The 140,222-nt window shown below is 42.2% G+C and overlaps 11 protein-coding genes and 1 long non-coding RNA gene across 24 annotated transcripts; 5 read left to right on the top strand and 7 right to left on the bottom strand.

The window, feature by feature from the left end:
* Positions 1-668: 668 nt before the first annotated feature.
* Positions 669-26,487, bottom strand: LOC109629476 (receptor activity-modifying protein 3-like). 2 transcript variants are annotated; one of them, XM_069512917.1, is made up of 4 exons: positions 26,132-26,487; positions 12,042-12,071; positions 11,793-11,949; positions 669-3,765 (listed from the first exon to the last, which is right to left on the bottom strand). In XM_069512917.1, the coding sequence occupies exons 1-4, from the start codon at positions 26,256-26,258 to the stop codon at positions 3,510-3,512; spliced, it is 570 nt and encodes a 189-aa protein (XP_069369018.1). In that variant the 5' UTR covers positions 26,259-26,487; the 3' UTR covers positions 669-3,509. The 2 variants fall into 2 exon arrangements, with proteins under 2 accessions (XP_069369018.1, XP_019942764.2); XM_020087205.2 differs by having other exon boundaries at positions 11,793-11,952; positions 26,132-26,483.
* A 2,255-nt stretch (positions 26,488-28,742) lies between these two features.
* On the top strand, positions 28,743-41,866 carry LOC109629901 (uncharacterized). The gene is made up of 5 exons (XR_011238985.1): positions 28,743-28,889; positions 33,125-33,237; positions 33,342-33,498; positions 35,465-35,504; positions 35,986-41,866. It is a non-coding gene; the product is annotated as an uncharacterized lncRNA (long non-coding RNA).
* Positions 41,867-43,991: 2,125 nt separating this feature from the next.
* Positions 43,992-56,070, bottom strand: LOC109629688 (myosin-7-like). 2 transcript variants are annotated; one of them, XM_069512772.1, is made up of 39 exons: positions 55,990-56,070; positions 55,859-55,900; positions 55,027-55,238; positions 54,800-54,943; positions 54,551-54,707; positions 54,073-54,100; positions 53,881-53,986; positions 53,700-53,792; positions 53,554-53,617; positions 53,376-53,474; positions 53,191-53,294; positions 52,976-53,114; positions 52,775-52,893; positions 52,543-52,692; positions 52,269-52,439; positions 51,868-52,177; positions 51,699-51,775; positions 51,419-51,624; positions 51,036-51,159; positions 50,809-50,945; positions 49,892-50,147; positions 49,567-49,809; positions 49,076-49,252; positions 48,828-48,973; positions 48,468-48,558; positions 47,977-48,366; positions 47,761-47,887; positions 47,567-47,685; positions 47,289-47,485; positions 47,024-47,207; positions 46,766-46,931; positions 46,557-46,681; positions 46,165-46,473; positions 45,876-46,079; positions 45,502-45,798; positions 44,660-44,764; positions 44,482-44,577; positions 44,211-44,345; positions 43,992-44,125 (listed from the first exon to the last, which is right to left on the bottom strand). In XM_069512772.1, the coding sequence occupies exons 3-39, from the start codon at positions 55,228-55,230 to the stop codon at positions 44,108-44,110; spliced, it is 5,817 nt and encodes a 1,938-aa protein (XP_069368873.1). In that variant the 5' UTR covers positions 55,231-55,238; positions 55,859-55,900; positions 55,990-56,070; the 3' UTR covers positions 43,992-44,107. The 2 variants fall into 2 exon arrangements, with proteins under 2 accessions (XP_069368873.1, XP_019943054.2); XM_020087495.2 differs by having other exon boundaries at positions 55,859-55,910; positions 55,990-56,068.
* Positions 56,071-62,219: 6,149 nt separating this feature from the next.
* Positions 62,220-75,774, bottom strand: slc22a17 (solute carrier family 22 member 17). Its single transcript, XM_020087818.2, has 10 exons — positions 75,253-75,774; positions 73,522-74,088; positions 69,988-70,091; positions 68,458-68,612; positions 67,496-67,661; positions 66,941-67,065; positions 65,645-65,750; positions 65,341-65,564; positions 64,714-64,825; positions 62,220-64,152 (listed from the first exon to the last, which is right to left on the bottom strand). Exons 2-10 carry the CDS (start codon positions 73,996-73,998, stop codon positions 63,876-63,878), a joined length of 1,746 nt encoding a protein of 581 aa, XP_019943377.1. The 5' UTR covers positions 73,999-74,088; positions 75,253-75,774; the 3' UTR covers positions 62,220-63,875.
* A 5,385-nt stretch (positions 75,775-81,159) lies between these two features.
* Positions 81,160-85,614, bottom strand: cebp1 (CCAAT/enhancer binding protein (C/EBP) 1). The gene is made up of 3 exons (XM_020087221.2): positions 85,469-85,614; positions 83,563-83,862; positions 81,160-82,905 (listed from the first exon to the last, which is right to left on the bottom strand). Exons 1-3 carry the CDS (start codon positions 85,469-85,471, stop codon positions 82,600-82,602), a joined length of 609 nt encoding a protein of 202 aa, XP_019942780.2. The 5' UTR covers positions 85,472-85,614; the 3' UTR covers positions 81,160-82,599.
* Positions 85,615-85,986: 372 nt separating this feature from the next.
* On the top strand, positions 85,987-89,497 carry ngdn (neuroguidin, EIF4E binding protein). The gene is made up of 11 exons (XM_020087220.2): positions 85,987-86,047; positions 86,301-86,360; positions 86,580-86,651; positions 86,889-87,026; positions 87,132-87,216; positions 87,414-87,466; positions 87,656-87,773; positions 88,201-88,375; positions 88,502-88,655; positions 88,906-88,969; positions 89,311-89,497. Exons 1-11 carry the CDS (start codon positions 86,027-86,029, stop codon positions 89,328-89,330), a joined length of 960 nt encoding a protein of 319 aa, XP_019942779.2. The 5' UTR covers positions 85,987-86,026; the 3' UTR covers positions 89,331-89,497.
* A 1,052-nt stretch (positions 89,498-90,549) lies between these two features.
* On the bottom strand, positions 90,550-102,788 carry pabpn1 (poly(A) binding protein, nuclear 1). 8 transcript variants are annotated; one of them, XM_020087620.2, is made up of 7 exons: positions 102,288-102,788; positions 100,133-100,241; positions 99,331-99,398; positions 98,495-98,601; positions 97,429-97,516; positions 96,852-97,003; positions 90,550-92,361 (listed from the first exon to the last, which is right to left on the bottom strand). In XM_020087620.2, exons 1-7 carry the CDS (start codon positions 102,420-102,422, stop codon positions 92,322-92,324), a joined length of 699 nt encoding a protein of 232 aa, XP_019943179.1. In that variant the 5' UTR covers positions 102,423-102,788; the 3' UTR covers positions 90,550-92,321. The 8 variants fall into 8 exon arrangements, with proteins under 8 accessions (XP_019943179.1, XP_069368850.1, XP_019943177.1 ...); XM_069512749.1 differs by having other exon boundaries at positions 90,550-91,505; XM_020087618.2 differs by having other exon boundaries at positions 90,550-91,230.
* Positions 102,789-104,487: 1,699 nt separating this feature from the next.
* zfhx2 (zinc finger homeobox 2) lies at positions 104,488-116,526 on the bottom strand. The gene is made up of 5 exons (XM_069512746.1): positions 116,385-116,526; positions 114,287-114,445; positions 112,967-113,027; positions 108,494-112,668; positions 104,488-107,584 (listed from the first exon to the last, which is right to left on the bottom strand). The coding sequence occupies exons 1-5, from the start codon at positions 116,388-116,390 to the stop codon at positions 107,147-107,149; spliced, it is 4,839 nt and encodes a 1,612-aa protein (XP_069368847.1). The 5' UTR covers positions 116,391-116,526; the 3' UTR covers positions 104,488-107,146.
* Positions 116,527-116,769: 243 nt separating this feature from the next.
* Positions 116,770-119,752, top strand: thtpa (thiamine triphosphatase). Of its 4 annotated transcripts, none has more exons than XM_020087225.2 (4): positions 116,770-116,917; positions 118,536-118,605; positions 118,802-119,284; positions 119,376-119,752. In XM_020087225.2, exons 2-4 carry the CDS (start codon positions 118,536-118,538, stop codon positions 119,474-119,476), a joined length of 654 nt encoding a protein of 217 aa, XP_019942784.1. In that variant the 5' UTR covers positions 116,770-116,917; the 3' UTR covers positions 119,477-119,752. The 4 variants fall into 4 exon arrangements, with proteins under 4 accessions (XP_019942784.1, XP_019942783.1, XP_019942782.1 ...); XM_020087224.2 differs by having other exon boundaries at positions 116,907-116,994; XM_020087223.2 differs by lacking the exon at positions 116,770-116,917 and adding an exon at positions 117,001-117,141.
* Positions 119,753-121,388: 1,636 nt separating this feature from the next.
* Positions 121,389-129,207, top strand: dcaf11 (ddb1 and cul4 associated factor 11). The gene is made up of 15 exons (XM_020087855.2): positions 121,389-121,595; positions 121,826-122,054; positions 122,522-122,649; positions 123,502-123,620; positions 123,753-123,817; positions 123,980-124,080; positions 124,470-124,616; positions 124,882-124,936; positions 125,254-125,322; positions 125,741-125,798; positions 126,671-126,856; positions 126,982-127,135; positions 127,293-127,445; positions 127,532-127,638; positions 128,132-129,207. Exons 1-15 carry the CDS (start codon positions 121,424-121,426, stop codon positions 128,201-128,203), a joined length of 1,815 nt encoding a protein of 604 aa, XP_019943414.2. The 5' UTR covers positions 121,389-121,423; the 3' UTR covers positions 128,204-129,207.
* Positions 129,208-129,567: 360 nt separating this feature from the next.
* fitm1 (fat storage inducing transmembrane protein 1) lies at positions 129,568-131,878 on the top strand. Its single transcript, XM_069512747.1, has 2 exons — positions 129,568-130,690; positions 131,064-131,878. The coding sequence occupies exons 1-2, from the start codon at positions 130,422-130,424 to the stop codon at positions 131,731-131,733; spliced, it is 939 nt and encodes a 312-aa protein (XP_069368848.1). The 5' UTR covers positions 129,568-130,421; the 3' UTR covers positions 131,734-131,878.
* A 37-nt stretch (positions 131,879-131,915) lies between these two features.
* On the bottom strand, positions 131,916-137,822 carry psme1 (proteasome activator subunit 1). Its single transcript, XM_069512754.1, has 11 exons — positions 137,590-137,822; positions 136,532-136,564; positions 136,374-136,436; positions 136,034-136,138; positions 135,547-135,601; positions 134,744-134,841; positions 134,506-134,574; positions 134,295-134,362; positions 133,052-133,106; positions 132,702-132,788; positions 131,916-132,178 (listed from the first exon to the last, which is right to left on the bottom strand). Exons 1-11 carry the CDS (start codon positions 137,626-137,628, stop codon positions 132,098-132,100), a joined length of 753 nt encoding a protein of 250 aa, XP_069368855.1. The 5' UTR covers positions 137,629-137,822; the 3' UTR covers positions 131,916-132,097.
* Between the last annotated feature and the right edge of the window lie 2,400 nt (positions 137,823-140,222).

Genomic DNA, 140,222 nt, shown 5'->3' with positions numbered 1-140,222 from the left:
CTGCTCTCTGCTCTCTAAAACAAAGGAAAAGATAAAGTTTGAAACTGACACAATGTAAATAAAAGAATGAATCAAGTAAAGAAGCCAAATGGCACAATACACAGTACAATATGACTCAGGATATTTGTCTCATCCTAGACCGTCTGAAAAGATGGACTACATGACAGCTTCTTAAAAGTGAAGCCAAAATGTCACGATTGCACCCTGGTGGCTGGCTGCAACATCACGACAGCAGTTTTGCAGACTGGCTCCAAATGGCTTCAGAAGCACAAAGATAGTGGCACCCATATCTGGGATATTTTAGCTTCATTTTGATACAGTGATCTCTGATGTTAATGAGACGATAAGTGAATGCAGCTCATCCAACATGCCCCATCAGATGATATAAACAAATCTCTGAATGTGACACTTCACCTTTCATACTGTTGCCTCACAGTCTTTTTAAATGTTTATTTGCCATTAAAAGTGAGCAGCTGCAAACTTAACTTCTGGTTATGTTGCTGCAGTAGAAGGTAAATATATATAACTTAATAGAAACTTAATTTCACGCTCCTTTGGAACGAGGCAGATCAGGAAGATGAGAGGCCGCATGTGTCAGCAGCTTCTGTCATGTTGTCTGTTCTCGAGCAAACTGCATGAAGGAAAAAGCAAACCGGGACAGGTCTGTCTTTGATTTGAGTTTTTTATTTGTGACCGGAAATAGTATCTACAGTAAATAACTGAGTGAGCAGATGATAAAATGATCCATCAGGATGTGATGATGTGAGCCGGGAATGGTTGCGTTTCCTTTAGACAGTGATGAATGCTCACTAACACACACACAAAGTCAAACACACAGACATCTCCACACTTCTCAGATGACAGAATGTAATGGAGTTCAACAGGGAGGCCTGGTTTCTTAGCAGGGAGCGCTCAGGTGGGCGGGTTTGTCTGTTGAGTGGAAACACCTAAAGGCCTTGTGATGAATCTTGGCACATATGAGCATTTGTTTTAATTGCCTTTAGGGTTTTGAATCATTGTTGATGCACCTCATGACCCCTGGTCTGGACTGAAGCTCCTGTTTGTAAGTCCATTAAAATAAAACATGCTACTGAAGACTCAGAGAATTGGAAAAGTAAAGGGAAGATGTAGTTCATGCTTTAGATGCTTTACATTATTCCAGGGTTAGAGTTGGTGCTCTGCTTGATTCCTTTAATTTACACTTCCATTACTTTAATTGTTTATGACACACGTTATGTTATTAAGTGTCTTTTTAACAAATAGAAATATAATACAGAATGCCAATACGCAAAGTCCAGATATGGGAAGGGAAAAATGGTAATGGAAAATCTCTATCACATTGGGGAGTGATCATATGGTGAGAGTCTTACTGCTCCCCACTTTCCTGAGGAAAACCCTGCGAAACACAGACTCTGGATCAGAGAAACAGGAGGCAGCAGACAACACATGTCTGTCGCTTTGCTAAAACATTCATGAGGAGTTCAGCTCAGATACACTGCATCACAAAACTGTCTGTGAGTGTTTGCTTTCTTCATGTAAAGATGGAGAGAAACAATGTTAAGAGAGACTTGATATTTAATCAGTTTCAGTGAGGAGTTCCTGCTTCTACAGACAGCAGATGATGTGAGAGCTGGCTAACACATACCGACGTCTGACGCTGTGCAAGAACATGGAAAATCTGTGCTAGGTTTGGCTTTGCCGGGTGAGGACTGTGGACCAGAGAATTAACCACAAAAGTGTGCACGATAAGTTCAATTCCATTCTGAGGAACTTTGAAGAGGCAGTGCAGATACAGTAAACAGCACGGACAGAGTATGACTGTACAGAATGAGGTCTCAATGTCATCTCATAGTTACTTTGTTTCCACTGAGAACCCCTCTTTGTGAGTATTAACAGTGATTTATTCAACAGTATGTGATAAGTTACACTGAACTATACAACAGTCTACTGGGGCTCAGGTAGTCACACGTGAAAATCAAGTCCAAAAATACACAAATTATAGTGTTGCCTTGTCTTTGGATTATTCACCTGTGGTTTTTTTCTTTCTTTTCCAATGGCAACAGTCTGTTCAGTGGCTCAACAGACAGATCCAACTTGCAGAACCAATATTAAGTCCAGATTTGGTCTCTTTTTCATCCTCCCACGCCATCATGTGGTATCATGTTCAAATATTTAACGAGCATCCTCTAAGAGTCTTCTGTCCAAAAGTTTTCAGTTGCTGCCTCTGATGCTCGGTGGATACTTTGGCCTTCAACAATGATACAGTGCTCCGACAAGAATCTGACAAGAGCTCCACGGTCCAGATCCATGAGCTGAAAAATCCAATGCCCCAAGATTTGGTCAATTGTCCTGCTGGTCAAGTTCCCGAAAGAGTGACAATAACATCAAACCACAAACATCCTCTGTGGGACACATTCACCACATTTTAAAGGAGAGTTCCCAGCATGCAGTGCATTTAAGAAATGTAGTAAACCAGAACACCCAAGTAAAAAAATTGGTGGGATATTTTTGGAAATAAAAGAAGATTGATACCACTTAAGTGTGTGTGATAAAAGGGTAGCTGGATCCAATAGGTGAATAGATGGCAAGCTAAACAGCGAGCTAAAGCTATAGACTGATAACACTGATAAAGAGCTCACTTGGCTTTTTCTGTCAATGACACGCTGGCAAACAGCGAGTTGGCAGATTTTTGGACAAAGCCAATTTAGCTTATGCTTAGCTAAACTGCCGTTGGTACTATCCTTATATATAGCAGACTGGTGATATCCATTTTCTTTTATGTCAGTTTGTGTACAACTCAACTAAAAACAACAAATGTTTTGATTGATACATTTCTGTCCAAACCCGACCAAGCCTGAAGAAAAATAATTAAGCGCAACCTGAACCCAATAGGCATTGAGTTTTTTGTGTCAGAACCTGTCCCCGATCACAAGCACATGCAGCGTGAAAAAAATCTGGTTAGATCAAGATAGCCCACACAGCATGATCCGGCCCAATATCAAATATCATTTCACTATTGAGTCCCGACAGGCTTGGGTTAGGTATCCATACCCTACCTGCAGACTCACAGCTGTTGGTGCAGGTTAGTGACAGATCCAGGTCTGGTTTAATAGAGAAACAAGTTTACACTGACTTCAGATACAACCTGTTTATTTACGACCATCTTTCACTGACCTTAACCAAAGTGCTGTGGTTGTGTAAACCACAGACATGAGTCCAGGTATTCAAAATATGTTGAAGCAATTGAGTTGTATAGAAACAGAGTTGAAAGGAGACAATATTGTTTGTTTGAACTCTAAGATATTTTTTAAAATACACAAACCAGTTTTATAAAATAAACAGGGGATGCTCTCCTTGTTTCTGTGGGATGTGGTGGTTTGCAGAGCCACTTATGGAACATTTGACAAACTGACCAAACATGCACTCCTATATTGTGCACAGTTTGCTGTGCTGTTTCAGCAAAGATGATGGGACCGGGAACTCAGTCCTTCTCCATTCTCCTCTTCCCCCTAGGCCAGGTTATCGCTCCTCTTACTGCACCACACCACCAGGGCGATCATGGCCATGGTGAGGAACACAGGGATGAGGATGAGGGCGGTGAGCGTGTCCTCCGGCGGGTCCACCCAAATCGCCCCATTCATGGTGCAGTTGGAGAAAAAGTGCTTGTGTATCTGGATGAAGTAGCTCTCCACCACCAGATTGGGCCAGTAGCAGTGGACGATGTGGGACTGTTTCTCTGTGCACATGGTGAAGAGGTGGTACTCACTGGGGAGGAAGAGGGGAAGAGGAGAAGGAAAGGATTAGAACAACTGATGAAGGTATGAAAGTACTGGAAGGCATATCATAGTGAAAGGTGGACAGTTTCCCACCCATAGAGGCTCAACATGACCTCACCTATTGTACACCTTGTTCTCTGAAGGGCACACAACTATTAAAAAAAAAACACTATGGATTAACTGGTATTATTCAGAGCATTGACAGTTCAGTACGTAATCCGTGACTGCAGCTGGGCATATTCCGCCTTTCCCTCCTTTTTCCACCTACTACGCTCCTGTGTTCCAGAAAGCATCGAGGGCCACTCACAGCCTTTGTGGAGCTTTCAGGCTTAGAGTTCTGCTTTGATGAATCCATTCAGTCAGCCCTAATTCCTCTTCCTGCTCCCTGAATTCTGAGTCGAACAGGTCCAGCTTCTTTTGTTATGACATCCATGAGTCTGTATTCTCACAGCTTCATTCAAAGTGTCAAACTTATACTATCTGCCCACAATGGCTCCAAATCTGAAGATGAAATGTCCTCGTCATTTGGACCTGAGGCGGTGCTGTGACTCTACAGCTTTATCCTTCTTACTATGTTTTTGTTTGAAGACAGTGTTTTCCAACTAAAATGATCTCGGTACACATGAGCGTTTTGTATTCAGGATGCACTTGGTTGTTTGTTGCAGAAAGAGCTACGCTACAGACGAGCAGCTGCAATGTCTAAAACTAAAATGCATTTTTACTGCCCAGCAGGGACAGCATAACTGATTATCCATGTTGTCTTCTATACTGGTTGTCAAGGCTAATGGCGGTTGTTTTCCAAAGTAAGGGGCCATGTGATAGGAGTCAAATCAGCGTGACCATAAAGCATCAGCAAGCAGTTGTGTGTTTCTGCCGCATTATTTCCAAACATCTGTGTTTCTGCCCGTCCAAACTAAAACTTTGCCCCTGACTAGAACGGGGCCAGTAGCATTTCCATACATTTTAGCAGCTCTAAAACTCCAGAGTAGTGTTGACAGCAGGCAAATCTGTAGCAGAGATGATGCGTGTTTAAAAAACTAAGGAGCTGTGTGAATGTGACCAACAATGGAGGCACAGCTGTGAATGCACTGGACTGAGTGCTTTCATTTTCAAAGCGCCTGGACAATGTGTTTTTCTCTTGTCATGGCTCAGCCGTCTCAGACAATGTTCAAGTCTTTACAAGGACATTTTTTCATTACTTCCCACATTGACACTCTCATATATTTCTAACTACAGATTGAAAATACACGACTTGTGGGACTGGTGCCGATCTACTCATCTAACTCTCTGCAGGAAACTAAATTAACTGTATCTTTATTACTTCAACACACTTAAAAGATGGCAATCTGCTAATTACTTTTCAATGCTACCGTCCTTTAAAGGGAATACTGTAATTACATATCATCATGTGGAGGAGCTGATGCTTTTAACATGCAGGGAGGGTTCATCAGTTTCTTCAGCTCTGAACAGTGACTGTAGATTTTCCTGTTGAGCTGCAGAACAGCCCCAAAGAGCTCAGGGAGGCAGACGCCTGAGAGGCCACACAAAGGTTTAATAGATGTCTGTGTTTTTTTATGGCTGAAAAAAAAACATACAAACATAAACATCAATCCCCAAGACACAAGATAACATCTAGAACACGCTGTAAAACCGCTGTAGGATATTTTCTACCAGTCATGAGACTGCAATCATTTACGTGTGTGTGTGTTCCTGGTGTTCTGTTTGTCCCTGGTCCTCACCCGTCGTCTGCCCGATCACTCTTCAGTGAGGTGCACATCTGTCCGAGTGATGAAGTGCTGATGAAGCTGCTGTGGGACTGCTGCAGCCTCCGCTTTTATCATGTGTTGCTGTTGTATTCTGACCTTGTGTCTTAATGGTAATCAAGCTCAATCAGTTGGTTTTTGTAAAGGTGTTTGGACAGTGTGTGTGTTTGTGTGTCACATTATTGGGACTTCTTCCTTAGGGACATAAAGCCATCATTATTTAAAGGTTAGAGTAAAGGTCTTTGCCTTCACCAAGTCCGTATTTTTTCTTTGAGTTTTTTTAATTGTCACGCACAGAAACCTTGCAGTCAGATTCATTTTATTACAAGATAAGATGAGATAATCCTTTATTACAATTCACAATGGGAAAATTATTCTATTTGTTCTGAAAATTCATAATAGGAGATAAAGTTGAGTTGAGCAGGGAGGATGATTTTGTGGTATTTTCATATTGGGTCCATCCAAACCTGAAAACAGCTCAAACAACTGCCTGGAAAAATCTGTTCCAAAGACTTTAATGACGTCAAGTTGGTGTGTAAACGTCACACAATTTGTATTTATTTAGAAACAATTTCGGATGCTGTTTGCGTGGCAGTGTCTTATTCAGACTATTATTTGAATCTGGTTCATATCAGAAGATTGGTGTCCATGTAAACCTGTCTGTTTGGGCAGCAGTGGTGGTGAAAGAGAAAAAAAAAAAGGGCAGAGAAAGAGAAATAAAAAATGTATGTGCGAGAGTTTTAAGGCGGATGTGATGAGATGCAGCCTGCAGGGCTGAGGGAATGACACACTTCTGAGGTTATTACCCAGATGTTACAGGGTTTCAAACTGTCATCCACACATGATATCCCTGTGGGAGGGTAAAAATAGCTGAACCAGGTTCACAGTGGATGTGTGAATGTGACCACACAAACACGACCACATTACACAGTCTAGGAGCAGATACAGACGCTGCTGATCACCAGCGGGCCAGTGAGCAGTGCACTGCATATTAAAAAGTAATGTTTCCCTTTGCATGTTGTTTCATATCCTCCCCTGAGATATTAAACCTCCCTGTGAAAGCATGACTGATAAAATGAGCTGGATGTTTGCAGGCCACACAATCATAGCATGTGTCATGATGAGAAACCACAGCATGTTCAGTTTTCTAAAGGTGGTTGCCTGCAGCTGTGGTCATGTGGGAACTGTTGGGTTTCTCTATATTAAATACGATTTTACGGTCTTGACCTTCTATGTAAAGTGCCTAGAGACAATGTATATTATGATTTGGCATTATACAAATAAAACTGAATTGAACCTCCAGACACACATCTTAGGGAGGATGGATCCCATGTTGACATTAACTGGTGTAAATATGTGTCTGAGCCTAGAGCCTACACCCACACACACACCCACACACACCCACACCCACACAATCGCAAAGACAATCCTGCTTCTGGCCATTGGCAGGTTTTCTTTTGCTCAACTTCTGAGACTGAGTCTGTTAACTAGGATATCTGAAAATAATTAAGTTTTACATGTGGGAGATTATGAAAATCAAAAGAATATTTCAAAAATGTTGAGCACATTTGTATCATGCTCCCAGCAAAGAAAATATTCAAGAACACAACTCTGTGTCTGACCCCCAAAGTCCCTTGAAACATTCCTGCCAGCTTCCAGTCTTCATGCTGTACTAAGCTAAGGGAACACAGCACAAGTGCATTTATTTGATGTGTACTTTGACTCTGTCGGTTGGCCCACGTCTTATCTGCTAACATGGAGGAGGTGGGGTTTATGACCTATCCTGGAGCCAGCCACCAGGAGGCCATCAGGACACTATGGCTTTATATTTGGGGAGCAGTCACACAGTCTATGTGTCAAATAGCTTGGACTTGACCTCTTAATAAACATAAGATAAATCAAAGTGCAATACACTATTCACTATCACATTACTATCTGCATAATGAGCCCTTTAAATAACTCTTCCTATGTTGTCAGACAGAACACAACGTGAACTTATCAGGTACCACTTCATTAGAAATTGTCTGTGGGGAACAAACCCTGCATTTCCAAACAGAATTAGATGTAATTATGCTCATTTGGCTCTTTATCGACTTGTGTCACAGACGTACACAGATCGTATGGAGCACATAATCCACTTAACATAAAGTTTGCTCATCTGAATGTTCAATTATGTGTCTTCAGAGCAGCATCTGGTCCACACAGGGACCGACCACAATTCATAACACTAAATATATTATGGCATTATATATTATTACAAGGTCCAGGATTGACTAGCCCCATCACTGTTTCCCTGTTTGGGACTGCACAACAGTCAGTCAGGCAGGAAATCAATATGTTATTAGACGTAAATGATTGAAGTGTGTAAATGACACACACACACTCAGTGAGTGGTCTGTATACACCCCTCTCTGTGTTCCAAGAAGCTGCTATCAGAAGGAGGGGGCGCCGCAGGGGTCACTGCTGGTGGCCCCTCGCTCTGCACGCTCAGGCTACATCTATAGTCGTCAAACGATTGCAAATCGTTTGACCACTCACATACACTGGGCATGTGTGTGCCGGTGTGCACTGGAATTACTCTAATGATGGTCTACGCTTGTATCACTGTAGAATGCAGAATTTAACTGCACAACATCTGTTAGCAAAAACAACAGGGTCTGCAATACTAGTAGTTTAATATCCATAGTTGTTTCCTTCCAAAAGGTGGGTCATGATAGGAGCCTGACGAATTAGCGAAGACTATGTACTGTACATCCAATCAGCAAGCAGTTAAGAGTGTCTACATCATCATTTTCAAACATCTTCTCAGTTTTAGTAGCTCTCAAACTCTGCGGTAGTGTAATGTTAGATTGGTAGTGTGGATGTAGCCTTAGTGTGTCCTCCACATACGTGTGAATGAGCCATCGTACACAAAACACCTGGATGAAAACATCAGAGTTTGTAGACGATGAAACCTGCTGATAAATGTTCTCATCGTCTATATCTGAGACATCACTGACAGAGCAGATTCTGATTTTAAATTTTCTTTATCCACTTTCTTGGAATATCGCTACAAACAGAGCATTCCACCAGCCACCCTGCACTCAGGTAATCATTTATAGGCCTGATGAGTCCTGTGTTATGTCATGAAAAGTGACAGAGCACTGAACTACAGTCACACACTTGATCACAAACATGTCAGCTCTCTGGTCCAATTTTTTTTTTTTTCAATCCTATTTTAAAAGATATTATAGATTTTCATAGGGAAGCTGAGCCGACGTTAGCCAGGCAAACACTAAGACCAAAATCAAACTGGACTTGGAAGACTTTCCCTGAGTGGCGTCAGAAAAGAGCAGATATTCAGGCCAGACTTCCAAGTGTAGCTCTAGCTGCATAATATCTGTGGGAGTTGTTTTGATGTGCGTCTGAATAAATGATTTATTTCATACTGTGTAAAGAGAGAGAAAAGAGAGGGATAGCCCTGGAAAGAACCCTTATTTCACAAGTTAAACCTGAGGGCGATTGTGAGAGTGAGTCACTGCAGTAGTCGGCAGCTGAGCTGTTTGTGGGAGATGGTGCAAATGAACATGTGCTGGTAACTAATGGACAGAACATTATGTTAGGAGCAGTGACGGCTTTGAGTCTTGGTCATTTTAGTGACAGCGTGCAGGATAACAGTTGGGCCACACTGGGTGCATGTGCAGTGTGTGGCGGCTGCATCGCTGATCTGCTGCATCTGTTGTTCACACAGGGAGCGTGTTATCTGCGATGTGGAGCTGCTACATGAAGTTTCTGGTGTGAATACTGTATATTTATGCGTTTGTGACATTTGAGAGATTGACATAAATTATTAGTTGAACTGCGCAGTATGTAGGGAAAATCTGTGACACCCAGACTCTCATTCGGGCAGTCCAGTCGCTCTAACCTGATAACATGGGTGGCGAAATGAAAAGACATTCCGTGATGCTCACACGCCACTCATGCATCCAATGTGGCCCGAAACAGGAAACTAGTGGATTGAGTAAGTGAGTGGGCGACTCAGCTGTCAGGGCATATGGAGGCATGCTGAGCAGTATAAACTCTGTATGGTTTTGCGATAAATTATGAAATTTGTGCAGAAATGATTTGCTGACACAAACAGTGATATAACCACCTGAACTCCAGCCCGACCCATTTCATAACACGTCTCAGTGTATTCTCAGGGATCCATTAGAGTTTCTTTGCTAAGCCAATCAGGGCCTTTGCTGATGAGTAGTGGGCGGTTTCTTTCACCTGGCAGCAAAATCTGATCGAGTCTGGCTGACACAGATAAATATGTTATTTGATAAAAGTAATGACGTTCAAAACCAAATGAAGCTGTGTCTCATATTAGTAAGAAACAGTGTGTTGCTGGGAAGCAGCATGAAGCTCTGATGGAAAACAAAAAAAACCTAAAACACAGCTCGTTCATGACCAGAGGATGAATCAGGTGATTCTTCCATTTCCCAGAATCACAGAATTTTCCACTAAATCTGTGACTCAGATGTTATTTTAAACGTGGATTTGAATCTCCCATGTGAATGTTATAGTGCAAGAAACTGGTCTCATGGCTCTTGTCCTGCTCATTGTGGTTCTGTAGTCAATGGAGAGATTAAAAAAGAAATGAGCATGGGAGGCCAGAGGTGAGAAGGAGGAATGAGGATAAAAGCTTAAGATGGAAACAGTCGGGAGGTCGAGAGCCCAGATGCTTCTTGAAAACAGCTACACCCAGCTGTGTGACCACAGCCGCAGCTGTTCCCCCAGCAGCATGGGGCTGACAGGGATTACAGTTCCCTCTTAACCTATTGGAGGGATGACCCCTTTAACTAAAACTATAAATATAGATGTGTCAAACAGGAAGACAACAGTGCTTGAGAAAGCAGGAGATAAAGTTAAGAGCCCATGATGTGGATGGATTTTCAGTGTCCACATGTCTTGTCTCTCTCAAAGTTGGCCTCATGTTTGCTCTGTAGCTGCTTCCAGTGTCATTTCCTGTCATGTTCCTGATCAGTTCACACTTCAATCACTGTCAAAATAAAGCTGCACTGGGCACAGGTTTCATTTTTTCTCAAATATCCTGTGAGTGGAAGAAATTCTCTGATGCTTTTGTCACGATGGTGGCCTGTGTAAACGCTGGGGGGCTACTTCAGAATGCTTCCTTGTCATTCGTGAGTCCTGCTCACACAGATCTACAATATACTGTCACTTTTTATTGTTTGTGTGCAGAAGTTTTTACAAACAGTCTATGCTGCAGAGTGAAGTTGGATAAATCTGTGTTCATCCATCCTGGTTTTTCTGTCATGAAGATCTTAAAGTCAGATTTTCACTAAATGAAACTGAATTTGCTGAATATGCAGAGCAAGGTGTGTTGAGAATGCATTTTGAGAATGGTGTCAAATTTGATGAAGCAGGCTGGTGACAGGCAAACAAGCAAAACTCAAAACACTACAGAAGCAAAAGGAGCAAACAACAAGTAAAACTGAAGCACAAGGAAGTGTGGGGATGTCAAGAGAAGAAATGGACAGAGCAGAGTGAGGCGCACAGAGACTTTATATACAAGGGAGATGATTGAACTCAGGTGATACACATTAGAGAAGGTGCAGACAATCACCAAGGAGGGAAACCACACAAAGAGACACACAAGGAAAGAAGCTTCAGAGCAAAAACAAGAACTAACAAATAACAAAATCAAAATGCAAACAACTAAGAATGAAATCCAAGAACCAAACACAACGACAATTAGGATTTAAAAAAAACAGATCAGTATCACTCTGACCTCCTCCAAAGCAAATCTCATAGAAGCAGGTGGAGTCAAATAAAAAAATAAGATGCAGATTTTATGACTCATTTAACGGCATTAACTTTAATATTAACATGCATGAAGTCTTTGCAGAATTCGATGTTGCATGTTTGTACAATCTCACCATACACGTAAAAGAAATTTAGGATGACAATTCAAACATGTTCTTGCATGAGGCTCTAAGAGTCCACTAAGAGTCCACCTGCCGAGTCCCACTAAACATTCAGACAGCACTTTAAAACAGAAAACTCTCTCCCTGGTAACATTAACAATGGTTCTGTTAAGTTCCAGATACTAATTTCATTATTTGCACCAGTGCCTCTACTATAGCATATCAAAATGTGTACAAGACGCTAAAACACGCCTCACAGTTCTATAGACACAGATGGGATACACTCCCGCACTGATGCATGACTAATAATTAAATGAAGCCGCAAACTGTAATGCCGTTCGTACCTGATGAAGTACGTGAGGTTACACCAGTACTGTGGTTCTATGTGAGCCATGTCACGCTTGAAGTTCTCCCCGCAGAACTCCACCTCCCACTGCAGACGGGACTCGTTGCAGGCCTTCTTCGGCCAGGGTGGGGTGGACTCCGTGGTGAAGCTGTCGGCTGCTGAGAGAACAAGGGCAGAGGACACTAGGTCACGTGTGCTGTTTAGGTTCTGTCTGTGGATGGATGGATGGATGGATCAATGTGCTTACCTGACAGCCCTCTCATCATCCAGACATTGACTGTAAAGAAACAACAGAGAGCAGTTAGAGTGGTTCCATCCTTTCACATTTGAAGCTGCAGATCTTTTAATGTTGTAACTTCCACAAACATTTAAATAATGATGTTGAGGACCACAGTCCACTGCCCCGGGCCGGATCATTACTGAGAACTACTCTTTGACAAGTTCTCAAAGTGTCTTGTTGTGTGTTTGAACCAAAGACAGACTAGAAAAGCTCTGTTCATACAGAGCAGAATCTGTTGTCAGGCAGCAGACAATTACTGAGGATCGATAAATTCATCATTTGTGACATGAGCTGCATTTTCAATGTTCTGTGCATTTATGTTTATGTTCCTTCTTGAGAGAAGAAAAGATCACATCTAAAGAGAGGTATTCCAGTGATACCCTGTAAATACTAACCTGCATTCATCACACAGTTATATACTCTCCGCGCTCCCTGTTCTCTGATCCAAACTCTCATTTTTCAACAATGACCAAAGCTAAATGTGCTGCTGCACAGGAAGGTGTGTCTCCCTTTGAAGTGCCACACTTACAAAGCAGTTTGAAAGACACCCCGCAGGACGAAGACAAGCAAGTTAGCGTGCTAAATATAGACGCTTTCCTGTTTTAGCATGTGAGGATGTTTTGAAGTGGAGTGAGGGTGAGATTATTTCACTTGGTGTGTGTGAGAACAATCACTAGAGATGGTCTTATCTTATGTGTAACTGGCGCTCTAAAATAAAAAAAACTGTGAAGGTTATGCGTTTGTTGCGTGTTAGAAACGTTATCGTTGCGCCCACTCACTTGCAATACATTTTCCTTTTCCAGACTTCTCACATCGACTAACTCCATTTTATTCAGGGGTTTGCAGGACAACTTCAGGAAAATGTTCAGAGCAACTGATTTGGACATTCAGCTTCTTTTTTTTTAATTGTCCACAGTTCAGTGCATGAAGATCCAGATCAACGTAGTCCGCTTATAAATCCAATTGTTTTATGAATCTTTCTTTTTAATGTTAAACATATAATATTTTCTTTTTCTGGGTCCTACACTGATATCAACCTGGTTTTAAAAAAACAAAGCCCATCTTTTCAGAGAGGTTTTATCTGAGCCACATAGTGAGGACCAGAATAAAAATGATCATGACTCCATTCTGGGAACCATAATAAAGTCTGTCATTTAAGGTTCAGGTCAATATAGTTTTTAAAGGGCAAGAAATATCTTTCATAATTAGGCAGAGTGCTCTTGGATAGTGTTAGGAGCACTTATTTCAGCAAAGTATATGCAAAACACGGGAAAGAGATTGTGCTGTTGCCTCTGCCTGCTTCATCCATCTCGACCCCACTTAGGCAAAAATATACTATAAGGAAAAATCTAAGAATTTCTCTCAATGCTGTTAAAAGCTTTTCTATCTGAGACTTTTAAAGATGACAAGGAGCTGTCTGAAAACAAAAGAGGGGTCAGGAGGGGACAGTTGCCCTCAGATTTATAGAGCCGATTAGGAGACAGCTGAGGGCTCTGCCTGAGAATCCCTAGTCATGAGAGGTCACAAGGTCAAATCCATACTCGGCTTCTTTTTTGATCACCACCTCACCACATTAAATCCACTCTCAGCTCTCGCTTCAGAGGGGAGTTTGAGAGTTGGAAGACGCTCTGAGACAGAAAATCATTTTCTTATCCTCTCTGAGCAGTCAGAACAAGACAGATATGTCCTTTGTGTCGGCTGATCAATACAGCAAATCAAATATTGTGACAGATTTTCCGCAGCACTGTAAGAATTACACTCTCTGACTTCACATTTTGGCTTTCAGCCTTCTGTTTCCCACAGGTCTCCTCTTGCTTTCATTTCTCCTTAAAATAAGCCGCATACAAGCCAGTCCAAAAATAACATCTGCTGTATAAGATCCAACATAAATACATAAGCAGCAGGAATCAGTGAAAGCAAATATCCCTCACTCATCTTTTGATAACCAGCCACTTACTGTACGATAGCTAGAGCTCAGTGGGAGCACCCAGCAGCATTTTAAACCATATATCAGTATGTTAAATGGATTATTAGATGTGGGGGTAAAAGCTGATAGCTAACAGAAAAACCATGCTGTTGTTGGTTAAACTTATTTTGCTTGTTTAAATCATAGATGGAAAGATGACGACGCATTTCAGAAGTATCCCTGATACGAACACTGCCATCTTGCGCACTTGGAGCCAGAGTCTGCACAGTCTCATTTCCAAGGTCCCGCTGATATATGCTCTCGACAAATCATGAATCAGGGCCTGGTCATACATTTGCATAATGCGAAGCAAATATCTTGAGGTAGCCAAAGTTGAACTCCACACGACACCAGCCCGCTATTTGCTTTTTCCACAGGAAGCAACAGTAGGCAGAGTTTCTCCACTGTTTCATTTTTTCAGCATCGCATAACTTATTAATACTAAACTAAAGGAAAAATGTGCACTTGAGCATAAATTTCTGCAATAACAGTTCCCTAAAATGACAGAAATCGTTGAGAAAAAAATATTTTTGACGTGTATTTTAACTGAGTTTTGCCCATGTTTACTCCCATTTACTAACATGGAGGAGATGGGATTTATACCCTATACAGAAGTCAGTCCGGTGGCGATTGAGATGCAGTGCCTAGATTGTAATGAAAGGAGCTGGCTAGATCAGTGCTGGTATTAAAACATATCTATGCTGGGTGTGAGGCTTTCTACAGGTTTGTACTGACCACAAGTGTGTTCAAGATGACAACAACTTTTACAGGAATGTAGTGGATGATTTGACCTGGCTGTTTGTTGCTGAATCAATTAAGTTGCTCTGGATGCTGCTTCATGTCACATAAACTTAACAAACAGTGTATCTTATTGTTCTTATTAGTGACATGGTAACAACTGCTTATCGTCTATGTTATTAATAAACACAAGCAGGATGGAGGATGTGATGAAAATAACCTGGAACAAAAATCCAGCAGCAGGATCCCCCCCAGTATGAGCTCTGCATAACAGCAGGGGGAAGTCTGAAACTAAATCCGCTCCATCAGCTCTGTGTACTCAGGGGACACGGGTAGAAGTGGCATCAGGGGTAAGCGAGTGTGTGTGTGAGAGATTTTGTGGCATTATATTGTGATTCATGCCAAAGTATGAACTACAACCGCTTGGTGATCCTATGTGTGTCAAATCAGTATCCAACTCTGGATTTAGATGGCAGATAAAATATATGAGTGGTGGCTTGAAATGTATGAGGCAGAACTACTATCCAGCAGATTAACATCACGGTTCATTAGAGTGGTGTTTGTGTCCACCTGATCAAGTTGAGCATTCCATTTCTTTTAGCTCTATTTTTGGTCCCCATCTGACGATGGAAATATCTGGTGCTACAATGATCTCTGGACATTTTCCTGAAATGTTCAGGAGGGGCTATTCATAAGAACGCAGATGTCCTACTTTAATAATACAGCAGGAAGATGTCCAGAAAATTCACATCCATGCAAGTAGGCATGCCGAGGACGTTTCTAAAACTTTCAGAATGAAAAAGAGGTGCCATACACGTAGATGACGCCGGCAAAGATGTAACCCTGAAAAGACAATGAGATCCCTGAGCTTTTTGTCATATAGGCTGCCGGTGGTGTTGATGTGCTGTCAACAAAAACGGGATAAGTTATGTCCTGCCTCCTGCAGGCTGTACCTACCTGCCACCCCTCACCTCAATGTTTTGTTTTTTTCCTGTTGTTAAGAACCTTCTGACTCGGACAATCTTTTCACATATGCGTTCTTCATATGTGAAAGGTGAAAGAGTTCTTGTCTGAACCAGCAGCTGACTGTGTTTGTGCTGTTTGCTACTGAGCATGTAGTGGACAATGAGCAATTCTATCACAACACATATTACAACTCATCATTTAAGCCATGCTAATTTAGAAATATGAATTAGTCTAGCTTTATCATTTGAAAACAAAAAGTTCAGTATCTGTTCATATGGTCTATAGGGGCACAGAACCCTGCCGCTGCTCCAACTGTTATCATGCCTCTACAGAAGATAAATAGCAGCAGCAGTGCAATTCATCTGTGGCTGCCTCCACTAGACACTTCAAAGGCTGAGAGCTGCAGAATGTGGCAATTTCTTTTCAATTTACTGAAACCGTGAGTGCCAGTGGCTCTGAGTGAAAGCTCAACACAGGTGACTGACAGTCTATGTGCTTCACCTCTTAGAAAATGCAAATTGAACTTTTAAAAAGACTGCACTCAATCATTCACTCGCAGATTCTCATTTAAAATAACACACCAATCAAATCTCGGAGTACTACAGACAACGGAATTATCAACCCTCCTATTAGTCACACATGAATGGGCAGTTTTGCACCTATTGTCAACCCATTAATCGGGCTGCTAAGTTGGTCTTCACTGGGGTCCACAAAGCAAAAAAACAATGTTGGACAATGTGTCTCTATCTTCCCACTATCCAAAAATATAACCAAAATAACCTGGATACAAATAACTGCCATCCTGCACATTCTGAGCCAGAGTCTGTAGCGATTGGGGGAAGGAGCCATGGTAGCAAGGTCCCACTGATACATGCTCTTAACCAATCACAAGTCAGTCTCAACTGTCAATCATGATGTTTCAAACCTTTTGTATAGATAATAATATAAAATGAAAAACAAACAGTGTGATAAGAACTTTCTAAACTAATGGAAACCAACTTTGAGAAAACCTTTTTTTGCTCTGTATTTTGATGTCCCATCATTTAACATGGAGGATGTGGGATTTACATCAGGCTGGTCTTCACTGAGGTCACTCAGTAGAGCAGAAAAAGTTATGCTACTAAACGTTTCCCAGTCACACAGCTCTCCATCACATGATCAGATCAATTATGTTTTTTGAAAGAGGGACAGATCGCATGTCACCATCAGTTATTTTTAAACATCACAGCATGAGAGCGGAGTATCACACTCGCAAATTATCATGTTAATAGCTTTTTCAATGTAGTCTCCCTTGGCTTTGAATAAAGCTGCACGGCTGATGTCTGGTCAAATGGATCAGATAAATTTGATTCTGTGCTTTCACGTATGAAGGAGGGATTAATCCATAATGCAGAGTATTTTCAAAAGATTCTGTGTATGGGGGGTTTAAAATTAGAAAGACACTGACGAGCTGCAATTATTAGCCTCCGTCTGAAATCCACAAAAAACACATCTTCCACATTGAGCAGGATGTTGTTACCTATGAGCAGTCGCTTTAACCACCTTTCAGTCTCATCTGCAAACTGTCAAGTCACATGAACTGTAGCAATGCCTCTACATTAAAACAAGATTAAACCCTTGAATTATGCAGCGCCACACGGAGCTATTTTAAACCAGGAGAGAGTCCAATCAAGCAGTGTGTAGGTGTTCCATGCTGGTTGACAGCTTTTCCAGTCAAGAATCTGCTTAGTTGTCATGCACGCTGCCACACTGTCATCTATGGCCTGTTCATTTTGTGAGATAAATATACATGAGAGGATATGGAAGATGAGAGAAAGTAGATGAAGTACCAGCACTGTCTCAGCAGTTGAAGCCCAAAGGCAGAAGTGGCAGATTGGCGTCGCCATCCTTATGAGGACAGGGAGGTTAGAGACTTACAGTGAGCAGCGCAGGGGAGCGTTGGTAATAACGGTCAGATTAAATTACTGAGGGAAAAATTGGGGATTCAGCCATTTTCCTGCTGCAAATCAAATTATGGATTTTATGCCACAACAAAGAGTTTTGAAAGATTATCTTTACAATTCATCTATCATCAGAATATGAGGGAGCTCTTGCCAGACTCTGTATCTGAGCCTGCAGGAAAACTGTGTCTTTAAAATTCTAATCTGAGAAATTAAAAAGGACGTTATTCAGGTTCCACTTCCTCCTGCTGTTACATCTTTTGTCTGTTTGCACAGATAAACAGACCAAAGCCAAAGAAAGTCAGCTGAGGATTTCACATGCAGAGGGAGAGAAAGAGGAAAAAAGAGTGATGTAACAGAGGGAGAGGACGAGTGAAGAATGGTGAGCGAAATGCAAACCAGCCTCTTCAACATCAGAAGACAGATAATCCATGTATAAATTGACATGATTATCTACATAATGTTATTCTGTGCTTTTCTGTAGAAGAAAAAATAAACAAGTGTTTCCATATATAGTATTCTTAGCCCTGCTAGCAGCACGGCCCTGGGGATGGTCAAAATGGTCCATGTTTGATCTATTGGATGGATCCCCATGAACTTTGTCAAAATAGTCTCGATCCCCAGGGGACAAATCTTGTAGCTCCTCTGACTTTCAGCATAAGGCCAAAGTTTCCTTGATAATGTTATGACAACTCATATTGGCCTCAGTTGTACAAAGTATGTATTCTAATCAGCAAATGTTTGCATGCTGACATGCTGATTGGTCAGCATGCTAGCACTGTCACTATAAGTACTTTGGCTCTTTTCTTAGAGAAGCATTTTGCCTCTGCTAGGATGGCTATAGACTCTTTATCCTCTCTTTCCTGGCTCAAACCTTTTTTTCTCTTCTTTAACCAAGGGTCACTGCAACAATGTGTAATAAAGGAGCAGAGTCTGATTCCCAAGCTGTTCAACTGTTACAAAAGTCTTGGACAAACCCATAAAAAAGAGCCACAGTCCAGTGTGTCAGTAACATCATACTCTTATAAGAAGAGTAGAGATCATCTTCAACGATACTGAGCAAACTGAGAACATATGAGGTGAATCGAGCAAAAGATGTATGTGTCTGAATCGATTTCAGGAAATGACACTCAGTGATCATGACCTCCCTCCTTGCTACTCTGAAGATCATTGTTTCATACGCCGCCCCCTGTGTTCACTTTCTGCAGAAAAACAAGCAGGCTGCATTGCTGAGAAGGAAATTCGGGTTTGTTTGCATTGCAGGAATGACACTGAACCAGGCCAGAAGGAAGCAAAGGGGCAGAATGGAGGACTTATTTTAGAATAGAGGTCAACATTTAAATGTCAACCAATGACTGGCTATTTTTTGGAGAATTCATAGTAAACAATAATAAATCCACTTGAAGAAGCTGTAGTCAGCTGGAGTAATTAAGTTTAGAGTAACTTGAAAGAAAAAAACACCCAAAGTGACCAGAATGAAAATGAAAATAGTGGTCTACTTTTTTTCAGTGTATTAAATTATTCCTTCGTCACTTGTTGTTGTTTCTGCTCTAATATGCAGGGAAATTCACAGCTCCTCAAACAATGACTGAGGTAATCAAACTGAGGTCAGTGAAGCGGAGAGCTGAAGGGAGGGGGGGGGGGGGTGCTCTTAGAGAATATTTACACTGAGGCCTTGCAACAAGCAGTACAAACCTAACCTTAAGTTAATGACAGAACGGGAAGTGAGATGTGTGGTGTCGTACATAAAACGGATACATGTGTGAGTTTTGTCCCGTAATGAATATGGCCTTTATTTAGTCTCAAAATTTGCACTTGTAAAAATCATCCACCTTCCCAACATTCACCTGACGGCTCTGATGAGGGTTATAGGTATTTGCTCCTCACTCCCATCATATCTATGTTATCATATTGGGGAAAGTGATTAAGTCGGAGCCTCGACACCAAACACTAACCTGCTCTACTGTTGCAATAAACATTTGAATGTGAGTTGTCTGACTGAACTGCAGTTCCGCAAGCACGGTGTGAGATGAGCAAGCCCGCCCTTGACTAATAAACTGGAATATGAAATGAATGTGGTGCTGTTGAATTGATGCTGAATCTTCCAAATTGAGTTTGGATGGAGATTAAACACGAGCGTTGAAAGCAGACGCTGTAGTTCGACCTTCCAGCTGTTATAACTCAGTGACCGCCTGTCCATCATCCGTGTTATCAGCAGAGTTGTCTCTGACAGGAAGATGAAGGCAGAGGTGAAAATAAGTGGCCACCGTCGTGTCCTCGTCTGCCAACAGAGCACAGGGAGGATGTTGTTGTGATAGAAATGCTGACCTGCGAAGAAAGATCAGGCTGCGTCACAAAATTTACAAATTCTAGAGCAGGGCGCAGGTCTGAAGAAGAGAGGAGAAAGAAGTGTCTTGTGTTGTGATGACTCCTGCTTCACTGTGCAACAGCAAATAAAACTAAATCTGTAATAACTCAAGTGTTGAATAAATTATTAAGCCATGACACTAGAACATATTGTCCCTGTAGTAACTCATTTACACCTACTGAAGACAATGCAGTGCCAGTGTGTTTGTGCTGAAACTTCTGATTCAATTCAGAAAAAAAGGGTTGAGAAGAAAATGCTGTGTTTGCAATCTTTGAATTTGATTTAAAAAGGCTTTACAAGAAAGTTTGGGAGGCTTGCATTAGGTTTTTCATTTGCATGTTATTTTGTCTTGGAGTTTTCCTTTAGCACTCTCAGTGTTTCTCCAACACAGATTCAGCTTTAAATCTGTCAGTGTTCTCCTGATGTTTTAGTTTCTTTTCCATGTTTGAAACCTTGTTAGCAGTGATGTGACATCTGGCACATGGGAATGTTGAAACTTGAGTCTTCATTTTGAAACTTTTTGCAGACTGTCTGGTCTGAAACATACAGTCTGATCTTGGGGGCAGGGACATTTGATCTTGATCCAGTGATTGCTCTCAGTTGAGGTACAGTCCACTCGCATGTTTTATTTATCAGGTTAGGGTAGATTTGATAGACTGACAGACACAATGCACAGTTCACTTCTCCAGGCAGCAACTGGCACAATGGCCCCTGGCCTCCCGTTAATGGATAGTGACACGGCGTCAACCTTTATAGTCAATCAAACGTATCTTTGCTGATGTCCCCCCCCCGGATGTTTCTTTCCTCCACTGACACCAAGTGTTTGCAGACTGTGGGAGCTGCTGGGTTTCTCTCTATAATATAATTAAGTGCATTGAGATGATGCACAGTATGTTCTGATTTGTTGCCATATAAATAAAACTGAATTGTAATGACTGAAAGCTTCCCATCTGCAAATCCCTGTGCCCGCTGTAAAATCTGAACCTGACACAGATTTCCCGTCTTTAACCCGTCTCTGACTTTCCTCTTTCCTCCAGATGTCTGCGAGTCAGTGTTGCTCCATTCAGGAATCTTCACGCACTGATTACAAACTTGGGTCACACGTCGTGTTTTTACGTCACAGACTTGTGAAAGAAGTCTGTCTGGATTCTAGAGCACTGCTGCTGAGAGAGCACGTTTAAAGCAGCCATGGGCAGCAGCTGTCAGCAGCTACCTCTGCCAGCATGAAAAAAAGCTTGAGATGTTTATCACAGATCTGAAAATGCAGACAGCCAAGGAGAGGAAGACCTGCCACTCACATTGTGTGACAATGTCCTCGTACTGGTTTGGAGGGTATTTTTAGCGGCAGACAAAATAGTTCGCTCATGAAAACAGTACTGTGGGACTCGAGGGAGAAAAGGTGCAGTGATCGACTGCCGGGTGATTCTTTTTCACCAGCCAACTGTTGTTTCTCAGTCTCGACCCACGTAATGTGCTTTGAGACAATGATTTGGTGCTTTATAAATTAAACTACAGCAAAAGGCAGCTCTGGAAGGTAAATATTTCACTGGAGGCCAAATTTTTGTGTTCATGTATCCACTAATTATCTTTCAATCCAAAAAAAGGTCTCTCGAGGATAAAACAGAACATCACGACTCCACCTGCAGTACAGAATATTTCCCCTTCTCCTAAGGCTGAGGAGAAGAATCCAGGCTGTTTCAATCAGAGGAGTCTTCCATTGAGGAGTGGAGGGTGGTTTTGGGGGTCAAGGAGGAAGGAGAGGAAGACGACACTGAGGAAAGACACATGTGCAAGACAAGAGGGGAACTCTGGGTACTTGGCAAACAAAAGCAGGAAAAAGAGCGAGGTGGGGGCGGTCAGTGCTGGACGACCGTGATGGAGTCAGACAAAAATAAATTACCACTGGCGGTGAAGATGAAGAGAGAAGCCATGACAGTGGAGAGAGATGCTCTCTCACAGGGAGGGGGCCAGGTCAGCCAGGGATCACAGGCTTAGATCGACAGCATGTAGCGGGTGATTGTGAGGCGCTGAAACGGGATAACGATAATATAAACGCAATCCATTTACCATGTGAAGAGGAAAATTGCAGCGCTGCTTTAAGGGAACAAGCCCCTGTGGAGAGAATCCATCTGTCTCTGAGCTATCATGGTTTGTTTGCTGCACTAAGCATCTCATGAACATTTTGTCTGTGCTGCGGCATCTAAACAAAACACTTTCATTTAAATGTTTTTTTTAGCATATATGCACACACAGTTGTGTGCTGACAAAGAGCAAGCAGCTATAATAATGCATTCCCAATCGTTCTTAATTGGCAAAGACAATCAGCTGGAATAACAGCATTAAAGAGGCAATGCAATTCAAGCTTTCATCAGTATTCCACCGCCTACTTCTCTCGAACTCCTTACAGGGATTTATTTCCTACACATAAAAGACAAAAAGCAGCCGAAAGCCAGTTTGCTTTGGCCTCACTTTTGCAAACCAAAAAACAAGCTTGTGACATGGTTAGCAGTTGCTTGGCTACATAGAAGAAGACAGAGCTGTACATTTAAGAGGCTCTATCAAAAGGGTCACTTCTTCCTCGGATAAGTGAGCTGTTTAAATTCAGCCTGGCTCAGAGGCCGTTAAAGATAACTTACACCATGATGAAAAAAAGTTAGCAGCTGACCTTTATTTTTCTGCCTCCTTCAATCAATGACTCTGTGTACATGGACACCAATATCCCAGTATTAACCGTAATAAAGACAATAGTCTGAAAAAGATGTAGCCATGTAGCATTTCCTGATTACCATAACTCAAATAAAATCAGAATAGATCTCAGAATAAGATCATACTCAGAATAAGACAGAAATGAGTCACATCATGTTGACATTTACACATTTTAGTCGCATTATAACATCCTATTGGAGTTATCACAGCACATGTAAATAGGAATATGAATGGATTATTCTATTAGATCATGTAAACACCATAATGTCATATTTTGAACGAGGTCAATAGTTGGAATATTGGTGTCAATGTGATGAAAATCATTGACACACTTTTCCATAAAAGTCCAAAGCTGTAGTAGCTGTAGTACTGCAGCAGTAAACACTCCAGCACACTGAATGATGTTGCAACTACCCCCCCATACACACACACACACACACACACACACACACACGACAGACCATGTGTAATCGACATGTCAACTTGTTCTGACGATTAATTACAGCCCCATGCAGCAACAATCTGTGGGATCAACGCCAGCCGTGGAACTCATTACCACTCCAACTGTGGCCACATCAGGGATGCGATGGATACAAGGAGACGACTGACACAACACAACGTGAAGCGACTGTTTCAACCTCCTTGTTTCTATCAACGTCCTTTCAGTATCAGATCACACATGACTCACATGAAAGAACAAATGTCAACCAACATATAGCTTCTTTCACTGAACAATGATTTCATGAAAAAAGGTTTTTCTTCTTGTCGGTGCTGGGAGCAGCGGGGAGGACGCCGCCAACAAGCTGTGTAACTGTCAGTCTCAGAGACAGGAGGAGGAAGAGAGACGCACAGAAGAAAAGGGAGCGTTTGGTAATACTCTGAAACTCTGTTTCACGATACATATGAGTTGGGTCTGTATTCAGGGGCTGCATTTTAAAAGGATTGCGTCACAGAGGCTGGAATGGACCGTCCCATTTCAAAGGCTCCTTCAAATGCTCTTTTTTGTTATCATTATTATTATGGGATTACTACACTGTATTTGCACATTTGGCTATTTCTTTGGATCCACTAACATTTGATTTACGAATATTGTTAGCGTATGTTCCAAGAGGTTATGGGTCTCCTGGGTGATTATTTATCACCTATTTATTTATTTTTCCTTTCTCTTCCCTCTATGATTCTTTTTTTTTTTGTCCCTCGACGTGGGATACCATCCTCCTACATTGTGAAAAAAAATGGTTCACTGTTTATTGGGTTAAGCAGATGCTTTTTCTGACTTGAAACACGACCAACCATCCCTCTCTTAGACTGAAAGTAACAAATCAGAGGGTGATTTCAGTTTATTACGTTCTGGTTTTCTTTGAACACGTTTCGTCTTCCCAGTGAAGATCTGGACGGGGAACCTCTTTTAGATAATAGCTAACTCTAAAATAAACAAGAGACGTTTGATCGTGTGTAAAATGTTTTAAGAAGCTGGAATCAGTATTTACAGAGACTGATCATAAATGATTTCTTAATTGAGAAAAGGAGCCGGTAAGCTTGTTTTCTGAGTGGCTGAATGGAGCTGTAGGGCCACAGCTGTGACATATCAGATCCAGGGGATTCTCAACATCAACATCCTCCTCTCTACATAAAACAGAGCATATTACTCTGTTACTGTTCCCTTCTGGACATAAATAAATTTCTGATCTTTTGACACCATATGTGCCGGGTCGTAACCTGAGGTCCTCAGCGAAGGCCCTGCTCACGTCGAGCACCAGCCTTTTCTGTCAGGGCTCCAACTGTTTGAAACAATTACCCTGAGGAAATCATTTTATAAGGTTTTATCTTATCTTGTTTTTACTCATTTCTCATCTATAAAACCGTGCTCTAATGCTGTGTGATCTTCTAAATGCTTTTAATTGTTTCTTATTACTGCAGCAGCCTTTTTATTTGCTTTAATAGTAAATCTGAGCATCTTCAGACAGTACAAAACTAAGCTGCCAGAAAATGAACCAGAGTAAAGGGGTTGGACCACATCATCCTGGTTTTAGCCTTTTTACACTGGTTTCCGTTGTGTTTTAAAACTGACTTTAAGGTATTACGTATGAAACACTACACTACTACAGAGCTTTATAAATAAGAGCCTTCGAGGCTCTGGAACACCCAGCCTGAGGAAGCACAGCAGGCCGAGTCCTTTTATCGTGTCGTGTTCCCTCATTTGAGCTAATTGTAGTTTTCATTATTGAAATGGGTGGTCTTGCTTTAATTTGTGTGCTTTTATTTATTTATTTATTATTCTTTTACCTTTTTAATTTGTTTGTTTTTGTTATTTTTATGTATTTTCACTTGTGAGTCTTTTATTTGTGAAGCACTAACTTTGTGAAGAGAAGCGCTACATGAGCAACTGTTTCCTATTGTTTGCCTTCAATTTATCATTTTTAACTCATAAAGCAGTTAGTAACTGTGTTGCTATATAAATAAATGTAGTATTATTATTACTGTACTCTGTAAAATGGGAAAGGGATTCTGAAGTGTGGTGGATCCATCTCAGGTTTACCTCTCAAGCGGTTCGATGGGTAAACAGCCACATTCTGCCTCAGGATAAGAGTCTGAGTGAAAGTCTTTCCAAACTGCAGACCTTGAAATTGAAATGCTGTATCACCTGGCTCATGTGCCCGCTTGGGAGAAGGGTCCATATTTTAAATCAGTGTCAGACCAACACCCTTATCAACACATCTTGGAGTCTCTACATGTGCTCCTGCTCGGCTCAGTGTGTAAACCAGCATTGTTTCTGCTCTGCCGACCCTCCTCTCCACTGCTGATCACAGGACAAAACAGGGATTAAAGCCACACTAACATCACAGGGCAACACATCTCCAAGGCGTCAACACAAACATCTACGGATAAACCAGTGTGTGTCTGTTGGGGTCCGTTGGTCACAGCCTCACACCACATGAAACACCATTTCATACATGATTTAATCCGTGTAGCAACCACCAGCTAATGAGCCAGATCCAGAAATTCCCATTGGCCCTGATATAGGTCAGGTCTATCCACTGGAGCATGACATCTATGGTACAGTGTTCCTGCACTAACTGCATGTGCTGCTGGGAGATATGGTGGATGATCCTTGTACATCTTATAGCCATCGTTGTGCACATGCAGGGACACACACTGGGTGTACAGTTGTGTGCACTCATCCCATGAAACCTTTGAATGTGCAGGAACACCCTGGAGGGGATTGTTTAGTGCTGTGGTGACATGGGTTTATTCTGCAAAGAGGGCTCCAGAGTTTTATGTGATGCTGGGACATTTCTCCACATCACACACACACACACACACATACAGCACATCTCTGTTATTAACGAATAATAACTTGGATCAAACTCACCCAAAATCCCAACAACAAAAAGTTTTCTCAGCACTGCGCTCTCATGTGTATGATCCATCACGCTGTGACGATCCACTCGCACTTTGGAAGAAAACCTCAGCTGCTGCTGCTCCGGGAACACGCGCATTTGAAGCGAACCATGGTTACAATTATCCCCATCGCGCAGATCCGAGCGCGGAGTTCGCACAGAGAGGCCGGTAGAATGGAATGGAGGGAAAATAAAAGGGAGAAGAGAAGAGACTCCTGAAGAAATGTGATCCCATGCAGATCCTGTCCGGACTGTGCTCGGGATGATCTGAGGAGTCAGGACCACGCACTCTGTCCCGCATCCTCTGTGTGCAGGGGGGAGGAGAGGGAGGAGGAGAGGGAGGAGGAGAGGGAGGTTTTCCTCCCCAGCTCTGTCAACCACTGGATTAAATTCAATCACAAACTCCTGCTGGAGACAAGTTTTACACTGACACAGAAAACTGATGCAAATGATGAAGCTACATTTAAAGAACACGTTAATTTTCTGTGTGTGTGTGTGTGTGTGTGTGTGTGTGTGTGTGTGTGTGCATATATATTTGATTGCAGTAGAAGAACATTTGTTATGAAATTACATTTTTTATTCTGTAACAGCAGAACAACTGTAATAATTGCATGGGCTACAATCATTTTAAAATTCAAAATTATGTCTTTCTAAAAAGAAGGTGAATTAAAGTAAATAAATGCTGTTGAATTTTTCCTTTAATGTTTTTGGTTGTATATTCATTTGTTTTGCTGTCTTTCTATCTTTCACATGCACACAACCAATTTAACTGAAGTTCATTGTTTTATAATTACTAAAAGTTTTACATCTATGCTAAAATAGCATAGATTCCGTGATATTCTAATTATACATGTATCTGCCAGCCTCCATCACGTCGTAGTCTCGTGCAAATGTTTTTTTCTTTTCTATGGAACTACACTGACCTCATCTGGTTTCTTTTCACACTGCAGCAACAGCAGGAGACAGAGATCTGAGGCTGCAGTTGACAGATACCAATATTATTATGATTATTACTAATTAATCATTGAGTGTTGTTGTTGATCATGTTCACCCCTTTAGTACCACAGTTTACCATCTTCTAACAGCTACTTCCTGTGAGAACAATGGTAAGAACATCTCAGTGTTAGCGTGCTGTTCCTAATAAAGTGCACACTGAGTTTATTTTGACATGTTATGGGAAGGTTTATAGGTAAATAATCAGTTTACCATAAACTTGTGACAGTTTATGTGAAAATTGTGAATTGTTTGAATGATTATTCATCACATTTTTCTAGATTGGTGTGTTTTTTAAATAAATATCAGCCTATTAAACTCTGGATTCATGTGTCTTGTACATTTCTATGTGTAGTGTAGATCTTTGAATTGAGACAACAGAAACTAGTCCCCTGCAGAATCATTCTGCACATTTAGTTTTCACCTAATATTGAAACCTTTGAGATTATCTACAACAAGAGGAGTGTTGGTGCCAGGTGGTGCAGGAGGGTGTGGAAGTCAGATCGACACAAAAAAGCCTCTTACACTTTGCCCTGGTTTTTAGAGCTGAAGAGAAAACTGATGAAATGTGGAGTCAGTTCTGATACATTCTTGCACAGTTCCCTAGAGAATATAATCCCTCAGTAATCGGGCCAAACCTTCCTCAACAAGTCAATCATAGACTCTGTATATTTAGTTGCAGGAAACAGACGATCAGATACACAGACTTCATGCACTAATCATTATGTGTTGGAGGAATTGTCTATTTAAATACAGTTGAGGACATTTTTAAAATTCATTTTTTATGAGATTTCTGATCGTTGTTATCTGATCAGTTTTTGATGCCTAGTTTAATTATGGACTGAATATATGCACGACATGACAGCTCCTTAAATGTCAAATCATTTATTCTCAAAGATTGTGTCTGTCATTTTAGCTATCGTTCTTTGGTTTGGTCTTAAAGGGACAGTTCACAGAAAAATAAAGGCTAGAAATTTGGTGTAAATGATGCTGTTTCGAGTCGAATTTGACTGTCAGGCTTACGGACACTTGGATGACACCACGGGAGAAGTATGGAGAATTTATATTTTTGGTTGAAGAATTGGTCACCAGTTATTTCAATTGTATTGGATTTGGCTGCAACACTGTTTACCCCTAAAACACTTCACCCACCCCTATATCAGTAGTGGTGGTAATTTTCATTTTCAGGTGAACTATCCCTTAAATGCACACTTATTTAGTTTATTAAATTTGACTTGAATCAGGGTGAGTTTGTTATTTGTAAAGAATCTTCATCTTTAAGGATTTACACACACAAATCTGCAAGATGGATGAAAAGTTCTTTAATTAAAAGGGGAGGTAGTTTGTCTGTAATAAAAACGTAATAACATATATACAATGTTTACATAAAACTAATCGAGGGGGATAACAGGGAAAGCAGTGAGGAGCTGGACAGTGTCCTGAGAAGAGGCAGAGGGAGCTGGACTTGAGAAATGGGACGCGGCCGGTGGAGCTTTCACGGTCTCACCTGAGTGACTGCAGGTATTGAACTTTGACCTCGGCGTGGACACTTTGACTTTGACTGTCGCGCAGCTGCTGCGGGCTCAGCGCCGCATATTCGGAACGCGTGGTCCCGTCGGTGTGAATACCTCAGTGTCACTGAACCGGTTCGAGGAGGATGTCAACAAGTGACGCAGGAGAGCTGCGGCTCAGAGCTGCTCCGCCTGCGCACAGGACCGCACGGACCCTGCGGACAAGGTAAGACACGCGTCTGTTCTCACGCTATTTCTCCAAACACTCGTTCTCCATGCTGCTTTAGATTGTTTACCTGCTTGTTGGATGTTGTCGAGATGTTTTAATACTCACCGGAGACTTTTTGGCCGCTGTGTGATGCGTCCGTGTGAGCGGAGAGAGACACCCAAGCCGAACTCCGTTGACAAATATGCACATTCAGTGTTTCAGCTCTCGCCTGGAAGCAAATCCAAGTCTCACAGCCAAATGAAAAGATATCGCGATTCAAAGCTTCATTTCGGTCGTTTCGGCGTGAATATATCACAGTTTTGCACTTTTTATATTTGCTGGAGACTTTTTAGAAACCAACGCCGAATTCCGTTGACAAATCTGTATATTGAGTGTTTCAGTGCTAGTCTGGAAACCAAATTCACGTTAAACAGCTTAAACAAATAGACGTCGCGATTTATGATTTCATGTGGGGGATTTCGGTGGGGAATTACTGCAGCCATATTCACATTTTCCTCGTAGATCAGCCTCAGGACAGTGACCATACTTTGACAGCAGCAGGAGTAAGAAGTATGGTTTTACTTCCACGTGTTTCATCTCGTTGTTTTTATACCTTCCAATGTCGTGATGATGAAAGTTACGCACACATATCCATTTAAACTCCATAGAAGTGTTAGTTTTTGAAACAAAGTTTGGTGGAGAGGTGCTTTTCCCTTGCTAAATAAAATGTGACGTGTGTGGAATGTGGAGCATACCAGGGCCTGTTGGACTCTTCACTATCCCAAACTATTATAACCAGTAAAATGAGTTTAACTAGTAGTTTGGTGTATTTCAGCCTCAGTGATTAACATGGCTCACATACGTGCACACTCAGGCCTGCAGGTTGGCCTGTCACCACCGTGTTGAAGCTGTAGCTGCATGCCCACAGCTCTGTTTATTATAGTGTATCAATCCATTGGCTGCATGATAAACAGCCATGCTGGAAGTGTGACAGCCGCTGAAGGTGTGGCGGCAAACAGAACAAGTCTCACTCTGTCCTGACCATCTGCTCTTACCACTGCAAAGTCATTAACTTAACTAACTGGATGAGTCTCCAAAAAAAGCAGTTTTGGGTGTAGATCATTAGTTGGAACATGACATGTGTTTGTCAGTGCTGAGCACACACCCACACTTGGGGTTCAGCCTGGATCTTTTGTTATGTAAGTGTTAGCTGGCAGATCTGGACGCACACACCCACAGCCCAGGATGACCTGCACTGGAGAACACACCGACATACTTGCATGAGACACACACCACAATGCAAAAATAACAGTTAGTCATCTGCCCACGATGCATCAAAACAAGCGGTTCACACAGCGCAGGCACGTTTCACGGCTGCAGCACAGATGGAATGCTTTACACGTCAGGTCATAGGTCATCAAAGTACTTTGACAACAACCACACCAAAGATTAATAAGTGAGTGTTTAAAGAGAAAGCGAGCAGAGGAACACAATAGCTTTTTGACTGGTGCAGAGAAAGACACAGTCAGATCTGGTCATCGGGTACACACAGACAAATCCATGATGTCATTCAGTGAGCACATCCCTGCATGCTGCTGCTGACGTCCACCTGACAAATCCCACAGGTGTTTCTACAGAAACTAAAATGTACCACGAAAGATTATGTATATCTCATTTAATTTAAAAAGATGTAAAAGTTATTATTTTGTGGAAAAAAAGATGGAGCAGATTAATCGATTGGACAATCAACAAAAATATTTTGCAATCATTCTGGTATTCCTATAAATATTTTTTATCAATCAAAAAATGTATTCAAGCACAAACACCAAGAGCTTACTGGTTCCAACTTTTCAGATTTTTATATTTCTGGTTTTTGCCACCCTCTGTGCTGATGATTGAATATCTATAAAGATAATAAAATAAATAAAACAAGCCTTAGTCAACTCTAAGAAATTGTGATTGTGATGACTTGATCTTCTGGCATTTAAAAAAATTTTTATCTCCCAAACAACTCATCAATTAATGTATAAAATAATCCAAAGATTATTTCATTATGACAGTAATCCTTAGATGCAGCCACAAAATATGTAGACATAAAAAGGAACGAAAATAAACACAAAGATAATTACATATTAATGTGATACTGATATTTACCTCCGCCACGTAGGTTATGTTTTAAATGGCATTTGTTAATCTGTCTGTTTGTCTGTCTGCCTGTCACTCAGCAGGATTACTAAAAAAATACTTTGCATAAAATCTTATAGTGGGATGAGACGTGACCCAAAGAGAAACTCATTTCATTTTGGAACAGATCCAGGAATTTTATTTACTTTCTTTAACATGACGAGATAGGATGTGAGCCTCGAGTGAGGTATGCACTCTGAGCAACTTTCTAGTTTGCAAATTGTTAGTATGTCCATTATGCAACAAGGTGACACCAGGACAAGCATCATGTCAAGTGTAACTTCCAAGAGCTGCAGCTGTAGCGGAAACTGTTTACTATCAGCAACTAGACTAAACTAACATAGTAGAAGTTCTTCATACAGAGGCTGGAAGAGGCCAGTGAATTCAGAATATTTAAAACAATTGTGATAATAGTTCCTGATTAATTAAATCTCAACTGAAGTAGATGCAAAACAAAAGAAAGAAGACTGTGTGGTTTGTAACTCTAAAGGAAAAAAGCACCAACGTTGTTCAAGTTGCTTCTCCTTGCAGCTCATTAATAGTTAATAGAATAACTTTGGGTCACGTATATTGGTACTACAACAATGACAACTTTCTCTCAGTTTTCTGGAATGAATTCTAAGATTAGTCCACAGGTTCAGGGATAATGAAAGTAATGCTTAGTTGCAGTCCTACAGTCAAAGAGCTCTATACAGTCTGGTCCACAGAGAGAGAACATGTATGGGTGCTGCACCAGCTCAAGTAACAGGCAGAGCCCTGCACTGCTCTATTAATCCCATAATTAGTTGGTTTCCACCGTCACTTCATTGACTTAAATCTTCAAACATGGTCACTGGCAGGTTTTCAGGGACTTATACAGCACAGCTATTGTACTGTTTCATCTGTTGCCTCCGGCAGAGGCAGGATTCAAAGCACTTGAGGATCCACATTGGAAGGTGTGTTGGCCTTGGCACAGAGGTAGGAGCCAAAGAACATGAAGATCTCCTCCCTTCCCCCATCACATTTCTTTTGGTTTCTCTGATCATGTCGCATCATGTCAGGCTTTTATAATAGATTTGATGAGATTATGTTCTAATAAGGTCAGGGAGTCACCCCTGAAGGGAAGGTGGATGTGGAGCTTGGTATGACGGTCCATGTTAAGGTTGAAAAATAAAAATCTAAATTAATTGTGCACATAGACTCACAAAGCAACACTGGTAACATCAAGCCTGTGTGGATCCTTAGCAGTGATTTCCTTTTGCGCAGGAAACAGTGAATTGAAAGTGACCCAGGAGTGTCTCCTGACAGAAGATTGGCCGTCATTTAATTTGCTGTATAGGATTAAGGTTGCAGGGGACTCAAGTCATACGTGTTCATATTTAGTTAGCAGCCTCATCTTTGTTCTGTGTCCTCATCGTGTTGGGCAGTCGGCTCTGTGTGGGTTTGGCGTAACCAGTAAAATGTGCATGTTTGAGTGGGTTTGTTAGTACTATCCTCTGGTTGTAAGAGAAAGCGTGGTGTGAGCAGAGTTGAATCATTATGCAACCACATCTTATCAGTCCGGCACTGCTAAAGTGATGAGAGCTACATCTGACTGATTTTCCTTTGGCTTAAGTTTTCTGCCTGTACCAGATACATTACAGCCCTCGTCCTTCAGTGCGATGCATAAAAGGATCAAACATTAATGGGACAAGAGATTGTATTTTTATTTTTTTTTTACCTTAATACACACACAAATAGAACCCATAGCATTTGAACATACAACTGCAAAGAGCCCAATGACATTTTACAACTAGTAATGTAGTTTAGAACATTGTCTTCTTTTAAATGATCTGAACCGACTAAATGATGATGATGAATCAAATTGAGACCTTGTGAAATCGGAATCGAATCAATTTGTGAAATCAGTGACGATACCCAGCCCTATGTAGTAGAATTAGCCACATCTGAAATGCCCTTCAGCAAGGCACTTCCTCCCCCAGCTGCTGCAGGGGGGCTGCACAGCAGGTACAATGGCTGGACCCAGTTAATCTTTAGCATTTTTGAATGAGTTACCACCTGAAATAATGAATTCTACCTGTGTGTTTTAGAGAACAGCAGGTTGAAACAGTTGAGAGGCTTCAGCAGGAAAATCATATAGCTGATGAAATCCAGAAAGTCCAGGACCATCACCAATTGGCCATCAGTCAGGAGGGACACAGAGGTGAAAAACACACACACTTAACATTTCTCTATATGTGAAGAATCTTTTTAGCTTTGACTATTTAAATGTGCAGCATTTAATCAGCTGTTCTGGATCTATTACAGCACAAAAATTTGGAGTGGACAGAATAAGACAACAGCGGGTCAACTTCCAGAAACCTTGTGGACAAAGATTCACCTCTTCTCTCCTCATAAAACTCTCCAGGAATCAAAACCTCGACCAATCAAAACTAAAATTCAAGTCTGAGTCCTGTCTACGCAGGTAAGCCAAGAACAGACACGGCACTATAGGTAGCTTTGTTTCAAGGGACTAACAGGGTTCTTCTTTGACATGTAGGACATTATATCACCGTGCTGTTGTGTCTGCGTGTGTTCTGACACAAAAAGTTAACAAAATGACACCTGTTTTGTGCATGAAGGCTACATGTGTGCATGTGTCTGTAGCTACATGATGTAGTTATAGACACATATGCAGACTTGTACTGATCTTTTAGTCCAGCATTATTATGAGATCATAATCGGATGGCTTCACAGACCAGCCTTCCCTCAGTGTCCAACTGAAGGTCAGCTAAGCGTTTACTAAAGCCTCCTATGCAGCATCAAATCCCATGGGTGAAACCATAGATTGTATATAAAGATGGACTACGTGTCTCCACCTCCTCCCACCTTTATGAAATGAATAATATTTTCCCTTCTTCAGCTTGAGTCTGTGCTGTAACGATTGACCAATCACAAGTCAGTCTCACTCACCGTCCATCTTTATATATAGTTCTACATTATTTGTGCTGTATTGTCATTATTCTCATTCAGTAACCGTAGCTCATTTGCTCGTTCTGCTGTTAGCGAACAGGACTGGAAGCTGTCTTTGCTCTTGTTGTCAGTCCTCCTCAAGGTGTGGTATCTTTCTACAAATCACTACTGGTCTGACCTGTCGTTAACAACATTAATTAGCCACCTGTTAGCATTAATGACTCTTGCCCTTAATTGGTAAACTGTTGCCTTCAGTAGCTGCTGTCGAGATGTGGAGTAGTGGAACATAAACCACTAACAATTTGTAAAGGGTCATCAGATCACATTTTCTTCCTTCAGGTTAAACAGTAACTGAAGCAGCTGACCCTGTCTGCATACTGCAGCATGTGGCACACTATCTGGAGGGGTCAGCTCCATGTATAAACAAGGAAGCGCCCTGAACAAAGTAACCCCCATCTGAGAGATATGTGTTTAACTCCAGATTCTAAAGATATGAAGCTTTTAGTGCCCTGCCAGGAAGTCTCATAGTGTACATTTAACTGTTAACGTGTCACAAATCATCTATTTGACAGCAGCACAAGTTAGAGGTGAATTTGGATTTGTGGAGAAACGTTGAACTCCTTCAATCAAAGCTGACATGACATAATTACTCCTTTTGACATTGAGTGTGGCTGGAAAGGTTTGTGCTTTGAACTTTCCCTTCAAAATGATTTGCATGACAATGTGTGATGCAGTGTGAGATTTCAAAAGTCAATAAGGGTCATTGATTGAGATGACTTTATTGCTTCAAGAGATGACTCACCTCTTTGTTTGCGAGCCACCTGCAGTCTGTTCATACAGTCCAACATGACCTTATATAGACTCTCTGATCGTGCATGAGCAGTGCACACATGTGATCCATGTGCTGCCCTGTACAACATTAAAGTAGATTGTAAGTGCTCTCATAAATGGTTGCGAGGTGTGACTTTAAGCACACAAGCAACAGTGAGAAAACTGTTTAGCCGGGAGGGACAAGGAATGCTGACTGTCCTGCTGTTCAGCATTACCATGGCAAATGTGAGACGCCAAAATTCCTCAAATGTTTCACACAAAAACATTACAGGAAGACTGTGACATTTTCTCACCCGTATTATTATTTCTAGAATCTTAGATGTTTTTTCTCCAACAATAACATTTTCACTTTTCCTGTTTACAACTTGCACAATTCAAAATAGCAAATTCATGATTTTACAAAGGCCTTCTTTGTAAAATCCCTTGTATAACACACCCAATAACGATAATGAAGTAAACATGTGCAGCCTTTATATGGTACAACAAATATTGGGTGTAATCAAAGCTCCATAGCCATAGTTCATACGTTATGTTTGGAAACCATAACAAGTTGTGCATACTGTAGGTCATGTCCTGTCTGTGGCAGGTGTTAATCTGTCTACTGTCCCCAGTGGTTTTAATGTCTCCTCTCTCTCCTGTTTTGCCAGTTTGACTGAACCACAGAGGGCTGAGAACGGCTGCTGTCAGGTAATTATCATCCAAATCTTTACCATTGTGTACCGAAAACACCTGAGATCGGTTATTATTTTAAGAGTTGGACAGGGTGTGTGTGCATTGTGTGTACGTCCTCTGAAACCTCTCATGTCTTTCAAAATAACCTGTTTGTCAAGGCCTGGATCTCTTAAATAGCTACACCATGGGAACAGAAGCTTTAGCAAAGCTCTGGCTACTTTGCCAGCACATAATTTAGAGCTCTAATAGCATACTTGCTGTAAAAGTCAGATAGCATGTTCACAGAATTTGAGCTTAAGGTGACATATAAGGAGTAAGTCTTTAGTAATAATTAAAATAAATGATGATCTGTATAAATTACTTTGAAATGGAAAAAATATGATGTGTAGCTTTAATTTTAATATTTCTTCATTCAATAATGAAAGTATTATTTTGTTGTTTGGTAAATTTGTATTTAGTTTACAACATCTGTTATTTAGTGTTTTTCTTTTTACAGGTGAACAGCAGAACATCAGCACCAGACACCCCTGCAGAGACAGCCAGTTACTGCCTTTTACCGACAAAACAATTTCTAGCCACAAAGGAAAAGGATGTTATCACTATTGGTTGCAATGAACTGGAGACTACAAGGCACTTGAATGTAAACAGTTTGCCAAATGGTCACTTTGGACAAAATGAATGTAATGGCTTGCACTTGCATCCATATCGGGCAGAACCAAAAAGGACTGGCACTGGATCAATAGAGGTAGAGAAGGATATAAAGAACCATACAAAGCTTGAGACTCAAAGGGATTCTGAACTATCAAAACCTGCTGTCACCATGTTGTCTTCCTCTGTGGTCACAGTTCTCGCTCCACACTGGAGTAGCCGTCTACGACGGAGCAAAAGATTTGAGGGAACTGGAAATTCAGAATCTCAGGGGAATTTACAAGATGTGACAAGCACTGTGACAAACCATACTCATCGGGAGACTCAAATCCAACATGGTCCAGTGAGGGTGTTGGCGGATGGATCACAACCCCAAGTGAGAGCCCCATTTGTGGGTAGCAGGAGGAACGTGATGGACTGGTCAACAATGAGTGATCCTGTAAGAATGGACTATGATTCTAATAAGAAAATGAATCAAACTGTCTCTTTGGATGTAACCTCTGGAAGGACAGACAACAGGAAACTAATTACAGGTGCTTTAAGCCCAATAGCTACAAATACACCACCACTATCACCTCCATCCTTTGACCCAAATGAACAAAGGAGAAATCCACAAACCGGCCATAAAGGACCACTGTCACCTATAAGCTCTAAACCAACAACCAGCAGTCTGCTTCTGTCTTTAAGACGAATCAACTCCAGTGGCAGGAGCTCTAATGCTCCCCCCACCTTCCCTGGTGAAAACCCTGCTCCAAGCGATCAAGAAGGAAACTCTTTCAATAATAATGAGCAACAGAGGTCAACGCCTGTCCGATCTCCATTGTCCATTTCTTATAGGTCAACTGAAATCAGGCCTGTCCTTTCCCCATCACCCTTCGACCACAGAGAAAGAAGTGTGTCTGAACCCCGCTTCTTTTCAACTTCACCTTTAAAAAAAGACACACCCTTCACTCAACAACCTCAAACATGTTCCAAACAGGCATTTCTGAGTAATGTGCCATCAGCAAGGCAACAGATCTGCAGGAGTTCAAACAAAAATCCAAACCTATTCCCAAAGAGCTCAGTTCCCTCGCCCAGACATTCCCCATATGATCCCTCTGCCCTCCTAAAAACCCACCCCCTCCCTAGAAGGACCACACTGACATCCACTTCCTGGTGGAAACAAGTTACCCAGGAAGGCAGTTCTCCTTTAAGCCCTGATGATACAACCAATATCAAAGACCAGCCGAACACACCCTTAGTTCCACCCTGTGATGACAGCAGCGCCTTGGCAGTGCCAACTTTAACTGACAGCAAAAGATTTAGCAGTCAAATCCCCAATAACAGAAACAACAACAGCACAGAGTCAGTTTTCAAAGGTAACATGAACCTTATTATGACACAGGGAGGAACTCACAACCTTAAACAAATAAAGGACTCACCTGAATACAAATCAGACAGACTATTCAGAAGGCAATATGCCTCCTCTTTAAATAACAGGGAACCACTGAAGCCTCTTAATTTACCAGATGTTTTGTCTAGGTCTCATATTAACAGAGCTGCAGCGCAGACAACACTGAGTCACCCTAAAGATCTCAGCAAGAGTCCTGTAAGTAATAGTTCATTTACAGCCAATGTAACTGAATTATCTCCTACTTTGATAAATCTCAAGAGCTCAGATTCACCCACTGAGAGGAGCAGCAAATACAAAAATGACCAAGTCAGCAGCACTCCCACATCTCTTCACAACAAGGACTCTGAAAAGTTAACCAAGCATTCGCTTAACCTTTCTTCCACCATCCCTCTCAACAGTCAGGCTCCTGCTTCTAAAACTACATCTGATCTCCCTCCAACCTCAAACACAAAAACTGATTCCTCCTTTTATTTCCATCCACTTCATTCTCAGACAAACATTCACACTTCAAACACTGATTCATCTTCCCAAACATCCAAATTAACTGACAAAGCCAACGTCACACCTCTTGGCTTTAAAAGAAGCTATGTCTCCATTCCCACGCATGTCCACCCTAAAGCAGTGTCTAGTCTAATTCACACTGTCAGTGCTTCCCCCCAATTAAACAACATCCCTGTATCCTCTGCATCCATCACCTCTACTACCACTGCCAGCCATCCTGCAGTCACAACTGCCCCAGGCCCATCCTTCCTTACTCCTGCCATCAAGTTATCTCCTACCACCACCACCCTCTCCCCTCTCCTAACCCCCCCTGCCACCCCAAACAACACTAGCCCAAGCTACTTAGATACATCCAACCCCAAGGAAAGTAGGACATTCTCAAGCAGCCTAGAAAGAGACAAAAAGAAACTGGGCCAAGAGGTAAAGGGAAAGAGAGTGAGACGAGTAACATGGGAGGACTCTCTGGATCACCCGTGTTCTGAGCCCACCACAGTAGAGAAACCAGATCCATCTGGTGTCTCAACAAGTCCTCTCTCACCTTGTGTTAGAGCCCCACCCATTTTCTCCTTTCTAAGATCAAGCAGTCCAACCATAAATACATCTCCTCTGTGCCCCACTACCTCCCAAACCCCTAGCATACAGATGGGGAAAGGAGGGAGGTATCGATGCCTGTCATCTGACTTTGCTGATTTAACATCCACAGAGCAAGAGATGTCGAAGAGAGGAGCTAATGAGACACTTATCTCTGACCCACTTAGACAGGAGTTAACCACAACTGGGCAAGAGAGGACACAATCAATTGAGTCTGGCAAAGTCCAGTGCCGTTCCTCTGCAGCTCTCTCCCTCCCTCCTGACTTTTCAAGTGGTTATAAGCTTCGTTATAGCTCCCCGCCTTACTCCACTCTAATGTCTAGCAGGTCAACACAGGGAGAACTCAAGACAATCAAGCCCAGATCACCCCTCTTCCAACAAGCTTCTCATTCAGTTTATACTCCACTTTCCTTACATACTGAACCTGGTTCAGGCATAGCCATACCCACATCCAAATCCCCTCTGGCACCTGTCAGCCCACCCCAGACATTTTCTTTTCCAGTGAAAAACAAAATTGCCACAAAAGAAAGTTCACATGAGGTTTCTGAAACATATCAAATCAACAATCAGAGCCAGTATAGCAATCATGATACCCAGAATGGCCAGCTATTACTTGTCAACAACAGAGTTCATATCAGCTCCCCATGTGAAAAGGCACAAATCTCAACATGTGTAACTGAAACACTAGTTTACAGCATTAAATCTAAAACAAATACAGCTACAACTTCCTCAAAGAACACCACACCTAAACCCTTGCAACATACAGAGGCCAAGTTAAGTCAACCACACAGAGGGAAGAATAAGGAAGCAACAGGTGAACCACATAGTCATTCAGGTCAGAGCTCCAGTAGTGGCAGCTCAGCAGACAGTCAGTCCCAGTGTGACGGAAGCCACAACAGAAAAACAAAGGAGAATGTGCTGGGTAAAAGCAGGTTCTTTTCAGTGGAGAGCAGCAATGAACAAAGCCCAAAGAAGAGCCGGTTTGCACTGAAGAAAAGTGTCAGCACACCAAACTCCAGTTTGTCAAGGTCAGAATCAGAGAGGTCCAACAAGACAAACAATAAAATGGACCAGGTCCTTAACAAAATAAAACAAACATTTAGCACCAGACGGTCTGATGACGATCCATCATTTCCATGGAAATGGAAGAAGGCTTCACAAACACCATCTATCAGTGGATCAAGTGACATTAGCACAGTCAGTGATATCACCTCTGACAGGACCAAAATGGTTAAGGAGAGAGAGAAGGAGGGATTCGTAATTAAGGACAGTGACCAAGGAACAGAGGGTGCAAAGAGACAGACACAAAACAGATACATTATCATACCACCCCCAGCTGCTGGTTTCACATCAGCAGGAGATCAGTTCTCCATTTGGTCAGAAAAATCTAATCAAGAAACTGACCAAGATGAGCAAAATGCTTGTGCAAGATTGTCTGACAATAAAACCCAAGTTCATCTTATGCCCCATACCCCAAAAATACATAATTTTGACAAGACAGATTATAAACCCACAATCCAGTTACCCACGTGTAGAGATCTCAGTCCTGGTAGGAGCCCTAACCCCTCTGGTAGTTATCCTACTCAGTTTAGGAAGTCCACATCCAGCTCCAGGAGCCCCTTCTCCCCCTTTCCCTCTCTCACCCCTGTCTCCCCATTTTCCTCACCTGACATAACAGATGACAATGTCTTCTACAGCCCAAAGCTACAGCGTTGCAAGTCATCCTCACCATGTGAGCCAGAAGAGGGAATCAGCCTAGGGGGTTCAAGAAGAAGCCGTGCATCCACTGGTCCTCCAAGTGCAAGTCCTGGACAGGACAGTGATCACTTTGCATCATCCTATGCAGACTTAAAGTATGGCATTGAGCCTGGGAGGTCATTTTCTGTGAGCTCAGTACTCTCCAGTCGTCCCTCAGGGCCTGGACGCATCTCCACTGGATCCAGATTCATGAGTGTGGGTGATCTCTCGGTATCATCCTTGACTTGTGGAGGTAATGACAAGGACTCAGATCAGTGGTCTTTCACACCTGATTGGACTACAGAATATGATTGCATGCCTCCAGGTGAATACAGTGGTTCACATTTCCCCAGTGAGCCTGGTAAAATGAGATCACGGTCTCTTCCTCGATCATTGACCAGGCGCTTAGGAAACTGGAGCTCTGGAGTCTCGGTTTCTCAACATGGAAATGCCACAGGCTCAAAGCAAGCTAATCGTTGGAGCCCGAACATGAACATTTGCCAGTTTGAATGGGATACAGAGGGTCCCCCAACACCCCCTCCAACACCTCCCCTGTCACCAGTGTGTAGACGGATGTCCCAACCCCCCAGCATTTCTTCCCCTACCTTTCCCAGCCCACCTGGAGCACCACTGTCAGTGGAGAGCCAGTCCTCTAGAGGGCATTTGCCCTCCAGAGGTTATGTGTCCAGCCTTAGCACCTTTGAGGAGTCTTCTGACAGCAGCTCAGACACGACAACCGATGACGAATATTACTTAGAAACAGGTGATGGTGAAGAAAAGGAGACAGAATTGTGAAAGTCGAAACAACTGCTCTCTTTCAAGTCTGTGATCCTGAACTTAATGATGGTGAATAAGGAGAAACCCCCCAAGAGAAGAAAGATGGGCTGTAATCTGTCATGTGCAATGACCTCTGCTGCTCTTTTGCTCTTTTCGTGACACAGAGGAAACATGAGGTCAGAAGAGACAGCTGGTTGCCTGCATGATTTGCTTTTCCAAAGTGGTGGTTGCTGTTGTGTTAAATAGCCAAGCATGATATTATCAGCACAGTTTGAAACATGTTTTAAAGGATGAACAGTGTACTTTAATTAGCTAGCATATGTGGAATAAAATAATAACCATTGTTCAACATTTATAGTTCTGACAGTTGCATGGCATTAGTGAGGGATGTACATCTTTTCAGCTGTTTTAACAATAAGTCTTATCTTTCTCATTTGCATTTCATCCTGCTACTTAATAGTAAGTGCTGAGGTAATGTGGATAAATATGCTATAACATATTTCAACATCTGTCTTCTGTGTTTGAAGATTGAAATGAATTGGAGTAAATGTAGTCGGCATAATGCAGATACAGTTAATTTTTGTGGTTTAAAAAAAACTTTAATCTGGGATGAAATACAATTTTGTTAATAACATTTGTGCTCTACCCAGCGCTTGCTCTTATTTGCACAGTAACAATCTAAAGTCTTAATATATCTATTTTGTTAATAAATGTAATATTTCCAACAGTATTTGTGGTAGTTTTATTACACTCTTGCTGTTGTGTGGTGTCAAATGATCCAGGCTCAACCAGTATGATTTCTCATTGTGTCATTTTATTGCAGTGTTAAGTGTTAAATTAAGTGAAAGGGAATGTCGGGTATTGGCACGATCAAAGATTCAGTTCTGCGGGTCACATTCCAGTCTGCAGGGAGTTTTTCAAAGACCAGTAATAATAACAATGCTATCTACTTTAAATATGGTGGGGCTGTTCACATTCTTCAAGTGGGTGGTTCCTTTTGTTCCTAGCTGTGGCAACACAAACTGTTTTGGTGATGGTTCGACAAAACATCCATTAGAGTGCGTGCGAAATCGTTACTTCGCCTGGGTGTTTGCTGGCAGAGTACTTTGTGTACTCAACTTTCTCTTCTATGCATAGTCTTCCCAGGGAGACATTCACATTGACACAGTACATATATTATTAGCCATGATGTCATGTGGGAAGGGCACAGAAGCTTCACATTATGTGTCTTCATGAGCATGTACAGCTCAGATTTTTCCATCTCATGTCATCATTTGGAAAATGTAGCCGTGTACTCAGAATAAACACAGGCACTCAGTTGAATCTATGGGCAGCTTGTGTTTATCTGGTCTATTTTACAGTGATCACAACACGCAGCGATATTCAAGGACTGCAACAGCCTATTTCTTTGAGACTCTTGGGAGTAGTGTTGGATTAATGTGACTTGTATTTTGATTGTGTGCAAAAACCCATTATCTATTTGTTTTTCATCATAATAAATTCTTCACGGAAAGTCTAATCCACAACCCAAATATAAATGTTGCAGGCCCGCACACAGTGATCTGTGTTTTTAATGAGGCAGCCTCATTCTGTAATAAAAAGTAAAATCTCAGTGCCCTTCAAGATAAGACAGAGAAAGAAGAAAAGATATTAACCTGCAGGAAAGCAGTGTCAGCACTCGGACGACTTTAATCAGGCAACCTGCAGAACTGAATGGTTATGATGGCATCGGTGTGTGTGTGTGTGTGTGTGCAGAGTGCATCACAGGTGGAGTTGTTCAAAGTCAAACTAAAGAGCTGACAAAGATTGACAAGGAAATGAAGGTACATAGAGAGGAAGCATAAAGATGTTAGTTTGTATCGCACCTTTCAAGTAGGTGCTTTACATTGGCCACATGGTCACTTTGTTTTTGTATTTTATTTCCTTGTATTTGTAATTCTCTTAAATCAAAAAAGGCAGACATATTACCTTGACATATCACCAGTTAACACTGTAAACGCATTTATCCACCATTACACTGATGATTATGTGTAGTTCAATAATTTTTTTCCTTTTAAAATATATATTTTGAATGTAATAATTCAATTGAACTAAATTAACCAAATTAATGTTGTTTTCTAACACTAAGGCACAATAACCCAAAACAATGCATTCATAAATGTATGTACCACCTCGTGGTAAATACTGTTTAAGACCTGAGCATTTTATAGGTTACCATGGAGCTCATGACAAATATTTAACAGGATTTTATTGATGTTACTACTTTCTATTATTATGGGGCCATAAGTCCTTTTTGAATTGAGCTCTTTGGCCATCTGGTGGTGTCTAAGTGCTACATCATAATAATCCAATCTGCTTATGTGAGTCACTGTCACTAAACACTGTTTTAGAAGAAGCATGAATCCATGTATAGCATTTTTTTTTTGCTATAATTCCACACCTACCTCTGTGGCAGCAGTTTGATTATTGAGTGAAACACTGAGGAGCTTTCTGCAGCCACAATTACTCACTGTACTGTTTCTCCTCAGTTTCTTCACTGACTAATAAGTCTGTGATGCATCTGTGTTTCCATCTTATTCTCCTCTGTGTCATCAGCAGCTCAAAGTAGCAGCACTGTGGAGTATTATTATACAAGAACTGAGCAGCAAAGGTTTGAACTTCTCCTCTTTTCATGCCGAAACATGAAAAGGAACGCTGCTTGGAAAGTGTTTTCAGGAAGTACAGCAGAATTTTAATTACAGTTACTCCCTCACAGTGCAGGGATCCACTCTCTGTTTTTCTCTTTAAAGTCTAGTGAGTCACTTCCTTATCACTTTTTGAGCTTTTGAGTGTATTAAACACAGGAAACACAGAAAAGCCGTGCAGTCAAAACCAATTTATTCCTTATTCCACTCATGTTGCACGGAGAATAAAGAAACTAAAACACTACAAAAAAAGAAAAATCTTGAAGATCCAGGTAAAGGGATCGCCCTCACTCATCGTGTGATTTCTGCACGAATGAAACAAAACAAAATTACAAGAGTACAAGTCGCAGTTCTCTATTAAATTGAGAATCTTTGATCATCACTACCGACCTTAGCTCCAGGGTCACGGCTCTTTGCTCTCAGCTTGTTGACCTGCGACTCTGCGATGTCGGCCCTCTCCTCTGCTTCCTCCAGCTCATGTTGTACTTTACGCATCTTCCCAAGATTTGTGTTGGACTGTTCCTCCTAAGAAAAAAAGGGTTAACATAAAGCAATCATAAAAATCAAGAATCCAATGGGAAACTAGTTACAGTTTGACTGTAACTCATTAAGACAAATATTTTATTCAAAAGATGGTAAAGATGTAGTTTTTTTTGCTCACAGCCTCCTCTGCACTCCGCTTATACATCTTGACTTTCAGTTGAAGTTTATCCACCAGGTCCTGCAGACGGCTCAGGTTCTTTTTGTCCTCCTCGGCCTGTTCAATTCAGCACATTAATGATCAAGAAATCTCTTTGCTGAATTGCTGTCACAGAAATAGTTGTGCAAGTAGAGATTACCTGGTAGCTGAGCTCTTTGATGCGTCTTTCATATTTGCGAATACCTTTCACAGACTCGCTGCTTTTCCTTTGCTCCATGTCCACCTCGTTTTCCAGCTCTCGCACCTTGAAAACAGCACATGCTGATGCAATGATATTTTAAACCACTTTAAAAACATTCTATAACAGACTCCAGACTTGGCTTTAGGGCCATTAACTGACAAATCCATCCTGCTATTACCACAAATACTACATTTTTGCATCAGAAAATACACAGAATGTTCTAAGATGAAATCATATATTGTGAAAAACATATGAAAGTGACATTTTTAGCCCTACTGCGTGCTACTCTTAAAACTTGAAGCTGCTGCAGCCCCCTGTTCAGCACACCTACTTCCACCATCCTCCCCAGTACTGTAAGACCACACAAGCAAAGAAATGAAGCCGACGCATCTTGATCACCCCATGATGACTGACTGCATAATTTGTTATAAACCATGCTTCCTCCATGTTAGTGGATGGGACATGGAGCAAACTGCAGTCACTTTTTTCCTCAATGATGTTTTATCATTTTAGGTAAGTTTTATCTCAATGCTGTATGTTTAAGTGCTATTTCTCCAGTACATTTAGGTTTTAATTACTTCTCTAAATCAGGGTGATCCCTCATGATTGCCAGCTGAGACTGGCTCATGATTGGTCAAGAGTGCGAGACCTTGCAACCGTAGCTCCACACCCTGATCACTTCTAAGCAAACCAAATTACAATTCAAACTCCAAATACACAAGGTCGTAGGTTTCATATCCAGGATATTTTTGCTTAACTCCTGGATGGTGGGATCCACCTCTGAACTCTTTATCACTTACTCTGGTCTCGAGCTTTTGGACTTGCTTCTTGCCACCTTTCATGGCTATTTGCTCAGCTTCATCCAGGCGGTGCTGCAGGTCCTTGATGGTTTGCTCCATGTTCTTCTTCATGCGCTCCAGGTGAGCGCTGGTGTCCTGCTCCTTCTTCAGCTCCTCTGCCATCATAGCAGCATCAGTGATGGCCTTCTTAGCCTTCTCCTCTGCATTTCGGCACTCCTGCACTGCCTCCTCCACCTCGCTCTGAAGCTGGGTGGTGTCTCCCTCCAGCTTCTTCTTTTGGTTCAGCAGGCTGGTATTCTGCAAGGAGGGTATCAGGAACATGTGGATGTAGGGTGGACAGACAGATGATGATACATTGATTACAAATGGCATACCTGGGAGTGAAGCAGCTGAACCCGCTCACTGACATCCAGAAGTTCCTGCTCTGCCAGTTTTCGACCTCGCTCAGTTTGCTCCACCAGAGATCTCAGCTCATCTAGTTCAGCCTGCAGCAGGTTGTTACGTCTCTCCACGATGGCATTGTTCTCCTTTAGATCATCGTTGCTACGCAGAGCATCATCCAGCTGCAGGTGGGAGTCCTGTCAAAACAGACAGTCATATTATTTCTATTGTTAAAATGTCAAAGAAACACAATCCCCTCCCTGGTTAGATTTACAGACGTACCTTCAGATGGGCATGGACAGCCTTGAGCTGCTTCTGAGCCTCTGCAGCCTGCCTGTTGGCCTGGCTCAGCTGGATCTCCATCTCGTTGAGATCTCCCTCCATCTTCTTCTTAATCCTAAGAGCCTCGTTTCTGCTGCGAGTCTCGGCGTCCAGGGAGCTTTGCAGAGTGTCCACCACTCTCAGGTGGTTCCGTTTGGCCTGCTCCATCTCCTCGTCCTTCTCAGCCATCTTTCGCTCAATGTCGGCCTTCACCTGGTTGAACTCGAGCTGAATTCGGAGGATCTTGCCCTCTTCATGCTCCAGAGAGCCCTGGAAGAAGAGTCTCTTCTATCAATATGCATTGGTTTAAACAATGAGAGGAATATTGTTATTAAATGAAAAGACTTGTGGACCTCAGCTTCTTCCAGAGCAGTTTGAATATCAGCCTTCTCCTGCTCCAACTGTTTGCGGTACTTCTCCAGGTCGTGGATGGTCTTTCCTCCCTCACCAAGTTGTGCAGTCAGGTCAGAAATTTCCTCTGTTTGGAGCAAATTCATGTAATCTATGACTTTCCCAACCTTCCTGCTGTGTTACAAGTCATGTTTTTATTATATATTCCTACCTTGGAGATTTTTGTTTTCGCGTTTCATTGTCTCAAGATGATCCAGAGACTCTTCATAAGAGTTCTTCAGTTTGAAGAGTTCAGTGCTAAGAGAACGAGCCTCTTTCTGGGCACTTTCCAGCTCAGTCTGGGACTCCTCATACTTCTGCTTCCACTCAGCAAGGACCTGGTTAAACAATATTCACTATAATATTTACTCTATATTAATTCATCTATTCATAATTTCCTCAGGTACTATTTTTCTTATTCATACATTACCTTGTCAAAGTTTCTTTGTTTCTTGTCCAGAGCTGCAGCGGCAACATTCGATCTCTCCACATCCACCATGAGATCCTCAATCTCCTGCTGAAGCCTGTGTTTGGTTTTCTCCAGGGAGGAGCATTTGGCATTAACAGCCTCCCCAGCCTCCTCTGCATCCTGCAGACGCTGGGCCAGTTTCTTTCTAGATAAGACGAGACATGTCACAGTTAGCCTCAACTTTCTCAGATGTCTGATCATTCCTGGAAGCCACAACTGCTCTTACTTTGCTTCCTCCAGCTCTTCCGTCCTCTGGATGGCATCAGTCTCGTACTTGGTTCTCCACTGAGCCACCTCAGAGTTGGCCTTGGACATGCTGCGTTGGAGCTCGGTTTTGGCCTCTTGCTCCTCCTCAAACTGCTCCCTCAGCAAATCGCAATCATGGCGAGCAGACTGCACTGCATGGGCAAGTGCATTCTTGGCCTGACAGGTGAAAGCTGTGATGAGCATGCTGTCAAATGTACATGTTGGTCTGTATTTGTCTGTAAAATGTATTCAAGATACCTTGACTTCCTCCTCCAGCTGTCTCTTGAGGTCTTCAATCTGCTGAGTGTTAGACTGCTTCCCTCTGGTCAGTTGGGAGACCAAGGAGTCTTTCTCCTCCAGCTGTCTAGTAAGTTCACCTTTTGTTTGGAAAAGAAAATGATGCTTTTTTCTTGTGTATTATTCACTTTCAAAGATTCAAAGAGCTGCCTTACCATTCTCAGTCTGAAGCTTAGCTTTCTGCATGGTGAAATCATTTATGACACGCTGGCCTTCATCACTTTTAGTCCTCAATTCACTCACTTGATCTTCAAATGTGCGACACATTTTTTCCCAGTTTGTCTGAAAATAAAGCAAAACTCTTTTATTCAGACATGAACCATGGGATAAAACTGACACCATGTTTTCCTTTTTTTGTGGGTCAAACTCACTTTGGACTTGACAACGTGCTCCATGTTGGAGACCACATCATCCAGCTCCAGTCTGAGCTCACTCTTCTCTTTCTCCAGCTTCTGTTTGACTCTTTGCAGGTTATCGATCTGCTCGCCGAGGTCAGCCACACTGTCTGCGTTCTTCTTCCTCAGTGCGGCAGCGGTGGCCTCGTGCTGCAGAGTGGCCTCTTCAAGGTCTCTACGCATCTTTTGAAACTCCGCTTCTCTCTTCTTGTTCATCTCGATCTGGGCAGCGGTGGCTCCTCCAGCCTCCTCCAGCCTCTCGCTGATTTCCTCCAGCTCTCTGGCCAAGTCAGCTCTCTGCTTCTCCACCTTGGCTCGGGCAGCTCGCTCTGCATCCAGCTCTTCCTCCAGCTCTTCAATGCGAGCCTAAGATGTACAACTTCCATTAAGAATGTCGAGTAACAAGACCAACAACGTGTTTGGTCGTTTAAATTTGCAACATGAAGCTTGTGTTAATGTCAGCAGACCTGTAGCTCCTTCAGTTTCTTCTGAAGCTGGCCTGCCAGAGCTTGTTCATCTTCAATCTTGTTGAGAAGTTGACTTATCTCAAAGTCCTTTCTATTGAGAGAGGAAATATATTCAGCAATTTGCATTAAGTGAAGGACTGAGTAACCCCACTGCCAGGATCAATCTAGAAAATTGCAATTGAAATATTTCAGTTATGGCAAATAAAATATGGTAAAAGAAAGGCAACTGACAACCTGGGTTAAAACAAGGGTAATTTTGTAGTTAAGGTTGGGCTACACATCTATCCAACACTTAAGTCTTGGGGGTCACAACATCAACTCCTGCTGATACTAAACATTGGCATCAAAGAGGAGACTTACTTCTTCAGCCTCTCTTCAAGTTGCTGCTTGTCGTTCTCCAGGTCCATTAGGCTCTCCTGGCTCAACTTCAGATCTCCCTCCAGCTTCCTCTTCGCTCTCTCAAGATCCATCCTGACCTTCTTCTCTTGTTCCAGAGAACCTTCAAGCTGTTTTTAAAAAAAAAATCAAATTCACCATACCACACCGCAGTCATCAGATGCCTCTGATGAGTTCTAGATTCTGACGGATTTTTATAAAGTTATACTCACATCGTCAACCTGCTGCTCCAGCTTGACTTTGGCCTTGGTCAGTGAGTTGACTTTATCCTCCTCACTCTGCAGGTCATCCAGCGTTTGCTGATGAGCCTCCTGAAGAGCTTTCTTCTCTTTGGTCAGCTTGGCAATGATTTCATCCAAAGCTGCCATCTCTTCAGTCAGGTTTTTAACCTTGAAAAACAAGAGCATTATGTTCATGCAGGCCCCCTGATAAAATGTCCAAGGCAACCAATTTGGATATTTGCATTCTCACATAGAACTGTTGTATGTGGGGCAGAGGATGTTGCACCTTGTTAAGCCTTATGAGGCAAACTGTGATTTGTAAATATTGGCTACACAAATAAAAATTGATCGTTTGACTTAAACCCCTCAAGAATATTTCAGGAAAAAGAAAGTTTCAGACTATCAGTGCATGTCTGACAGCAGCTTATGAGAGAAGCCTTCCACATTAAACAGCATCAGTTGTTTACAGCTAATTTAATCACCTTGTTCTCAGTGGCATGCTTCTCCTTCTCCACTTTGGCCAGAGTCAGCTCCAGATCATCGATGTCCTTCTTGAGTTCAGAGCACTCGTCCTCCAGCTTTCTCTTTTTGGCAGTCAGCTCTGCATTCATCTCCTCTTCATCTTCCAGTCTCTCTGTCAGCTCTTTGGCTTTGGCCTCGAGCTGGATCTTACTCTTGATCAGACCCTCACAGCGCTCCTCAGCATCTGTAAGATTGTCTTGTTCCTGCAGACAGTATTTGTCAAATGCTGTCATTCACCACCTTTGTATGTAAATCTCATTAGGGAATGTGAATGACTGAACTTACAGACTGGACTTGGAGCTGCAGGTCATTCTTTTCTTGGAGAAGGGAGACCATTTTTTCCTCCAGCTCTTTTTTGCGGGCTTCAGATTTAGCGTAAGCCTCTTTGAGTTTTGTGAACTCCTCCTTCATGTTTGCCATCTCTTTCTCAGTCTCAGCAGATTTCAGCAGTGGTTTTATCTTGAAGTACATCTTCATCCAGGGCCAATTCTTGACTCCCATGAAAGCACGGATGTTCCACTGGATCACCAGTAAGGCATCCCTGAGGATAAGGCCAGTAAATAATAAATACAGTAAATATTGGAGGTTAAAGATATTTTTTTATCTTTTTATCACAAACTGCCTTTTATGCAGCCTCTCTGCTGAGCCACAGACTGAATATTTTTATAGTGAAATGTGTGTATTATGTACAAATGTGGTATTTTTGTATTTAATTTTTTTTGTATTTTATTTTATTCTATTTTCCTTTTTCATTTCTTTTTCTTTTTTAAAACACTGAAGGTTTCTAACCCACTTCAGTTGGTGTATCTGTGTACACTTAGCATCTGATCTAGAATATGATAGTAGACAGAAAAACATCCAAAGCAACACATGTTTCTGTGAGGTAAATGTTACACCAATTGGCTGTTTATTATGTGACATTAAAGATTTAGTATTTCAGTCAAAATCTGTGCAACACCTTGTCATCTCTGTCAATAGTTGTATGTGTGGAAATGCAATTACACACATACACACAAACTTCATCCATCAGGAAATGCGAAAGCAATGTTAAGTAAACCTGCACCATCAGATATTTGTATATTGTCTGATGCTTCAGCTTTTGTCTCGCAAGGATTATTATTTTTAAAGATATTTAATGAATGGACATCGAACATTTTAACATTATGACAGAAAATAGGGAAAAAACCTAGAAGGTCTCCAACCTGCGCTCTACAATCTTCTGGAACTCGATCCTGGCGAGTATTCCTCTGGATCTCGCTTGAATTCCAGTGATGATGTGAGCGAGACGATCATCTCTCATCTCCTCAAGAACGCCCAGCAGTCCAGCTTTGAAGAACACCTGATACCAGCACGACAACGTTTTTCAAGCACAGTAAATGATCCCAACATTCAAAACTGCTCTTTGGTTTATGTAGAGACAGACACCAACCTTTGTGTGTCCCAGTTTATACTGCTCGTGGTCAATATCCAAAGAGCCTAAAAGTTTCTCTGCTGCTTTCTTGTTGTCAATGAACTGTCCCTCTGGGATAGCATTAGGGTTGAGGATGCGATATCTGAAATGATCCAGCCAGAACATCATTAAACTAAGAGTAAATCACAGACAAGACCAAGCAGTTCTGGATTAATATCTTGATCAACTCAGTTTATAATTTCCTCCCACAGCCCATCTGACCTGTTTACTATAGTCTAGCACATTTTCTGTAAGTCTTAATCATTTGGTTTATTAATAACCTGAATTCACCCGCCAGCATCTGCACTTTGCTCCTCCCTGTCTCTGCTCTCACCAGCTTTGAGAAAAAGAGCGTTTCTTGCCTTTGTTTGAAGTCTCCGTACTGAACTCTGTTGGGGAATCCCTTCCTGCAGATCCTGATGCCTTCCAGCACACCGTTACAGCGCAGCTGGTGCATGACCAGCGGATTCTCCATCGCCCCGGGAGTCTTGGTCTCATTGGGGATGATGCAGCGTACAAAGTGCGGGTGAGTCGACCTGAGGTTGGTCATCAATTTGTTCAGGTTTTCCTGTAAATTGTAGACAATAAGTATCTGTGTGTATCAAACCTAGGCCATGCAACCAAACCTGAGACATTGTTTACCCTGTGCAGTGCAGACACAGTCTGGAAGGAAGAACCTTTCTTCTTTCCTCCCTTTCCCTTGCCTCCTCCATCCTGGGCTGTGTGGGCAGAAGACAAATGCCAGTGTTACTGTCACTTTCTTACTCACATAATCTGGACAATTCATGCACAATGGGAAAAGCTTCCTGACCTGAATCTGCACCAGCGTACCCAATAAACAGCGTACCCAGTAACTTCAGAGTGGACTTCTGAAACAGTCCCACCACAGTCTCATTCAGTGGGTCTTTGTTCTTCACCAGCCAGTTAGTGATGTTGTAATCAACAGTACCAGCATAATGAACCAGAGAGAAATGAGCCTCAGCTTTCCCTTTAACAACCCTGGGCTTCTGGAAGTTGGGACTTTTACCCAGATGGTTATCATACAGCTTGGCCTTAAACGTTGCATCACTGGCTTTGGGGAACATGCACTCCTCTTCAAGGATGGACATGATGCCCATAGGCTGGGGGAAGGAATGAATGTATAGTAATTAGATGAATGTTTTTCTCAAATAGTTTTCATTGCCTCTGTTATGTATTTTAACTTAAACCAACCTTCTCAATGAGTTCAATGCAGGCTGCCAAGTCCATCCCAAAGTCTATGAACTCCCACACGATTCCCTCTTTCTTGTACTCTTCTTGCTCCAACACAAACATGTGGTGGTTGAAGAACTGCTGCAACTTCTCATTAGTGTAGTTGATGCACAGCTGCTCAAAGGTGTTGAACTACACATTTAACAAAATATTTGAGTCAGAGAAAGATAATTCTCTTGTTTCCTTGTTCATTCTTTCAAAGAGTGTTAAATGCAACGTGGTCATTTAAACTCACATCGAAGATCTCAAATCCAGCGATGTCCAACACACCGATGAAATACTGCCGAGGTTGTTTCGTGTCCAGAGATTGGTTTATTCTCACCACCATCCACAAGAACATTTTTTCATACACTGACTTGGCCAGTGCACCAATGGAGTAGTTCACCTAGATAATTGCATAAGAGCAATGAGATGAGCATTTAAAGTCACTTCATCGTCTAAATTCCCAACAGGCTCCTTCAACTCACCTGCTGTACATTCTGACCTTTGGTGACCCACTCGTTGCCGACCTTCACTCTTGGGTGACACAGACCTTTTATGACGTCAGCAGAGTTGAGGCCCATCAGATATGCAATCTTGTCGACGTCTGAAAATAGATTTTGTTGAGAATATGCATTTACTTTTTTTTGAAAGACACGAGAGAGAAACTGATTGTCCTGGTCCTTTACCCTCAGTGCCATCGGGCTCTGCCTGCTCTTCCCTCTGCTTCTGTTTGAACTTCATGTTTCCATGATGCATGATGGCTCCAGTCAGCTTGTAGATGCCATTCTTCTCCTCTTGGGTGAAGCCAAGGACGTCAAAAGCTTCCTTTAAGAGGAAAAAATTAAAGTTTGCAGTGAATCTGTTTGAGTTGAGTTTTCAACAAGATCTCAGCTCCACCTACATCTGTAGCCATCAGCTCTTCTGCATCATTAATGGAGGCCACGGTTGTTTCTCCTTGGGAGATGTAGGCGTAGTCGTACGGGTTGTTAGTGATCAACAGCATATCTGTGAATCAAAAGAACCCTCAATCATTGTGTAAGTGATATTTGGGAGAGTGACAACTATAAGTGTAACGTTTCTACTCACCCAGTAGTTCTGGTTTCTTCTGGGACAGAATCTGGTAGAAGATGTGATAGTCTCTCTCAGCCTTTAGCTGGTAAGTGACACGAGATTTCTCCAGAAGGTCTGACAACATACGACACGTTGGTATTAAGGTAAAATCCAAAAGTAGAGTTCAATTGTTTATCAATTTATTTGTACTTACAAGTTTCAATATCAGCTGAAGACAATTTGCCACTGACTCCAAAATGGATTCGAATGAATTTACCCTACAAGAAGAAAAATATTGTGATGTTGTGAACATGACACGGCCTGATTCAGAGTTTGACTCATTAAAATGACCAAACTTACAAATCTGGAGGAGTTGTCATTTCTGATGGTTTTGGCGTTTCCAAAAGCCTCCAGAGCAGGGTTGGCCTGGATGATTTGATCCTCCAGGGTTCCCTGTGGATTTAATGAAAACCAGAATTTAGGCCTTAAACTTGTAAACCTCATCCTTAATGTTGATTATAATAAAAACAATGAAACTTGCCTTCTTCTCCTGAAAGCCCTCCTTCTTGCCAGAAACAGCTGCAATGCTGGCAAAGTACTGAATCACTCTCTTGGTGTTCACAGTCTTTCCTGCCCCAGATTCTCCACTGGGAAAGAAAAACACTCAACATGAGAACTGACATTTTTTAAAAATACAAATTGGAAACACATCTGATGTTCAACAAATACTTACGTGATAAGGATTGACTGGTTTTCTCTGTCTGCAAGATTAAGCACAATGTTCAGCGTTAGGATAGTTTTCTTTAAACACCAAATTAAAATGAACTCAGGAAGATATCAGGACAATTAGGTCCGCGCAGTTTCTAAACTTTGCCTCTCACATATGAAGAATGCAGCAGGAGATTGTCTGGGTCAAACGCAATCATAAAATTAGGAAAATGTCCCGAGCATTTAGTTGAGAGGTGGTGAGAAATCACATGTATTTTTTTTAGAGTACATCGACACCAGAATCGCCTCAATAGAGTTTTTTTTTTGTTCAGTTTTGCCTCCGTCACATATTAGAAATGGCATCAACATGTCCAGAGCCACTGACTCGGACATGTTGCGTGTCTGAAAGCAGCATGAGACAATATCAGAATGGGCATTAATTGTTTCCTATAGCTCTAATGACTACTTCAGAGATACCACATTGTAGACAGACTTCAACATACCTGACAGCATGTACTGGTAGGCATTGTCAGAGATGGAGAAGATGTGAGGAGGAGCTTCACTCCTCTTCTTTCCCCTGTAGGCGTTGACCACTGACTGATCGTACACTGGCAGCCACTTGTAGGGGTTGACAGTCACACAGAACAATCCAGAGTAGGTCTGCAGACAAAGATACACACAAGTCTTTTTTCAAATTTGACTGAAGGTGTTTGTAGAGTGGAACGATCTGCAGGTTTACACTCATTACTCACATAGATCATCCATGCTGCGTAACGCTCTTTGAGGTTAAACAGCACCGCAGGTTCGTGGAGGAAGGTGAACATTGCCATGTCCTCAATTTTATCAAACTTTGGTGGGTTCTGAGGGTGGATATCCACCTCCTTGTGGGTAACAGTCTGGAAGGATTTACAAAATACAAAAATGAAACTGTTGTTAAAAGTTGTCAAGGTATCAGTATCCTTCATCTTGTTTGACTTACTTTTCCAAACTCAGTTTCAACAGTGACTTTGTCGCCGTCTCTGCTGGTGATCTTTGCTTTGACGTACTCCACCTCAGGGTCGGGCGCAAAGCATTGCTTCTTCATGTCAAAGGGCCGAGTCTGGGCCTCCAGACGCTCTATGTCTGACTTTCTCAGGAAGGGCGCTGCAGGCCCGAACTCTGCCATAATGGAGTCACTCGACATGTTGAAAGCTGCGAAGAGAGGACGTGGTTTGAAAACATTTTCATGTCACGGTCACTGGAGAAGCTCTGATAGAACTTTGTTGTGGATTGAATGCATTTCTATAGAAAGGTTGTATAGGGTCATTGCTGAAGTTTAAATTAGAATTGTAGAATAACAGTCCCTTTAAGTTAAAACAAGCAGAGGCTTGTTATGGGTTTTGAACCCTATGAAACCATATTTAAATCCACTAGCTCCATATTTGTTTTGGGATCCATGAAAAATTGCACACACTCATCAAAACCAACACCATAAATATGTCTGACATTTTTTCTTCGAGATTCACACGTAATTATCTTAGAAACCACTGAAAATTTAAACACATTTGAATGTTAAAGGAAGTGAAGACAATATGTGAGTCTGCACAATCCTGCTAACAAGCAAATCATCCTTAGCAGAAATAATGATCAGAAAAGATTTAGGGTTAGGAACTGCATCTACATATGAACATGAGGCTGAGGCACTGTATATATACAGTGCTTCAGGAATTTCTGTCAACTTGATGAAAGGCCATAATTCACAGCAGCTTCCAAGCATTAAATATTCAGTTTCCCATTTTATTTTGAAAAGTAATCAGCATGAGGACACTTACTTATTTCCTCCTCCTCTCCCGCGTGCTTGATGTGGTCAGTGTCTGGAAAGAACTAACACATTGTGTTAGTGACATTATATCTTCAGTATTTAGAAAAGTCTATAGTTGTCATTAAATGTCAGTGCACTTACCTGCAGGTGTGGTGCTCCTGTCCTCACTCCTCTTCCTGAACCCCTCTTTATACACATCCAGGAGGCAGCACCCCCCCCCCCCCCACACACACACACACTTTGTATGGACGGAGGGATAAAACAAAGGACACAAATAAAAAAAGGAACTACTGTATTTGGAAATAAAGGTGTGGACAACTGGAAGTGTCATGTGATGATTGGCTATCAAGACCTATGAGCTGTTGTTAGATCTGTATCTATTTCAGTGTTTTCCCATAAGAGGCTGAAAGGCCAGAAAATATTTAAGAAACTATTTTCATTTTGTTTCCAGAAACCCGTTGGTGTGCTGCTACAGTGTATGATATTTTGTGTGCGTGTCTGCAGACTATAGGATTGTCTATCCTCGAGGAAAACAGAAGACAAAGAAACTTGGGAACTGGTCCTTTCCCAGTGGACCCCAGCTGATTGTCCTTTATCTACAATAAAAGAGTGAGTAGGACAGCTGTCAGCTTTCAAAAGGTCCCATACTGTAAGTTAATGCATTCATGCCCCCCCCCACACACATCTTTAATGACAACAGCCTGTCATAACTGTCGGGTTGACAAGAGAGACACTTTAACCACGTGTTTATTGAGCGGACCACCTTAAGACCTCTTCAAGAAGCACACAAGCCCTGATGACTTTGACAGCTTAACACCAGGCAAGGACACAAAGTGAGGGGGCTGCAGCACTCCCTACTGGTGAGAGACAGCTACTGCAAGACCAACAAAAAATATGTAAATATCAAAAAGGTCTTCTCAAATATCAAAAAAGTCTTCTCGTAAAATTATGAGAATATTAGGCCTTTCAGATCATTTGCTATGGAGCTCATTATGTATGATTACATTCGACATGAAGTGAAAAGATTGTAGATTTTGATAGTTGTTTAAATATGTCTAAAAAAAATGGTTGTTTGCATTCTAAACCTGGAATAAAATGTTGCTGGTCATTCATTTTAATAGGAACAGGCTTGATCTTAGCACCTCCAGACTTCCTGACTCCCAGCGTTCCCAACGCGGCGGTTCACCATGTCCTTGTGAGTCTTGACAGTAGTTGTCTGCACTCAGCGCACCATTCCTCTGTACATGAAGGACAGTGCTGAGGCTGCAGCTATTCCCAGCTGTTTATTGTCCCTCAGTCAACACTCATGATTGAGCTTCTTATATGCAGCAGGCTCCCTGGTCTATTGTTCGTCACTGGATCTGGTGATTGAAGCAAGAGAGTTTCACACTGATCCAGACTTTGAGTCCTACGGCCTTTAAACCTCTCTCTCTTTGTCAGGTCAGCTCCATCCTGTCCAGCTGTTCTGTCCATACTAATGGTCCTTCCTTTAAAAAAAATCCACAGATTCCACTCAACAAAATGATTAGGCAATTTCACAATCCACATGGAACACAGTCACTTTCCACTTCTCTTTGTTAAAATGTTAAAAAAAAAAAAAATGTCAGACCCAATATTCTTAAAACAACAGAGGCTTACTTTCCTTGTCCACCACAAGCTCCAGTTATCTGGGCTTTCTCCACAGCTCATCCACCTTTCTATTCTACTCAGCGGTGGGATCACAGATACCAGAGCAGCCAAGGCAGCACTGCTTTGCTACCTCTATTCTAACTGCCACTAATTAGTTTGCGTTGATTGCAGATTGAAAATACCTGAGATCAGTGCTGGGGAGGGGTCCCCAGCACTGATCTGCACACTGAACCTGGGCTGTGTCTGAAATCACTCACTGATCACTATATAGTGCACATTAATATTGTAAACTAAAGTGTAAGATAAGCATTTAAAATGTATTGTTGTAGTTGTTGTACGTCATAATCCTGCGACAACAACATCATTTCCATCACCAAAGTAGTACCCTAATGCATTTTTTTCTTTGACCAATGACCTCAAAATATAGTCCTCTATATAGAAGTCACTATAAAGTGAGGTAGGGAATAGTAATGAAAGAATAAAAGAAAGCAAAGAAAAATGTGGCGCAGTCAGATTCAATAGTGAAGGCACTGATCATTCCCAGTGCAGGTCTCCCTTCATATCTGCCCAACACCAACATGAACAATAGACCAGGGAGCCTGCTGCACATAAGAAGCTCAATCATGAGAGTTGACTGAGGGACAATAAACAGCTGGGAATGGCTGCAGCCTCAGCATGTGTGTTTAATGTTCAATATTAGTCTTATCAATTAAGTTATTGTCAAGAAACATACAATAGAGATGTATATTAATAGTGCTCATTTGGGATTTGAAGTACAAGGAGAACTTTTTTTAACATCTACAGATAATACACTAAGGGCATCGCTTCATTTCATGTTCATAAACACTCTAATATTTATAGACTCTGGGGTGTGAATAAAAGGCAGCCACATGTTCCAACACAATGTCTTAAAGCACAGAGGGCAGAGAGGTGTTTATAGTACATTGGTCCCTCGCTTTCTGTCCTTGAGCTGTGACCACATGATGTCCGTAAAGCCCCTACAAGTGTCTGGCACAGAGAGGCAGATCTCAAAGGCACAATGACACATGATATCAAAGGTACTGACACCGAAACTGAAACCACAGCCTCGCTATGGATTCCTCAGAACATCAGATTCACACTTTGTTCTTAACTCATCCTCAGTAACTAAGGAAAGTACTGTATTAGAAATCACTATATTCTTTACAATCTTTATGTTTGCATCTGCATGTCCAAGGACAGGACAAGATAATATGACCTGAAGTGCTTGCCAACACCAAAATAATGAGTCAATAATGCGTGAACCAACTAACGGGTATAAATCACAGGTGTTCTTCACTTTGCTCATTTTCTCATCTCATGTACATGATGGGTTCATCTGCAGGAGCTGGATTAAACCTCAGACATCTCGGTGCTCTTTATTCAACAGAAATTTCCACCACAAACTCTCCTGCACGGCTCGAGTTTGGGACTCTAACCTCCCAGTCAAGCGGGGTGTTGCTTTTTTCTTTCCCAGCGAGGGAATAAAACAGTTGAGTGATAACATCACACTCCCAACTGCTGTTGTCCAAGGCCACTCCATCCCTCTGTGTACACGTCACAGCTAATTCATGTCTGTAACTCCACACTGCATCTTGTTGGCCCGGCATACTTTCCTTCTCTTCACCCTGAGGACAAAGATAAAGCTGTGAAATTCTTTCAGGATTGCTCCGGCCGAGTGAGAGGCGGCTCTCACCACTGTGTCATGTGTTGCCCTCTGCCTTATATCACTATACCGTTGAGACTGTGTGTGTGTGTGTGTGTGTGTGTGCATGTATATTTGATGCAGAAAAATAATATCACTTAAGCTGAGTAGTTGATTTTTATTATTAATAAAAAAATTTATTATTATATTAATATCCCAACCATTAAGATCTCTTAAAAATAATAATAATATGAATAAAAACATTTTTAATTTAATTAAAAATTAATTAATGTAAAAAGAGAAACAACAGAGAAAAAAGTGTATTAATACTAATACCTGTCTTGTAACTATATTTTTATATTTTGTACTTTTATACTTTTACTTGAGTCAAGAGGTTTAAATAACCTGAGGTTGTTTTAAACAACAGTACTCTACTTGAGTAAATAATGTGTTAACTTCTGTGTACGTCCACCTCTGCAAACAACTCAAGATTTATCACCCGACTCACTGAACACTATTTCAAACTCTTTAAGTGAACGGAGGAAATTGAAGGCGTCTGCAGTCAACACAAGGATCATTGCAGCTATTTCTGCGCCATGCAAAGTGTAAGGCTGTCTACAAAGTGATAAGTGCTCTCAGACATTCAGCAGGAGGAGAGAGAATCTGCTCCTCCAAGACCTCTGTGTTTTAAACAAGAGCCTTTCAACACTCGACGCTCCTCACTTCAGGTCCTGACCCCGAGCAGTCGATTTAGCCCTCATTAACACGTACAAGAGATTATCAGCTGTTATACGGAGAATACTCACCTAATTTGCCTTTCTGCTACATGTGAGCAGCCTGTTTTCACTCATCCTCTACTGATCGACAACAGTCATGCATATCGATCGTATCGTCTCTTCCTCTCACTCACTTCTTCAACAGCATCCTCCCACAGGTCTGTTAATTCTAGATGACACGCAGGGTGTTGGACCAGAGAACCAGGTCGATTCTGTGGTCCGGACCTAAGGGAGTTGTGCCAGTGACACAGCTGGAATTGTAGCCATAGTGTTGTGTTTTTTCACTTTTACAGTATTATTTGATAAGAGTGAAGACAAGCAAGTCATGTAAGACATTTCAAGCTGGCAAACAGTTGTCCTGTAAATAACAAGGTGCTGAGCTCAGCTTCACTGTAGTAAAAGTCAACAGAGCTGTCAGTACGATGTGCCTCAGGGAAAGTGCGGCCTCCCTCCGTACAGTCCAAACATGACCCTGTGACTGGAGGAAGTATACGACCTGTTCACCATCTCATATCTCAGCTTCCACAGCTCCACACCTTGTTTCCACAGCACCGCTCTGACTTTCAGGGTCAAACTGTGGCAAGGTTCTTACTATCAGATGACTTACAGTTGTCGCTCCGCTCTGCTGCTGTAGTATGTTTGACATAAAGACAGACTGGAGCAGGTGCATATGTGGAATGTGACAGGTGCATAGATGTATAGGTGAAGAGTTGTGAAGATGATTTTCAACCACACTGTTTGTATGTTTGATAAGAATAGCAATTCATTAGGACAACTTTTAATATTCTTAAAACCAGTTCTAAACCTGTCTGTTTAGAATGTGCTGGTTTCTTGTCCTGTGTAAATGCTCTGGAGCTACTTCACAATTATTCCTTGTCAAACAGTTCTGCAATATAAAGATGAGGCTTGGCTCTTTCATGTGATTTTTTAAATTTTAATTTCACTTTGAATGTGCTGCTGCTGAAGAACAAAACTATGTGGCACACACACTTGCATGAACTTTAAGGGGTCAACCAACAGGGTCTTGATACAGTAAGTTAAAGAACTGTCTCGCCTCAAAGCAGAGTTACACACTGAGTTTAATATATGATGCTGCCGTTTCCATTCTTCGCCGTGACAATGAGACATTAGTGCCGCGGTCTCTGCTGCTGGTCTCTGTCTCCTTCCTGTCGTCCTTGAGGACAAAGATAACTCGCTGGCACTGAGCGTCTGTCTCTGATTTAGGTGGTGGAGAGTGTGACAGGTATAGTATATTTGGGTCTGTAGGTTGAATAGAAACACATGATTAGAGCCCGTTGTTCTGATCACTGCCATGATTTTTTACAGCACAAATAGAGAGCAAATTGAAATATTCATTTATAGTTCATTATGTGTTTTCGGTCAAGAGGAACATTTCTAGTCTAATTTATTCCCCTCAGATCTGTAAGGTGTCAAAAACATGTGTTATATTTTGTACCACTCTGTCATTTGATCAGTTTTACAAATAAAAACATTCAGGAAATGCAACAGGCATTTGACATGACTGTCAAATCAAACTGTTGCGTTCACAGTGTGCACATCAGCAATAACAAAAATAAAGATTCACTCATAAAACTGTGCAATCTTCTGTTTACATTGTATGCATTATTTATATTGTATTTATATATTTTGAATTTGCATGTTATTTATTACTTTTACTGCCACACAGCAAATTTCCCCATGATGGGACTAGTAAAGGATTATCTAATAAAAATATATTAAAATTGTTAGCTTTTCTCTTTTGGTGCAGCTGTATCCAGGCTGCCCTCATCCTCAGCTGTTCATTATCGCCACCTACTGGTTCTTAAAGGGAGCAGGTGCAGTTTACTCTAGTTTCTAAATATCTCAAATTAAGAGCAGAGACATTCATACTCACAGAAACTCCTCCATGTATCTGGAATGATATGTAAAATACAGTTAGAGTGACGTAGCAACTGTAATTTCACGAGTTAGTGATACTGTACATTGTAGTGTGTACTGCCTGAGATATTAAACACATTTGTATCCTCAAGGCAACTTTACAAAAGGGTCTTACCTTGACGTCAAAGTGAGTGTATGCAACACTACAGACAGGCCTTGTTAGTTTCTGATTGACTCTCCCATCTGTGTTTCAACCTAAATATACATCCATCTAGATTTAAACCCATTTACCACTAGTTTCTGTTTTTATCTAAAATGACCCAGTTACACAGAAAAATGTGTCAAAGTGTAATTCTTTGATTTTCATGCTCTTGCAGTATTTTCTGACTCATCCCACAACACCACTTAAAAACATCGTAGTGTAGTGTAGTTTAAGTAACAAGTTTAATTTTACATGAAATCAGGCTATAGAGTTTACAACATCACACTCATCATTGAACAGATCATCAGTGTTATAGGTCAGGTATAATAATATTACTCGAGCCAAGTTAACAATATTTAGTGTATAAGTGTTTGGACTCGTTGAGTGCAACATACAGAGGACATTTAAAAAAAACTACCAAAGGCTGACAGAGGAGGGCGCCAGCAGAGGTTTAGTGTCCTTCAATAGCTCCTCAAACCAACCCCCCCCACCTCGGTCTCCTACTGCCACTCACCCAACTTCAGAATTACCCGAGCACATCATCACACTGACGTGCTTTGGTATTTCTCTGTCAAGATTTCACACTCAAAATAAAGAACAGCCATCTTCGATGTGTGGCCGAGGAGGAGTAGAGGGGTGGGTTTATTCAGAGCTGCAGGGGCCCTCACCCGCTCCCACTCAGACCTCACGGAGCGTCATCATCGGGCCCTTTCTCCAGCATTGATAAAACATTCAGTTCAAATAACAAGACGACCTCTATGTCCTGACAAAAAAATGTGTCTGGTTACACACAAGACACTTTACAATTTCTAATGTAGTTTGTTTGTACCCGTCTATTCTCTTACAGCTGAGACTGGCCATCTAGAGAAGTACAGAAGTAAAACAGATCAAGGAAACAAGCCCTTCAAGATTCTCCAAACATGCAGATAGGAATGTTGTGACAGTCAGTGGACCAGAGAAAAGTTTACTTTTCCTCCATGACAATATAATAGTTTTTAACTTAGAACCAAAAGCCTCCAGCTTCTGGATAATTTATTAATTATGCCTATTAACAACAAAAGTTATAAATATAGCTGGCTCCAGGCCAGATTTGGTGGTTTAAACATGAATATTCTGATTTAAGGCCTTTTTGTTCTGTTTATTTGCCTTTGATCCCGAGATTGATAATGGCTCATTTATGCTCATAAAACTGTTCCTTAAATTTGAAGACTAATTAACCATTATCTTATAAAATAATGATTCAACTCCTCTGCGCTGCTTCTCCACTGCATAGCATACTGTGCATACAGTTTCCAAAACTCAAGCTAAAGTTAAAGAAACTAGGTCTAGAGTATTTACAGGGCATGTATCACCCACAGCCACTAAAGTGTTACAACAGACGTCAGAGAACAGAGTCCTACTCTGTTTGGAGTGTCAGCTAAACAGAAGTACAGAAAATCAACCTTTGTGTCATTTTCGTACATTTCTGACATGACAAAAAAACAGTGTACACAGGTTTAGACAAACGCTAAGAATAATTTGAGGCTAACACCCGAGCCTCGTCGTGTCTGGATGGTAATAAGCAGCTAACATCTTGCTGTGTGGGGTCTGTTGTTGGGAGATGTAGAAAAGATGATGTGTGGGAGTGTGTTCAAACACATTCAAACATCTAAATGACAAGAAACAGAAAAATGAAGATGTAGAATATTGGCAGCTGAACCATCAGTCTGTGTCGAGTGCGACAAGAGGACTATACGTCAGGAAGCTTTGACCTCGTTCTGTCTCCATCCATCCCAAGTCTCTGCACCGCTCTGTCCTTTTTCTCCTTGGCAGGAACATGCCGAATGTAAATGTCTTGGCTGCAACACTACACAGTCCATGCCTCTTGTCTCTGGGTCTTTTAAGTCTCTGGGTTGGGCGTCGCCAGCAGCGGCACGTTGTCCCTCCTCCTCCTGCCTAGCGGGGGGCGTCTGTACTGCTCTCCGTCAGCCAGTGTCTGTGGCAGCGGCTTCCTCTTGCTCTCGGGCAGCAGCAGGATGGACAGCACGGCCAGCAGCGCCAGAGACGAGTAGACTACGTGGTGCAGGAAGTAGCCGTAGTGGTTCCTCAGGTCCATGAGTGGGGAGCTGAGGCGGCCCACGCAGCCCAGAGCGAGTACGGTGCCAACGCCACTGCCCCTGAACAGACACACCAATCAGATTTGACCGTTACCACACTTTATTCAAATTCAGTGTTAAGTGTTAGCATCGCTTATTTGTGAACACACTGTTGGTCTGATTTTCCAGATTTAATAACAGACGTCTCAGATGCGATGAAATTGTGTTGTTAGCTTAGCATTAAGGTTGGAAACGAATAGAAACAATGACCAACAACCAGCACCTCAACAGCTCACTGATGTATCATTTGTATAAGAGTGATCCACGTTTATAGGGATTTATTTCCAGATGTCAGAAAATATCTCATCATAACTGACAGCTACTGATGAGGTTTCCTGCTCTCCTAAGTCACGGTTTACTGTATTTTTCATAAGAGGTTTTATATCTGCAAAAATATTTGAGTCCACTTTAAATTTCGAAATGCAGCGTGTGTGTCATTATTTTTTGTTTAATTGTCAATAATTCTTGATTTGTCCACATTTCAGCTTTCTTCATGGAGCCCCAAAATATGTTACTCCCCTCGTCCCCTAAATTTCCGGGCGTGTGTGTGTGTTGTGCGTGCGTGCGTGCATGTTGTCCTACCTTATAACGGTGGGCATGATCTCTGCAGTAAAGAGGATGCAGAGTGAGGCGGTGGCCTGAGAGGAGAACAGACCCAGCACTGAGAAAACTGTGATGGCCGTCTCACTGAGGTCTAACAGAGAGGAGGAAGAAGGGAAGGAGGGGGCAAACCCATTAGTGATGATGTATTACCTTGATCAAGTGCAGCATTTCTACTTTTCATTTTCAGATCATACATCATGCCTGACTTGAACTGAATCAACCTCCCTAAGCTTTTTCTAAAACTCCTTCACTGACTCAGAGAGCATTAAGTAGAAGAGGAGCTCACCTAAAACCTCCTCACAGCGAGTGCCTCTGCCCCCCCTTCAGCCCACAATGCGTTATTAAAGCACAACCAGACACAGCTTTGACTTTGCTGCCACTGCAGTGTCCTATATAAACTCTGTGTTGGGCTCGTTATTGGCCACATGGGGGAGACAGTGTGTTTCTCTATCAGAGAATACCTAGACTAAAGGTGACAGGTGTGATTTTTTAGAGGGGGGGGGGGGGGGGTGCACATTGTTGGTTAAGACTATTAATGGCTGTCCTCTTTAATTCTCGATGTCCTTAGAGAAAAAAACATCCTACAGCCAACCAAAGCCCACTTACACTCCATGAGTCCGAGGAGGATCAAAGAGGCAAGCCCTGTCATCGTCATGGAGAGGAGCAGGATACCTCGGCGACCACACCTGTCCACAGTTGCCCAGAGCAAGAGCCAGGCGCCACCGCCTGCGCACACTGACAACAGGTACATCCAATAGAAACTGGGGGCGGTGCCTCTGACGTCACCTCTGAATGAGCTGTAGCAGTGACTAATGCCGTGAGAGATGAAGCTGAGGGAGGAAGGACACTGAGTGAGCAGCCATGTTTTTCCAGAGGTGTAAATGGATGATAAAAGTGCAGGATGACTTACGAGGTGAACCCGAGCACACACAAGTTTTTCCAGATGTTCCTGCTGTGGAAGAGCTCGGGGAAGGACAGGTGGGGACGGCAGGAGGAGGATGGCTCTGAATCCAGCTCTGCAGTACACAAACAGCATTTCTCTTTTTAATAACAGTCCAATAACACAGAGAATAATGACGTGAGCCGCTTTGAATCAATAGCTCACAGTCAATGTCAGGAGCACACAAGCTCAATCGATTCATACACTGCACATGAACAGGTCACTTGTGTTATCAACGTGAATCAGGGTTCTTTCTCTACTAACGATGGTAACTCACAGAGAGAATTACTTTTAAGCTTTTATTGGTGCATTGGTCAACAACTACAACTCCTATGACTGACCTTTAACCATATAAAATGTCTAATTACCTTTATGTTAATTTCATTTATTTATGTATATGCACATTCATAAGTGGTCCAGTGGTTAGTACTGTCGAATAGGTTTGAAGGGGGTTAGGGTTAGAATCTGGATCATTCCAGTCCACTTTAACCGTAATGTTCTGGCAGTGCAGGACTTTCTTTTCAAAACATTTATGAAAAATTGATGACTTATGAATTCTAAAGTGGATTTAACAAACAGAAAGTGAACTTCAAGTACTGTGTGGGTCCTAACTTTAGATCAGTGTAAGTGTTTATTGTTCAAGTGTAAGGTGAGCGTAGTTCAGCAGGAAAGTTAAGAGGAAGAACACTCCAGTGGGATACTCAGTATGGTACAAGACAACCTATGCTTCTGCCCTAATGCAGAAGCAGCGGCGATAATAATTTTGCACGATGAGCTGCATGTAGCAGAAACCCTGGATGAACTACAGTGGATGTCTGTCTGCTCTGTGTCTGTGATTGTATTGACAGCAAATCAAATTCTTCCAGCAGTCTGATTCCAAATGTGAGTAACATCACAGAGTGGAGTAAAGTAGTGTCAAGTGAATAACACAGTGGAAGATTTGTTTGAGGCTTTTAGCTTGTGTTCAGTTACCTCGACTCACACACAACATTAACATGCAAACTGTGGAGTGAAAGTCCAGCTCAGATGGTTTTGTAGCGACTGGTTAGTCAATGTGCACCATTAAAATTCAATTTTTATTGAGGAACTTTAAATAAATAATGGGTTAGAACTGAGCTCTTGGTAGTGGTGTGGTGTGTGATAGATACTCAAACATATAAATAATGCAGACTAGATCAATTGACCATGTATTCTGGCCGGCAGTTGCTCTCATTTTACGAAACAGAATGAGGGGGTAAGCCCAACGCTGCACACACACAAACACACCTGTGAAGCTCTCGTCATCCCTCACGTCTCTGTTGGAGTTTCGTCTGTCGCTGAACGAGTTCATGTCTGCAGATCGCTCTGACAGAAGGAGCCAGCGAGGGGATTCTGGAAACACTCCAGGAATTCTGCAGGAGAGCAGAGACAAAATACAGGCCTCACATACTTTTCAATCTATGCTGACCTTTACCCAACACCAACAGTATATACACATTTGTGCTGTGACCCAGATTTGCTGCTTCAACATGGAAAATAACCAGTGTGGGTCTTTAGTTCTTAATCCCAGCTTTCTTCCATTCTTTTTAATACCTGAAATTCATTGCCAGTAATCTTTCTATAATCTCTGTTAATTTGATTTTTGAACTTAAATGGAGGCGTATCTTGAAACAGAGGCCTTACAGGGAGTGGAGACTTCAAACAAAGTGGCCCTGATGTGTTCTTACATGAGCTGAAGGGCTCAGGGTGATGAGGGGACCTGGATCAATAAAACCCAGCAAAGGTTCCAACACATCAGTCAAAAGAAAACGCTTCTGATTTAAGTCAGAGACAAATTCGTACCCATAGCTGAGGAACAGTGTCAGCGGTGCGGCCCCAGCTCCCAGCAGGCCTCTCCAGGACTGGCAGCCCAGTGCCACGGCCAGCAGCAGCAGCTCTCCGGCTACAGTCATCAGCCCGGCCAGCATCGTCACCACCAGCCTTAGAGAGGGCTCACACAGCTCCAGACCTGACAGACAAACACCTCATATTGGGGAGGGGCACTCTGAAAGCAAACTGAAACATACTATAGCTTCCATTTTGCACAAGCACAGAGCATGTGAATGTACATATAAATGGCAAATATACATACCTTATAATTATGCTACAGAAATTGGATGAAATGTGTTTTTGTGCTGCAAAAATGTGTTGCAATTGAAATAAAATGCCAGTGCCTACATTGGTATTTTCACTTTCTGTGATGTCATTGCATCTTCTTCAAATTCTTCATACAACAAAACTCTGTACAAGCTTAGCTAAAAGGTTATGCAAGTCAATAATTTATAATAAAGATTTACAAAAAAATAGAAAGATGTTTATCACACCCTTTTTGCTCAATAAACATAAAAACAAACTGATTCTTAACATCTTTAAATATAGAAACTTGAACAAATTATTCATTAAACACTCAACAAAATTTTTACCATAACTAAAAGTAATGATGTCATCAAGAGCAGACACCATGATGAGGCATTTTCTGAAAAAGGATGAATGATCTAAATATTGTAGTTTTTATTTTACATAGATTTATATTGGATCATGCAAACAACAATCCCCTGAGCCCAGTTAAGGGTGGCCCGAAGGACGTCAGTTTTCTGAGGGTTACATCTGTCCTCTACTTTTCCATATTTAAAAAGTGTAAATAATATAGGGTTATATCCAGATTTATTTAATTCAGTCCCTCTGAGATTTCATTACAAATAGTTGAAGGTCAAGTTAGTTACTACACCAGTGTGTATCAGAGGTGCCTCCTTCAAAATACTCACGGGTGATGTACAGAGTGAGGTAGACTCCCGCACTAGCAGCCGCCAGACAGAAACGCATAACAATGAAGATGGAGGGGTACGGAGAGACACACACCAGGACCCCAAACACCACCGACAGGGTCAGGGAGGTCAGCAGAGTCTTGGACCGGCCCAGCCTGCAGAGACACAGACATGCACACTGAAAGACGACATGACCCACACACGCTTGTGTTATTATACAACACCACGGCGAGACAAGAAAACCTCATAACAAATACTGCACTTCCTGACGGATATAACCCAGTGATGATTTGCCAGTTTCCAGCTTCGTGCAGGTACAGCAGTTTCGTTTCCAAGCTACAGATTAACACTGTTCCCTTTTCTTCTCTGTACATCCCAGGAGGCTGCGTTAATTCACCAGTCTTAACAAACAGATGCTATGCTCAGTTGGTCAGCAAATTAATGAAGGCTGTTAGCTGATTAAACTGGCACCATCTCCTTCACAATGCCCCCAGAAATGCAGCTTCCTCTGCGTGGCTTTTAATCAGCACACACATATTCACACACACACACAAGATCCATTATATCAATTATCTAAAATACTTGGGGTGGTCCAAGGGCGACTCCCTAACATGACGTCTTAAAATCCAGCATGACAATGCTTAGGAATGTTTTTTTTTACTATTTATTTCTTGGCAAATAATTGCTTATGTGCAGTAAATTGGATTGTGATATATTCCACAGTGTGTCTGGAGCAAACTGCAGCATTTGTTCAAATGGTTTCTGTCTTAATGGAAACACCAGTGAGATGCCCTTTGAGGAGCAAGTTACTAAATCTGTCTTCCTGTCGACTGGTGGCCACCGGCTGCTGACTCACAGTAGAACTACTAAATCTACAGCAATTTCATTTAAATTAAACAAGACTAATGTAATCTCTCACGGAGTAATGACTCAATAAAATAAAATTAATTATTTAAATTGAAAATAATAATTAATGCTGAATCACACAATTTTATTCAATTTTGAGTTCAAGAACAAATCGGACACGAGGACCTGGAGAATCGGAAATCTCTTGTCTGACTGTTCTCTTAACTTATTATGTATTTATTTATCATTCACCTGGCAATGCCAAGCCAAATCCCTTTTCCACTGGTCAAAAAACCAACCATCACCCACTTACATCTGGCTTTTGTCAGCAGTGGGAATGGATACAATCAGTATTCACTCCCAGGTCAAACTCTTCAGTAGCCACAGGTTTTACATGGCTCTGGTTCCAATCGGCAGCGATGAAAACAGGACACCCAGGTGAACGTGCAAATTTAAGCTACATTCATGAGGAGTCAACTGCTTTTTTAGCAGGTGTACCTGCAGATTTTGGTGTTAAAGAGGTATTACACAGGATTCTCTGATTTGATTAACATGAAAATACTGCTGAGTCACCACTACAGTGGTAGCTGGGAAAACATCCAATTATCTGAGCTGATCATCCTCATGGGGAAAGTTTTTTCTGTCTACATGTGTGTGTGCGCGTGTGTGTTTGGGATGTATTACCTGTCTGCAGCATAGCCCAGACCCAGACAGCCAGTGAGGACGCCAAGGATGAAACACACCTCCTCCACAGGGACCAGCCAGTACTGACCACACACCAGATCCCACTGTAGAGCACACATAGTTGGGGTCATGTAAACATCAGGTAGAATCGGGAGCAGCAGGGGAATTATTATAAAGGTTTTTTTCAAGATAATCGATTTAACCTGTTGAATATCACAAAATTGTGATACGATACAGAATGTTGTTAGATTAGATTAAGCAAAACCATGTGTCCCATACCACATCCTTCCACCAAGATTATTCAGGAGTTTTTACATAATCCTGCTAACAAACAAAACAAATGATGTTGATGAAACATAAAAACCTCGGTGAAGACTGGAACAAATGTATGTTTCGGTACATGGTTTTTCCATGTGGGTTATTTCTGATCCCCAGTAAATAATAATGAACAGTCACAGGTGAAAAAGTCAGCACATCAATTAAACAGAAAAAACACATATCTGTTCTCAGACGTGAGTTTTAATCACATTAAGTCTACCCACTGATTTGCACTAACAGCTGAGCTCTGCTAATGTCGCTGTTTGCGGCCTGCTGAAAGCAAAATGATTTTAATGATGTGAAGAGAGAGAGAGAGGGAGAGCAGAGGGCCGATGATAAAAAAAAGGCCTTGTATGGTCGGAGCCTGTGCGCAGAAACATAAAAGCCTGCCACATAATATCAGGCGTCCAGTCGCTGAAGCCCAGAGTCACAGCAGTGCTCCACATGAGTGGCAGCACAACAACCCTCAGTGCTAATGTGAGTGGAATGCTTTGGACAACAGGAGGGAAAATGAACACAAACCAGTTTTGGAAACTCCTCTGCAGCCACTTCTTCCTTTCACATTTCTGACTACAGGTCATTTGAATGGGAGCGCTGCCACTTTAGAGAAACAGGAGAGATGACGACTATAGACATGGACGACATGAATAAAATCTTTTATAAATATATAGAATTTTTTATCTTTTTTCATTTCTTTATCAATACATGTTGATGACTTAGATTTACTGGAAACAGCAATAGGTGTGGTTCCCAGAGTAAAAGCTCCTGTAGAAGCCACGAGTCCAAATGATATAAACTATGTTTAGAAAATCACAGTGTTTGGCTGATCTAAAATTACATTTCAGACAAATCACTGCACAGTACAACTTACTGATGCAAACTAGTGAGAATTGTGTTCAGTGTATTAGCTCAGAGATGTTCAGTGGAGTGTTTATTGATCAGCAGTACTGAAACTGATCAGAGAGCTTCCTGCTCAGACTGCCAGCTCAGCAGCGTGGAGCCAAGCAGCAATGGAGGAAAAGATAATCATGACAGCAAAAAACGTATGTCTGATGTATGTCAGCATCCAGTTTCTTCTTCTTCGTCTGCACAGATGAATTTCCTCCAAATAAATGCTAGTGCTAAATGCTTCCCATGGCAGTGTTTCTGTATCTTCAGCTGCAGTAGTGTGGGTGGATTAACAGCAAACTGACCTAATACCGCAGAATTCAGAACTGGGTGTGGTTCCTACGTCTGCAGGCACAGAAATGAAAACAGACGCACAAACCACGGAGCCCCTGCCCTGAGAAGACAACTGTGAGCAGCCTCCCTGGCTCTGCAGAAAACAGTAATCACACCAATCAGTGGTCTCAATATGAAATCCAGCTCTAAAAAGAAGAAGTCTATTCCTCTGCTGTCACATGTTTATCACGTGCCTGGTATCACCAAAACAGACTTGTGAGTCAGACAGAATTTTTAATGTCATTTAGAAACAAGAGCTCCACTGTCAGCCTTGTCAGCCTTATTATTATTATTATTATCATTATTATCATTATTATTATACTTCTCAGTTTATGTCATCCTCTCATGACAGTAATTGTGTATTTATGAGCAAAAACTATACTAGGAAAAACAAAAACTGTGTACAGGCAATGTGATACTCAACCCAACGCAAGTACAGTTATGAGATGCAAAGTTGTGGTGAGGTGGCAATGTTACCTAATCCCTGGTTTATAAACAGTTACTGTGGTGCCCTTGAGCAAGGAATCCAAAGGCTTTGTTCCTGTGTTTGTTCTGTCCCCATTAAGGGCAAACTGCTGTTGATCTAATTCCATAGAATGACTTGTCAGTCGATCCTGTACCTCACAGTCCATTCACTTTAATGGATGGACTGGTTGTCCTCAGTGACGTGTTTCAGATGTGTCACAGATTAAAGTCTCTCTCTGTCAGGTCGACACAATGACGTCAGCGATGCTGTGAATGAGTCACTGAGCATTTTTCAACCTGCTTCACTGGCTTTTTTTCATTGACCTCTGCATGTGTTTGGCACTATTACACACAGGGGGAGCTTTTATCTTCTTCCTTGTTAAAACCTGGTGCCTACAGTTCCAACAATGCAACTGGACCTCTGACAGTGGGGAGGTGGATTGGACTGTGTTGTGCTAGTCGATCTTAATGCACCCTGGAGCATGCAGCAGAGATAGCAACAGATATTTTACTTTTCTGACTTCAAACAGCTCTATCCGGAGACACTCAAACATTTACACTACTCTATTCACGACGTAGGTTAGACTCACATTTCTGAATGGGTGAGCATGCTTCCCACTGCCATCACAACTCTGACGACACCTTTCGCTGGTGTGGAGGCATAAACATATCTATTAGTGTGGGGAAGGCCATTAAATCATTTGAAAGGCTACAACTTCAACCTACCTGACATCTGAAAAACAAAAAAAAATTGCAGATAGAGCAGATGTAAGTGGATACTGTAGATAAACTAATCAAAACCCGTTTGTTTTATTATATATCATCACAGACTGGAAATTACACCAATGAGCCTGCTTGTATTTATTTATCTTACCATTCACGAACGCAAAAAGCTAGTCTGGCAATGCCAAGCCAAAGCCCCTTTTCCACTGGTCAAAAAAACTCTAACACATGGAGTCAGCAGCTTTAGTCAGGTTTAAAAAACCTGAGTATACCTGCTAACTTTGGTGTGACAGGAGTATAATTTAATCATCTGTGGTTCTTGGTAATTCTGTAGTTTAGCAGTGGTGTGTATGGGACAACAGCAGCAGATTATACTGGATCCCTTCTTAACCACAACAGGTGGTTTGTGTAGGAAAATGGGATCAGGGCTTAAACACACCCCTTACAAAAAGGAGGAGTTTTCACAACGATCCCTGTGCCCAAACAAACCACAACAAGCTTCACTTAAAGATAAAGGACACTTAGAGCAAGATTCAAGATCAAGGGCTCTTATGCTTTGTAAAATTATCAACACTTATTTAACAGAAGAGCCAATTAATGACTTAAAAAACTGCTCTGGTCCTTTAAAAGCTGCTGAGGAGCCGCTCTGGATCCAGAAGCATGTGCAGCCGTATTTAAGTTTAGCAGAGCATTGCAAAAAGAGAGACTGCACGCTCAGCACGAAAATTAAAAGAGGAACAAACTTAAGTCAACACAAACAAAATGCTGAGACAGTGAAAAAGGTCAGGACTGTAATTAAAGCTTTACCTCGGTAACAATGTTGTTCCTCAGCCCCTCTGTGACGTTGTAGTCCCAGCCGGCCTCACAGTCCACCACTGCTGACTGGCTGCCGTTGGCGTACTGCTTACACTGGGATGGGCCCCTGCTGTCCCGAGGCCTTTCCGCCTTCTCCCACGGCAGCGAGGCATTCAGCACCTCCAAAGACGGCAGGGGCCCTGGCAGGTGGCAGTGGTGGGGCGGGGAGAGTGTGATGAGCGGGTCAGAGGAGAGCAGGAAGGCCAGGAAGAGGTTGGGGAGGATGGTGAGAGCAATCAGCACCCTCTGCTTCTTCCTGCCCAGCGCCAGCACCATCACCTCTCCTGTGGGAGGCAGCGAAGGTGGGGCGGGCAGGGAGGAGGAGGACGGGGCTGGGGATGAGGGCACAGGAGAGGAGGGGACAGACGGAGGCGGAGCGGGGCATGGGGAAGGAGAGACGAGAGGGGGAGAGTCCGGGGACGTCATCATCGGGAGAGTTACAGGCAGAGGTCGGAGGGGTGAGGTCGGTGCTGTCGTAGTGGTTTGTTCCCTCGTAGAAGGGGAGAGACGTAGGGAGGTCTGTGGAAGAAAAGGAATAATTACAGCCCATAGAGGAATGATGTGTGTCCCAGGAGATATTAACACCCGTCACAGAGGGGAATAATCAACCATCGATGGCTGAACTGAGCAGCGCCCCCTGTTTCCTACTATGACAAGTCCAAATGTCTGCTGCGAGGGGCAGGACATTGATATAAAGATGGATGACAGCCGCCCAAAAGTGAAGCCCAAGCATCTCAATTACCTGCTGGTGTTTGTCTGCACAATAGGTCATAAACCCTGCCTCCTCCACATAAGTGGATGGGACATCCAACAATGTTTTCTCAAAGATATAACTTTCTGGTTCCATCCCCACAATTGGGAAGACTTGCTTATTTTTTCTCTGCCGACTTATATCTTTGAGGTTTTCGACAAAAACATGACATCAGACAATTTCTTTTAAAATAACTTGACAAACTCACCTTTAGTGAAGAGCCTCACTGACTGATATGATTGAGACTGTTTACGCACAAAGGCATGGAGGCTTTTTAAATTGACATACAACTACTTATATTGACCAGCACAGGATAAAAACATTCTCCCACAGATTTTGAACCCAAACATCTGGAGACAGAAACCTGAAGTGAAGCAGAAAATCCGGTATCGCCCTTGTGTGCCCCCGGTCTACCCTAAGTATTAACCTTGTACTACTTTAAGCAGTCTAACCCTCTCCTAACTGTGTCCTCAACAACTTCGACTTGCTACACCGGTTGAACCACATAACAGGTCAGTGCACCTATGATGAACATTTCAAGAATTTCTTTGCCATACCTAAGCAGCTAACATTAGTCTATGCATGTGACCACTTCCTGTGCAGTCAGACCCGGTCCTAACCCTGTCCTCAGCAGCCTCCTGTGTAGGACACATGGACGTCTTCCATCCAGTGTTTGTGTGTCTCCTGCACAGGAAGTCTGACAGAAAGGAATCCCACATGGTTACATAAGAGCTTTAACAGGGGGGTGTGGGAATGAAACCCACCGGGGTCTGGCTGCTCTCTGTGGAGGTACAGACTCACCAAGCCACCCATGAAACGGTGATGTAACTTGCAGCTGGGTACGAGCTGTACCGGGGCGGCAGGACTCACCTGCCCCCCTGTTCAGACCCGCAGCTGCCGTCGCAGCTCTGGAGGACACGGACGGTACTCACCGTCTCAAACGTCGTTAAATGTGTGACGAGGTGCCGCCGTTATCCAAACATTGCAGGAGGAGGCACAGCGGAGACTCGAGGCTACTTTCTCCGCAGTCACCGTATCTCCTCCGCGCCTCGACGTCAGGAGGCTCCGTCCCTCACACGAAGACACATTTCTGTCCCGCAGACATGTCGTCGTCTCCGAGCAACACCAGCTGCTGCTGCCGCCGCCGCCGACACAACAAAGGACACCGGGTTGCTGCTGCTGTCGGAGCCGAGCACAGCGAACCCTCCGCCGCCTGGAGATGTGGGGATGCTACGTCGCTCTGTTGCAGCCGCTGCGTGAGTCCTGGTGTCCGCCTGCTGACATAACACACGTCCGTGAGACAGCGGGTAAAGTGCGTGTGACTCCAGCCCCGGGAAACGCACAGTCCTCCAGACAGAGAGCCGCTGTGACACCGAGAGGAGCCCGATCAGAGGTGCGAGGGGCTCCGGCTCACTTCGGCAATGTTCGGCTGAACCCGTCAGAGCGACGTCCCCTCGTGTCACTGCTGCCGAAGATCGTCTACGCGCAATGACGAGTCACTCCGTAGTGAATCGCATTTTTACCTTCTGCTGATTCAGGTTATATATATTGTTACATATCATGATTATTAAAGATTATAGACAAGTCAGTGAATTGATTTGTTGTTAGACAAATAATCAGCCACTATATAAAGACCAAACTTAAGCTGCTGTTTCATTTTCTTACGATAATCTAATGACTTAAATGTTGTTTAAAACATATTTTTAATGGAGCTGAATTAGGTTTGCATACAGTTACATCATGACAGATAAAGGTTGTCCTTCCATGTTTTGATAGGTTTATTTGTTTGCATTAGGAGGTGCAGCCGATGCAGTGGTTGAGATCTGTCAACTCATCCCTGCTTGTATTGGTCAACTGTTACCAGCAGTCAACAGAAGCCAAAACGCTCATCAAGCCACTGGGGAAAGTCCCGGTGCTCCCAGTCAGGCCCCTCCACCACTGTCGCAGACCCCTATGATAACCACCACATGTGCACACAGTGGCTGCAAGGAAAAACAAGCCACCAAACTGTGACCACCACCCTTCAGGCCTTCTACGATGCATGCAAGGATGTGTGTGTATGACAATATAAGACAACGGATGATGAATAGCAAATTGAATCTCAGTGGACAAGAGTTATTGTGATATAAGTGATATGTTGAATCAAAGATACAGAATTCTCATGATGGTTCTCTTCGCCATGGGGCTACAGAGAATACATCAATCTGTATTAGTACAGATCTACACCACAACTAGATATACAAGAAACCTTTCCTGCATGACAACAAAACCCATCTTTGTTTCCAAATATCCCTTACCTGGAGAAACACAGCAGTCACACATCTACCCGGCCTCAGACAATTAATAAGCTTTACCTGCCCACATCAGTCCTACTAAAGGCAGGGAGCCCTACACCTAGATGCCAGCCCTCACACAGTTAAAACACAGCAGGTTGGTAGTGATGGTAGAAGTGGTCCAGAGAATCAGAGAACAGAGTGGGAGCTCTGTTCTCTGTGAGCTCTCTGCTACAGAGGGCCTCCATGTAGTCCTCAGCCTCCTGGAGAATCCATAAATCATAGATCAGCACTGGGACATGTGTAATACACTGCGCCTCCATACATAGGAAGGTACAGACTGTTTTCCTTATGGTTATTTAACAGTTCAAAGTTTAATCAGTATTCTCTCCGCTGTGGATACAGCAGCTAAATCTAGATTTACTCCATTTTACATGAACAGCAGTCTGGATTAAAGGTACAGTGTGTAGAATTGAGTGATATTTACTGTTGAAGTTGCATGTTGCAGCTGAACACCCCTCACCTCACCCTCTCCTTCCAAACACGAAAAAGAACCTGTGGCAACCTTCAATTATCAGAAAAACTCAAAAGGTGTTTAGTTAGTCCAGTCTGGACTAATGTAAAAATCATGGCGGCCTCCGTAGAGAGGACCCCCCCTCCATATAAATATAAAGTATTTAAATATAAATGGCCTTTTCTAGGGTGAAGACATCATGAGGATTATTGTACATTAAATTTCTGCCAATAAATCCCCTTCACCTAAATCTTACACACTGGACCTTTAAAGCAACACTATATAACTTTTACTAAGCAACAGCGCCCTCTGCAGCCACAAGTAAGCTAATCAACTATTAATGACTTAACAGGATCTCTGATTGTGTATATTCCCTGTAAGAGCCACACATGGTTTTATTAATCCACTTGTTTGTGTTTTCTGTTGCTGTGCAAAACCACTGGGTTCCCTACAAAAGGAACTAGATTTAAAATAGGATGACAGGTAGGTCGGTAATGTTGCATGTGGCCATGGAGGTTTATGGTTTTGACCGTGTTGATGGCGGATAATTGATTAAAGCAAGCAACGTTTACCCATAGATTAATGAACTCTATGAAGGATGTGTTTTATGTCACACCATGTGTGGGACTCATATGCAAAGGTAACATGTGGGCTATCTTTTGTACAGCAGCTGCCTACGTGTCAAAAGGTTTGTAAGACATGTAGGTCTTAATGGAAAGCTGCTACAGTCCCACTCTCTGACTTGAAACCCTGGAAAGAAAAACAACTGAATGGTGGATGTTTCCCATAATCCCTGGCTTACTGAACCCGAAGAGCTGCCGCTGTTACATATCCACCAAACTCTGTTTAGAATTCTGATATTTTAATGTTCCGTGCTGAATATTGGCGATAAACTCATTTTTAATCAATGAATTCTGGTCATTTAAGCTGCATACAGAGATGCTGGAAGTTGGTCATAGTGGGGAGGCTTTGAGAAAATCTACATAATGACATCATACAAATACAGCGCTGCTAAAATATTTCTCTATTTTTTTTTATTGTTTAGAACAGCCAACAACATTCTACACCAGTTTAGTATCTATCAGTTCATACCTGTTTCTGATAATATGGGGTTGTTGTTTTATTTGCCTTGCTGTTACAGCCTCTTGCCAGTGGAAGGTGCTGCAGCCCCCTTAGAACCTCTACTTCCAGCATCCTTGGCTGCAACATTTTTACACACAGTCAATGTCTGCGACAGTCAGTACGTTCCATACACACTTCTTCACAGGAGATCAAACCCACTCACCAAAGTTAAGTTAAGATATTCAGAGTGAGGGTTGGGAATGAAAGAGGAAACATTCTCCCTCTTCAAAGTTGCTGAATGATCAAACTAATTTTGAAGCTGCTGTTTTATAAATTGTATACAGTAGATTTAATGTTTATTGTCTTGATTCTGGATATTTATTATTAATTAATTATTATTTAGCTGGTACCCTGAAAGTCATAGAGGAAACTGCAGTATTGACAGCACAGTATTATTGAGACTTCTGTGTTTGTTGTTGCCTTCAAAATACACTTAATGACTGCTGAGCTACACCTGATGGTGCCAAGACAGTTCATTCTCTTGCAGGTACACACAAACAACACACACTTAACCCTTTACCTAACCTAACCAAAGGTATCGGCCAAAATATCATCACCACTCTAAAACAGAATGAACTGGACTAGATCTGTGTCCCCATAAGCAACACAAGTGCCTATAATGAGACTGTGTTAAAAGATTGAGGTAATACCTGGATCACACACACACATAAAAGTCAGTTCTGAGTGCACAGTTACTCAGACCTGATGCCAAAAGAATGTTGTGGGTTAAAGTTTACCCAAGTTGAGCTCTAAGTAAAGCCACTATGTGATTTGTCACGTAACAGGAAGCAAATGTTTTATTCGCCCCCTTATGCTCACACAGATCAGAGACTTCTGAATTACTTGCATATGAGTGATGGGCCCTTAACCCTCAAACAGTATTTTAAAATTGGGTCAGAAAGTGAAGATTGGCTAAAAATATCCACACTTTTACAAAAGGTCCTCACTTTGTAGGTTCCAGGCTCAAAATGGCTTTCTCAAAGCAAACACACACACACACACACGTATCAAGATAACACACAAATATGACACAACATCAGCATTTAAATCACTTTACCTAGAAATGAAAAGTAAACAATGCTAAATAACCTCTGAACAGCACCTCACATTACTGCAGGACCAATTAATTTCACCTTTACATTTTTATATGTGTGGTGGGAAACTGAAGCTATGAGAACTAGCGTCTGACCGCAGAAATGTGCTGGGCTGTTTCTCCTTTAGTGCACGAGTGTTGAAATGAATGGAAAAAGTTCAAGTTTCTGTTATTTGGAGTCAATCTTGATTGATCGTGATATAGGACTGATCTTGATGGATTCTATCAGTCTCTGGTCTGGAGACAAAAGCTGCAACTGGCTGCAACAAAAACAACTTCACATGGTAACTGCAAGAGCGGAGCCGCTTCACTGGGGCTGTGGTGGAGTTCGCCTTGGTTTGCTGCTGTTGAGTAACCTGGAAGGGATTAGGTGAAACACAGTCTTTCTTCACTCTGTGGAGATGTTGCAGTCCCGGGACCACAGATTTCCCCACACAACGCTGCAGGACATTTCAACAGACACGTTCACACAACAAATCATTTTGTGCCTGTGTGAGTGAATGCAGGCCTCTGTCACACTTTCACTCTCCAGAGTAAATTAAGTGCTCATCACTGAAAGGACACAAAGTTATTACTTATTTGAGGAATCATGTATTTGTGGCTCATCGCCTCATTACCATGGAAACAGGCTTCAGGATTTGTGTGAACTGTTTTTGCACTTTTCAGGTTCATGTAGAGCGTTGTGTTTTCTGTTCCCTATAAACTCCTCGGTTAAGTTTGTAGTTAATAAAATGGATTATCTGTGCAGACTCATGATCTTTAATCTACCTTCACATACCACAAACGTATTTCTCTTCTTTGTGTATAAAAATAACACAAGTTAATCATCAATTTATATGTAAACCACACTCAAATTCAGGAAAACATTGACAATGAAACTTCACTGCAGATAATCCAGGTAGGATGAACGCACAACATTTTCAAATTTCACTCTGCACCATAGACTGTGTATAAAAAATGCTCTGCACAAAAATAATTTAAAAAAAGTTTGCATTTTGAGGAGGACTCACTAATGACAAGAAATAATTCTGAAGTATATGGAGCATTAACACAGGACAAGATGTTAGTGCCCACAGTTCACTATTAGATATGTAATAAGATTTAGCTGCTCTTGGATTAATCAAACTGTTGACTGTGTGAGCTGATGGGATGTCGTTATTGTCAGTTCAGCTCAGTTTTCATAGAGTAAAAAAAGTACAACATTTGTATAAAACAGAAGTGAACATCTGTATCCGTGTCCCTTCAGTCGGTCTTTGTTGCCCAACAGGCAATAAAACTAAAATGGGATTAAAGGTAAAAAAAAAACAATTCAAATCTTAATTTGATAAAGAATTTTTGTGAGTCACTCTACTCATCCACAATATTGAAATGTTTTATCAAATGTTAGAACTTGAGTTAAGTTTAATGAAATAACAAAATGTGTCTTTTGTGTAACCCTACCCCCACTCCCACCCCACCCCTATCTCTCTGCCCCTTCAGTAGCATCACAGCCACAGGAAGGCCCTGGCAGCTCCAAACACTGATACTATCTCTTTCTCCCCTCTCATCCTCCCGTCCTCCGCTGTGTCGAAATCTTGCCCATCCCACAAAGGGAAACCGCTGGTGCACAACGGCCCACGGCGTGACGTCCGTTTCTGTGGGTTGAGAGCTTTTGGTAAATGACGTGACAGGTGCATGTTCACCCCCCAATGAAGGGTGTAGAGAAGGGTTGCGAGGGGCATTAAAGCATAATCACGTCTTCTTTGAATCAAAGCCACATGGTTTGTGAAGGCTGTGAGCTGCATTCTATGTTAAATTAGGATACTCTGTCCAAACATAGGAAAAAATAATGGTTTCATTCAGGCACGAGCAATTATTTATTTATTATTTAAGAACATACATGGCAAAGTATTGCTTTAACAGTGTATTATCATACATTTATAAAACAAATCTTTACAGATGTAAAAATCATTTCAAGTAATCCCACACCTACTTAGAGTATTATACAGAGAAAGATTTCATTGAATCCTCGACAAACCACATATCGTTGTGAAACTCGTGTTGGGCAACTACACTCAGTAGACAGCTGAAGTATCAGGTAGATGGTGATGAGGCAATGTTTGTTAGATTGAACCAAATAAAAGAACAAGTCAGTCCACGGCAATGCGTTTTACAGTTAATTTACAGCTACAGCATCTACATTCAGATCCACTACACATCTGCCAATAGGATTTATAGTATAACAGTAACAGCACTAAAGCAGTAAAAGCTCCAGTGTACAGGGTCAGAGCCACAATTTCAGATATACAGAGGCCATGACAAAATCCCTCTTAATCCAGAAAAAGGGTCAAATGTTCAGCTTTTTTTTGATTGTTTATTTTTCTGATAACTGTTATATAGTCTACGGATTTCATTTCCCAAAATAAAATGCTGTCCTTATTCTCAAACAGCTTCTGTCCAATCACTGCTGAGCATTTGTGACTTGGCAGAGCTGAAACTGTTAAGTTTAAGATTGAAAGATGTGCATCTGGGCCTCAAACAATACTCTGGATCTATGGTGTCTTCATTGTGTCCTTCAAAAACAATAACTTTGATTTGTTACAGCTAAATTAATGAGTTTCTCTCTAATTATATGTATGATACAGTTGAAAGCTTTATATTGATTAAGTACCAAATGAAATATTTCCTTGGACAAAGACAAAAAAACATTGAAACAAGCTGAAATAAGTGATTTTGGTTTTTGACTTGTTAAAACTATGTTTAAGGTTAGAAAACCTAATATTAACAATTACATTTATGAGTTTTTACTTCTGAATAAAGTAATTACATTCTGTAATTCTGTGACAGGCATTTTTTTTTATTTCCTCAACATAAAGTTCTGATTCAATCCAAACTATAATCTGTATGTATACATGAATCCATCCTTTTTTTTTTCAAACTAAAAATTGTCCTCTATTTTCTTTACAGCTTTTTGTTTTTACAGCTATCATGGGTTATATTTGCCAAAAGGAGAAAACTTAAATTTTCTATTATAGTCCAAATATATTTACTGTACTGCCACTGTCATGTGCTTTTTTTCTTAACAGTTTTACAATATGAGACTATAATTAAACACTTAATACCTCACGACCCCACAACACTAATTTTAAAGAGGACTTTGTAAATGATCACACACGTCTTCTTCTCGGCTTAAAATAAACCAGTAGCAGGCTCTGGACTGTGAGTATTGGAGAGATACCTAGAGGCCATAAGAACAGATCTGATGCCTGGACCTGGGTGTAGATAGAGAAGGTGATGCTCAGATACCGGACTCCCCTGCAGCGCCCTCCTCGGCCCCCTGCAAGTGTCGCTGTGACAGGATGTGTTTGAAAGTTTCCAGCTCCTGCGTCAGCTGCCCTATCCTCAGCTGCAGCTTCTGGTTCTCCTCCTGCAGCTGCATGGCCCTCTGCTGGGTCAGCAGGATCCTCCTGCGGGCCTTGTCCCGGCTCTTTCTCACGGCGATGTTGTTTCTCTCGCGCCTCTGCCGGTACTCAACGCTGTCCTTGCTGATGCTCCTCTTGGTCAACGGGGCCCTCAGCGTCGGCAGGAGGAAGGGAGAGAATTCCTGGGGGTCACAATCACACTTTAGAACGCCAGTGGCTGATGGGTTTCCCTCTCTGAGCATTTATTTTTAATTAATTTCTTTTAGAATCAAGAACATTGGTCACATACAATCTTTAACTTTCCGTTACAACAAAGCTCTTCCAACATTTTCAAGTGGTCTACAAATATAGTTTTTAAACAGGAATAAAAATACACAAGCACAAGAAAAAACTAAGAAGATAAGTTACTATAATGAAAAGTAAAGATAAAATTGTTACAAGTGAAAGTTACAACTAAAGTGAAAAATAAAACAAGATAGGTACCAGGGGATAGATACCATCCTCAGAGTATTCTACATTTCAGCCAGATATCGTGTTACAGGTGTATGGACAATCATATCCTTCTCCATTTGCAATTGTGCATTCATTCATTTTGATCAAATTTCTAATCAAGACCTGCAGTTTGGCCCAGTTACCGACCAATCCTGCAGGTCATCAGAGGACTTAAAAGAAGACAGTCAACTTGTGACACACTGCCTCACCCCCACTGACTGCTACAGAGCCCCCTGCATATTTAAAGTTTATTTATATTTAACATATGTCTTGTCTAAACACTCTTTTCACATGTGATCTCAGAACAAAGACATCTCTATCAGTTCTGCACCAAAAGCCTCAGTCACCTGTGGAGTGCCGGCGTGGCTCTGGTGGTGGTTGTTGCTGGCCGCATTCGAGGGGTTGCCGAGGCAGGACGTTGAGTACGGCAGGTAGGACAGACCCATCATCTGCTCGGCCACACTGTCGTCACCGCCCTCCCTCAACATTCCCTGAGCCTGGCCGTATGGCATCATCTCCATGTGAGACATCTGAGCGGAGGCCTCGGCCTGGCTGGAGGAGGCGACGGATGGGTTCATAGCAGGGACCTGACCTGAGAAGGAACTCGCCCACTCCTGGATTACGGAGGAAACCCTGGCATCAGACATCTGGAGGTGTTCAGAAGCAGAGCGAGACAGAAGACTCTTTAAAATGTTGCTGCTCTGCATGGTCTCTGACTATGGATCGTTGAGATCAGAGAGGTTCTGTGTCATATCCACCCCTGAAAATGCCATCAAGGGGTCCACTAGTAAATGTTATGCCACTCCATGGCAACCATTTATTTCCCTTGTAGAAGGTATGGCAGCCGCCAACAACCCTTTCTTACTTTCCTTTATTGTTATAATTGTTTTTATCTGCTGTGTGCTTTGACTTCAATAAATTCATTGCTGTATTTTGTTTTATGGATGACTGGCTGTAAGAAACTGTATTTGGGGCAGGGGGACATTCTGGAGACAGAAACCTGTGTTAACTGTCCTGTCTTCAAGTTGTATTTCTCATGTTAAATATTTGAAAAATTAAAAAAACTTTGGTCGAAACACGGCAGCTGAATTCCACACTCACATCAGAAAAAAGAATCATATCATTGCAGCTCTCACATCTTTACCGGGTCCCTGTCTGTTGAAGAATTTACTTCAAAATCCTGCCACTGGTTTATAAAGCTCAGAATGGTTTAGGGCTTAGTACATTTTTCAAACTGCTGCTACGTTATGAACCATCCACACTCCTCCGGTCGTGTGAAGCAGGTCTGCTTTCTGTCCCCAGAGACAAAACGAAACATAGAAGAGCAGTGTTCGGTTTTCATGCTGCACATATGAGAACTGCAGGTCGGGTAAAAAAAGTTATTTTAAACCAATGATGAAGACTTTCCACAGCTTTCTGCCAAATCAAATGTAATATTCCTGATACCTTTAAGATTTTATGAAAGCACTTTAAATTGCCTTGTTGTTATACTATATACATAAACTTGCCTTGCCTAACTTTTAACACGTAAAGGAATTTTAACACTGGAATTAAACTGCAACATACAAATACATACATATTACATGTTAATGGAAATATAATGATTGTTCACATTCTATTGTATTTATTTTTTAATGTATTTCTCTTTTTTATTTACTTTAACTAAAGTATGAATTGTTATGTCTAATTTAAGTTTTAAAAAGGTTTTAAGTACTTCTTCCATCAAACATGTCTCTCTCTCTGTATTTATTTTCTTTTTAAAAATGAAGGCAGTTTGTGAATTTCAGAAGGATAGATGAAGAATATAATAAGGAATAAAATGTAATTTAATAAACCAATAACTGCAATATATCTGAGATCGCATCAGATAATATTGTTATCTTTCAGATATAAGGTTATTTAAGTGCAACTCTAAAGCTGATCAGTAATAATTGGACCATTAATGTTTTTAGTCAAATAAATGAGCAACAATTTTGATAATTACTGAATAATTTAAGTTACTTTAGGAGCTGCTTCTCGAATGTAAATATTCTCTTCTGTCTGTGAAAGGAAACCTTTGGACATTAAAATATATAAAATTAGGTTCCAAACAATAAATAGGATAGTTGATTGGCTAATCTGTAAATTAATAACTAAATAAAATAACTGTTACATACAGCCCTATCTTAATTAAAAAAGACAGAAAAGTTAGAGTAAGAGCCAGTTAGTTTTGAACGTGTAAGTGCTGCAGGGTAAAGCTGTGATGGGACTCACCATGACTCTTCCTCAGGCTCCTATGACTGGAGAAGGTCTGAGAGTCAGAGGCAGGTTCTCCTCCTCTGATGGTGATGATGATGATGATGATGATGATGATGGTGGTGATCACTCCATCACTTCCTCTGTCGCTCTTCCTCTCTGCCACATGTAGAGTACAGGGGCAAAAAAACCAACAGAAAATCGACAAAATAAGTGAAAAAGTTTTTAAGTTTTCAAAACAAGTATCATTATGTGGTCAGTTTTAACCTGTTGATGTAAATGTAGAATAAAACAACAAAATAACTGCTGAACTTTATTGATGCCCTACAGGTATTAAAAGCACCTTTATTTAACTTATTTAATTGTATTTTTCAATGTAATTTGATTAATCTTCTTGTCTGTATTTCATCTATATATGTATCTACATGTGTGCTCCGTTATATGTAGATCATATTATTGACTTTATTTAATTAACTGTAATTTATGTTGTAAAATGTTTTATTTATTTAACAGTAAAAAAAAACGAGAACGCCAAACGTGATCCGCTGCGGCTTCCGTAGAGTAGTAACTTTCAAAATGGCGGCTCCTGTTGACAACGTGAGTAGAGCTCAGTGAGCTGCTGGTTATTAAAAACATCGATGTGATTTCTTTATACTTTAAACCAAAGTCTACCGCGGTTCTTAGGCTTGTTTTCTGAAACCGACCCTCCGTGGTTGGTCGTAGCAGTTTTTAAAATGAAGCTAACAGCTAGCCACGAGCTAACAGAGTTCTCCTGCCGCACTGGAAGTGTTGTGTTTGTACTGTGTCTGTGTGTCTTTGTGTTTCTGACTGTGGTTTGACTTTATCACAGGATTTAATTGAAAGTGATTTGCCAAAAGCTGTGGATCTGCTGAACAACCTCACTGAACAGGTACGACTACAACACGCTGATGTCACGTTTTCACCACGATCATCACTGACGAATTAAAGTCCAAACACAGCATGAAGTCATAAGTCTACTCAGGTTTAATACACGGTTAGTGACAGAGTAATACCGTCAGGGTTTATCATGAATGCAGCTTCCTGGAGCGGTAGGTGTGAGTCTTTGTCGCTGATAGAGGAGCTGTAACTCTTTCTCTTTTCTCTACAGGTGGCCTCAGTCACAAGTCATGTCCGTGAGCTGCTGACCAAGGTCAAGGATGGGACATTTAAGACATCACAGGTGAGCAGGGACTTTGTCACGTCTGTTATTGAAGATCAATTGATGAAAACTTTGTGGAACAGGCCAACATCTGCAGGTTCATACAGATGTGCTGGTTTGTCATTTGAGTGTTGAAGACTTTTCTTCATCCAGATATCAGCGAAGTTCTGTCTCTCTGTCTACTTTGTTTGAACATACAGCACTATGTCTTTTGTCCCTGTGTAATTTGTCCTCCCTGACTCTGTCCTCTCTCTGCAGGGTTTGTCCTTCCTGGACCTTCGCTATCACCTGCTGCTCTTCTACCTCCAGGACCTCACTCACCTGATCAGCATCAAGAGCGAGGGAGGCAAAATAAAAGACAGCGAAGCCTTGAACAGAGTGGTCACAATCAGAACGGTGAGACGTCACAATGATAATAACAATAACAAGATAATAACAATGACATCTGTTCATTCTCATCTGGTGCAGGTGGTTTATTATGTTGCCTCTTCGTTTTTTTAGGTTCTGGAGAAGATGCGACCCCTAGACAACAAACTCAAATACCAGATTGATAAACTGATTCGAACGGCTGTTACTGGAAGTTTAGGTGAGATGAGATGAATGCACTAATAAATCCTAAGTCTCCACAGCTATGTCAGAATCTCACACTCAGTAAATACATGTTAATGCCCAGTTACAATCTGCTGAGCAACATGTTGTCATCTAGTTACACATATGGAACAGTGAACACTGTGGTGCGAGGCTTGTTCACAGCAGCGTCTCATGTGTTTTATTTGCTTTTAGCTGAAAACGACCCACTGCAGCTGCGTCCCAATCCTGAGAATCTCATCAGCAAAGTAAGTCCTCAACGTCATAACACATCTGTATTCCCTGAATGTCCCATTGTTCCCTGTATGTGATTAATATTCATTAAAACCATCAGTCTACCACTGGCTGTATTAACAAAACACACATATAGTTTATAAATAGCGAAGAGATTTGTATGTGTCTAATTTATTCATCTTTGTGCATGATCAATCAATCAGCTGAATGAATCTGAGGAGTCTGAAGAAGAAGCTGAGACAACGACAGTCTCGGAGAAGAGAGCAGCGTACTCTAGTGGCAGGAAATATATTCCACCGAAGATTGCCCCAGTGCATTATGGTAAAGTTGTCTGTCTTTTTAAACAGCGTTCTCTTCTTTGCTTTCTTTTTCTGTGGAAGTTTGAAATGAGTGATGTGAATATTTATCCTCTACGGCAAAATTATTAACGCCACGGTTTCAGGATCAGGGCTGAAGCACGTCAGGCCCGATCACCATCAAAGTATTCTCCCTCATGATCTCATTGCTTGCTGTTGCCATTACGTCTTTGAAAACAGTTTGTCTCAGAAGTGCAATGAATCCTGGGATAGGTTGGGTTGGGAAATGGAGGCGTCGCTGTGACACAGTCAGTCTTTAAATGCAGCCTTTGAAGAATGTAGCCCTGACATGAGACCCTCACAGACTGGTCTGCCCACACAACTAAAACAAATCCTTGAGGAAACACTGAAGACTTCTTCTTTATAAGACCTCAATGGTTTTTATTCTGCAGACGGTGATATAACTGAGACCGACAAGAAGAAGGCTCAGGTGGAGCGTCAGCGGCAAGCTGCTCTGAGAAGCTCTGTGATCCAAGAGCTGAGACAACAATACAGCGACGCGCCCGAGGAGATCAGGGACAGACAGGACTTCCAGAGCGAACGGGAGAGCCGCGATGAGACACACCGGTGAGTCGCCTCCTTCTTATTATCGTCCTTTCTGTTCTCATCCAGTGACTGATACTTTGTGTTTCACAACCCGAATTTCGAAATGTTCTTTATTCTTTGTTCTAAATGGTCTTTTCTTCTTCTCAGGAAAAAATATGAGGAGTCGATGATGGTGCGTCTTAACGTACCAAAGCATCAGAAGAGCTCCAGGAAGAGAGGCACGATGGGCATGTCTGGTCAGCTGAGCGGTATAACACACTTCAGTGACATCTCAGCGCTGACGGGTGGCGAGGGCAGACAGGTGAGTTCTGACAGGACCTGAGGAGGAAACATCTGACGTTTAGTCCACACATTGTTCTGATGATGTAAACTCCACTTATCCTGCAGCAGACCAGCTGACCTGCATTTACTCAGGACTATTCAGGTTCCAGACTGAAGAGAACATAACGTTTAAAATAACTCATAATGACTATTTGCCCACACTTGATGTTTGACACAACTCTGCTGCTGCGGGTTGGTCTGAGATGACTGTTTTGTCTTTCTTGATGCAGGATGGGGAGGGTGCTCGTCCCAAGAAGAAGAAGAAACTCATGAAGAAGAAAACCAAGAGAAAAGGTAAGGACATAAATTCTTCTAAAGAGACAGAAAATGGGGTCAAACAATTTCAGCTCTTATTTTGAAATTCTATTGCTGCTTCTGCTCCGGCACCAGATGTGTAGAATCTGCATTTAGTCAAATGTTTACCAGTGTTTGTTACACCCCGACTATTTACTGTATCTGCTATATAACATTTTTTTAGGAACAAATTTTTCGAATAAAATATTTAATATCTCGTCTTCAGCGTGCTTTTGAAAATGTAGCACTGGCCTCATTACTTAAAATATTTCAGAAGCAAAGAATCTGCTCTTTTGTTTGAATTTTATTTTATCATTATAATCACCTATTTCTCTTTGCAGCCTTCAAGAAGCACAGATAGACCTGAAATGTGGCGTCCAGTGATGTATGAGCAGCTGATGGCGTCCATCATCATTTTAGTTCACTGTTTGCAGGACTGTACCATCGCTGTGTTAAACATGAATTCCCCGACACTTTTGTACATTCAGTGTTTTTGACATTGTGGAATAAAATTTACTGCAAGTCTAAGTTTAATTTTCCTCCATTAGAGGGCAGTCTCATCACCTCCTTATCAGAGGCCACACACAGATCATCATCCAGACAAAAACACAGCAGGTTTCATTTATAGATTCATATACTTATTTTTAAAACTCTGCTGCGTGACGATGAAGATTTAAACAGCAGGCGACATTTAGACATTGAAACTATTCAGTCCAGTTTGATCGTCAATGTCCTGAAGCTGCCAGATGTTGATATTAAAGGCCTTAATCACAACCTGCTGCTACACTCACACACCAGCCAGCTGACCACAAGGCAAACATGTGGCAAATGGTGTAAATAAAAATGATGGCTGAGTTTTATTTAGCTGTGTGGGTGTCAGGGTCCTGGAAATATGTGCACCGCTGTCACGACTTGCAGGGACACTCAGGACGGAGCAGCCGTTCTGTTTCAAAATGTCAACTGAGAGAACATCCAACCATCCATCTATCCCACTTTTTAAGTCAGACAGTGTCACAGGGTCAGAAACAAAACGCACTAGAACATGGGAAGAGCACGTTAATCCTGGTTAACATGGTGAAAACATTTGTCTAGTATATTTAAATTTTTTGTTATTCTTTCACATAACTAAGTGGAAATGTAAAATATAAAGTCTGTGAAATAATACATTACAGAAATTGTGAACCTCTTGGTTCATTATTTCCGCAACCTATACGGTACATGATGGTCGTGTCACATGACCACCCCAGCTCTCCTGTGGGATATTCATGTGCATCTATGACGACAGAAATTAAGACCATTATTGTTTTGCTCCTGAGGGGCAGTTTAAACAAAGAGCGCAAATGTGCTGTTGCTCAGGCAACTTTTGAACACGTCACATTAATCTTAGTGGCTCCACTCGATTAAAAAAGAGGCTCTGCCCTTTATTTACCCGTTGCCATGGAGTCTCAGTATTGGACCATTGACGACAGCTTTCATTCAGTCATCAGACACTTAACTGCATTAACTTAAATCAACACTTAGGACTTTCCATCTCAGGATTAATCAACTCGGCTGCTGCAGAGAAACTCACAGACACAAACTCATTTTTACACAATGTCTTTATTTTTTTTTTTCCCTACTTACAGACTCATGGGTTAAAAATTAAAATTAAAAAAAGCAAAACGTTTGTTGAAACCCACTCCCCTTTTCAAAAAGAAAAAAATAAGTCTCCACACAAACCCCCACCCCTGGCCTTCCCCACCCTAAAACATCAGCTCCGGCCCACTCCGTTTATTTTTTTATTAAATTAATGATCAATGCCGTTAGCTCGTCAGCCTTCCTCGGACAAGCCGTGACTGCACTGCGCCAAGTCAGAGAAAGGGGGCGCTATAAGGTCTGCACTGTACACCCTGGTCTCTGGTCCTGCCCTCCTCACTTTCTCTGCCACTCAGCTGCTGTTGGCTTCAGCTCTCTGGATAGAAATCATGTGTAGGGTTGGCTGCCGGTTACAGGCCGTCTGTACTGCAGTGTGTGTGTTTGAGTGTGTGTGTGTATGTGTGTGTATTAGTGTGAAAAGCACTAAAAAGCATCATCAGCGTTTGCTGTTGTAGTAAATGCCCCCTGCCGCGGGCCTGTGGTCGCCCTGCCCCCCGCCCCCCCACACGGACAGGATGGGGTGAGTGTGCATAGCGGGGGCGGAGAGAGAGAGGGACGCCGCGGAGACAGTGGGGGGGGGTGGCGCCACCTGGGGAGGGGTCGTCAGCCGCCACTGGTCCTGAAACCTGAAACGACAAGAAGTGGTCTAATATACAGAGAGAGGAGGGAGGGTGAGGAGGAGGAGGGGAGGGAGAAGGATCACAGAGGGAAAAGGGGTGGTGCATGGAGGAGGGGAGGAGGAGAGGGGGTGGTTGCACGAAATAAAAAAAGAAAACACTGATGCCTGTCGAAAGGATAAAATTAGCTTTAGCCATGCCTGAACTGAGGGAGAGGACCCCCACCCACAGGAAAGAAAAAAAACTATGCAAGAACAACCCCTCTGAATACTGAGGGTCCATCACTGTGCGGAGAAACACGTAATGAGACAGAGAGGAGTGAGGAGGGGGGGAGGGGGGGGGGAGAGAGCATGAGAAATAAGGTAGGGGTGAGAACGGCGGGCACAGAAGGGGTTGAAGGGGGGGAAGTAATAATCATAATACTCCAAACCACAATCTGGAAAACACAGCAACAACAACAACACTGGCTGGTGGAAGGTTCACATATGTACGATACATTAAAAAAAAAAAAAATGAACACGTTATCCTGTTGTTATTGCTGGCCCCCCCCCCCCCCCCAAAAAAAACCTAACCCGCCCCACCCGCTCCCTCCCACTTTTCTGGTGGTGGTGGAGGGTGAGTGGGTGGGTGGGCCGTGTCAGTGATGGAGGAGTGAAAGCGGGAGGTCACAGCCAGACCGAAGGAGACACATCTGCAGCCTGATATACCATCACAGCCCCCTCCCCAGAAAAACAAAACAAAAAAAACAAAGAAATCAGCCACCATGTTTTTCACCCCAGCGGCCAAACTGCTGATACCTTACCAGGGCTGACCGCATCAACCTCGGCACACGCACGCTCACACACAATCGCACACTGCGGCAGTCAGTCAGTCTCTGTCCACCACAGGGTTTCCTTTTTTTTTTTTCTTTTCTCTTTTTTCTCTCTCTTCTGGGGGTTCTCTTCTTTTTTTTTTATTGTTGGGGAGGAGGAGGAGAGGGGGGGAAGAGTTTTTTTCTGTGTGTGTGTGTGTGTGTTTGTGTTTGAGTGTGTGTGTGTTTTTTTAATGGGAACAGAGAGGGGCGATAGTAAGGGAGTGTAGGGGGAGGGAGGGGAGGGTGTTTAGTAAGGGGAATACCACGATGTTGTTCGCCCTCGGCCCCTGGAAAAGAGAGAGAAAAAGAGGGTGAGTTTTTTTCTGGTTGGCGACGACACCAACTTCCTGGTGTGATATAATATGAAGGTGTGTGTGTGTGTGTGTGTGTGTGTGTGTGTGGGCAGAGAAGGTTGACAGAAGATACTGATACTCAGAAATAAAGACATACCATCTTAAAGGTATTGTGCCTTTGTTACATATAATCAATATGCATTACAGTACAGAGCTGAGAGCAGCTGTGTGAGGAGAGGAAAAGTGTTTGGTTTCCAGATACAAAGAGAAAACAATTAAGAGTGTGAGTGTGTGAGTGTGTGAGTGTGTGAGTGTGTGAGTGTGTGTGTGTGTGTGTGTGTGCGCTGGGGGGTGAGGGTACAGCAAAGGCCCTCTCTCTCCCTCTTTCTCTCTCTCTAAGTCTCTCTGTGCGAGAGCCGCCTCTGGGGGTCACTGTGGGGAAACACCGTGAGGACAAACAGCACCACACATAAACCCCAGCAGGATGCCATGTACACACACACACATACACACACGACTGACAAGGTGGGTGACAGGACTCACAATTGTGTAACTTGTTTTACACAACACCTGACACACACACACACACACAAGACGGGCAGCAGCAGACCCTCAGTACATCCTGAGAGGAACACACACACATCATTCAGTGGTAAACAAACAGGTCACACTGGGACTTTAACCAGTGGTCAGTAGCTTGATGCTGAGGTCAGGCTGCAGTAATGAACCCTCGTTTCTGGGTGTGAACATTGTAACGGTGAATCTGAGTGGGAGTGTGTGTGTGTGTGTGTGTGTGTGTGTGTGTGTGTGTGTGTGTTCGCGTCTGTGTGTGTAGGATAATGTACATGCAAAAGACACACTCCACATAAGCACAAATAAAACAAAAAAAGCTTCTTCCACATCACAAGTCTACGAGTCTTCTGGCTCACATTAAATCTTTCCTTTTCACTGTGCCAACTTGGGAAGATTACTGATGATGTTGATGAATGTGAAAACAGAGAAACATACTTTCGGACCTAAAGTGCTGAACAAATGCCACCACGAGGCTCTCCCTCAGCCTGCGTAGAAAACACTGTTAAATCTTACAAAACCAAGCCAATCAACACTTTGGCACCTTTATCAATATCACAGAAATCCTCCCAAGCTCACAACAGGTCAAAACAAAGATTGTGAACACTGCTTTTGTTCCCACAACAAGACAAGGCACCAGTGAAGTGTCATAAGTTTCACATCAGTCTGCAGCTCAGTCTTGGACTGGTGATGAATTCCTGCTGTTACAATCAACTAAGGGATCAAGGCCAGTTCCAGTGGAAGGCTGCGCTTCACTACGTACTCTTCTCCGTGGCTGAGGACTACTAAGTAACCAGCATTGTTACATTCACAATGTAACAGACCTGCCAACCTTCAAAAAACATTTTGGACTGTCAGCTTATGCAAAGAAATACTCATGTATGTCTGTGTGCAGGGGGTAGGCGTATTCTTGTCATATTAACAAATCTCTACATCTTACAACAACGAGCACTTCGTGTTATTCTTCATTCATGTCTGTCCAATCATATGAAGTGTCCCTTTGAAGGAGTCTAATAAGAAAGTATTATGTGTATTTTGTTGTAAAAGAATATGAATCACATTGGCCAAAAACATGTTTTATGAGGTCACAGTGACCTTTACTTTTCACAACTAATTTCTAATGAATTCAGCCTTGATTTCAATGAAGTGAACATCTGGATCGCCCCCTGGTGGCTGACTGCAGCATTGGTCATAAACCTGGCCTCCTCCATGCAAGAAAGAATGTGGTCCAAACTAAAATAATCTAAGTACTAGTTATATAAAAACTTTCCAAGGATGATGTCTATTATTTTAGTTAGTAAATGTTCATGTTTCTGATAAGTTTGATCATAATTTGTAATAAAAGCTAAAAGAACAGGGTGAAACATTGTGACTGAGCTGAATGATTGGTCGGTCCTTGATACTGCAGCCTCTAATCTCGACTGAAGACTGGATCCAAAACATGTCACTGGCACAACATGGTAGCGCCCACGTTTAGGACTTTTGACTTAATTTTTGTACAATGGCAGGAAGTTGAGACATTACAAATCAGCATTCATGAGATATTATGTTGCAAGTGGGACAGACTGAAAACTGAAAAACTTGATGCCTCAGACTGCAACAGTTGCAGGGCATGGAAATGCAAAAAATTCTTCTCTTATCTGCTAACCCTCGATGACTCAAGTCAATATTAGTATTGTCCAGAATGCACTTTTGTTGGTTCAGCAGTCTGGCAATGGCCTGTTAACTTAAGGGGGATTTCTGCAACTTAATTCAACTTTCCACCCATCAAACGCTTTTTAATGGTCTTGGCGAGTGAAACGCTCGTTGGTGTACACTAAGAACTGCAAAATTATTCAACCAAACAGTGTATAGTGAAATTCACAAGGCATTATTACAGTCACCAGGTTCAGTTTGATGCCACTGTCTGAACAATAGGAGTTCAGTAAGTTAACTACTCATTAATTTCTTGGTTCCTGGAGATGCAGGTTAATAACAAATCAACTGTGTGCCTTGTCTTGCAGCTCAGCAAAATCCCAGTGAGTGAAAAGGCAGGGTTAGGAGTACACAGAGCAATAGAGAGATTCTGACCTTGGCCTTCAGACTCTTTCTCACAAAGAAATTAACAGAGATGTAACCTTTCCTAGCAGTTACGTAAGGCAGTTTTGCAGGATGGAAATTCTTTGCACAAATACTCCAATCAAGGGCAAAAAATAAAAACAAGATAAGACAGGCTAAACAGGCGCTTATCAGAGTAACTTGGCAAACTGGTCATCGCTATAATAGCAACCTCTGCATAAAGACTTTTAGACTCAAATTAACTGCTAAAACATAAAGGTATTAAGGAAGAGCCAAGGCCAAAAGGACCCAGGCGATGTTTAAATCAGAACCTCTCTGTTTCACGGCTCAGTGCATGTGTGAGGGAGCTGGCATGCTGATCAACCTGACTGACACCACACCGCCTCTCAGTCTCAACAGGAAAAAAAAACAAGATGGCTCCACAGACAGAGCTCCACCATGGGGCTTATATGGAGTGCGATTATAAGTAGCCCTGATTACTCACTGCCTACAGTCAGTTTACATAAAAGGGGCAGTGGGTTAGCTTCTTCGTTCCACCCACACGTTCTCACATTATTTTTTACATCGTCTCATCAACAGAAACTGCAGCTCCAGTTTGAAGTCAACCCCTGTGATTTAATCACATGCTGTAAACACCAGATTTGCAGTGACAAACCCCACATGACCTTCTAATAGAAACAGGGCCCCACAGCAGAGCTCTGAAGCAGAGCCCTTTAAAACCAAGAAATCCCTGTGTCTTTTTAAACGCTGTGTTTAGAACCTCTCAAGGAACCCAGTGCACAACACTCTGATCGACGTCAGGCCCTCTCTGTGGTTCACTATGGATCAAGGTACTGGCAGACCATACTGCAGTTTTAACACCAGCCGTGGCATTGTGTTTTCCACCATCATGAAGTTCTGAACATACTGGAGCGTCAGTGCATTAGCTGAACGAGTTATTGTCATCAGGTCAAACAGCTCAAACCTGAGGAATGAGAATTGTTTTGCACTCCACCATTAATGGTCCAATTACAAAAGGAACCACATTCTTTCCAAAAGACAAAAGACCAACAAGCCCAGCTTTGTACCAGAACATTTCAGGTGACTGACTGGGTGCTGACGTAAAAACAGCTTAGACTTGGGCTACGTCGACGCTGTTTCTGATGCCGAGCTGAAAATCCTCGTCTGGTTTGTTATCATTTTCATTTGAAAAGAAAATATATATTAGTGTGGACGTTTTCTTACAGAGTGCATTAGAGACCTGGGAAGAAAAAAGTGATGTGCACTGGGTAAGTTTGCCTCCAATGAAATGGTTTCATGTGATGCGGCATGCAATGAGCCCCTCCGCCCCACAACTCATGTGATCCTGTTCTAACCAAAGTTCTAATACAAACTGTCTGCCACAGAAATAGTCCCTCAACGTAAACAATGATAACTACTTATTGCACCATGAAGGATCCGTCAATTACTACCGATAAAATAAATAGGTACCATCAGTAAATGTGACGTAAATTCTTACAAATCTCTCTTTATATAAAAACTTGATTTAAATTGTTATATTTAGACTGCATAGAAAATTTGACTTTAAATGTATTGAAATGTTTACTTCCTGTTCTTTCAAAGTGCTTAGATTGTACTTACCTCCTCTATGATACCTAATCAGGAAGGACATTTCCTTGTTCTGCCTATCCAGTCCTTCAGATGTGACCAAATTTAAAAGGCCCAAACTGTTCAATTCCTTAGTTTCTCCATATCTGCATCCCTCTTCTATAACTACATCTGGTGCTCTTTTCCCTGTCTCCCTTTCTTTCAGTGCCAACAAGCGGGTGCAGTTTCGTCCCGGGTGTGAAAGGGGAGGCGCCTCGGCGTTGGCTCACCTGAAGGCCCGTCCTCTGCCTCTGGGTGGTGTGTAACCACTGTAGTATCGTGCGCGCGACGAGAAGCTTCCTCCCCGTGATCGAAAGCGAGCCCGAGGAAAGCCACGGTCTGTGGTGCTGATGCCTGGTCTGTTTGTTCTTTTAGCGCCCACCTGAGGAGAGGTTACAGAAACAAGGCAACAATTAAAACAAAAAGGCATTAAAATCAAAATACCATGGAAGTACTGACAGCTGACGAGGTGTTTCAGGAGCTCCCTTACTGCAAGTGTTGGGCTTTTTAACTTTGCAGAACTTTACAAACACACTTAAGGAAATAAAAACTTGGGGAGCATAATATGTCCTCTGATATAAGACTTCTTAACTCGGGAGTCAGAAGGTAAGACTTTTTTTTTTTTTTTTTTTTTTTAAACGGTACACAATGAATCAACTCCCACCAACCTGACAGACACTTGCTCCAACACTGCTGACTGTGATTACTATCATACATTCAGTTCATTTTGTAAACACACAAGTATTCACACTTTTTACACTTCACATCACCCTATTCGCCATTTCCTCACAATTGAAAACCTCTTACCTTTATCTGCCTTCCTCTGAAAAGGGACTCATCCAAAGCCATGGCTGTCCTAACAGACTCTTTGTCTGCAAACTCGATGTAGGCAAACCTGCAGAATGAAAGCAGAGTCACTCCACTGCAGCAGCACTCAGAGGTAAACAAGCAGCAACATGCAGAGAATATCATGGCTTATTATAGGCACAACAATGCTGTATTTTGTTAACATTTCCCAATGTTTCTGTTGGAAGCTACAGTGACTTTTCACCACGGCCACTATACAGAGGATTCCACACAGACACACAGGGCCTGTTCATGAAAGTAAGTTTAACATAATCTGACTCGAAATAAAATCTGACTTGATGCTGGAAAGTGTTTGGTTCTTGATCAGTTGCTCTAATTTAGTTCAGTTGACTGAGTTAAGTGTTTGCCAGGTGAATGAATAAAAATCATCAGAAGGCGCTCTGATACTGTGACTCACCATGGCAACAAGTAAAAGGGAAGCGCCCCAATTTTAATTCAGGGGAGCCACAAGATGAATGTGTGACTTTAATGCACAAAAACACTATTGAAAACACTAAAGGGGGAGTGATATTGATGCTGACAGTTTCATTGATGAAAACAATGATGCAAATGATAATGAAGATTCCGACCCAAGTGATGTTTCTGCTGACGAAAACTCAGTGAGTAAGAGACATCTTGGACATGATATGAACCAAATGAATGAGGAGGTGAAGCTTGTTCAGCCTCAGCGGGAGACAGAGACAAACTAAGTTTGTTGCAGAAAAGCTGCCAGCGAACAGGTCAGAGTCACAGAGACAGTAACCATGGTAACTGAAAACTCAGTCTTCTCCTCATCCTCTAAGCCCACTTTCTGGAATACACCCTGGCTCCTTTTTTTTTTTAAACACACAAATAAAATGGTTGCCAAGATGTGCAACCACAACTGACAACATTGTGTAGCAATGGTCCAAAAGACACCACATTCAACCATCCAGCAGTGAGAGTGTGCTAATTTCTTTACAGATAACCACATATCATCCACACATCAACTACCACATAGTGAAAAGGTTAGAATGGTAGTTTTTACCCCTTGGGATGCCCTGTGTATTTGTCACAGAGGATGGTGACTCTGTTTACTGAACCGCAGCCATGAAAATGAGCCTCAAGCTCTTCTGCAGTGGCACCGTAGTCCACCTGTAGACACAAAGGGTAAAGGTCAGACATCAGGAGTAGTTCATATGCATTTAAGAAACAACTATACAGACAGCAATGTAGTGCGGCTATAAAGAGTATATAGCTCTCTTGAAGTTGTTAGATTCACAATAAATGGGTTTAAAATGCGAAACACTGAACCAAATAAATTGTCTCAAACTGAAGAAAAAAAACATTCTTCAACACAAACTGATATCTTATAACTATCACCACAGATGGGCCTACTGTTTTTAAAAGTCCAATAGTAACTACGTTGATCAGGCGCATCAGCGTCAATTGTCCGTTCCCACACAAAATCTTCATTGTGGAGATAAAGTTACATCTTAACTTCAAATGTCAGTGTCACAATATGTTTAAATATTCCACCAGGAGGCTACAAGACAACTCTGAAGAGACATCGGTGTCTGTGGTTGAGACTGGAAACAAAACCTGTTGGTCGTGTTCCGTGACCAGTTCACTGCTTCATAGGATTGTTTCACAGAAGTCACACAGGAAACTTGCATAGTTCAGAACACAATGAGGTCTGTCAAGAAAAGTGTCTTTCAAATAGCAATTATAAAGTCCTGGGATGCAGGAGTTGATCACTTTTCTTTCAGAGTTACTTCAAAGAGCTCGAATGGAGAGTGATTGTGGAGTGATCTTTAAAAAGGTACAACAAGACAAACATGGCCAAAAATAAAGTATGTATGACACAAAGAGACAGTTACTCACATTTCCGACATAAATAGATCTGCCATCTGCTTCCATCTTCTCCTCGATGGACATGATGACAGGGCCTACTGCAGGAGTGGTCACGGAGACAAAATATTTCAATGAAACCAGGTTGTGTTGTTTCTGACTTATTGTTATAAAACCAAGTTTCTACAGTGTGTCTTGCTTTAGTACACGATGAACTGGTTTGGGGCTACCTAAATTATTAATTCTCTCCACCTTGCATATTAGCTTAATAAAACACCAGCTCTTCATATTTTGCTGAATATTAAAGTCTGAATTTAATTTCCTATGATGTACACTTTGATGAGTAGGTGGAGCATTAAGTGATAGACCTATATTTTTCATGTAGCAAAATGTTAATAGTTGCAATTCACAGCAAATTCTCTATCATTATAGATATAACAGAACCCTGTCACAGAATGAAATGACTCTATCCAACCCTGACCGTGGCACAACAGGACTCAGGGCAGACAAGGACACATAGATGTTTTCGTAATAGATCCATTATCATGGTCTAAAGCAGCAGTACTGTAATAAATTCTCTCTGTGAAGGTCAGCATGTTCAGTTTTTACTTAGTTGATTCAACTGTATGATAATGTTTGAGGCTGCAGGATCAATGTATTACACAGCATTATGTGTGTGTTCCTGATTATGACTGTCAGTGTGGGTTCACCAGTTAAAAGTGACATATGGTAAAACGGTTCTGATTATTTTGAGATTATTGTGGTATGGCAGAAAGACAGGATATGTGGACATATGGTGAGAAAGAAGTGATCTACTTCTAATGCATATACACACCTGGTGGGGGGCTCAGGTTCATCTGTTTCTCCACCTCGTTCTGCAGCTCCTTTAGCTTCTCTGCCTCTTCCTCCATCTCTCGGACCCGAGCTTTGATTGCCTCCAGCTCCTGCAAAGCAGACACCGCTTCGTTTAGAGCTCTCACACAGAAACATGAACATGTCAATGTCACAGTGATAAAATCTGATCACTGCACTAACAAGTTCTGACCACGTACAAATACAACCATGAAAATGCAGTCCTGAGAAAAAGACACCATAACACCCCCTGATAACTGAACAGCAGTTAGGATTTTGCAGCATGATGTTGTACCTGTGAGCGCTGCTGCTGTTTTAACACGCCTTCAATCTAAAACTGTGCAGGTGTTTAACTTGTTTCTGCCCAAACATAATAATCCACACTCTAGGACTCTGCGCCTTCATTGTGGTTGCACTGTTTTCCCAGTGGTTGCACATTTCCACACAGTTGTTTTCACTATCCAGACTAAATTTGGAAGACACCGCCTCTTGCAACTTGACCCTAAAGCAATGAACTAAAAGTGCCTCATCCGGCCATAACACTGTCCGGCTGCAATTAAAACATAATGGCTACTACTTAATGACCCAAATGACGAGGACACATTGCTTTGACCTCACGCACCTGATCGTGGGCATTTGCTACTTGTACATCAATCAGTAAAACTACCATGTTGCAGCAGAAACCCAATCAAACCCCGTTTTGGAAACACAGTCTGGATGGTATTTTGGGGTAATGGGGTCAGAGGACAAGCGTGAACACCACACAACGACGACACACCACATTAAATATTCCTGTGGTGAGCACAGAGATGGGAGACGACCCTCCTTGTCTGACAGTGCTGCACTGCAGCACAGTGGAGTCACTCTCGCTGCATCCACAGCTGCTGCATGTGCTGGCGGTTTGTAATGTAAAGCTGCGGGGGTCACAGACAGACCATGAGATGATAAAATGAGTAAATCTGCACGATAGTGTCGTGGTTGCATGATGTGCACGATATAACCTGACACATCACATGTCAACAAGCTGCAGCTCCACGATCACACCGAGGAGAGGAGAGGGATCCACACACACACATTCGGAGCCGGGCTGCTGGGATGAGACACCCGACACCGATGTGAGTCGCGTTTTTGTCGCACATTCCGTGACCCCCTGCCCTCCCTCCTTCCTCGATCACTCCAACAAAACAGTACGGATGCAATAACCCAGCCCCTCAAATACCGCAGACCGATGCTTCTGCGTCGACTGTCTATTACATCCTCCCTGCAGCCAACCTGCACAAGACCACGATTCAAAATAAATTCACCAGCTATGACTGTGCGATCGTCCACCATCACCACACAGATCTCATGTCCCGCTGATGCCTGACACCAGATGTGGTCTAACGCGACCGACGGAGCTGGTCAGGTGCACAGGAGCCATCTCCACCCCAGCTTTGTTAGAAGCGGCTGGCTTGTTAGCTAGCCAGAGCCCCGGTTATCTGCTGGTAACGGCTGTAGAGAGCAGTCTAACCGCCAGCTCCATGTGCAAATGTCGCATTCTATCTTTTGGCTGGCGATAATGGCCGACGGGTCGCCGGTCATTTCAATTGCAGCATATGATGCCTCGGTGGGCTAATGATAGCCCTCCGCCGCTGGGTCATTAGCACGAGCACACCCCGGCGCTGGAAACGCAGCCCCGGGGCTGAAGAAAGGTGTCGGTGAGCCGGATAAAAACATTCCGTTACCGTAAGCAGGTCGCCTTCCCGAGGAGATGCACTCGCACCACGGAGGCCTGTCCTACCCTCGCCCCGGACGCTCTCCTGCTTCTCCGTCTCGCATTTTTTTCGTGCCGAGGATTTTTTCTCCCCCAACGGCTCGAGCTGCTCCCTGGCGCAGAGAAACTGGTGCCGCTGTTGCGCCAAGATGGCTGCCAGCACCACGCATGTCACCACCCATTTTTACTGCACTGCGTGAACCACAATGGCGGTTAATGTCGACCAGGCGAGAGTAGTAACGCACACGGCATGTGACCCTGGATCGGTGAAAGAAAAAAAAGCAACCAAGCCATCCTCCTGTTTACACAAACTGATCCGACCTGACCACAGCGTGCCCCGGTCTCCATGTGGGCTCACGGGGCTCAGACAATGCCCTTCACTTACCGGGTCTTCGATCGCGGCCTCTCCCTCTTCTAACCCCGGTTCTTCATCGCCGACACCCGGGTCTTCCAACTCGGGATGTCCGGGGTCTGAATCTAGTAGGGATTCCTCCGTCAGTCCGTTACCGAACTCCGCCATCGCCCTGATCCAGCTGTTCCGACGCTCCTCGTGGCCAAACCGACGCTGCAGGCCCCGACTCTCACGCGGGGGTAACGTTATAGTGAGCGGGGCGACGTAGAGAAAAAAAACGGCGGAAAACGCCGCTCGGTAAAGTTAAAATGCGGAATAAACTGCGGGCGAGAGTTGCAGCCACTTCTCGAACAGCACACAACGAAGGCCGGGGGCTACCGTCTGACCCGCTGCCTCCAGGTTCTGGTCCTGGTTCCCGGTTTATTTACTAAAAGTGTGAACGCGGAAAGACGAGGACGCGGTTCCGTCCCTCCACTCCAGACATGGAAGCCAGGGGCGGAGCTACGCGGCACTGCAGCCGTAAAAACTCTCGATCCCATTGGCCAACGCACGATTCGTCAAAAACCTCAGTGGCGTCTGCCGCGTTCCTATTGGCTAGCCCAGCAGGACGTTCCGGTTCCCCCACATGTCATACGTGGTTTCGATTGGACTAAATAGCTGTCGATCAAATCCTGACAGCTGTAAGTCAATTGGTCGAGACAATTGTTGATTAGATCGATATCGAGCATGTAATGTTATTCTGAAAGAAAGAAGCCGTGAAATCTCATCATGAGAACTTGTTTTCAATGTATCTACAGGTATGAGGGAATTTAAAAGAAAAAACTATAAGAAAAATGGAACAGCAACATTTTAATCAGTTAAAAAACTTCTCAGTATACAATACAATATACAGAGAAGGTATAAATTAGAGTGGAATGTTGAGGGGGGGGGCATTAAAATAGATAACCTGCCATGGGAAGGTAAATACAGTTTAATCCCAGCTATCTAATTTGGTGGGATTAAAAAAAGAAAACATTAGTAGTAGTAGTAGTGTCTGGGGAGATTCTCAGTTATCCAGGTCATAGTATATCCAAATGCTAAAATCAGGTCAACTGTACTCAACCAAGTCCAATTGACTGTTTTTAGCACTTTGATAGTAATAGTAGTATTCCTTAGACTACTTTAAGTGTAATTTATATGAATTAAAAAAACATTTTTTGTTTTGCCAGACACTTCAAATGTTACATGTCTCAATAAATATGAAAATGTAGCCTGAATAATTTTGATTTCAAACAGTCAAAGGTACATCTAGTCCAGAGTTGTTAATACTCTAACAAATTACCACTAGCTTCCATTAAGTCAGCTATACATCATACATTTCTCACATTCCAGTCTTCACAATAATATACAAATGTCAATAAATATAGTGACATGGGGAAACCCTGAGGGATCTACATTAATCTTAAAGCTGGAAGTGCTGTTTGTCAGTGTGACACAGCTGCTCATATTCTGATATAGTCCATGAACTAGATTCCTACATTTTACTTCAGAATGTATTAGGCACCAAAAACACCACTGCGGACACCCTACACAGTCAGAGGCTTTATAGAAAAACAATTACATTTATCAGGAGTATATTATTGTGGATTTATCTTTAAGAAACCGGATTGGGTTTTGTGAAGTAAAATTTGAAATCCCTGTTTGATGAGCAGTGAAAATGTAGGTTAGCAGTTTGTAGTCGGACTTTCTAAGAGTATTACTCTTCTGTTTTCTACTAATCTGGGCTCTTTGTTCGGCTTTGGGACAGTAATCCCTTTTTTATTATGGATAGACATACAAGTTTCAAATATTTCCATAAAAACTTGATAGTTTTTTAATTTCTTCCCAGATACAGTATGTTTATAAAGATCTCCTGAGACTCGTCTGTTCCAGAGCCTTTAATAGGAGAGAGGTGACCAATCACAGCACTAATTCTGTTTAAAAATGTACAACAATCCCTATGAGAAAATTTAGAACTGTAAAACAAGCTATATAGAATTTTACATTTTTAACGTCTAATTCCTATATTGACTGCCATCAAGGATCTCTTGTCATTTTCCAAACCACAAAAATCAGGCCTCTATTTCATGTTGTCATAGAAGCCATGTGACCAATCCCGATCACACGCCGTTCGCATGATGAATTTAAACCCGTGAAGAACCCAAAATCAAGAGCAAATAATAAATGCCCCCGCAGCACTGCAATTACACAGATATACTTTGTTGTTCAACTGATTTTATTTCTTTTTCTGTATATCAAAGAAAGCATAATGGAGACCAAACACAAAAAGGCAGGTACAAGTGAGGAGGAAAAAATAAGCTTAATCAAAAATCTAACAATTCATAACAACACTGCCACTATTATTGTTCAATATTCAAAGGAATACCATACTCTTGATGAGCAGAGGTGGCATTTAAAACCATTATGGATCAATAATAATCAAAAAACAGTGATGAGTAGTAATGATAAATCGTATAAGTAGTAGTACAGTTATAACAATAGTGATAATCAAAGTGACAAAACATAAGAGAATAAAAAGCAGATCTCCATAAAAACCTATCTAGTTTGGACAGTGCAACACCGTGTGTTTGAGTGTGTGTGTGTGTGTCTGTGTTTGTGAGATCCCAGTCTTGAGGTCCAAGCACTGCAGTCCTTGTTTTACAGACAAGATACAGTTTGCAACAGGAGTACAGATTATTATTCATGAAAGCGCATTGTTACCCTCCTCGTTTTAAAAAACCACACTGAGTGACTCTTAAATGTCGTGTTAATGGCTGTGTTCTTTTTAAAATGTCTGTAGCTTGTGCAAAAAAATCGTGGACTAGTGCAAGTGTCAAGCCGTGGGATGTCCTTTACAGTTTGCATTTATGAACACCTCTCCCGCTCTCTGTCGACCTCAAGATAGCTTTTTGGTTTTTGAATGACAGAAAAGCGAAGGGGAGGATTACTTTGGAATATCAGTTATTTTTTTAATATATTTCTTTACAAAAGTTCATGTTTTCATTTTGCATTTTTTGTTAAAACTATCAATAGTAACATTAATATACAACTTAAATTGAAGGAAAACATCTCTAGTATGTTATGTGTCCTTCAACACAGCACCATCTTATTAGCTCTCAGTCAACACATTATATTTTTCCCAATTTGCTTCCAAGACTGAAGTATCCATTAGTCCCTTTAGGATACTGGTAAAAACCCAACTTTCTACCGTGTCACTCACTGTTTCAGGTCTCTTTTCACAGCACGTGCTTTACCAGGATTAGTAGACTTAGAAAAACGTGGGAAACAGCCCATTTCAAGCCCCCTTCTTTTAAAATTAGAGGTTTGGGTTTGACCTAAATAAAAATCTGTTAAACCGATTTTTAATTGCTTGTATTGTCATTTGTATAAATACTGAATCGAACTGAAAGGAGACCATAACTATGTCTTATGCACAGAAATCATGGAAAACAAAACCGTAAAATGAATGGAATCAATCCAACCCTTCGGGCCAGATGTGAATGAAATTAATTCACAAACATTACACAATGATCACCTGGGCTTCTGCTGATGGACCTGGTGGTGTGTCCTCTTAAGGCCGTCATATTTCTACACCCACACTAGGTGAAGACGTCTTCCAACAGGTTTGAAGAGCTATATTCCAACATGACATCTCAACATTTGGGTGGAAAGTTTAAAATCCACAGGATCAAACCAATTTGTTATAAAAGCAAGAGAGATGGTAGTACTAGTCCTTGGCCACGAGGGTGATGAGAACTTTACAGGCAGGATTCCTTATGTCCCAGATAAAGAATACGACATTCAGAGATTTCCCCCCTAGAAATGCATTTGAAGACATTTTGGAACAGAGCTCTTCACCGTTTGTTCCCAGGTTTGTTATCTTCCACAATATCATTCTCATACCTAAAGCATGTTCCATTAGACTAGAAAAACAAATTTATTTCATGTGATTTATATTAAGGCATCCAAAATGCGTTACTGTATCTTCCCATAAAAAGACACTTGCATTAGAATGCTTAAAAACATTTCAAACAATGTAAAATGTGTCAAAGTGCCGTATGCCAGGATTCTAAGTCCCTCAGCCTCTTTTTGCCCTGTCTATTTGGATTGTCGTGAAAACTGCAAACATGTAAAAGGGGACAATTAAACAGCCCTATTCTCTCTTAAGTACCTCTTCTTTTTTTTTTTATATATCCCAAGTCAGTAGACACAACACTTGTCTGATCACACTGCCATAGCAAATTAAAAGGTGACAGTCAATACCAGTTAATCCTCTTTCAATGGTTCAGTCGAGTCCTGTTTTTCCTCCAAGCAATCTTTGCTCTAGAAGTGAAAGGAGGTGTAAGAAAAGCAATTCCACAGGAGCAAACTGGGAGTTACTGATGTGACTATTTCATGTTATTATCCCAAAAAGTGTTTCTGGGCCCACCATCAAATGGCCACTTCCAAAGAGGAAATACTTTTGCATCAGTCTTTAGAGAACGACAGTTCAAGCATGGCAAGTTGAGTGACAAATTATAGGAAGGTCACTGAAGTAAGGTTTTATATAACCACAGGGTTAGGACCAAAAAAGTTTGGATAAAGTGTTTGTATTAGGATCGAGGGGAAACTTGAGACGCATTCATCACTAATCAGACAGTTGCTGATTACGTGGGAAGCAGCGTGGAAATAGTCTGCTGTTGTGTTGAATTTCCAGGTGTAGATTATGTAGAGACAGTGAAGGTTTAGCAAATGATAACGGGTGCAGCTGAGCCAACTTCAAAAACTAAACAATATTAGCTTTTGATTAGTGCTCAATTTTGTTTATTAAAATCTGAGGAGCCCAAATGGGTCCGAGAAAAGTCAGTGTGCAGACCAATCGTGATCTGAGTCTTTTAGCTGTTGCTGGTGGCCGTTGGTGGAGGCGACTCAATTACCATCTCCCCTCCAGAACCAGTCCCCGAACTGGTAACCGGAGTGGAATGAGAGACCTGCGAGCCCGGCGCAGCACTTCCGGGTCCACCACTACCGGTGCCGTTCTTGTTGACGGTTGTCGTTGGTTGGCCAAAGTTAGTGGTTCTCAGGGTTGCCAGATGACGTGGGGAGAAGACGTGGGCCCTCGCTGCAGCTCGGGATTCAAAGCAGACGTTGCAGGCATCGCAGCGGCCTGTCAGGGTTTCCTTTGGCACCGGCTGGCCGGCCACTGGGGAAGTTGCGGGTTCAGTTATTGTCAGATGAACGGGTTTGGGAAGGATGGGACGATTAGCTTTGAGAGCGTTGTACTGCAAGTAGGTTCCTGAGCTCATGTCCACCTTTCCACCTGACAGAGGAGACTGGGAATTGGAGGGTGGGGTGGATAGACAGGAACAGAGAGGGAACAAGTTTAATGCCATGACTGTTAAAAACCAAATTTGTAGCAGTTTTGATTGAAACAGAAAATATTCTCCATTATCGACAGTATCACAATGTTCACGCAATAAAATGTTATTACCTCCAACAAGGAGTGTGTTTCACCCGCATCTTTGTTTTTTGTCAGCAAGATTACGCTGCAATACTGAACCGAGTGGCACCGGACACGGTGAACGAACGGAATCAGGATAGAACTTGTAAAAACAGAATCAGTTGAAGGGGCAGATACAGAAATTTTAATGGCTTTTCCCCCTCTAATTTTCATTAAAAAATTATATTTGGGTTTTGACATAAAAATTTGACATTGGGTGTTGTTTTATGAATTTTGCTGCAGATTATCAAAGCACCAGTTTCCAATTGTTCAACGATTGAGTGAGAATGACACGTAGCATTGTATAGGCTTGGCAGAGGTATGCATATCAGTGCTTGAACAGTTATATTTTTTCTCTTTACGGATAAAGTGTGACTACATATATATTCTGAGTAGTAAAAATTATGCTTCTGTATAATTATACACACCAAACACCAAAGTTACATTAATACCCCAATATTATGATTAAAGTAATGCTTATGGAAAGTATTTCAGAACTCAAACACATTTTGCTGTTTGAGTAAATTAGACTTGAATAGATTAGGGCTGTGCAATTAGATCGATATGATATTATGATAGGATAAAGGATATATATATATCAAAGTATGTGGAAAATATAGCAAATTAAATGATAAATGATATCCATCGTGGAATAATGGCATAGTAATAGGCATAGCGTCCTGTAAAAAAAAGTGTGTTTACTAAAAACTTTAAATGCTATTTTAGCTTCCATTCCACTTACCAATTTTTCTTGCTGCAACCTCCAGCGCTTCTCCTTGGCTCTGGTGTTTTGGAACCAGATTTGCACCACTTTGAGCGGCAGACTGAGCTCAGTGCCAATCGCCTCACACTCCATGGCATTAGGATGAGCACAGGTCTCGTAACAGGACTGCAGGATGGACAGCTGTAGGCAGGACAAGTGTGTGCGTGGCCTACGGCTGGATGAGTGGGACAGAAAGCCGCTTTCTGTTGGACTCGATTTAGCCCCGACTGGGGTGGAGGGACTGGCCACTTTGGCAGAGCTGGGGGTGTTCGGGCTAACTGGTGCAATGCTGGGGGTGGGGGGCGGGGGGATGGTACGAGGAGGCGTATGTGTGGGAAGAGCAAGCTGTTCTCTTGATAGAGTGTTGATCTTTATGGGGACCTTGGGGGTCCAGTAGTTCAGCCCATTCTGTTTTTGTGGCACAACCGTCGTGGAAGGAGGCCTGTGGTTGATGGGAGTCAACTTGGGCACCATGCGGTTAGTGCTCCCTGGCCCGGGAACAATCTCATCCTCATTGTCTCTATCTTCATCAGTCTTTTCCTCATCACTCTCCTCTAGTTTTCGTTTCTGGGCCGGTCGTGGGGCAATGGGGATTGGATCCTTGGGTGGAGCTACAGGGCCAGGAGTGTTGACTTTGGGTGCAACTTTGACCATAGTAACATTGCTGGTGGTTTCAAGCTTGGTCTTTGGCACTGCAGATATGCTGCTGCTGCTCAAAGAAGACACCACAGTAGAAGAAACAACTTCTTTAGGCTTTATGGGAACTGGAATTAATTTTTTCACCATAGTTGGTTTGCCCAGCTCCTTTACAGGGTCCTTCTCAGTCTTTATAAGCGTGCGCACAATTGGTGAAGTTGTAATAGACCCAGTATTGTTTGAAGCAGGCTTGTTGGAGAATATGGGTTTGGAAAGAGGCCAGGTAAACTTGATGAGAGGTTTGCCAACTGCTGCAAGGGTGCCATCACTGATAAACCTGACCTCACCCTTTCGTTCCCTTGCCCTCATGTTCTGGAACCAAATCTGAACAACCTTCTTTGGCAGGTGGACCCACTCTGAAATCTGTTCAAACTCATGTTTCCCAGGATTCGGGTCTTTGAAATAGCAGCCATACAGAATGTCAAGTTGTTCAGCTTGAATGATGGTTCTTGAACGACGCATGTCCCGATATCTTTTTCCTTTAGCCTTTCTTTGCTGCTGCTCTTGGTCTCTCTCCTTTTCCTTCTCCCTCTCGTGTTCCCTTTCCAATAATGTCGCATTCATTTTCTCTGTCGCCCTCATGTAAATACTAGACTTTGTCATGTTATTGCAGTTGACGAGACTCATGCTGCTGTTGGAGGAGGGCATGGCACTAACAGATTCAGGCTTAACTTGGACGACTACCAAACCTTTGGATGTGGGCCGCAGGCCAAGCCCATCCAGCAGCTGCCCCTTCTGTGCTGCAATTTTATCAGCCAGGGAGGAAGAAGCCGATTTTGAACTGTTTTTCCCCATGCTGAGGTCCAGGGCAGACTCACAGTCCCCACCGTTTGACAGATAGTGAGAAGTTTGGTTGTGGGAGGAGAGAGACTGCGACAGAAGGGAGTTTGAGAAGCGTGTGATGGTTGGTGGATTAGTAAAGACTGGTACTTTGTTCCCATCTCCAATCACTGAGGGAGCAAGAGAGAGTACATATGGGCTGAGGAACTGAGTAGAAAAGTGAGTGAGGGACAAGGGAAGTGAATGCAGAGCACTGGTGGGAATCCCAGGATGGTCCATTGAGTGGGACTGTGAACTTGGAGGATCCCCTTGGGCCTCCAACTCTAAATCCACATCCGAGTCCAGTCTCTCCTTCTTGACCTTCACCTCATCGCGCTCAAACTCTTCCTTTCGTTTTTTCCTTCGAGCCCTCTGACCTCCTCCACCCTCCTCATCTTCATATTCTTCCTCAGCATCAGAGAGAAACACAGTTGTAGAGCGCAAGACCTTTCCTCCAACTGATCCTTTCTCACCATGGACCTCCCGCAGTGCTTCACCTTTAGCAGGGCTCTCAGTACCCTCCCTCACAGACCCACTTTGACTTTCCTCATCAGACACAATGACAGAGGTGTAGACCTCATTTTCCGAATCAGAAGTGAGACAGGAATCTCTCCGACCCTCCATTCTCATATCCCTCTGTCTGCGTTTCCCTCTTGTACGAGACAAATCTATTGCCTGACTTCCTGAAGCTTCAGCATCTTCGCCTTCTGCTATAATCAGTGAGTTTTCCTCATCATCATAATCATTGTCAGAACTCTGGGAGTGCCTTGTAAATCCTCCCAAACCTTGCAGGTGGTCTGCCTCTGTTTCTCTTTGCCTCAGTTTGGCATGTCGCGCTTGACTCATCCACCTACGTACTTCATCCTCTGAGAGGCCGACCTCTCTGCCCAGCGCCTCACAATCTTCACGGGGAGGACTTGCAGCATCAGCCTCACTGCGTGACTCAAAAAATGCCCAGAGAACCTCAGACTGGAACTCTGACAGCACTGGAAGGTCTTTATAAATTGATCCTATTGTATTACAATGGGATCGAATTTGGTTGTTAGTTAAGGCATTTGTACTTGGACTAGATTTTGGGGTGCCAAGAGAACCACAAGGGCTAGTACCAGATTGTGATTTTTGAGGAGTAGAGTCAGGACTTAGAGTAAGGTTTAAATTTACAGGACTGAGGGTTGCGTTGCTGGGCACAGATGCAGAAGGCGAGAGGCTGTTATTGCGGATGCTTTTCTCTGTGCCCGCTGGGGAGAGATTCAGGCTAGCGGCTTTATCACCTTCCAGGTCCAACTTATTAGTCGAGCGGGCTCCATCTGTTGTGCTATCTCTATGTGCCTTCCCACAGTCTTCATTATTCTCAGCTGTCCCTTTTCTTTCTATATCAGAACACTGTACTTCTTTGGTGCCCTCTTCCTTAACCTTCTCTGTTTCCAAGTCATCTGTCATTCTGCTATCCCTGTCCTTAATCTGAGCTGAGACCTTCTCCTCAACTGTCTCCTCCTTAGTCTCTTGTTCTCTCTCACACTTTAGAGTCTGTTTTTGCTCTTCTGAGCAGAGCTGTATGTTTGTTGGAAGTCCTGCAGAGGGCCATTGGCTCTGTAAGCTGTTAAGTCTTTGGGTTAGGAGGGCTTGCTGGGCTGTGCTGAGGCCTACAAATGGCACACACTGGGTTAAGAGCTGGCCTTGCTGGTTCTCTTGGTGCTGCTGAGTTTGGGCTTGCAGCCCGTTCAAGATCAAGGGCATGACCATTTGAGGCTGAGGCACGAGCTGATGTGCGGCTGCACCAGGAGCAGCACCGGCAGCAAACAGGGAGGGGAGGAGGGAGTGAGAGAGGGTGAGGAAGGCTGAGACTGCCTGAGCTGAGGCCACGGGGGAGGTGAGGAGGGAGGGAGCCACTTGTGCAGTCTGAATTTGCTCTCTGTCTTTTGTAGTAGTCACCATCACAGTTCCAGGAGCCGCACAGTTTGTGGTGGTCACTAACTGAGTGGATGCACTTCCAGATGTGCTCACTCCAGCATTTGGAGCAGCTGAGGTGCTGCTTCCTAAACCAGCAGTGGCCAGTGCGCTGTTTGCAGCTTGTGCAACAATTCCAGCATTCCTGCTGCGGGTCTGGTGCAAGACAGATTTCATATGGCTCTCAAGGGTGATGGCATGATTGTAAGAGACTCTACATACAGCACACTGGTAGGGTTTGTTTGATATAAATGGCCGCGACAGAAGAGGAACTGCGGGAGGTTGGGGATTGCTTTCCCCACTTTGTTTTGCGGAGCCTGTCGTCATCCTCTGAATGTGGGATGTAGAGTTGTAATGAACGCTCAAGGCAGTTTTGCTAGGAAAACTTTCCAGACAGGCATTGCATTTGAATGACCGGGTGTTATTTTCAGCTGGCACACCGTTTTTACCAACTGACTTTTCGCTGGCGTCTGGGATTTCTGTGTTTTCAGTTGCATTTTGCTGTTTGGCTCTTGTCAGTTGATTTCCCTCCTCTTCTGGCTCGGGCTCAGCTTTACATCCCTCCGTCTCCATTATTTTCTCTTCCTCCATCTCTTTGTCTCCAAGTGGCGGGGTAGCGTCTGAATTCTCGCTTGATTGGCAGGGCTCTGATCCACCGTCTTCAGCAGGCTTTGATTGTGAGGATTCAGAATCTGCCGAAGAAAATAAGAGGTTTAATTTTTATGTTATAGTAAATGGGGCACTAACTAAAATCAGAGGTAACACAATGAATTCTCAGATCAACCCACATCAATGACAAATTTCCACTGTGGATTGATTTCTCCTCAGAACTTTCCCAGTCCTTACAGAATTTCTAATGTACAAATAACAGAATTTTAAAAAGGTCGTCATTTACAAACCCATCCAACAACCAGCATGTGTGTTATAAGTGGTCAATGTCAAGATTTCTTTTCATGTTTTAACTAACATTTAAGTATTTTTCAAGCTTACCTGAAGACTTTTGAAGCCCTTTGTGCTCCGCTCTTCCACTGGCACTCTGTTTCAGAACAGCCTGTAAAAACAATAAAAGGAGACGGTCAGCAGAATCACCACAGAAAACTTTGCTCTCCACTTGCTCTTTTCAGATGAGTTTAATTCTACCAACTCTTTGAGCAGAGAGAAATTCGTGCGTGACTCACTGATGTGTGGTTGTGTTACAGCTTGTTTATCTAGCCTTTAATTTACAAATTACCCTAAAGGTATGTACAAAACTGTCTGATCAATTTATTCACCACATCAGTTCCCTATTAAGACTTCACATACTTAACTGTGATGGACCCAATACAAATCATGTGTTCACTGGCATGTTTATTTTTGTGATAGCTACCCAGCCCTTTTAACAATAGCACAATAATAAACATTAAGTGTTGACTGCCTTCAGTAAATCTGCACAAACAAGTCATGAAAACATCTCCCTCAGTCACAACTCAAACTCCTAATTTCAAATGTATTGACAGATTATGCAAGAATATGTGAACATGTATGTTTTCATTTAATTTTGAATCCATTATTTTTACATGACAACAATGTCAACACTCATCCATCAAATAATGATTGAATGAATAATAATTTTTGTGAAATCTGTATAGTGTCATTAGGTTGGATAGAAATCCTTGTATTTTGATAAAATATCAACTGAATCAAAGATCTATGTTGATGAGCTCTTACCTATATTATTTCTACTGATAGTATATTATAGACAAGTAATAGACAAAGAAATGTTCCAGTACATCTATCCTTTGTAACCTGTTTATTATAGTGTCTGTGTGACAACAGAAATGGGTTAATAAAGCCATGGGATCCTTTCTCATAAATGAGACAAAATAACAGTCAAAATACAGTGAGACAACAGTCACTTCACTTCGGTGAAGCTAATGTTTGTTTAGAGTTCCCTCAAAACTTTATGAAAATTGTTCCTGTTTTTTTGCATATGTCACCAAGATTTGTGATCATTCTCTATAATTCTCTAAATAACACTTTGTTACTGATCCCCCAAAGTTGAAGCAGCTATTCTAAAGCTTCATTCACCTCAACATCTCAAGACTCTCACAAAAAGGAGAACTTAATTAAAACCACAGAGCTACAGAATTGTAATGTGGTTGTACAACTCTTGTTCATCAACCAGCAACAAGGGGGCTCATTAAACGTTATGTACATAAATTATGTATGACCCAGAGTGACCATGTCTCACCCTTCAGACTGTATATTATGTCAAAAATAATATAAAATAATGTTAAATATACATTGGCCATATTACCAAGCCATACTTACAATGTCCAGCAGCCTGTTGACACAAGATGGAAGTACACTGTGTTGCTCGGTTAGATGCAAAGACAGGAAGGATCTGTCAGTTTGGCCTTTTTGGCAGAGGGGGCACAGCCACTCTGCCACCCCATTGCTTTCACTGCTCAGTGTCTCTCCAGACTCCTCCTGACAGACACAAGAGCATGTTAGAGAATCCTTCTCAGTTCTGGAGCAGCAACTGATCACAAAAACACAGCAATGTGGGATGTAAGAATGTAATCTTGTGTGACCAATTTTAAAATAAAAGCATATTTGTGACCAGCATTTATCATGCACAGCCCTGATCTGCAACTCCCCTTTTCAATTAGCAAATAACAGTAAAACTAACCCTAGCTCAGTATCTTAATCCTGCAAGCTTTTAAAGTTTCATTTGTGGTTTCTTTAAACATTAACCATGCTTTGTAGGGAGGTTCCAACATTTTGTCTGGAATGAGTGTCTCAAATCACACCATAATGCAATTGCCTTTGAAAAGTAGTGGAGGATCCATCTAATGGTTTCAGTAGGTTTTACAATGCACCATAATAAACTGGGCTCCAGATTTAACAAATACCATTGTGTCAGATCCCTTTGCATTCAATCTCACTGCGCACACTGATCCAATATCACGTGAGCACATACATGTATTAAATGCAGAACAGACTGGAGGAGAGGCAGCAAATGATAACATGTGCTGCTTGACAATTTACAATCACTGAAGTGCCCCTCTGCCCCCTCCCACTCAGTTTGACCGATACAAGGAGCATGTGGCCAACATGTTAACTGTGATCCCAGATCATACTTGGCTCCAGTTGTGAACAGTAAAGTCGAGAGCAGACCACGCAGCTCCGGTGGGTCCCCCCCCCCCTCCACTGCAAACATCCATAATCCGAGATGCAGCCGGACAGCAGTGGAACGCCACCACAGCTACAGTCCTCACTTCCTCCTCATGCCAATTAGCAGGCTAGCGGGGGTAATACCACCACATAATGTTCCGACGAGGCTGCATCTGCACACTATACCATCTTTATAACCCACCCTTAATCACCATCTCATAATTAAAAGCCGAGACAGCGCTAGACTGACGCCTCTTCGAGCTTAGTTGGCTAATTAACGAGAAGTCTAATTAGCTATGCCGAGCAGAGATGAATCAATTAGCTAGCAGCTAGGCTTGATCGGCGTCTGAAACGTCGCATTACAGCGGTGTTTCTGGACGAGCTGGTACCGTAGTTGAGTGAGAATAATCCCCGCAGCAAGAGCCGCTCACTTCAGCGTGACAGGCGTCGGTTCAGGCTGGCTGTCGTCCCCCTCCGTTACAAAACTCGTAAGCCCCAAAATGAACCAGGAGCTCGGGAACAGTCGTGTGACTTTGCTAGCTAGCCTGTTAGCAGACAGATAATTAACTGCACCCCCCTCCCTCCGGAAAAACTCTGCCTGGTCCAGGTGGGAACTGCAGCTCCAGCAACAACCGACTGGTTCAGCGGGATAGATAGGGAAAAAAATCACAAACACACACCGAATTCAGGTCACAAACCTCGGCCTCGAGTTAGCTCCGTGCCCCGCTGGCTGAGGACGTGTAGCGCCGCTCCGCCGCCGCCGAGCGCAGACCGAGGCCTACACCGCCGTTTAATTAACGAACGTGGCTCCGCTCACAGATGTGTTAGAAAACACTGCCTCCCCCCGTCCCTCTCACACATACCCCCCGCCCAGCAGAGCCCCTTTCGCCGCGTCCTAGCGCTGGAATCCACACCTTAAAAACACTTCGGTGCAACACATGTCCATGTAAACTATGATTTCACCCTTAACTGGCTCCGAAGAAGAAGCACACACCAGCTCCGAAAGCGGAGGCACGGGCCCCGACGGTGGGGGTGCTGTCGGGAGGGAGCAGGGCGAAGGAGACGTAGGAGGGGAAAAAAAAGTTTGGGTTTAACGTTGGATTCGTGCGGGGATCGGGTCAGCGGCAGGCTCGCCACCGTCGCCCCTCGGTGCCCCGGCGGTCGCAGGCCAGTCTCCCGCACGAAGCAGCGCGGTCAATCGATCGGGGAGCGCGTTTAATTAAGTTGAGAGCAATTAGCTAATGCGTTTTACCTGCATGGTCTCCGCTCCAGCACGCACACACGCACACGCTTCCTCCGTGGCTCCTCAGAAGTGAAAAGTTTTCTTTCCTGCCCTCCCCTCGCCTCCTCCTCCTCCTCCTCCCTCTCCTCTCCTCTCCGGCGCTCCCCCCTCCCTCTCCCCTGTAGTAAACAGACCACAGCTCCCCCCGAGGCAGGCTGCTGACATTCAGAGAGGGGACACGGAGATAAAGCCTTATATAACCCACATATCACTCTTGTGTCGGTATTATATCAGCGCTGATCGCCGATCATCGATCCCTGATCAGTGCCTGGATCCATTAGAGGCAGTAGATCACACTGAGCCCACCCTCCTATCTCCGCCCCTCCCTTTAATATTAAACCTTCCTCATTCTCACGTTAAAGGTGAACAGGAGTGAAGTCTCCCGTCCCGCCCGCCCGCCTGCACTGTGGCGCGGTGGCGACCCTAATGACAGCTGGAGGGTGGGCCAGGCCTCCCGTGGGTTCCTCGCCACACCGTCCCGTGTGAAGGAGGGTCTTAGCGGGGTAAATATTGACGGAGCAGGGCGGATTAAAACGGCTCCATTTCTGCCCCCGCTGCCTGCGTTACTGGGGCAGCAGAGGTGATGCTCCTAAACACTCCCCATAGCTGTCCGCCACTGCGCCTGTGCAGAATTACATTTTCGCTGACGTGTTGCGACTCCCCGGTTTGGTCTATCGCTCCGTTTTTGACGCCGAATGACACGGATCTCAGAACTTGACCTGCGAAGGTGCGTGAGCCCGCAGCCCGCGCTGTGTCACGGGCTATTTTAAACGCCCCGCGGTTGAGTTTGTGGATTTTTGACTCGGAGTTCGTGCCATGACCCTGCATTAGCTGCGTGGGCTGAATAAATCAAGCCTGATTAGAAAGAAATATCGCTTTACACGAACGTGCAACTGTGCACTTAATATTTACAAAGCAGTGACGAACAGGTTATAGTAGTAAAAGGGTTGGAAATAAGAATTAATAGCTAACAGAATAACTGTGAATGCACGTTGGGGAAATCTAGGTTAAATACCAAGGTAAGGCTATAAGTAACAGTAGTAATGTAAATACTTTGCAGGAGGGGTTTTTGTATGATTTTTGCATAACTGTGTTATTGTCATATGTTATTATAGTTGCTGGTGCATTACTGCTCATATGTATTTAAATGTTGGTAGTGCTTTCTATCTTACTTTTTTACATTAGTAGTAAATTACTTTGCACAGTAACTGTCGCAGGGTAATACAGCACAATATCTCTTTCTGAAACTACTCAGTTGCGCAAAACTAAAGAAAAATATTCTCAAGTACATTTCAGATTTCTAAAAACTGTACTTACTGTACAGTTCTAGAATAAATATGGCATAGATCATTTTCTCTGGTTAATGTTTAATGTATTCAAGTTAGTGTTTGGGTAAATGTTGTAAAGTCTTTCTCAAAACAACTGTAATATTGCAAATATTATAATTGTCGTTATTATTATTATTATTATTCGTATTATTATTATCACGGTTAATGGTGTCATTATTATTATTAAAACATAAAAAACAATACACTCTTGCTAGAAGAATAAAAACTTAACCAGGTTACTGACTGTATAGATATTCTACTGTGAAATAGGATCGTTGTTGAATTTTATTCTTTTGATAGTTGCAACAAATTATTCTGCACAGTAACTAGTGACTAAAGCTGTATGGGGTAATAAAGTAGAATATTTCTGTATGAAACAACATAGTTGTTCAAAACTAAAAAATGTACTCAATTTAAGTTCAGGTTCTGCAAAACTGTATGTTCTGTACAGTTCTTAAGTAAATATGCTTTGTTAATTGCCCTGCTGGTTAATGACTAATACATTCAAGTTAGTGTGAGGGTAAATGTTGATGGATATGTAGATTATTTCTTAGAAAACATAATAAAACTATAATATGTCATATATTACAATGTATTCTTATTTGTATTGTTCTTTTGATTATTGTGATAAAACTTTAAAAATGAATACCTTTTCAGTAGATTAAAAAAAACATATCTTTACACCTGCCTGTTAGGTTACTGACTGTAAAGGCTTGAAGCAGGTTAGAGTTAATTTAGCTGGACTCATGATCCTACAGTACCGTCGGTGTTGATGACACTGTGTCCATTTCAGATGAGCGTGGAAGTGGAGAGAAAGTTTATATGCGACGCTGACACTCTGAAGACTCTGGAGGAGCTCGGGGGTACGTGTTAAATTTGTCTAGCAGACATTTAACAGATGGGTAATTTTAGAGTCCAGTTATTTATTTGATACAGTGATCCTTGTCGGCTTACAAATGTTCACTGAAAGGCTTTTCCAAACTCTAATGGTGCTCTTATCTGAAAGGCCATCTGTGTATTTATTTAACCATCTCTCTTCCCCCTCTTCTCTTTCCTCAGCCGTCTGTGTTGGTCAGAAACAGTTTCAAGACCAGTATTTTGACAACCCCCAGTTTGATTTGACATTGAGAGACATGTGGCTACGTAAACGTAAAGGATGCTGGGAGCTCAAGTGTCCAGCAGAGGAGACGAGTGGGGAGCAAAGTAGAGCGGCAGCACTGTGCACTCGCTACAAGGAGATAACCAGCCTGCATGAAATTCAGCTGAGAGTGGCAGCGATCATCCCAGACGTTTGTGAGGACAGAGACACAGAGACGGCCTCCTCACACCAGGACGAGTCTTGGCTGAGCAGAAAGAATCTGGCATGCTTTGCAGAGTTTACGACATTGAGGCAGTCATTCAATTTAGAGGAGGGGGGTGTGCAGATAGATCTGGACCAGGCAGACTTTGGCTACCATGTGGGGGAGCTAGAGGTGGTCATACCGGAGGGAGGAGATGTGCAGGCCGCTCTGGAGAAGATTGAAAGAACAGCTCAGAAGCTGGGTGAGCTCAAAGCTGTCATCCCGCTCAGCCATTTAAAACCATATAGCACCATGTATCATGATATTAAACTGCCATTTCTTCTCCTTTACAGGTCTGACCGGAGATCGGCGAGTTGAGGGAAAAATGAACGTTTTCCTTAAAAGATATCACCCAGAGCACTATGCAAAATTGCTAAGTGCACACATTTTGTAGGAGACAACGAATGTTTTTCAACATGTTTGTAAAGTGAGATATTATTTATTAGAAAAACATTCTCTGAAATGTGCCAGTAGCTTTAAAGATGCTCAAAGTTGACGTGAATCTCCAAGACATTTCCTGCACATTCAGGTTTGGTAAAGCAACAGACCTCTGCTCTCAACCTGAACTAAATGGTCCAAAGTACTGCAAACAACAGTTGAGTTCCTGTAATAACATGGAATGTGAGAGTAACTGTAAATACTGAAAATAAACGGGGTGACATACTCTTCATTTACCATTAATGATAATTGTTTTATACTATGTTGTGATGATGAGACAGACGGCACCAGACAGAGAGCTGGTGACTGTGTTTATACTCAAACCACCATCTGATGGTCTGAGACTTGTTATTCTGTCAGCTTCATGTGCTGGAATCAACAGCTGCAAGATTCCTCATGTCTTTTAACAACAGTTCAAACTCACGTCATGTTTTCACAATAGATAATCTTTACATCAATGTTAATGCCTCAATAAATACCTGTTTTTGCCCCTGTACGTTTGTTAGTTTTCCAGTAGGGCTATGTAAAGAGAACAGAATGGATTTCCACGAGAATTGGCGAAAGAACTCATTACATTTTATTCCTGTTCTTTTTCACTTTCTTTAACGTTGCCAGATGAGGGCGTTTTTTGGCATTTTCACCAATTTCCCAGGGAATAGTTAATGGATCTTAGATGCCTTAAAACAACATTATTGGTAGGAATGAAATACCAGTTCACAAATGACACAACATGAATAAATGAAATAAAACAGAATAAAAAGTCAAATAGGAATAAAAAGGGTAATGTGGCAGGGAGAGAGGGGGGCATTGTTTTCATGAAAGGGACCTTGGTCTCAAAATAAGATGAAACCTTTGCCAGATCTTATTATAGTTCTGGGTGGAGCTTTGGGCTGTGTATTTAAGACCTTCATGGTTAAGAAGGGACATGACCTCCTCGCCAGCCCTTTATAGTGGTTACATGACTTTAAGCTAAATCATCAACATATCTATTCTGTTAGGTAAAAATATGAAGGAGGGCTGTTTAAGATTATCTTTTTTTTAAGCATACCACTGGACATCCTGCAGGGCCTAATGCCTTTGTGCTTCAAAATAATATCCTGTCTAGATACATCCAGTTTACCAAAGAATCTCTCTCCAGAATACAATCATAAAACACACACAGACTTTTGTTTCGGTGTTTCCAAAAAACAAGACAAATACCTTTATACCTTCAGCTCTTACAATCACATTTTCTGAGTCAGTTAACTGAAACATTAAATTATCAGTAGCATTTTCCCGCAGAGCCTGACAGGTGGGCCTCCAGTAGCATCAGCCTCAGTGTGAAGATATTTTTCACAGATGCTTTATGATTCGTCCATGTTGTCAGATAAATAAACTCAGCACCATGGTCGTCACTGTCTGTGGATGAGCAGGACAGATGCTGTTCATTGTAAACACCTTCCCCCATCTTAGTAAACATTCATCTCATAAGTTAACTATTTTCAGTAAGTTGTATATTTTAATCTCTCTGCCTTGTTTATGCTATTTTCGTGTATTTCTAGAGTAAACAGAATCAGGATCTGGTTTTAATGCCAAGCAGGTTTACAAATGGAATTTGCTGTGGTGTATTTGTGAAAGCACAAATATAAAAAAAAAACAAATATAAAAATGAAATACTATAAGCTCCAGGGGAGGGATTGTGCAAACACTTTGTAACATTGGTATTACACAACAGTAACCTTTGTGCTTTTTTTAAAGATCAGTGTCATTTTTGCTTAGATAATATTATAGTTATAGTTATTATTAATAATTGTGTTTTATTCTTTGTTTTTTTAGTTGAAGTGTTGTTGAGGGTGTGTCACATGACTGTGAACGGGCACGCGCAGTTTTTTTTTTTCTCACACTTTTGTAAACAACATGGCGGATGTCGGAGTGGCCCATCGAGCAGACTGATCCCACACCGAGCTGTCAAACCCGCAGCTCTCCGGGCGAGCACCTCGTCACCGGCGGAGTCGCACCAGGATCAAGCTGTTCTCTCGGTACCGACACACGGGGAGCTGGACCGACGTGCTGCCGAGAGGACAGACAGACACACGGTGAGGTTAACGCGTTAGCATCTGTAGCTAGCTCCACTAAAACCACCAGTGCGAGCGAACGGGGGGACACGGTGCAGAACAACAACCGGGAGGCGGGTGAACAGTCCGGGACAGATTGTTCCGTCACCTCGCCGTGATGTGATCTCAGCCCGTGCACGCGTGTGTCGCCCTGCCATTGTTTGCTAACTTGTGTTTGTGTACGATAATCTCACTCCGCTGTGTGTAAACAGGCCCTCCTCAGTCTATGGGCTCTCAGTCCAGTTCTGGGATGTCTGGTGGAAGGAGCTCCTCCAGTGACAACCCAGCGGAGCGGTCCGAAGCAGCACAGCCGAACCGGAGCCGCAGGACGGCGGACAGACAGTCATCATCATCATCATCATCTTCATCTTCAGCAGCAGCTGCAGCAGCACCAGAGGAGGACGTCGACCTAGCTGAAGTGCTGGCTTACCTACTGAGGAGGTGACATGACCCGGACACTGATCCAAACACCCTGAGGGGGTCGTTCCATTCCGTGTCAGATCATCACACTGTCACAGATCTTGATTTAACCGTCCATGCTGATTTGGTCACATGAGGAACTTATGGAACTGAATGTTGCATGTCTAATTAAGATCAGAATAAAATAAGATACACTTTTAGTGACCCTCCGTAGAGGAAATGCACAGTTGACATAGCAGCAGAAAGTTTGTTTGTCCAGAGATTTGTTGTTGCTGGTATATCATTACTAATTCCTTACAGTGTTGTTGAACAACACATTGTAATCAGTGTGTGGTCAGGCAAGTGGTACGTCTGATTTAACATTATAATATTCAAAGTGTTTGTGGTGGTACACGATTTCCATTTCTGATTTCTTGTCTATTTTTTTACGTACGTATGTGTGTTCCTCTGTAACTGACTGGTTGTTGAACTGGTGTGTTTGTGTGCAGGGGCCAGGTCAGACTGGTCCATGGCAGTGGAGCCACAGGGCTGCAGCTGGTCCAGTCATACTCTGACTCTGACGAGGACAGCGATGGAGCCTGGGAGGGTCGGCTGGGAGACCGCTACAACCCGCCAGGTAAGTCTCCACCTGCTGCTGACAGATTTACGGTCCAGGCTGTTGGTCCAGTGTTGATCTGTATCAGCAAATGCTATCGAATCTCATTGTCTTTCCAAGATGACATCTTCTTTGGGTCTCTTATGTGTTTGGCTCCTCTTTTTCATCCTGAGATAGTTGTATTATTTTTGTATTTTCTGTGATCGGGTTATCAGTGGGCCCACTCATTCACAGTGAATGAAAATCCTCCAGATAAGGGGGGGGGGGGGGGGTTGTCTTGAGCCTCTAACTCTGACATTTGTGTAGTCACATAATACAGTCTTTCTGGTTCTGTGCATGTCTGAAAGCAGCCAGTGAATATTAGTTTAAGCAAAAACTCACTCACCCAGTTTTGAATAGCAGGAATCCACCCAATTCCCAATATCAGATGCAGGAACAACGCATATCAGTAATATGTAAGATTTCAGTTTAATATACAAATAACCTCAGGGTAATGGTATTGCCTTGTCTTCAGTCAGATCCAAAATAGATGTTTTGAAGGTGAGAGGAATTCAAGAGTATTTAGGCATATACAACTCTGAGCTCTTTAATGCTCATGAAATGAACACATTGAACAAACTCTCAGTGTTATTCAGCTCGTGAATAGTAATTCCTGTGTCTTCTACTCTATATCTACTTCTCCACTCTCCCCTTGTCAGAGAACATCAGTAGAACATGTTTGTGTTTAGTTTGTCATCGAAACATTTGTTGTTTGTTTAGAGGTCCAGCAGTTCGGTGTCATAAATACATAGGGCCATTGAATCACAATGAACTGTATGTAGCATGTCCAGAAAGCTTGTTGTGAGATGTTGACTGTTTGTGTTACTTTGCCAGTGGACACCCAGCCGGACACAAACGAAGTGGACCGAAGCGAGATCCGAACTCAGATCCTGCTGGCCACAGCCTCGTCTGCCCAGAAGGGCCGACACAGTTTCACACACATGCTAGCAGAGGTCAGAGCAATTGCAAGTCATGAGGAGACTGGGAAATTTCTAGCACTTTGAAAATAATGACGAAGATGATTGAGTTCTCATCAGTTTCAGGCTGTTGACTTAATGTGATGGGTTTTTTTTTTTTCATTTTAGAGGGAAAAAGGCAGATGTAGAGGCTCCAGTTTTTCTCATGGGGAGTGCAGTCGTATCCGCACACAGTAAGCTCCTCAAACACTTACACGTCTTAAATTTCTCAACAAATTACTAGAAGGTGGCACAGAGAAAAACACAAGTTCAGAAAGGCAGCACATTAAAAAAAAACTTGATTAAGTATTAACTTCTGTCTGTTAATTTATGTTAACCCTTGTTTTCCCTCACAGTTTCTTGCCAAACTATGTATCCCACAAGGACACATACCAGCAGAAAGCTTTCTGTGGAGTGTACAGCGAGGAGGGCAACATGTTCCTCTCTGCCTGCCAAGGTAAATAACTCCAGGTCCAACACAAGAACCCAGAGGAACCGATTCAGATCTGATCATGATTCTTTGTGGTTCTTTAGAAATCAGAGGAAACCATGATATGTTATGTAAAGAATGTAGTCAGTTCCAGAGAAACACTGTTTTACTTTCATTAGTTCCTTGATACAAAATGTGTAAAACAGCACAAATACCAAATCTAGTGGCAGTATGTTGTGGTCATTTATTTTCACGATATAATACTGCATTACGTTTTTAATGCAGTCTCTGTTTTGCTGTCAGTTTTTCTTTTCTCATCAAGATAAAGATGTTCTCCTTCTGCAAAAACTGAATGCCTCATGCTCTTTACAGGACTGTTAAATGTAATTCTTTGTATTTTCTGTTGCTCTGTGCAGACCAGAACATCCGCTTGTACGACACCACCAAAGGGCGTTTTAATCTGCTGCGAACAGTGAGAGCTCGAGATGTAGGCTGGAGCGTGCTCGACGTCTGCTTCACCCCCGATGCACAACATGTGCTCTACTCCAGCTGGTCTGATTACAGTAAGGGTTGCGGCCCCGTCTTTCACTGTGTGATACAATGAGCAAGTCATTACAGAGTTTTGGTAATACAGGAGTTGTCTGCACCTCCCCAAACCAATTCAAAACATGAGCTAAATGTGATTTTTTTGTTTCTACCTTGTTTTTGTGTAATCTTGCTTAAAATATACAAACCGAGTATCAAGTTTTTTTGTAAATTTCATTATCATGACTGTCAAATATGCTGTTTTATTCATGTCGGTTTTATCTGTCTGCGTCTTTCCCACAGTTCATCTGTGCAGTATAGATGGTGACAGTGAAAACCACACCTCCCTGGACCTCAAGTTAGTGTTTCCCTCATAGTATCTTATAACATAACAGAGAAGGTAATCTATCATTCCCTCCGTTCACTACCACCTGGATGAATGATGCTGTCACCACCTCAACCTCCCCCCTTTCATTCTGTGTTCTGTTCATTAATTCATACAAAGCACTGCTATTAAAACTCATGCAGTCCTCACACTTGCATTGTTTAACAGGTCATGTATGCCTTCATCAAGCTTTTTGCTCTGGCATGATGCAGTACACAGTGTAGTTATGATACAGTAATTATGCCACTGCTGCAGTGTCAACCTGCTTGTGTGTGTGTGTGTGTTTTTAGTCCAGATGAGAGGAGGTTCTGTGTGTTCTCCCTAGCAGCCTCCACAGATGGCAAAGAGATCCTGGGAGGGTGAGTACACTTGACGTTTAGGCTTCAAGGTGGCGTGGAAACCAGGAGTGAGGCTACATCCATTCTACTACGTTTTTTGTTTGAAAACAGCGTTTTAGTTTTAATCCCCGTCCACACTAACACGCCTGAAAACACATATCATGTGACCTCTCACGTACACTGGGCGATTCCTAGAATAATAACTTGTCTCCTACACATGTTAACAGTTGCATCACTGTAAAATGCAGAATATGACTGCAGCTGTTAGCAAAGACAACAGGGTCAGCAACATATGTAATTGATTATCCATGATGCGTTCTACATAAGTGGCCGCGGCTAATGCCGGTTGTTTTCCTCCGGAAGGGGGTCATGTGATACGCAAACATTCACTTTAAACTACTACTTTGGTTCATTCAGTCCAACTCTCCTCTCCTTTCAGAGCAAACGATGGCTGCCTGTATGTTTTTGACCTTGAGCAGAATAAACGAACATTGAAGGTGAGTGTGTTTGTATTCAGTTTGTATTTTTATTATAGAAGTTTTCTGTTTCTGTTTTGCTGGCATTGCTGCATCTTTGCCTGCATGTACCTGTAAAATCCACCACTGTTCAAGCTCTCTCCTCATCCTGCAGTCAAGGTGAGCAGAATAGCAACCTATCAAGCTGACATCAAGTTTTACACCATCGTCTGTAAAGTCCCTTTTCCACTGGTCAAAAAAACCAAAAACCACTAACACCCACTAACATCTGGCTTTTGGCTGCAATGGTAATAGATTAAATCAGCATTCACTCCCGGGTCAAATAACATCAGACACATGTTTTGGAAACATGACTAATTTGGCAAGACGGTGAGGTGAGAGAGCACCTCAGTGCATTTCTGACGTCAAACATGACTTACCCGGGGAAAAAAACAGAAAGGTAAAGTCCTGCAATGGGAAATTAGTCCAACGCCTTTTTCTTGCGAATTTACCCACGTGTAAATAATCTGTCTATACCTGCTAATTTTGGTGAAGGTGAGGTTTAATGTATAAGAAAAGAAGTCTCCTCCCTTCAGAGGGACTAAGGGGGTTAAATCCTCCTCCCTCCTCCCACAACCTCCCTCTGTGCAGAAGTCCGTCGCTGACCTCTACCATCTGCTTCAACATGATCTTACACTCTCTCAGCCCGTCCCGAATTACCTCTGCATTACCGTGTCAGTGATTTATTCTGAACTTTTGCCCTTCTCTGCTTTCCTTTAACTTCCTTCTGTATGTGGCTGCATGTAAAGGATTATTCTGCGAATTTTCTTATTTCTAACAAATCCCATGAAAAGACTGAACTTGCACCTACTGTCTCCGACTGACACGTGCTTCTGACATGTCTCTGACTTCAGATTGATGCCCATGAGGATGACGTGAATGCAGTTGCATTCGCTGACGGCTCATCCCAGCTGCTCTTCTCTGGCAGCGACGACGCACTATGCAAGGTGTGGGACAGACGGACGCTGCGGGAGGACAGACCGCAGCCTGTCGGACAGCTGGCCGGACACCGAGACGGCATCACCTTCATCCACAGCAAGGTGGGGAAGACCTGATTAATTAGATGCCAAAATTAGCTTGGTACACACACATTCAGTCCATTATATTGGCCTCAGAGCCTCTGAGGGTTGTTGTTGTGTCTCAAAAAAATCTCCACTTGTGCCAGGGTGACGCACGCTATCTGATCAGCAACTCCAAGGACCAGTCCATCAAGCTCTGGGACGTCAGGAAGTTCTCACCCAAAGAGGGCTTGGCAGCATCCCGCCTGGCTGTCACCCAACAAAACTGGGATTACCGCTGGCAGCAGGTTCCCCAGAGAGGTGAGGAGGGCGGGGGTCATATGAAGGGTGAACAGAGGAGGAGGTAAAGATTAAATGATCGCACCAAGGGGAAGTCAGTTATATGATTAGTGTTTGGCATTGAATCAAAAATAGTTAGCAGTGTTTATTTACCTATTTGCCCTGTGGTCCCTTTCAGCCCTGAGGAGACACAAGCTGACAGGCGACACATCGGTGATGACCTATCGTGGTCATGGCGTGCTGCACACCCTCATCCGTAGCCGCTTCTCGCCGGAGTTCAGCACCGGGCAGAGGTTCATCTACTCCGGCTGCTCAACTGGAAAAATCGTCAGTGAGTGTCACCCCAGTCTTAGCGCGTTGATAATACACACATCTACAAGAAGCTGCATTGGTTGAAATGTTTGTGTGTGTTTGCAGTTTATGACGTCCTGACGGGCAGCGTGGTCTCCAGACTGTCGGGTCATGACGCCTGCGTGAGGGACGTCAGCTGGCACCCATACGAGGACAGTATCATCAGCAGCTCTGTGAGTAGAGTTAATGCAAAGTAATTTGTAAAATTATATAATAATTAATTACTTGTTTTCATACAGTATTATAGATGTCATAGGTGCTGGAGACGTGATTCTCCTAGGAATGATGGGGGCACCATAATAACCCTGTAGTTTCTTAATAAGAACTGGCAGGATTGTAGCAGAAAATCATGCCAAGACTGGTGTATAGAGATATTTTTTTTTGCATTTGATATACTGTACATCATCATGGGTGTGGTGGTGAGGAAAACAACTCCCATGAACCCAGACAGCTTCATGACGTAACAAACTAGATCTCTGGTGATTGTTTTTATTGACAGACCTCTAGCGACCAGTTATATATTGTACATTTTAACATATAAATCCAGAAGAAAGTTTTTAAATATATCACAGAAGTCACAGAGGAATTTGGTATCTAATTTACCGCTTACCTTTTAAAAACGTGAGTTGTGAAACCCTGTCCTTCTCCTTCTCTGTTTGTCCACAGTGGGACGGAGCGGTGCGAATGTGGGAACACAGACAAACACATCCTCTGGAGGAGGAGAGAGAGCGGGACTGACAGTGAGAGAAAAGAGACAAAAAAGGAAAAGATGTCGGGGGAAATGACATCACCACAGACAGAGTAACTGGCCCCGAACAGAGGCCGACGATAAACCCAGAAGGACTGGGAGAGACTTAAAATATCTTCTAAAGTTAATGCTGGATATTAATGATTACAATTATAGCGTGGATATGGTGTGATCTTGTAAAAGTCAGGTTAGAGGGACACTGGGGACAACCTGCTTCTGTGTTTCTTCTGTTTTTCGCCTCACTTGTCGTGAACAGAGTAAACGGGCCAAACATTTTTCATTTGGCCTGAAACTCTGAAAAATGTGCTGAAGCTGAAAAAAGAGCTACACAGCACTTAGTAAACGAGCTGTTCAAATGTAATGGTAAGCTAGTTCAATGTCAAATCATTGTTGGATTTTGCAGGGAGCAACTGAGGAGGATGATTCTGTATAAATGTAAAGTACTTTAATGGTATGTGCATTCAGGGAGTGTATTTAGATTGTTGTTAGTTCTGATTTGACTTTGCTTCAGAGATTTCACATTTAAAAAACATTGTATATGAAAATATGGAAACAAATGGTGCCGTACATGCCCTACAATAGACCTGTCATGTAATTTTGTAAACCCGGTGGTCACCAGGCTGCCCAAACACACTGTTAGTTTTACAGTCGACCTCACGGTAACGTTAGTCCTTTAAAGATGTCTTAAAGTGGAAAGCAGCTCCTGTATTTAAACACAGCACTGGTCTTGAGCACTCAACTCTGTAAACACAAGCCCTGAGCCAATAAAAATGATTGTTGGCCAATATAAACCTGTGATCTGCTCAAAAAAGGTTTGAATGTTTGTAATACTGTGTTAAAGACAGAACTAAGGGACGGAGGATATGAGTGTACACGTATACACACTCATCTGTTTATGCAATTTTCAGGTGTTTATATCAAAGCCCATATTTCTCTCTCTGACCGTTGTTTTACAGTAACAATAAAACCTTTATTTAAATGTTCCACAAAGAAATAACTTTGTTGGTTCTTTCATGCAAAAAAATGTTCAGACTTTTGTTTTTCAATCTGACTACATTTCTAACTATTGTGTCCATTTAACTTTTTAACATTTTAATGCTTCTGGCAAAAATGTGTTAACCAGCAGTACAGACAGCTGACACTCAGCTGCTGCAGGAACCAAAGCAAAGTCGCCTTTAGGTCGTTATGACCAGTGCAGTAAGTGCTCTAAAATTAGACTGAGGTTCTTTTAATGGCATGTCTGCTTTCATTTATACTTATTGTTCCCACTTAAGTCAAATGTGCTTCTTATAAAACCTCAACGACGCAGTTGTGGTGATAATTGAGTCGATGAAAAATATGTTTGTGATTATTTGGTAAGAGTTGTTTCTTTATTTTGGCTCATTTGGATCAAGACACACATCCAGAACACATATAAATAAAAACTTTGGGATTTTTCATCTTTCTATTTAAAAAATAGGAAATATACATTTGTATATCATTCTGACCAATAAAAAACAGGCTACGTACATACAAGCTATTTTTACTTCCACCAATGAGGTTATCTTTTTGTCTGCATTGTTTGTTATTTAACAAGATACTTAAGAACTCTCCAATTTTTATTAAATTATTAATCTATCTGTGAATGAAGTGTGGTTGTCTGTATTAGTAGTGTGGCTTTATGTCCACACCAGTGGGTTTTACTTAGCATGAATCCCAGGAATGCAAAGACTAATTTACTCCATTTAGATAAATAGGTTGAGGATGACTCAGGCCTGGGCCTAGAAATAAAAAGTGCTGAATGCAGCTGTGTGAGGCACCAAATGTGGCAACAGTTAACAAATTAAATTAAGTGTTGAGTATTAAATGTGTGGCTCCAGCAGATGATTGCAAGAATGTGGGTGAGGGGGAATAAAAGCGAGCCAAAAAAGGAGGGCCACATGTGAGTGAGGCTGGTGTCGGATTGTTTTGGAGGAGAATGGGGTCAGCGGTGTGCCATGTTTCCACTGTCAGCCTGTGCTGGACTGGGGGGGGGGAGGGTAAAGGGGCAGAGGGGTTGTATTTTTATAAAACATTTGCTCTCCTGCACGCCTGACACTGATAAAGCAGACAGGGCCCACAGAGGGACTGCTGTGCCTTTCACTCAAAGGACAGCGAGCCACACTCTGGCCTCAAGCAGCGATCTGGACACAAAGAGAAAAGAAAAGTGACTAAAAGGACGAGAAGAAGATGGATGTAAAGACTGAAACCTCAGACATCAGCCTGGAGAAGTTAGGCAGGATGGCTGAGGAGCTGATGCTGCCGGGAAGGTTCATCCTCCGAGTCCTGAGCGCCGCTCTGGAGTCTGTCACAAACGTCCTGGCTGCGATTTTAGGAAGTGAAGTGGTCAGAAGACACTTCCACCTGATGCTGTCTGGTCTGGTTCTGTTTGGGCCCTTGCTGAGTCTGTGGGTGTCAAAGTTCAGCATCTTCGCAAACAGCCACAATTACCTGTACAGGTAAGAGCGCCTTTAAATAGACAGCATCATTTATATTTAACCGACAGGATCCTTGTCTTCTTTTAAATCTCTCATCCCGTAAATGAGAGTTTTTGAGTAAAACTCAGTTGGTTTAATAATGATGGACACACAATAATAAAAGTAGTAATAATATTAATATTAATTTGACACATTCATAAATATTCCTGTATAGGATGCACTGCAGCTACATGTGTGCCTCATATTTTTAAAATTCTAATAATCTTCTGTAAAAGTGAACTTCCTGAACATAATCTTCTTCTTAACTCAAAGACTCTTTAGATGTGACCAGTTGGAGTGAAACATCATCACTATGAGCTGTGCGGTGATTTATCGATTCATCTTGCCTCTACAGGAAGTTTCTGAAATCCACTTGGGGTTGGACCTGGATCTTTGGCGGCTCCTTCATCCTCCTCCTCTCCCTCTCTGCCCGTCACTCTCTGTCTCTCTCCCTCCGGCACCTCTCTCGGATCGGGGTGATGGGCTTTCTTTGGTGGGGATGTCGCCGCCTTCTGACCCTGCTAGAGGACGCGACGGGGACGTGCTACGAGCCGATTGCGCAGGAAACCCAGAGCTCTGCCTCTATGGGACTGCCGCCCCCGCTGCTGCTGCTGCATGAGGGCCAGAGCAAGGCCTCCTGCCTCAGGGAAAATATGGTGTGGAGGGGCTACGAGGTCTCCCAGGACGTCCTAATCCTCTGCTTGTGCTGCCTGCTGCTGGTGGAGGAACTGTCCGTCTTTGGCCCTCACATGGTCCAAGCGAGGGGGAGTGGTCCCCCCGGGGTCCCGTTGCGATTCGTCTTCCTCCTGTGTGTCGTTCTGCTCGCCGTGTGGATGTTCCTTCTGCTGTGTGTGCTCGCATACTTCCCAAAGTTCCCCTCGCAGCAGCTCGGGGGAGCTCTGGGCTACCTGGGGTGGAAAGGACTTTATCAGGGATGGTACAGGCTCGAACCGAGCTGGTGCTTCCCTGGTTTGCCAGAAGACGGACCGTTATTATCTGCGGAAACCGAAAAACTAGAAGAGTAGATGATATTTGGGGAATGTGAGAGTGACCTTGAAAAAGAGGATTTCCCCATTAGGTCTGTGGAGGCAATCTAGGTATAAAAAACCGTCTGTGAACGACACCATAAGTCTGGCATCACATGAATATGCAGGTTAATTTGTTTGTCGCATTAGACTTCCATTCAGACAAAGCAAGTTCAGGCAGATTTATTGGAATCATGTTGCTTTATTTTGTATTTTGTAATCCGAACCAAAATGAATGCTAAGAGATGATAGGAGACGTTTTTGTCGGAGTGGGTGCTCTGTTACTTGATGGGAGCGTCACACGAGACGAGCTGTATCTTGTCAATCTGTATCTTGAGAGCCCGTGAGTGAGCCGATGCCCGTCTCAGTAGATGAGCGCTTTCCCCTCACCTCTGGGCTTCTTAATCTTTCCGTAGTTCTTGTTGATGACGTCGAACAGCACGGCCTGTGGAGAGAAACGGGGGCGAGTGTCAGGCAGACACAGGCAACAGCAGAGATGTGAGACGGAGCGTGAATATGACCGAGACACAGAAGGTGACGCCCAGATTCAGAGCTACTGTATAATCATGTCCTTTCATCATCGTCTGCACCGCCGCATTTATTAATGGCATCAAACGCTGCAGGACAATATCCAGAGGAAACAAAGATTAATGGAGAGGAGAGGGAGCGCCAATCACTTTAACACAAGCACAGCAATTAGTTTAATTAGTGTCCTATTAAGACGGAAGTGATTCCATTTAGTCTCCGTCCATCTGGGACACAGCTGGAGTATTTTACAGATGTGAAGGGAGTTTTATTCAAAATTCAGTGTTTGATTACCACAGATGAGATACTGGGTTCAATGAATATAAGTATCCAGTCAAACATTATCAATCAAATCAATACCACTTGGGTTTTTCTATAATTATGTTTTTACCCGTTTTAAGATTTCAGAGGCCTGAGAGTGAAGAACAAAGTATGTGTCTTACATATGTGTTGCAGATGTCCTGGAGCACGAGGCGGAGCTCGTAGTACTGATACTGGTCCAGCTCATGAACCAGCTGTCTGTAGTCTCCCTGCACCACAGAAACATCAAATTAGAATTAATGAGAATTAAAATCACAATATTACTCAAATTTAGTTGTAATTTAAAGAGTTATGATTTTACGTGAATACAATTTTAATTTAATGAGAAAAAAAGTAATAATATTGCGAAAAAAAAGTTAATATTTAATGAGAAATAAAGTTATAATATAAAGAGATGAAAGTCGTAAGTTAAGATAAATAAAGTCATAATATTACAAGAATAAAGTTCATCAAGACAACACAGGGTACTGACCACGTGGGGTTGTTTGGAGGCTTTGGCCACAGCATCACCTCTCTCACTGTAATATCTAAAAAACAGGGGAAGAGAAGTGTCACTCATTTTGAACAGTCTTCAGTGACAAATACTATTCAACATGCTTTAAAATCCCTCTGAGGTCCTCACTAAATGTGAAAGTGTGGGATTCCAAAACAAAATCTCAAAAAACCTTCATTTAAGTTCTGGTTACAGCGAGAAAATGTAAAACTTGTGTTTTTGAATTGCATCATTTGGTTCCTGCTGAATAAAATGCTCACTCCATCACAGTCAACCTTTAGTGCGCCTCTTTTTTCTCTCTGCATAGCACGACACATTGTTAAGGTGGTAAAACATCAAACTCACATTGATTGCTTTGCTTATCAACACCCTAATTTATCTGTGATTCCACAGCAGTATGCAGTAATTCCCTTAGTGTGTGAGGTGGTGCAGTGGCAATGATAGGGTGCTGGGGGACCTGTGTCCCTTCAAAGAGCCAATATTCATATCACTGCTCACTGTAGTTCAAACCCATTTCACAAATGAGTGTGATAAATTAGGAAAAAGCCCTGTAGGTCCACAGAGGTTCAGTTATTGCCTGGAAGGTCCAGGATTTGTTTGCATTTGTTTGCTTGACAGTTGTCACGATTATGCAAAAACCACAGAACAGATTTCCTTGAACGTTTGTGAAGTGGTGGGTCATGACCTACAGGACAACACCTGCAAATCTGGTTACACTTTCCCTGATTTCTCAGAAAAGAAATCATGGACATGACTGAAAAATCCACTTAAGGTACTGATATTTATGAGTGTGTAATGTGATGCAGATCCAAATAAAAATCCAGATTTAGAGAATTTAAATGTGGTTTCATAAGGAGCCTGTTGGACATTAGCAGAGGTATGAACTCTACACACTGCCCTTTTAGTGATTATTATTATTAATATTATTATTATTGTTAATACAAGCAACACCTCTTTAGCATTGTGTGGGCCTGTACTTTCCAGGAGTGACTAATGGCTCAGACCTGTTGGGACATGACACTGCACAAAGTTAAAATACCTCGAAGTAAATGGTCTGAATGATCTCAGCATCACATGTCAAAAGAGCTCTGATCAGCAAAAACACAGACGACACCAGTGTGTGGACGAGGGAGGACTGGGACTTCACACGTTACAGCCACTGCATCTAAAACTGCTGCTGTTAAGTAGCTGTTTTAATGTGGTGGTGGGGGGGGGCTCTTACTTTGAAATCTGAGTTTGGAATCCCTCGATCTTGGTGCGTGTGTTGGTGAGCAGCTCAAACACTTTCTCCTGTTGGATTAAAAAGCAAAGCTGTTACTATAGAAACCAAGCCGGCTTCTTTTCACCAAAAAGATTGACATCAATCAGGAAAATGCACAAACACACGAGACGTGACGTCGTTCTACTGCATCACTGTAATAATCAGCACTGACCTGCACAGCCACTCCAAAGTTGTTCCCGTCTTCAATTTTAGGGATTTGGAGTTGCACCCACATTGACACCTTCCAGAGATAAAAACATCAAGATATATAAGAGGTCCTGTAGTAAAAGCTTCATACAGCTCCATTTAAAACTCTTTATCCCACTGAAACACGGGGCCTGAGCTCCTGTCTTTGTTACTTTAAATCATCTTGATTTCCCCTGTTCAAAATGACTCATCAAGAGACTGACCGTGTTGAGCTTCTCCTTCAGTGTCTGGATCTCAGGCTTGACCGCCTGCAGGAGACTCTGCACTCGCCCATTGATGCAGATGGGACCACAGGGAGGCTCTGAAGGAAAAAAAAAAAACACCCCAGAACATTAACTCACTTTAGCTGCTTTCAGACATGCACTGAACTGCAGACATTTTCCAGAACTTGTCCCACAAAGATGAAATGTCCAAGTGAATCTCTGAGAAACATTCACAGCGAGTGAGTGGACGACTGGATTCTAACATGTAAGAGACGCAAAACTGAAAAAACCCCAAAATGAAGTATCTCGGGATGAAAAAGATGTACACATGTAGAAGATTTTTCCCCCCCCATTTTATAAGGGCTAACAATGTATAAGTGTAAATGTGCCGTAAACAAAAACCCTTATTTCCGCAGCAGGATTAATACATATTACATGATCTACTTAGTCGTCACGTCAAATTATTATTGTCAAATGTAGTAGTCTAGATTTGACAATGTTTGCAAAGGTTAAGAATTATTTCAATGAGTTGTAATCTTCAATATTTAAACAAAACACAAGATCATGCTTATGGTATACTACATTTTACAGAACAACTTCATTTTATAAAACAACTCCAGTTATTAGATCATTTTATCATCAGTGCAGGTTGCATCACACAGAATCTGTGGACATTGTGACAATGACAGGTGACTTATAAATAAAACACTAATCTTATAAATATCCTATTTTATTTATAAATACTCCTAATCCCTTCATATTCAACCAGCAGTTTGCTTTATCACCTCTCTCTCCCCATTTACCTGAATCTTCGTCTTCATCGCTGTCCTTATCTTTCTTCCCCTCCTTTGCCTTCGCCTGTGATGAAAGAACAAACGGCATCAGCTCATCGTTTCCGACTGATCTCTCAGGGAGCTCATACACCATTTTCGGGGCTGGTTTAATGTATTTTTTTTAAATAAACGAAAGTATCCGATCATAGAAGTTCCTTCTCTGATCACGCAGCGTCTGAAACCTGTTCCTGTATGAGCCCAAATATTCTTCCAACTAATTTCCACATAGTAAAAACCAGGAATGTGGAACTCTTTAGGAAACACATTTATACCATCTGATATATCGGTAATAATGATTATGATTTGGATTTTGTGAATGACAGTTTGTAGAACATTTCTGTCTACATAGTTCAACATGGTGATAAACTCCTTGGTGGAGTTATCCTCTCTACTTGAATGTATTATTACCACTTGATTCACACAGCAGAGCTTCAACATCACACAGTGTGGGACCTACCTCCTCCTTCTTCTTCTTGCGTTTGGCCTCCTCTTTCACAGGGTCAGGCATCGGGATGTCCAGCGGAGCCTTTAAGGACTCTGGGTCGGCATGGCAGGAAGAACTCTGGCAGCAAAAACACAAGAGATAAATGTCCGAAGTGTCTTTGATTAGAAACAGAGATTTATCACAACAGGGACTTTCTTAATGTATGTGAAGGCTAACACGACTGTCAGGTTTCCTGTTTCCTTATCATTCAAATTCTTGCGCCCATCTTTGGTCACAATTCGTGGGCATTAGCTGTCTACAACTCTCGCAAACTTCAAAGTTAAGCCCCTGAAGACTTTCAACACACAGCTACCTTCAGTAGTGTCTGGAGCTCTTCAATCTTCTGAGGGAAATAAACTGCAACCAGCTGCTCTGCCTGGAGGAAAACCAAATAGAATTATCATGTAAGACAGCTGAAGGAGAAACGATTGATTTAATGAAGCAGTTGGAATATTTTTCTGGAAAAATTACCTCTTTGGTGAGTTTCTGGCAGAAATCATCCACCTGCAAATCAAGAGACAGGCTGAGAATTTTCATCTGTATAAAACAGACACCTAAAGCTTACAATTGTGAAAATGAATAAATATCTGACACTTATAACGACTGACTGATGTTCAGAAATTAAGTCATTGGAAGTGTACTATTAATGTGTTTTATTTTTTATAGCAGATGGGAGGAACATTTTTGTCCTTAACATATAATGAGGGAGTTTTTAGTGATGTGACACAATGATGCAAAAACCTGAATGCTGGTGCTACTCAGTGATAAACCCGGACTGAGTGGCTTTAAAATAAATCCCACTAACATGTAGTATATGGAAAATAAATACATAACTTAACTAAGTGTGTGTGCATATTTCATTTCCATTTTAAAACCCAAACAAAACTATCTAAGCAAAATGACACTTATTCTCAAACTGAATAAATATTTGAGTGAAAGAATCAAGTCATTGAACGTGTCATATGGAATTACTTTATAATATTTTCCATTTTAATTTGTAATAATAATGATAACTTTAGTATAATGTGAAATTCACAGAGTCAAAAGAATGAAGATGCAGTTAATATAAGTCATCATGTGATTAAAGCTGAATCTGCTTGTCTGAACTCTTCTGCTTCCATTTTGTCCTCAACATCACCAGAGGAAGTGTTTTTAAAAGTGGTGCATCTTTAAAAGGAATGAAAATGATTCAGTCATCCACACAGTGAATATAAGACACATTCTTCTCTCTGTTAAACTAATATATGTCTAATTCTGAGTCTGGTAATTATACATGAACGTGTTTTTTATATTTAGAACACAAAAACGAAGAGCAGACACTTTGGATTTTGAAACCAGCTCTTCAGCCGGCTGTGAAAACAATAGAAATGTTATGTAATGTTATGAAACACGTTTCAGATCAATGTGAAAGGATTGAGCTCTCGTTAGAAAAGAGTTCGGTGAGCTGACCTCTAACCTGCTCAGCTCAGGGCTCTGGATGACACATGGATTTACAAGACTCGATGTAATTCAGGTTCAACTCCCCTCACCTGTTTCTTTGACGCCAGTGGAATATCCTTAGCAGCCATGTTGTGTCTCCACGTGAACTCTCAAGTTTAAATAAAGTTTTGAAGCCTGAAATCTAATCTGGAGGAAAGAATATGTAGAATTCTTTACTCGACTCGACACAAAGAAGCTGCTGCGCATCAAAAGCGAAAATGAAAGTAAAACGCATTTAAGACAGTTCCGTACTTTCCCGTTTGGGAAGTGGCTTTTGCTGCATTGTGGGACTTGTAGTTTTTTATTTTCAATTCCTGTAACCAGAGCCACTGATGAGAAATGCTGATGGATGGACTTCAGATGTGAACAGTCTGTCTGATCTGTTTCTGAACATGCACATGTATAAATATGCAACATGTATGATATGCTGCACATGTATGAATCAAATGTGCATCATATTAACTTTATCTTGTTATTTGTTACTATATTTCTTCATTTTTTAGTTGTCATTATCATTATTATTATTATTATTAGTAGTAGTAGTAGTAGTATTTGTAGTAGTCGTAGTATTTTTGTTTGCATGTTGTACAAGCACTCTTGTTTTATTTACAGTGTGTAGTAGGGTAGCTATTGAAAGCCCTATCACACAGTCATACATGCATATTCCAAAGATCATAATCCACAACTCACGACTCTCAACAATTTATAAATCAATCAATTCTCACAAGTAATCGCTCACATGTAAAAAAACTACTTCTCCTGTAGGTTCTAAGATTGTCCACTAGGTGGTGCTGCTGCTCTGGACTAAATAAAGCAGACTGTCCTGCTGCAAAAATACAGGAAATACATAATGATTGACAGCAGCTGAGTCAACTTGTTGAAACTGTGTTAGTGCAGATGTAGATTAAAAGATGCAGAATAAAGGGAGATCTCATAGAAAAAAAGTCTCAATGTGTATCATTGGGTTGAAAACTTACTCCAGATGAAGTAGTTTCTGGGAATTTTATTGTTTTTCCCATATTCTCAGGGTCAGACACTAATAAAGGCTTTGGGACAAACCTAACTATGTATTTGGGGCAGATAGATTTTATTTCAAAGAGCAACAATAGGCAATTTCTGCTCATTGTCATGTCTGTGTGGGATCAAATATCACAGTCATGATCACACTGCCAGTTACGGTGACTACAGTTGCCTTTCTGTGAGTTTTGTCTGAGGGGACGATCACACAACCTCTGCTTTAGGTGACTATTGATCAGAGCTGGGGGCCAAAGTGCGTCTTTTTCTTACACTCCAGATTTTCAGGGACCTCTGATGTCGTATGGAGCCTTTAATCAGGAGCCGTGTGGACAGAGCCGGTCTGACACAGTCGGGTAAAAGCCTTAAACAAATAAAGGATCCTGAGTGGACAGAAAGGACGTCAGAGCCTCCCAGTGTAAACACAGCACTGATCATCTCACTGTTACATACAATCATTATACCAACACACTTTAATCCCATCGGGAGATGTACAGATATAGATTTAATCACTGGGCTGGTATTTACTGAATGTATTATCCTGATTATCCTAAATACTTTCCTTTTAACCTTTTAAAATGTGAAATCTCTGAAATTGTGCAGGTGAAGCCAAAAATCATTGAATCTGTATCACAGTAACTGAGCACTGTGTGTAATCTGCAGCAGAGCAACTTTCAACCACCACAATAATACGACACCTGGGTTGAACCCTGGTTGGACCCGAAGGGCAAAGGCTCATTTACCACGTGAGCACCATTAGTTATTGATTCTGTGATTTGATTATGTGAGCGATCAAAAACTCTGCCCTGTTATTCGGTTCAGGCCGTCGATAAACACGGAGGACAAAGGTCAGGAGTGTGAGGGAACGTGGGGCAGGGAGAGGTGGGGGGGCGGAGAGAGCGAAAAAACCAAGTTTCGGATTTGTGAACACGTCAGTAAATTATCTTGTTGTTTGTGTTTTAACAGGATTTCATCACACCTCTCCCACTGTTGCACACTAACCACATTAAGTGAATAGATCAAAAGTATATTGATATACGATGCTCGCAAGATAATTAATAACTCACTTTAGTAAACTTGTCGAGAGTTTACAGTCTTTATCGTCTATACCACAGTGTTTTATCATTGAAATGCATATTTACAGACAAATCATATATAATGTTGACAACAGTATCTTTTCATTTCCTTGTGATGTGTTTGATGTGTAGTTTTAATCTTAATCTTAATCTTTTAAGGCCGCACAGTCTGAGAGAAAAGTGTAACCAGTTGCATCATCTTCAGTAAAGAAGCTTTGTCCGTTGTCCCTGTTGAGACTTTGCCTGCAGCGTGCCGTTATTTTCGTTATTTTGATTTGTCATGTGAGAACACATGTAGCATTGTGTTTCTGAGCGTCCGATACGCTGATCATGCACCTACTGTCACAGCTAATAGAAACTATACATGCAAAAATGAGAACTGAGAGACTTTAGATTTTCAAAGTAAGATTCTTTCAACAGTTCAGTGGCCTGATTACACTTAATTAAAACTGGTGTTTTAACTTCACCATTAGGTTACCATGGACGAACTACATGCTGGGTTGAGATGGGTTGGTGGTTTAACCCAGTTAGATGTAATGTCACATTTTCTACACAAGTTTTGGTTCATATCAACTCAAATGTTGGGTTCATTC

This window comes from Paralichthys olivaceus, chromosome 17 (assembly GCF_024713975.1).
Source record: "Paralichthys olivaceus isolate ysfri-2021 chromosome 17, ASM2471397v2, whole genome shotgun sequence".
In the NCBI taxonomy this organism is placed as follows: domain Eukaryota; kingdom Metazoa; phylum Chordata; class Actinopteri; order Pleuronectiformes; family Paralichthyidae; genus Paralichthys; species Paralichthys olivaceus.
The sequence above is the reverse complement of the archived record's forward strand: the minus strand, read 5'-3'. Positions and strand labels throughout refer to the sequence as shown.

Bases quoted from the DNA above. Each gene is read 5' to 3' on its own strand.
- LOC109629476 (XM_020087205.2), bottom strand. From the start codon at position 26,258: ATGCGCGTGTTCCCGGAGCAGCAGCAGCTGAGGTTTTCTTCCAAAGTG. The intron at 12,072-26,131 runs GTGAGTTTGATC...GTTTCTTTACAG, and splicing joins TTTTGTTGTTGGGATTTTGG to TCAATGTCTGGATGATGAGA. The intron at 11,953-12,041 runs GTAAGCACATTG...TTGTTCTCTCAG, and splicing joins GATGATGAGAGGGCTGTCAG to CAGCCGACAGCTTCACCACG.
- LOC109629688 (XM_020087495.2), bottom strand. From the start codon at position 56,046: ATGTGTATAAAGAGGGGTTCAGGAAGAGGAGTGAGGACAGGAGCACCA. The intron at 53,475-53,553 runs GTAAGTACAAAT...GTATGTTGTCAG, and splicing joins TTCAGCTGATATTGAAACTT to ACCTTCTGGAGAAATCTCGT. The intron at 48,559-48,827 runs GTAAGTCTCCTC...CTCTCTCAATAG, and splicing joins CTTGAAGAGAGGCTGAAGAA to AAAGGACTTTGAGATAAGTC.
- slc22a17 (XM_020087818.2), bottom strand. From the start codon at position 73,998: ATGATGACGTCCCCGGACTCTCCCCCTCTCGTCTCTCCTTCCCCATGC. The intron at 70,092-73,521 runs GTAAAGCTTTAA...TGTGCTCTACAG, and splicing joins GGAACAACATTGTTACCGAG to TGGGATCTGGTGTGTGGTCA. The intron at 64,826-65,340 runs GTAAGTGGGCTT...CCTCTCTGTTAG, and splicing joins CCTCCTCGGACTCATGGAGT to ACCTCAGTGAGACGGCCATC.
- cebp1 (XM_020087221.2), bottom strand. The intron at 82,906-83,562 runs GTGACTGAGGCT...TGTGACCCCCAG, and splicing joins GCCACGCCGGCACTCCACAG to GAATTCTCTCCCTTCCTCCT.
- ngdn (XM_020087220.2), top strand. From the start codon at position 86,027: ATGGCGGCTCCTGTTGACAAC. The intron at 87,467-87,655 runs GTAAGTCCTCAA...TCAATCAATCAG, and splicing joins CTGAGAATCTCATCAGCAAA to CTGAATGAATCTGAGGAGTC. The intron at 88,656-88,905 runs GTGAGTTCTGAC...TTCTTGATGCAG, and splicing joins CGGGTGGCGAGGGCAGACAG to GATGGGGAGGGTGCTCGTCC.
- pabpn1 (XM_020087618.2), bottom strand. From the start codon at position 102,422: ATGGCGGAGTTCGGTAACGGACTGACGGAGGAATCCCTACTAGATTCA. The intron at 97,517-98,494 runs GTAAAAACTACC...TTCATTCTGCAG, and splicing joins TACACAGGGCATCCCAAGGG to GTTTGCCTACATCGAGTTTG. The intron at 97,004-97,428 runs GTAAGAGGTTTT...ACCTCTCCTCAG, and splicing joins TCAGAGGAAGGCAGATAAAG to GTGGGCGCTAAAAGAACAAA.
- zfhx2 (XM_069512746.1), bottom strand. The intron at 113,028-114,286 runs GTAAGTATGGCT...TTGTTTTTACAG, and splicing joins TCAACAGGCTGCTGGACATT to GCTGTTCTGAAACAGAGTGC. The intron at 112,669-112,966 runs GTAAGCTTGAAA...TTTCTTCGGCAG, and splicing joins AGGGCTTCAAAAGTCTTCAG to ATTCTGAATCCTCACAATCA.
- thtpa (XM_020087225.2), top strand. From the start codon at position 118,536: ATGAGCGTGGAAGTGGAGAGAAAGTTTATATGCGACGCTGACACTCTG. The intron at 118,606-118,801 runs GTACGTGTTAAA...CTCTTTCCTCAG, and splicing joins GACTCTGGAGGAGCTCGGGG to CCGTCTGTGTTGGTCAGAAA. The intron at 119,285-119,375 runs GTGAGCTCAAAG...TCTCCTTTACAG, and splicing joins AAGAACAGCTCAGAAGCTGG to GTCTGACCGGAGATCGGCGA.
- dcaf11 (XM_020087855.2), top strand. From the start codon at position 121,424: ATGTCGGAGTGGCCCATCGAGCAGACTGATCCCACACCGAGCTGTCAA. The intron at 123,621-123,752 runs GTCAGAGCAATT...TTTTCATTTTAG, and splicing joins TCACACACATGCTAGCAGAG to AGGGAAAAAGGCAGATGTAG. The intron at 124,617-124,881 runs GTAAGGGTTGCG...TCTTTCCCACAG, and splicing joins CTCCAGCTGGTCTGATTACA to TTCATCTGTGCAGTATAGAT.
- fitm1 (XM_069512747.1), top strand. From the start codon at position 130,422: ATGGATGTAAAGACTGAAACCTCAGACATCAGCCTGGAGAAGTTAGGC. The intron at 130,691-131,063 runs GTAAGAGCGCCT...TTGCCTCTACAG, and splicing joins AGCCACAATTACCTGTACAG to GAAGTTTCTGAAATCCACTT.
- psme1 (XM_069512754.1), bottom strand. From the start codon at position 137,628: ATGGCTGCTAAGGATATTCCACTGGCGTCAAAGAAACAG. The intron at 136,437-136,531 runs GTAATTTTTCCA...GTTTTCCTCCAG, and splicing joins GCCAGAAACTCACCAAAGAG to GCAGAGCAGCTGGTTGCAGT. The intron at 132,179-132,701 runs GTAAGACACATA...TTCTCTCCACAG, and splicing joins AGGACATCTGCAACACATAT to GCCGTGCTGTTCGACGTCAT.